This window comes from Lepisma saccharinum, chromosome 1 (genome assembly GCF_977018435.1).
Source record: "Lepisma saccharinum chromosome 1, izLepSacc3.1, whole genome shotgun sequence".
Taxonomy (NCBI): domain Eukaryota; kingdom Metazoa; phylum Arthropoda; class Insecta; order Zygentoma; family Lepismatidae; genus Lepisma; species Lepisma saccharinum.
The window spans coordinates 123,050,582-123,194,760 of NC_139229.1; the positions used below are offsets into that span (position 1 = coordinate 123,050,582).

The 144,179-nt window shown below is 38.0% G+C and overlaps 1 protein-coding gene and 1 long non-coding RNA gene across 3 annotated transcripts; one reads left to right on the forward strand and one right to left on the reverse strand.

The window, feature by feature from the left end:
• Nucleotides 1-14,530: 14,530 nt before the first annotated feature.
• Nucleotides 14,531-22,100, forward strand: LOC145987729 (uncharacterized). Its single transcript, XR_014441686.1, has 3 exons — nt 14,531-14,752; nt 15,194-15,334; nt 21,408-22,100. It is a non-coding gene; the product is annotated as an uncharacterized LOC145987729 (long non-coding RNA).
• Nucleotides 22,101-23,835: 1,735 nt separating this feature from the next.
• TH1 (negative elongation factor complex member TH1) lies at nt 23,836-89,847 on the reverse strand. 2 transcript variants are annotated; one of them, XM_083122374.1, is made up of 14 exons: nt 89,802-89,847; nt 86,354-86,416; nt 73,727-73,842; nt 71,450-71,559; nt 70,885-70,994; nt 68,522-68,629; nt 67,392-67,538; nt 50,429-50,559; nt 47,100-47,287; nt 42,401-42,650; nt 40,909-41,119; nt 39,964-40,104; nt 30,613-30,742; nt 23,836-24,129 (listed from the first exon to the last, which is right to left on the reverse strand). In XM_083122374.1, the coding sequence occupies exons 2-14, from the start codon at nt 86,405-86,407 to the stop codon at nt 24,098-24,100; spliced, it is 1,728 nt and encodes a 575-aa protein (XP_082978500.1). In that variant the 5' UTR covers nt 86,408-86,416; nt 89,802-89,847; the 3' UTR covers nt 23,836-24,097. The 2 variants fall into 2 exon arrangements, with proteins under 2 accessions (XP_082978500.1, XP_082978489.1); XM_083122363.1 differs by lacking the exon at nt 89,802-89,847 and adding an exon at nt 89,558-89,752.
• Between the last annotated feature and the right edge of the window lie 54,332 nt (nt 89,848-144,179).

Sequence of the window (144,179 nt, forward strand, 5' to 3'; positions counted from 1 at the left end):
CGAGGAGGAGAAAAAAGAACTAACTAACAAATAGTGTTGCCCACGGGACGAGACGAGACAGGCTTTTAAAAATTCGAGACGAGACGAGATTGACCATGTGTCATAAGACAAACGAATATTTTCGAGACGAGACAGCATTTCCACGAGACTCCACGAGACGAGACAGGCCAAAGTCTCGTCTCGTGGGCAACACTACACAGTAGCGTACGCAGGATTTCATCAAGGGGGGTGTTATTTCGAAAACTTTCTACAAATTCACATTACCATTGTTTTATTATACTTTAATTAATTATTACTATTAATAATAAATAAATTAATAATTATTATAATTAATTAATTAGTTTAATTACTACTAATGCAGCTGCTATTTATGAAAGAAATAGAACAAAATTACATTTGTTTTGTTTCTTTGTTACGAAATAATTGTCTAGTCAACGGTTATTTGTATATGATAAGTGAGACATTTTAAGTGTGAAGAAAATCCATGAAAACAAGCAAATATATTAAATTTATTGAAATAATCGAAATATGAAACTCATTCAAGGAGCCGCGCTGGTCTAGTCTGACAACTTCGTGGGATATCCGGGTTCGATTCCCGGAATTGGTTGGAATTTATCCAGCCTTGTCTCCGCACCCAGCCTCATAGCAATGGGTACCTGAGAGCAACCCTGGGGAATGAAGGCTGCCGGAGCATGGTGCTGATCACACCACCTGCAAAATAGTTCGAGATCGAGAATCTTTGGGACCCACCACACCACTACGTGTGCCTTAATGGCACGGTGCTATATGCACGGAGGAATTTACATTACCTTTATCTATGGAACTTGCCCATGATGATGATGAAGCGCGAGAATACATGTTGCTAAATTCCACTGAGTCTATGTTTTCGTTGAAAAGTAATTTTATAGACATTCCAACACATTTATCACTTCTAGGTGATTCACAAAGCACTTCTTCAACATTATTTAATGATGTGGATGTAGACTCAGCATCACTTGAGAGTTCACAAGGGGATGTGAAATCAGTACCGGGAAGAACGTTTGCAATAACGTCGGCACACTGCGACGAAGCAAGGAATTTTCACAATTCTCGCGAGAGTCACTGCGCGACTTTTTGCAAAAAAAATTGCAAAATTGAACTTTGCGGCTGCTTAGATTGTGTTTGGAATGTTGTGTTTTTCTTCATGCTGCATGGGAATAATAATTCAAATTATTATTATTATTATTATTATTATTATTACTGTCGCAGATCTTTGACTGTGATAAATTAGCCATTTTTTATTTTTTTTCTACATCATTTTCCATAATATTTCAAAAGCTCAAGGGGGGGGGGTTAAACCCGGTAACCCCCCCTTGCGTACGCCACTGACACTACAACATGTTATCTGTTACCAAGAACTTTCAAAGCAAGTTCTTTTTTGAAAACATTTCCACTCTCGCGAAAATAGTGCTAACATTGCCACATTCTAACGCGGAAACTGAAAGAATATTTTCAATGTTAAGTGATACAACAACAAAAAAGATAAATAAAATGTGACCAGAATTGTTCAAGACTGCACCAACCAACATCTATCTCTTCATAGCAGCAGCATGTATGACTTCAAATAACATAATCAACAGTAAGCGATTCAATGTTATTCATTAGGGGTGTGCGGGATCCCGAAAAGTAAGGACCAGGATCGGGAAAAACAATTTCCCGGCCCGATCCCGACTTCGGGAAATGACTTCCCGACTTTTCGGGATCCCAAGCAGTCGGGAAATACCGAATGGTCACTTTAAAAAGTCGTTAATTCTCGAAGTTTTCTACATTGTAAGTTTCTGGAACTTATCGGAAATTGTAAGTTTTTATTCTAGAAATGCAAAAACAATCACTTAAAGTGAAAATGACGTGTAGAATTCGAGATTATCAGAGCTTCGGGAAATTTCGAACATTTCCCGTCCGAAAATTTTCCGACTTGGTCGATAAATTGCAAATTTTTTCGTCCGGAATGTCGGGATTTAAAAAAAATTCCCGATCCCGTCCCGACCCAAAATATTCTGTCCGGCACACCCCTATTATTCATTAAGGCAATAATTTACAATACCGGACCCTTCTGTAAGTTCTATGCTACGTCTTATACTCACGAAATAATTAGTCGTGATGATTTATCTCAAGTTAACATGTTGGGGTGAGGTGAAAAAATATTTCATTAACGTGTAGAAGTTGTAAAATAAGCTTTTCAATTCTCGCAATGATTCTCAGTATACAAGTATAGTAGACATATTTGTTGATATGAACAATTGACGTTCGCAATTAGTTACGCTGTCTACAGCGTTGCCACACTGCTGATTTCATACTTGGTGAGCATGGATCGTGTAAGAATGGCGGAAGAGAACAGTAAAAAAGTTGTTAATGTTGTACAGATTGTTAGGTGGAGTGTGCAGGAGGATGGCAGTGGGCTAATTAATAAACTTATGGATTTCGGTATATTGCCCAAAGAAGGTGCTTACATGTGACAGCGACAATCACGATGTAGAAGAACATGTGGAGTGTGGACTGATTTGATTACAGGTAAGTTTGGCAACAGTGCATCGATCGTAAAATTGCAGGATACGAAAATGGCGTCTTCGAAGATGAACGTTTGCCGTTAAAGTGCTACGAAAATAAGATTTTTTATCGGTTCGTAATCACAATTAGCGCAAAACCATTCACGGATAGCCCCACTGACCATTCTCGGTCATCGATCGTAAAATTGCAGGATACGAAAATGGCGTCTTCGATGATGAACGTTTGCCGTTAAAGTGCTACGAAAATAAGATTTTTTATCGGTTCGTAATCACAATTAGCGCAAAACCATTCACGGATAGCCCCACTGACCATTCTCGGTCATCGATCGTAAAATTGCAGGATACGAAAATGGCGTCTTCGATGATCAACGTTTGCCGTTAAAGTGCTACGAAAATAAGATTTTTTATCGGTTCGTAATCACAATTAGCGCAAAACCATTCACGGATAGCCCCACTGACCATTCTCGGTAAGGTTAGGTTAGGCAAGGTAAACAGTTAAAATTTGGGGTCGAAAAACCATGCACGGGTAGCCCCACAAACCATTGACGGATAGCCCCACGAACCATTCAGGTAGGTTAGGTTAGGATAGGGAAACATAGTTAAAATTTTAGGTCGTAGTAATATCAGGAATGTATATTTCATTTTTTAAGTATTGGAAACACAAAATCTTCCAGTAAATAATGAGCAATCGTGCCGATCACGGACCACTCAATTTCACTTATTTTGCAATTTCTACACGTGACCCCCAAATTTTAACTTCAAATTCGTGGTTAGGAGGCCTCCATTAGTGAGTATGCGAAATATTACAAAAAACAGGGAGGGGTCCTGTATTGTAAATTCGCTTCTTCATTAATTGTGGAAGCACCGAGCAGAAAGAATTGGTAAGTAGATGTGTATATTTTATCTTCTGTTTTGCATGCTCATGAAGTGTTGTTTTTTTTAGTCGCTTTACTTGGCGTAGGGACATTTGGTCAGTCGTAGGGACATTGCCGAAAAATGGTTAGCAACACTGTCGGTTACCAGACGTAGTGAGTGTACTGTTCCCTAATGCTCACTTCTGTTTGCGTTTATCAGTACGCGTGTTTTTATACTGTTATTGATTTAGTGTGCTATTCAGTGCTAGTGCTTTATTGTGTGTTAATTGTTATTCATTCATTAGTTATGCCGCTAAACAAATATAGTCTTGAACAAAGAGTTTTTATGTACGATAATTACGTGAAAACGAATTCTTGCAAAAAAGTGGTCAGGCAATTACGAGCAGGATCTCTTGAACCTAAGAAACGTGTTGTATTGCTGTTGAAGGAGGTCATTTTCAACATCTCTTATAACACAGGAGGTTAGTGATCATCATTATTATTACTTTTAAATATCATTTTACGCTCTCGGTTTGCTTTATGCGCCGGGATGCTGTCTTCCCTTTCTGTCAACTGAGGATAAAGTAGCGATGTCTAATCTAAGATTAGATGTCAGAAATAAGGTGCCAGAAATATTTGTATTTGGGAGGACACCTTTTCCGACATCCTTGCGACAAGGTACGGGCTTATTTCAATTGTAATTGTAACTGTAATTGTGAAAAATGGAAACATTACAAAACAAGCAGTTTCTGTTACGGACTTCCTCTAACGCAATTTGCCGGGACCTGTTGCATGAAGGAGGCGCTGACCGGCCGACACGCTGGCGGTAAACGACTGAAATAACCTCCCTGTATATTTGGAGCCTTCATGTGTTAATATACAGGCAAGTTTTGTACACTTTTGAGACAAAAGATCGGATGCATGGGCGTCGCCAGAATTTTTTATAGGGACGGTCAGGCCATTGATAAAACTTGAATAGTACAAATAACAACAATAATAATTATTATTTTCATTGTCTTGATTATTATGATATACGAACTATTATAAACCAATGGAAATAAACCCACTTTCTTTTAATTTATTATTATTATTATATCGTTGGGGAGAGACTTCTAATCGATCCACCGAATTAGTGAATATCCATGTCATACAGTTAGTGTACTGAAATGCATAGCTATTTTATTTTGTTGTTAAATTCTGCATAACTTGTCCAAGAAAAATATAAATATTTGGGAAAATTTTAGTAATAAAGTTCTGTTGTTTCGACTCACCCCATAGAACTGAGAGAACTAATTTTTTTTGGAATTTTGAAAACTGCAGGACCATTTATTATTTTAGTTTAAATGGTAAAATATAAAAACATAACCTGGTTACTGTATTTTACACTGAGTGTTTGGATCTAACGCTGTTTTTACTTTGGTTATTCTGTTCGAATATTAACTGGTCGTTATTTCTTCGATTAACAATAAAAGTAACGAGCTCCAGATGGCATGTCTTTAAACTTACTAATATCAAGCAAGAAATCCAAAAATTAACTACGATGTTCAAGCTGCATCTCTTAGAGATAAAATAATCACGTCTAGGGCATGCGGGCGCCGACTTGTCAAAATTATAGGGGGGGGGAGCTCTGATCACTGAAATAAATTAATGAATGACTCACTCTCTCCCATTTTTAAGTTTTGGCCTCAGTGTTCGGAATCTCATAAAAGCCCATGAATTCCTAAAAAATATCCAAATTTTTATTCACAGTTCGAATGCAGAATATTAATTGTCCACGGATGGATAGATATGTCACAAGTTTCGTCAACCATAATAGCAAAATATTCCAGACTTATAATAACTGCTACCACGGAGCGTAAAACAGATCTCCCTAATATATCAATGATCTCGTTCTGAATGTCATGTGAGAGCCATTCAGAGGCGTGCATACAAAGTAAGCTACCGAAGCATTGCTTCGGAATGCAATATGCAGTAACGTAACAATATATTATATCATTATAATCACACGATTATTCATTAATATCTAGATAAAACCGTCACATTTCTTCACTCCAAATAGAACAAATACCAGTCCCTGCAGGGCTGCACTGAGGTTGAGCTGAAGCAATCTTCCTCTCGCATCGGTTAAGCAGTAGTAGACAGTTGCGCGCGCACCTCAAGGTCACGGGCCGTGTGCGTGTATTTCTTCTGCAACCGAAGCTAGCATCGGGCAGAGAGTTCGAGTGTGTATCGGAGTGTTTCAACTCGTATTGTTTTCTGTTTTCCTCAGTTTACGGGTTTGGTTTGTCGAATGTATGTGCAAATATGTGAAGGTACCAGTTAGTATCTAGTAATATAGAAAAATGTGTACTATAAAAGAGCTTTTGTCCAAGCCGTTTTCTGCCCGTTCTTTCTCAGAAAAAAAATGAGATAATTAAAAATAGACAGCCAACACCAGAACTACCGAACTTGGTTCAAAAGACCAGTAAATTCACTAGACATTTTCAGTGTAATATGTAGGGAGTGGAAGTTGATGACCTAAAAAATATAGGTATATGACCTATAGAATGTCCTAAAAAAAAATGGGAAAAAATGACGTAAAAAATGCAAAAAATTACCATTAAATTTGTTAGTTTCAGGTTAAAAATTGAAATGAAAAGGAAATTAAACAAAATGCAATCTTGTTATTTTTTTTAAAAGGCACCAAATGATACCACATGCACATTCAATCAAAATATGCAACGAGGATTTCCAATGGAAACAACCGAATAATTTTTAAACAATTTAATGAAAAAGTCAGTCGTATACACTGAATGAATTGGTGTAAAATGCACTAATTTCCCGCATCTGTGCTTGTAAATTTCGAGATCTATATAGGCCTATGTTCATCTTGGTGAAAAGACTCAAGAATATTACCAAAATGAAAGATGTGAAAAAATATGACGAAACAATACACCGAATATAGCGAAAAATGTCTAGAGAATGCCGAAAATCGGGGGAAATTACCTAAAACCCAAAACTTGGCAAAGGATGTAAAAATTGCACTTTAAAATTACCTTTTTTGGGTTCTAGACGAAGTGTAATATTGTGTATATTTAATGAACATCGTGTTCGAGATGTCAGAAAAAAGATGACATTTCATCAACTTCCGTTCCCTAGTAATATGTATACCAAATGTGACTGGTTAGCCGGTAGCGCTGAGCTAAATGCGGTGTTTTGCTGGTGTTGTCTGTTGTTCGGAAAGGATAGAAACACTTCTTGGACCAAAACTGGGTACATGCATTTGGGAAATTTAGTGAAGTCAATAGCCGAGCACGGACTGTCTGTTAACCATCTACGATCGTCTGTAGCTACAGCTGCTTTTGGGGAAAACAGAATAGAAACTGCGCTTGATGACCAGCGTAAAAATGAAATGAAATATTACCAGCTGTGGTTTTTATCAAGGCAAGCTTGCCCCTTGATTTGCTATTGTTTACTTAAAAATTATATATTCAGTGCTTCGGCTATCTAAATGGTCACCGCACGCCACTGGAGCCATTTGTAGCCCTAACGTCCCATTCACTACCTACGTAGTATATAGTAACTAATAAGTCATGTGTTTTGCTGTCTCAGGCCATAGCCCCCCCCCCCCCAAAGTTGATGGTTTAGCGGTCTCAGCTACCCAAAGTTGGTCTAGAACATTTCAAATGTATATTTAAAGTTAAGTTCATGTGGCACAATTCAGAGTAAACTTTACAAGAGAAGCAAAATAATACATTAGATCCTCTTAAGCAAAATTATTTGGCGGGCTCACGTTAACATTGGGGGGCTCGAGCCCCCCCCCCCCCCCAAGCCCCATGGAGTCGGCGCCTATGGACATTCTAATAAAAATCAACTTTGTACCGTGTTTGCGGATCTTCAACAGTTTCGTCATACTGGAACTACTGCTTCATTCGATTTCGGACCTGTACAGTATTACCTATCTTTGCATCGTCTATATCTAAATTTGATGCCATTCTTTCGCATCAACTAAGTACAGTGGTGCAATTGGGGGGGGGGAGGGCAGTTCCCCCTCCCGACCCACTTCTTGCCACTTGTGCCTCCGGACTATCTAAACCTTATCTACAAAGGGAAATATACTGGCTTCCCCCCACCTCCTGGTTTTGGAACCCAATCGCCGTCATTGACTAAGTAACTGGAATTTTTCATCACTTCTTCTTATTTCAAAGTGCTCTGATATATTTGCAAGAAATCTAACAGCATCTATCACATCGAGATTAATGTTTTGTAGATATTTGCTCACTACATTTATGTGGAGTAAAATTGAGCCTATTTTGAACAAGTTTTATCAGTAATATTATAACTTCCAAGTTTTCAATAGGCTTATTTTTTCTTCTCTTCCAATTTTGCCATCCTAGAAATTTGCCGCTCTGGGCTTCGCAAGCCCCCCCCCCCTCCCCTCCCGCCGGCCCTGGGTGAAACAGGAATCGTTTAAGGGCTGCTTATCATCTTCCTGCATCTGCGAAACGATTAGGTGCCGAAATCTGAAACAACGCTTCGTATCTTAATATATTATAGAGGAAAAAGAAATATCATTACCTAAAAGGAATAAAAATCAGTGGCGAAGCGTGACATTTTTACGTAGTCATCGCAAGATTTGCCAAACGTCAGGGTCGATCTTTCAACGGAGAGGGGGGGGGGGCACAATATTTATCTGCGATAAACGCCAAGGTCACTGCCAATTCAATGTAAAAGTTCATACCACAGACCTTACGACTACAAAAGACACATAATTCTATCCCATACGACGAGAATTATTAAATATGATGGAAACTGACATGCAAACACCGCAATTGTCGCGTTCAAAGCTAAGAAGAACCTTTATGGTTCGCCGTCAATTGTTGTTTTGATAATGAAAAGCATATTCATATCGTTCAATGTGTGCTTTTCCTCTTAACAAGTGGAAATAGCAGACATTCGAGTGGTGTGCCCAGGATTTTCGAAGAGGGGGTGGGGGTTACGTGTACTTTTTAGTAGTCATTCCTGAAGTTCTCGTTTTTCCATCTTTTCCTGCCTTTTCTTTCTTCTTTCTTTTCAAAGAATATTGAGTCTAAGCAGAATTATGATCCTCACCACCCCTCCTTGAGCACGCCACTGGACACTCGGAAGAATCTTGATGACTCCAGACAAACCCTGCCGTGGCTGTAAACATGAGGATGGGGGCTGAAAAAAGGGCGTTATGACCCAGACCTTCAAGAGTGAAAATGCAATATTTTCATTATTTTGCTTGGTCATCGCCGCATCTCCCGATTACCGGATAAAAATCACTTACCTGTCCACTGGAATACCAAAATGGTATAGGTTCTGGATTTTCAGGTGCGCCAGCGACACATAATGATGTTTGGTAATTCTGTCTGTATGTAAATCCTTTCTTCCACACGTATTTCACCCTGTATAGCTAGGTAGACACTTTTTACGACTGATATATGGCTTCGGAAAATGTTAAGTTCTCATTCCTCACATGATCACGATAATCGTACGTTCTATCAATTCGACATACACCACATGCACAATGCTTACCCGGGACGTTTACAATGCAGGTTCTGATTTGTTTGCCCGAAATATGGCGGCAGACGTGATGTCGCGCAATGAATTATGGGGCACTATCGAGTTCGGAATTAAAAGTGCCTTGGGCCCACAAAATAGGCTCCATGTAAAACGGTCAAAATGGCCGTTTCTGTTGGCTTAAATTCCAAAATAAATGCATCATGGGTGGGTTAATTTGTAATGTGTCTAACTCTTTGTTGTACATACATCAATTTCACTATACGTGGAATTGAAATGCCTTTTTGGCTGGGTTTTATTTGAAGGATTCCATTTCAGAAATCTTAAAAGATGTGATGAAATAATTACATCGAAGTAATGGTTTAGGCAGTATGCAAGCTTCTCTCTTTTCTCTAACTTTCCTAGACTATGTCACGACATAACTCATTATAAACCTTACGAAGAAGAAAAGTAATGCAAGTTGTTTGCTATGTGACAAGTTGTGGGAGCATGTGAAACTTATGCAACTTACTTCAATATTTTATTCACGTAGAACCTACTAAAAATCCCTAGCCTGGCAGCATAAATGTGTGTTTAACCCCCCTATCCTTTAAGAGCCTAATTATGCATAAAAATTTTAAAAAATGATTGAAAAATTTCACTTGGTTACAAACCAATGGTCTTCAATATCCACATTATCTAAGGACTGTATTTCACATAGTTTCTGATCTTTTGTACGGCTATTGCTTTTGTGCAAAGATATGAAAACAGAACTTCGTTTAAAGTCCACTTTATGCTCCGATTGGCTCATCGGGATTGGCCCTACAGTTCATAAGAAGCCCAAGAGGAAAACAAAGATAGTGCAAGTGAAATAATGTGATTCGTGAAAGTTAGTGAGTGTGTAAGTGTAACTCCTGCTGACCATGGACGTCGTTAGGGGGTGGCCCGCGGGGGCGCTGGCCCCCGCAAACGTCCTCGTGGCCCCGGCAAATGTTTCTGTATTTTACTGGAAATTTTAATTTGATGGCAAATATTGCAAAATTGTTCTTCAGTAAATTTTGCTTACAGTTTGAAACACTGCTCCCAAATTTCCCGCGCCATGAAGACTTGTACTCATTCTTCTACTGCTTGCCTGTCGAAAACAGATGCAACGCAGGAGCTGCCGCTAATGATTTTATAGCCCGTCCCGTTAAGGGAATTCGGAGGTCTTTTGAAAATGTGCTTTTCCTCCCTGGCAGGTAAAAATTCGGGCCGATTGACTGGTAAGCGGTGACAGATGTCCCTTGGGATCGACGTTACTCCTTCCGGAGCTCTTTGAAAACAATTTTCATTCCTGTCTCAGATTACGGAGACAGTCATAGTGTGGTGAGTGGTGAGTGTGATAGAAGTTGCAAGATAAAACTTCAGGGGGAGGGGTTTGCCGCTAAAACATGGCTGTAATGAAGAATAAGCCACCCTTCTTTTATGGAAGATAACGAGGTAGGTACTAAATTATTAAGTGATCTACACGCTTTAGATACATTAGCTTTTCAAATTCTAAAGTGCTTTCTGTTATCGTTTGTATAATTACTCAAGGAAGATGGCGGAGTGGTAAGCACATCGCGCTACGACGCCAGGGGTCCTGCGTTCGAATCCTGGCCTGAGCATGGATGTTTGTGAGTGTCCATTCATCAATATCATCATATCATCACTCATCCTCATCTTCGCACATTAGTCAAAAGTGGCACAAAAAGCGAAGTAAAATAAAGCAAGTCCATCAATCATTACTCATAGAAGCGGAAATCTTCTTCCCATGGGGTAGTGTACTCAACTTGTGCAATTTCGAGAGAACGTATTTTAGTTCCATTTCTAGGTTGGTTATTTTTCGTTGCTTTTTGTTAATCGCGGCGGTGAGGATGAATGATGAATTGAAGAAATGGTGATGGGACAAGCATGGTACACCCATGCCTGACCAGAGTTACAGCTTGGGGCATCTGGTTTCATAGCGTATTACGCTTACACGTCGGAAGCGGTATTTTATAATAAACTGTAAAAGTAGGCTGAAGGAAAGTAGCATCGCTGGGTGCATAAAAAGACACGTTCGACTCGCGTATAAAAATTAAATTAGCCAATAACTGTGCGAAATCTGTTATATCCAGTGCCATCAAATATTTAGTTCTACAATTTGTTATCCAACGTCATCATTCTTGAAGTTCACAACCAAGCAGGGACCTCCTCGAAGGGTAGTGGATAACACAATCGCCTCGAAATAAAAGGTGCTAAGTTCGATTGTGGTTTAAACTATATACATGAGATGCCCAGCAGAGGATTTATTGGAGTTAAATTCCCATATTACAGATCCATCACCGCATTTGAAACCCTAGCATGTGGACCCACAGCCAGTGTAATCCTATGACGGGTTCTGTTTTGTCTTGTCAATGTTCCTTCGTGATTGTCCTTTCATCTTATCATCATTCGTCCTCAACGCCGAGAACTATATATTATCGTAAGAATAAAAGGGGAGGATAACAATGAAGCAAAAGCAGAAAATGTATCCACAATTTCCAAGTTCTTCCCTGCAATATGCTGAAATTCAAATTTCTTCTTCATATTATTATTATGTTCTTTGAATAAAGTATTTTCCATATCAGCAATTTAATCTAGCTACTATTCATCATATTCGTTGCGATTAACCGAATGTAAATAAAGTGACGCAAATATAAGAAAAATACAATAAAATACCAAAACATTCAAGTCAACACTTGTGCCATCAAGCACATACATGTATTTTCATCATGTTGGGTGCCTATTTGCCTGCCGTTTTAAAAGTTTTTAGCGTCTATAAATCTGCACCCCTGATCATTACTCTAAGAAACAGCAGCACTTCGTGCTTTGTAGTACTGAAGTATGAGATACTCGGAAGGCAGTTTCATCTTGATGTCAGAGAAACCTTCCCGCGGTTGTAAACACAAGAGGGCGGAAAAAAGCCCAGTGGACCTTCTGGCTTCTAATCCTGAATGCCCACGGCAGAGAGAGTAGGATGTATCCCATTCTCTTTGGCCGACGGTCTGTCAGTTTCATTTCATCCTTCCTCAATTTGGTCACACCTTAAATACAAGTGTGCGGGGTGGTACACCCTCAAATTTGTCTCTGTCAGCTTGAATACAATAGAATCACGAATGTACTCTTTCCAGAAATAGTTTATGACTGGAAATCGGTAGAAACTTTTGTTTCACAAATAAAATAAATATGCCGCTGTTCGGTGTCGGTCTGTCAGAGAATTTGAATTGGTAACCTAAGAGAGAAAAAAGAAGTTGCAAATGCAAACCCCCATTAGCCGCCCCCGTGATGGAGTGGTTAGCACATCGCGCTACGACGCCAGGGGTCCCGAGTTCGAATTCTGGTCTGAGCATGGGTGTTTGTTGAGTGTCCATTCATCAATTTCATCATATCACCACTCATCCTGATCTTCGCAATTAGCCAAAAGTAACAGAAAAGCGAAGTAAAGTCAACCAATCAAGCAAACCACCATTATTGGCCTCGCCGATGGCGCAGTGGTAACGTCTCCGCTTATAATCAAGGGTTGCCAGTTTCGGATCCCAGCGGAGGCACACAGTAGTTCGGATCCCACTTTAGACTGTATGTTCAATCATCTTCCTGTGCATGAAGTGGGCTTAAAATGCCAACTCAATCAAGCAAGCTACGATCATTATTTTTTTTGTACAATCTTAACCCCCTAGAGTGTATTATCCACTTTTACAATTCTAACCCCCCTTCCCCCCGGTCTGAAAAACATCCTGCGTACGATGGTGAGTGGCATGCGTGTGTATATGAGAGTTGATTTTTAATTTAACAACGTCTGTCTGTCTCTCATTCTCTCTATCTCACTCTCATACACACACATACATACCCACATACATACATAATGTAGGTTGTTGTTAATTTTCTTAATGATTTGATCGAGATTTTTCTGACATTTGGGCCCCCCCCCCAAACCGATCAACCTAGCTACGTCCCTGCTGCTGACATAAGTTAATCCCTCTAATCTCTTTATTTCTCATTCTCTGAACCAACCTCATCCCAATTCTTTCCTGAAGACTTCCAGGAACCTGATGGCTCTTTCATTCCAGGAAAGTCATTATTTAATATTTAGATTCTAAGAACTGACGTTAATCTCTAAACCAATCTTTGATCTGGTCAACCAAATCAATTAGCTTGCTAAGCAAATTTCAAATACTGTTTGATCTAACGTACATAACAATGAAAAGGAATGATTAAAGCCAAAAAAGAAAATGGAGTAACCAGTCAAACTGTGAAAAGACATGCAGCAGGACATAAGTCCATACCTCTGAAGTATGCGGGTGGAGGAAAGATATCTTTGGGAATTCCTCCTATCAAAAGTTCAAAGTGCGAACCACTGTGTAATGTGCCCGACCAAGGATCGAACAAGGAACCCCTTGATTACAAGGTGACAGCATGACTGCTACAATCTCAGGGAGGACAAACAGAGTTTGCAATTTGGGCACAAATAGTAGCTCTTATGTGAACTACATCCTGTGTGTCTTCTGTGCAATTTGTATCTCTATTTTTCATCAACAATTGCTCGTTCAACATCAAAGCAGGCGTTTCTTCTTCCTTGATTTGACCTCTCAGATTTGAACAATTTTTGGTGAGCCGGCAAGATCCAATTTTCATGAAACCATCTGCAAGAGTTTTGGATAAAAATAAACGGTCCTTTTAAGGATTGCTTATATTCTCAAATGCCTATATAAAGCCAAGATAAAGTCGGTCTTATTTTGAAGATGAAGAATCAATTATACACTCTGATCAATGTTCAAAATTGAATAGCAACAAACATCTCAAATTGATTTCACTAATTTTACCTTCTACATCCTACTAAAATTTGTTAATGGTGTTGTTACATGTAAAGGAGAAAATTTATTCTGAAATTTTCATGTTGCGTGCCAAACAGTTTGCAATTGTGAATAGACCATCCCATCCTACCTAGCATAAGAGTATGTAATCTCCAACAATCGTTATGATCAGGTCACAACTTCATGGTTCGACATCAAATGTCAAAATTATGGTTTACTTACTAAAAAAGTTAGCAATTCCCAATTATTTGGGTTTTGGCTGAATGTTAATGTTAATTTTTAAGGTCATCATTGAAAATGGTTAATTTTAAAAATTAACTTCCCATGTATGTAAATAACCATGTATGTTCAGAAAATTCATTTCATAATTTCTAAAACAAAGTATTAAAAAAGGTAAAGTGCTCCCCTGTGCTTAGCACCACGCCATGAAGGCGTATAGGGGGTGTGGGGGTAATGCCCCACACTTTCTTGATCCGGTCGTGAGTGGGGGTGATGTGATCAGCATCATGCCTCTGATTGCCTTTACCCCCCAAGGTTTCCCCCAGGTACCCACGTCATTGGATGCTGGGTGGGCACCGGGGCCATTTCCGTTAGAAAAGTTCCCGGATTTGAACCGGCCGGGGATCAAACCCGGAACCTTTAGCATGGTAGTCAGACACGTTACCGACTGAGCCACCGCGGCCATAAAAAAACACACAAAGTATTATGTCTTAATTTCTAACACAAAGTATTATGTTCACTTTGAATTTAATCATTTTTTTGTCTTTTTCTAGAGCCTACAACATAATAAGATACATGATTCAGTATCGGAAGTGCAAAGGTGATGTTGCTAGCGAGGAACAATACTCATATCACTGTAAAAAACAAGTTGGTGACTATGCCTTTCTTGGCATTATTGAAAGTTTTACAGAATCAGCCCCACAACTCGTCCTTCAGGCACGTGCAATAATAAAGGAAGGAGAAAGTGAAAACATTTTTTCTAGCATAACATTAAAAGGTAGTGTAAATCTTTTCAATATTTACATGAAATTGTTTGCAAAATAATTGGGAATTTTAAGATATTTTTAGTAAGTCGTCGTTACCTCCTACACTGTAGAAAAAGAAAAGTCACTAGAAAATTGGTTTTATCCATAAAGAAATGAAATCCGTATTTTTGCAACATTGGTAGGCCAGGTTCAGTACAGACAAAAAGAGAGAAAAAGATAGATAGATGTGTGTGTGTGTGTGTGTAAAAGAAGTAAGTTAAATTCTGATGCAATTAATTTATTACACATTACTCACTTGCCATTCTCACAAGTGAATTACTGCATTACATTGTGTGTAACAATAATGCATTACTTTTGGAAGGAAAGTATGCAACTTGTAACACTACTTTTTGTGAGAACTGTACCTTACTCTATACACTCAAAACCATCGTCATCTTTTTTTTACATTTTAGAAACCAAGCTGATAATATCCTTGATCCAGTTAGCATGGTCAATTCCGAGCTATTATTCAAAGGCTAGAGCTTATATGAGAAATTACCACACACCTTTCCTCACAAAAGTTATTAGATGGTTATGGCAGCTAACATTTCTTGGTGAGTAAATACATTGCTTACATACAAAATTGTATTGCAAATGTTCAAAATTAATCATTAATTGTAAAGAGATAACAGAAAATATGTTACTTTTACTCATGTTATATTTGCTTTCTTTTGTTTGCTAGAAATAGTAACAGTCTCAGACTATCTGGCATGGCTGGCCCATTGGATGAGTGTCAAAGATTTGCATGAGCCTCATTCAAATGTATTTTATATTCGCATTCTTATTGCATGTTCCAAACAAGGGAGTTTCCAATCATATCATAGTCTACACGCTGTTATCTTATTTTTATCATGAAATTTACCTTCACATTTTGACAGGATGGACTGGAGGGTAGTTCACCTTACTTTTGGGTGGGTTATATCACCACCCTTGACACTACACCTAGCTATAAATATCACTACTTATTGGGTTGATGCATATGTTCATAGCATTTTTTCACTGATGCAAAAGTTTTTATTTGATACTCATTTGAGATGAACAGAAGACAAACTAATCAGTAATATATTCTCCTTCATTGTCTATAACCGTCTGCTCACGCTGGGGCAGTTTTTTAATTCCACGCCAGAAAAAATCAGCTGATTTGGATTTAAAGATGTTGTCAAGACAAGTTTGAAGAGTTTTTTCGTTATCAAAGAAGGTTCCTTGAAGATTGTTCGATACAGAGCAGTAAAGGTGGAAATCAGAGGGTGGAAGATCAGGAGAGTAAGGGGGATGTAGAATAACCTCACAACCAAGCTAGTGGATAGCAGCTTTTGTTCTGTTACAGGAGTGTGGGCATGCATTATCATGTTGGCAAAAATGTCAGCCGTAATGGTAACATTCCTGGGAAGCATTTCGTAGTACATGGTGCCTTCTTTGTGCCATTAGAAGCATAATATTATCTTCTGTGGATGGAAACTATACGGGGGAGTTGATTTTTTTTAGGGCTCAGTCACTCCTTTCTTTTCTTGATATTGACATAAAAGAACCATTTCTTCAGGGGCGGCGCCAGAAATTTTCGACCGGGTGGGCAGAAGCTCCTTATTGATAGATTAGGGTGGGCAGTATAAATGTAAGACCATATATAGTATGCATGTGTATGTAAGACGTATGTATCCCCCTCTCTCTTACACTCCCGATTTTCCTCTTACTTATTTTCCCTTTCCTTTTCTTGTTTTCCTCTTTATTTTTTCTAATCTATTCTCGCATTTGTTCCATTTCCTTTCGCTTTGTCTCTGATGGTCACAATTATTTCAAGGAAGTGTTTACCCATGCGCAGCCATACCCCAGTCATACATTCTAAATCACATTCTTTCATGCATGTTAACACAGCGAAATAAATGTGGATTAGGTTTAAGCTTGTGTTGCAAATACAAGGCACATACTTGATTTTATGTATTCGGCGACAATGATAGAAAGTGCGACGGTAAATAATCGTGAAGTTTCTCGTAATTTAAATGCATGTTCCTGAGCATAGTATTTTCATCGTATGAGTTTTTAACTGAAAGAGTTTTCTTACTCCTTCGGGGTCACTTTTCTTAGCTTACATAGTTTGTACACCTGAGAAATCTATCTGAATGTTTGTAGTAGCGGCGATTGGGTGCCAACATTTGAGGGGCAGGGACAATATACTTTTTCTTGGTAGAAAAGGCTTAGCATAAAAAGGCCATAGTGCGGGGACAAAAAGTGGCAAAATGTGGCGGGGAACTGCATCCCCCACTTCCCGGTCCTCCTAATCGCCGCCACTGAATGTTTGGATTAAAATGAACGTCTTAATAGGAATGATTTAAAACACACACGGAAAACCAATTCTTTGTTCATTGTCCGTGAAGTATTCCTAGGTTAATGAAAGGCTATTTTGACAGAATATCACTCACAAACAAGTAAGATCGAAAAATCTGTTCAGAATTGAAGAGTTTATTAGCTAAGTTGCTATTCATTTTCTGAACTGTCATGTTACTACTGCGGGAGAAGCAATACACGTATGGTTGGTTACATGAACATATTTTTTGAGGTAACAAAATGATTTAGGACACAAGGAATTCATCGAAGTTGATCACCGTGCCAGTAATAATTCATCTATTTTTCATAATGACTTGGGTTGCATGGCGTGACCATTTCGAACACACTAGAATGTCAACCTTTATCCTGTGCAACACACCCTGGAAACTTGATTCTTTCAGGCAACGAGTCCCTGGCGCTTGGAACCACTGTCAAAGTAATAATTTATGAGGGTTTGTATTTTGACTGTCAGCTTGTGTTTGTTTTCGCCCCTTCGTAACTTTAATCTAATCACCATTGAAGCTTATCGTCGTCATTATCAAAATTAGCAGAAAAATGACTTTAACCTTTAAACAGCCAATGGGTCATATATGACCCATGGTGCCGATTACAACATTCACATGCCTTTAGGACCTTCATACATGTATGTGAGGTTGTAAACGCTGACAGATGTTGACATAAGACATTGAAATGTCATGTGGAAGAAAACCCACCCCCTCCCCCTTTCTATAATATGCAAATTAGCTATTTTTAGATAAAATGCAAATTGTACATATTTCAGCCTGTATGAGAACTAGGGACTTGAAACAAGTTTCACTTTGTTGCAAAAGGTCTACTCTTTGAAAACAATTCAAAATTGCACCCTTTTCCCAAAATAACGGGAGAAGAGGGGGCGAACACCAGATTTTTTTCATTGAAATTTGGGGACTTGGCCCCTCCCAACCCCGTTTTTCTCACGTGGGCTATCTGGATTGTACACGGTCGCGTGCTCCGATGTTTTTGCTTTCAAACAAAAGTTATCCGAAGTAGATTGCTCAAATAGTCTCCGAGATATACTAATTTATTCTCTAATATGCAAATTAGCCATTTTTGCCTAAATGCAGGATTGTACATATTGCATCATATTTCAGCCTGTAGGAGGACTAGAGACTTGAAAGAAGTTTCCCTTTGTTGCAAAAGGTCTATTCTTTGAAAACAATGCAAAAGTTTGCGCCCTTTTTCCAAAATAACGGGAGAAGAGGCGAACGCCAGATTTTTTTTCATTGAAATTTGTGAACTTTGCCCCTCCCAACCCGTTTTTCTCACTTGGACTTTCTGAATTGTACACGGTCGCGTGCTCCGATGTTTTTGTTTTCAAACAAAAGTTATCCGAAGTAGATTGCTCAAATAGTCTCAGAGATATAACGTTTTTCTGAAATAAGTGTAAAAATTTAAAAATCGCGCGCAAAGGCCGCGGCGAGAGAGGGGTTACTTTCGAAAACCGGCTCGGCTGTTTAAAGGTTAAATATAACAAATCAACCACAACTTACTCTTCCAAAAATGGAGTTGCATTAGTTCATAGCTCTTAGAAAGTTAAGATGGTAGTTTCAATTGCACAGCGTTTCATTAGTGGATCAAGGCAGCTAATTCCGTGAACAATGATGTTGTTTTCCGAAAGTCTCAAATATTTATCTCAGGCAATCACCCTCTTAAAATTGACGCATCTTCTGTGGTGATAAAACGCCACGTTTTGTGCGAGTTCTTTCTGTATATTTTTCCACAAAGGCATAACGCTGTTGCATTATAATGAAGAGGTCCTGTGTTCGACTCCCCCTCCTCTGGTGGAAGCACAATGCACATTGGTTCCACGTTAAACTGTAGGTTTAGTCCCGGTTAGCCTATCTGAGCATAAAAGTGGATTTAAAAACAAACTAATAAAATCGTCTGCTGGATACTTCGTGACATAACTTTTTTTTCTTTACTTCAGCTGCATCTACAGATTCTGTTGACATTTTCGGCTGATTCATATGGCAAAATTTATGTGTGGGACGAGGATTTCTAAATAGGATAAGCCACTCATTAGCAATTGAATAATTCTGTAGCTTTTTCCGTACATAACTGGTTTATTAAAATTTATTCACTGCAGTATTGTAGTGATTATTATGATTCCTTCTTATTAGTAGAATGAATATAAAGTTGATATTTCGCATACCATATTGATATTTGAAAATAACAAGTCTATAAAAATTGTAATGAAATAAAAAAAAGGGACACTTCTGGAATTTTAATGCAGAGCTAATTAAAACTATATTATACTCTCTAGAATACTTAAACCCGAAGGTTTATGGCTTCGGCAAAATAAGCCTTCCATCTGTCCCGATTCGGGGCAAGATCAATCCAATCTTTTCGATCCTTGCCGATTTCTTTTAGGTCCATCTCAACGTTATCCCTCCATCCTCGTCTTGGCCTTCCTATTGGTCTCTTACCATCAGGTTTCCCAACAAGAATCCTGTAAACTATTTTTTCCTCTGCCATTCGTGTCACATGGGCCTCCCCATCTAAGTCTTCTTGATTAAATTATTCTAATAATAATAATTAAAAAGTCAAAATAATGTATTGTGTTGCCGGAGGAAGTAACGCTAAGATGATGATTTTATTTGTTTATTTAGAGATTATTTTAACCGTACCCAGGCCGGGATTTATATACGTATGTGGAGGCCCGGAGCTGCAGTCCTGAAGCTCAACCTAAATTCTAATCTAATATTGATCATACCCTGCATAATTTTGAGCATATTCTAGCATAGATAATATTCACAAGTAAAATATACATGTTATGAACACCAGAATACACTTATTTATCGAATTATTCATATATCTCCAAGTATATGTACTTATTGAATTTGATTGGGTGGGCAATCGGGTGGGCACAGGAATTTTTGGGTGGGCGCTTGCCCACCCGTGCCCACCCCTGGCGCCGTCCCTGCATTTCTTGTTGCTCGTAATAATCGTAGACAGGATTGAGATCCATGTTGTTCATGATCTAGCCAATGACAAGCATGCAAAGAAGCACAAAAAGCTACCTCCTGATTTCTGTTGTTTTCACTTAAAGTGTGCAGTATACATACACCTCATTTTTTTAACCTTGCATGTGGAATGCATTGACTGGTCATAGCTCATCACATTTTCCAATTCTTGGGATGACTAACATGGATCATCGTGGATTAAAGTGCTTAAATGGTCTTCACCAAAGCCTGATGGTCTTCGTGAATGTGGAGAATCACACAAGTCAAGGCTGTATATTTGAAATGACACAAACCATTTTCTTGCTGTGCTTTTCCCCGTCACATTCTCTCTGTACATGGCACAAATGTTTCGAACCACCTCCACTCTTCACTGCTTTTGCACTAACAGAAGAATACGTCGGAAGTGTTCACTTTCTCCACTTGACACTCAATGTTCTTTAGCCCACAAATAGCACTAACTTCCTTTAAATCTGCGAAATTTGAGGCACATTCACAAGCACAACAATGCCACTTGAAATTACGGCCGTTAAATGATAAACTCCTAAAACTGCAGTGTTGCCATATCAAAAACAAATGCTACAAATTTATGCATCACGAGTACAAGTTTCATTAGCACAATGTATACACTGTGACTATCCTGCAATCCATTCATGAGAATCGTACGTAAGTCTGTGAAATTGTGAAGCATTAGTCCATACGAACATTTCATCGAGCATACTGCTCTGAGCAAACATGCACCAACATATTTACTCCAATGTTCTATTGGCATCAGTGACTTACTCATGTGTCACTGTGGAACAGCATGCACTCAATGATAGAACAAGACATGCATGGCACAAATGAAGTCGTATGTATGAGGAAGACAAGTGTCCAATTTTTTCAAGAGACAACAAAAGCCGGTGTACCAAACTGACATGTGCCTTAACACAAAGTATTATATGGCATAAAGATATGAACGTAAATTTCTAGCAAATATATGTGTATACTCATTTCCATAGCCTATTAGAACTCAGTTTCTGAATAGTCCTTATCGTAATCAGCCAAAAGTGAGGCTGTTATGTGCTGAATATTATTCAGTGGAGGTTATGATACGTGATTTTACATTTTTCTGATATTATACATTAAAATTATTCAAGTTCAAATACAAGAAAATGTTACAATTTTTGCCCCAACTTTACTTTTTTACAAATATAAAAGTTAATTATCCACAGGTCCCAGAACAATGTTTTATAGACTACATTAATATGTCTCCTACATTTCCTTACTATTGAAGTGTTATCTGATTTAATTTTATTTATTTCAGCTGCACGACTACTGGTCTTAATTCTTGCCACATGCATCTTTCCTTGGACTGTAGCTCTTGCTGCTATTGCAGTACACTGGTTTGTTATGTGGATGTGGATTATTTATCTACAATTTAAAGTACATACATTCCTTATTCAAAGTTTAAACAATATAAGTGCATCAATTCTAGCCATTACATATATTTTTACCTTTGTTAATATAAAACATGGACCTACACGAAACTATTATGCTGTTTATTATCCACTAATATTTATAGAAAATACAATTGTTGCAATTTATACCTTTCAAAGTACAGACAGCAAAATTAGTGAATTAAAACTACCCATTATAGCAATTATTCAGGAAGTTCTTTTCTTCTTAAGTGTTGTGTTTATGGCCATATATTACAGATGTTATCATACAAATAATATTCGTCCATTTGCTGCTGGATGCTGTTCAAATGATACTGAACCCGACAATGTACAGAATTTGTGAAGTATTTTAAATAGTAACTACCTTTATTGTAATTTACTTGTCACATTTGACACCACTCCACTGAGCTGTTCCGGCATTAATTTAAGCAGCAAGTATGAGAATGAGAATATGTTTTCTATCTGTGATTGTGTGCTCTGGAAGTAACACGAGAGACCAGGCTAATAAATGTCAGTTGTTACAAGGACTCTTGTGTAGTTGAAATAACACGATTTTTTTATATAAATCTATAAATGCAGATGTAATGAAATTCTGTTTTTTTTTTTGTAAAATAGAAAAATGTATTGTTATAAGTTGTTGAAAATATCATGCCAAATGCAATGTTATATTAATAAATTTCAGTAAAGCTCTTACCATGGTGAGAGAGCCACAGTAATCTAGTCGGTAGGGCATCTGACTTCCATGGTTCAATTCCCAGGGTGGGTGAAATAAGGTCGGAATTGTTCCGACCTTGTTCCCACATAAAGTGGCTCCAGGTCTCACCCAACCTAAAATTGATGGGTACTCGGGGGCAGCCATGGTGCTGATCACATCACCTCCAAAATGGATGATATCGAGAATATGTGGGACCCTATCCCCAAATCCCCTACGTAGCCTTCATGGAACAGTGCATGCACAGAGAACTTTACCTATTAAAGCTCTTAACACAGTTCAGACCAATTTAATGATAACCAAAATTCAACACTGAAACTCTCCAACTCCTTAGCTGTAAGGTGGTTTTAACATTGTAGTACACATGAGGGATGGTGCAGAATATTGTAATATTATCACAGTTATTTTATAAACGGGGCTGGCATTCCAGGAATACAGATATTCCATCCATCTGCAATTTGTAACAACATGCAGTTGCCATGAGCTTTGGTACTATTCATAGAACAGTCTACCACTGTGCAGAGCAGTGCTACCACTGTGTGTATTGGACTTAGTCAAAAAATTATTTTAAGTTTTTGTGAAAATTGAGTACAAACATAAACATAGGCTTCTGGTAATAAAATAAAAACGAACTATCAGCACAAGTATTGCCGACTAATAACAACAAATATTCAGAAAAACATGTTGGTGAGCTCACAATCTCTGTTCATATAATGATAGTACAAAATTATGCTGCACACAATGTTAAAAATAATCTAATCTCTTTCTGTGCAATGGTCAAAAAAATATGAAATAATCAGTATGACTGTCTTGCCAATGGCTCTGTTACATAATTACAACTTGTGAAGTCGTCCTCCACAGACTCATGCCCATTCTGGAAGCACTCGGAATACCATCCTCCACTTGACTTCATCCCTGAAGACCTGTTTTCATTGCTGTTTTCCAAAGTTTGAAGCTTAATTTGATGCAAATGCGGTACTCTATTCAGTAGATTCATTGTGAAATACACATATTCACATTTGACCACTGCCCCTCACTGACAGGACACAGTGGTGGGAAATCCTGCATGTGTCATGTTGCACATCTCAATGTTGCCACCTGAACTGTCTCCATTGGCAGATGGTAGGAGTTAAATTTGTTGCCATAGTATATTTAGTCTAGGATATTACCGAACAGGCTTCGTAACTATGCTTTTATGATTTTATATATCACAGCACATTTGAAAAGTGTGAGCTTGAAATCTCCCGTAGCTGGCAGCAAAAGGTTTGAAATTTCTCAATAGACAAGAAAAAAAGAGGGTGTAAATATATCTATGGTTTTCATGTTAAAAGTAATCAGGTTACAGTTGACTGATGATTTCAATGTTTTGGATCCCTCTTAAAGTTGAAGGTCTACTAGATTTTGGTCTTTGTACATATAGTGGATTATAATGTAATCATTGGCAACCATGAAACAGAAATTCCATAATTAATAAAAGTGGGCACATGGTAAATTACCAGGAAAAAGGTGGTATTCAAATTATATCAACATTAATAAAAGAGAATAGAGAAGGAAAATAATGTACAAGAACACACACATTTAGACAAATATTAATTTATAAAAAAAATCACATGTTCATACATATGAATATTATTTTCATAAAAACGGCCTTTTGTTTCCTTTTACTCATTCATATTATACAAACTGAATTTCAAAACTTGTAATGTGTTATCACATCTATGTATATCCATGACAAAACAGTTTAAATTCCAGAAAACTGCACATTATGTGTTGTTCATCAAAATCCAAATGTTCACATTAGCAAACAGTGTCTCAGCATTCTCTTCTTAATGGCTGAAATGTCCTTTACATTACAATGTAATGAGCTTTGCAGTGCACTGTAAAATAATAATAATAATAATAATGTTAACATACATGTTCGTAAAGTAACATGAGGAGCAGTCTGAAAAATAAGTTTCATGTTCGCATTAGTGAAAGGAATCTAATGAAAAACTGCATTTTTAGGGCTATTTTTAAACATAGTTTTCGCTGACATACAGATATCTGCATAAGAATGAACCTGCAAATAGGATGTTTCAAGTTGACATTGCTGGTGTAATTGTTTCTCAAAGCTGGAAAAAGTGGATGATGCTGGGTACCAGGTCAGACCAGGAGGGTCTCATATTGCAGCGGTGGCTGCAGTTACCGGGGTGTACTACGTGGAATCGAGGTTGACATTTGGGTGCCTTCTCAAAAGGTCGCCCCTTGCACCCCAATAAGAATTTAGGTCTTGGAGAAAAACTTTTGGGAGTGTTCAGTGTGTATGGATAAATCAGTCACATCATGAAAAACAAAAGTGGAAGAACTAGCCTCTATTGTTGAATGGAGGCATTCAATCATGTTAGTGTTCAACAGCAGCGTACTACTACTGGTGGCATTTGCTTTGGGGTCATTTCATATCAAATCAATCAATAGAAAAATATTTTTGAACCTTTAGAATTCAAATTATTAAGATTTTTTTGTTTATTCATAGTACTTATCAAGAGGACGAAAACTGCCAAATTTCAGATTTTTTGGGCTCATAGTTTTTGAGTTACTGACTTTCAGAGAAGCAAAAATCTCAAAATTTGAAGACATTTTAAAATCTCTAAACAGCTGTAGATCAAAATCTATTTCACCTACAAAGCTCAAATTGGTGTCATTCTCTTCTGCTTTCAATGAGCTTTAATTTGAAATGCAACATGACTGTGTTACTTACTTGCATTTTGTAATTTTTCGTAAGCTCAAAAAAACTGGTTTGAAGACATCAATTGACTATTTGTGTGCAAAATTTCATAATGGGACAGCAATGGGTTCCTATGAAAATTAAATTTTTTTTGTTGTAATGTGTGTGAAATTTGCTAAATTTGTTGACTTTGATGTTAAAAACCATAACTATAAGCTGACTGGTTGATGTTCAAGTCTTCATATTAATCTATTTTACAATTTCAAATTTATAATATTAATCATTTTTAATAATAACGTAATGGTACATGTTGCAAAAAAATATCATGGCATATAACAACCTTAATATATAAATGTATCATATTAGCATTTAAGGAGCTTTCAGACCGTAGTGACATGCAACAAGCGACACATGCTGCTTGTCCCTTGAATCTTGCTCGGACTAGGTCGTTTTCTAAATAAATTGCATCGTGTTGCCTCGGACTGTTCTTCACCCATGCTCGGCAAAAGCTTGCTTGTAGACTGAAGGGGCTCGTATTGCTTGTTGTTTGTCACTTCGGTGTGAACCCTCGCTATTGCTTGTCACTTGTTGTTTTGGTCTGTGATTCCTCCCCATAGGTATTTGAAGAATAAAAAGTATTTAAAACATGCCTCTTAATACAATATAATGTTAGACGAGAGACAAGATATGCGAGGTATTCCAGTCAGTTTTACAGAATCATAACAGAAAAGGAATAAGTCTGAAGAGGAATAACTAGCTGTATTTATTGATTGTATACAGTGATATGTGGAAGCAATTACCCTTTCCGCACACACACCCACACACACAAATGGATAAATTGTATTATTGTCTCAATAAAATTTGTGACTTGAATATTGCAATTTGTTGCAACGTTTGTAGCAACCGGTGGGTTGAAGGTGAGGACTAAGGCGAAAGAAATAAAAAATTCCAGTGGCGTGCGGTGACATTTAAACTAGGGTACGCAACATGGGCCATCCGAAATGGATTATGGGGGCCAGAACCCCCCAACCTGGCCATCATGTTATTCAGAAAATAACTTCTTTCTACAATTTTATAATGGAAAATTTCTCGTCCTTGTATCAATATCCAAATGTAACGAGGAAAAATATATATGTATGATATTTTATATTCGCAAATATATTCTGATAGTAGCTACGTAGAGTCCAACAATTCAACTTCGATTATTTCCTGCATGCAGTGCGATGAACATTGAACGGAAAGAAATGGCACAATCATTTTCCGTCCTTTCAAATTTCATGTAATAAATTTGATAAATCTCAGTATCGTCTACTATTTCACACCTTTCGCAGAGGAAACCAACGAATAAGGCCAACAATAAAGTTTCACTGTTTTTCTACTGTCAATCACTCTGTAGAGATATTTTTTTCTTCTTCTCAAAAATCAAAATGCCTAATATACTACTTACCATCCTTCACAACTCCTGCCTGAAACAATTCTTCCAACTCAGGAACAGACCTTCCATTTCGGATTGTTTACACTTTTTTCGTAAATTCCGAAAATCCCTTCTCCAGAACGTCATCAATAACTCCCGGTCCCCCTATTTTATCACTTCACAGCACCGACAAACAATAGAGATCCTGTAATGTAAATAATATGAACGAAACACTCGCTGCAAATTTCACACGACAGAAGAAAGCAAAAGTCAACCTTCCACGGTACGTTGTGTCCGGTCCCGCTATGCCCGAAAACCACGCGTTCTTGTGGACGAATGAATCGGAGTTGCCAGTCGACAAAGTATTTTGTAGAAGGGAGATAATTAAGGGCAAGTAGAAAATACGTCAGCATAGATCCCAGAACACTTCAAAAGCTAAACTACCGTACATCACTTTGCAATGTCTGGCGGGAGGAGGGGGGGGGCTCATTCAAATCCCATTGTAAGTGTTGTGTTTTATTATGTTTTTCTTTTATCATTCATTCATATCGTCGGGTCACCAATCAACACCCATGCTATGGAACTCAAAGGAAATGTTGATTCCGAAAGGAGATAAACAGATACTTTCATATACTGAGAATTGTGCGAAACTTGAAAATTGTTCACATATTTTCCCCTCGACACAGTGACAGTCCAGTCTGGTCCTCACCTCCCTATACGAAAAAAACCTTGCTAGTGTAACTTTACCCTCACATAAATATTTTATATGTGATAGTTTACGTGTATATTAAATATGATCTTCCACCACTACATATTCTTGCCCTCCTCTCTGATTCCTGTATCACTTTTTATAATGTATTTTTATTGCAACCCAACACAGTGATCTATCTACGCGTGGCTGCTAAATGCTAGTAAGCTAAGCATTCCAGAAAAAAAATATATGTTGACTACTGTCAACACTGCATACGCTGTCAAAATCTTGGGTACCCTCGATGCTTAGAACCGGGAAAAAAGTGGGAGAGAGGGTAAGCGCGGGCAGACCCAAACACGTGGTCGGGACTGATATGAGCCAATGGGGCTACCTTCCGAATTTCTAGGGTACCAAGCAGAAGAAACAGCGTCTTTCTGCGGAAATCGGCAACGCGGATCGGGTGGGTGCCGAAGTCACAATCGGGATCATTCGGGACTGCCTTCAGGAAGGCAGCAGCGTGTTCGTGCGGAAATCGGAATTTCTTGCAGTGGAACTGCTTTCGGAGCGATTACTGTTGAATTTTCATCTTCGGGGAAGACGAAAAAATGTTCATTTTTTCTTACTTCGTTGTGGGTACGCAGAGCGTACCTTGCGTATCCCGAATGCACGCCGCTGAAAAATTCAGTTTTACTTTGGTGGCAGTCTACCATCAGGCTGTCAAAAAGGCTGCTGAGTAGCTCCTTCCAGTCTGCCGGCTTATCGTAGCAGAGGGTGAGAAGCACGTGAAGAAGAGTCTCGCTTATGAAATGTGCCTTCGACAAGACAATAAATACTGCAATTAGAAATGTGAGAGTAATTGATCTATCACTTCTAGACTCAATATACCTCAGTGAACATCACCAATTGTTTACTGCAATCTTCAGTCAGTTGTCGTTTGTGAAATGGTCAGTGAAGTAGCTAGGTTTTAAACTCTCAAAGTGTACTTTTAAAGTGAATTAATTGAAATGAATTGTTATGAAAGTAATGTGTGGTCTGTGATTTATAAAAATGCTTGCATAGTTTATTATGAATATTATGTATTTTTCGATATTAAGACCTTGTATTTGTATTCTATTCTAAAATGTAAACACAAATATATATTTTTCAATTCTATTATGAGATATTAAAAGTGATAAATATTATAAATTTTCAAATTATTTGTAGTCCAAAAATTGTAAAAAAAATTAATATGAAGACTTGAACATCAACCAGTCAGCTTATAGTTATGGTTTTTAACATCAAAGTCAACAAATTTAGCAAATTTCACACACATTGCAACACAAAAATATTAATTTTCATAGGAACCCATTGCTGTCCCATTATGAAATTTTGCACACAAATAGTCAATTGATGTCTTCAAAACATATATTTTTTTAAAAAAAATAAAGGGGTTTTGGAGATTTAAAAAAAACAAAACCTTTTTTTGAGGTTATGAAAAATTACAAAATGCAAGTAACACAGTCATGTTGCATTTCAAATTAAAGCTCATTGAAAGCAGAAGAGAATGACACCAATTTGAGCTCTGTAGGTCAAATAGTTTTTGATCTACAGCTGTTTAGAGATTTCAAAATGTCATCAAATTTTGAGATTTGTGCTTTTCTGAAAGTCAATAACTCAAAAACTATGAGCCCAAAAAATCTGAAATTTGGCAGCTTTCGTCAACTTTACTCTACTACCACTGCCTCAAAAATTATCAATTTCTGAGATGTCAAGGTTCAGACCATTGGTTCATTTGACATGGAATGACCGTTTGGGAAAACTCTGCAACGGAACCTTTTTAGCACCCATTTGTAGAGGACAACAATCCTCAATTCATCTGCCTACATCTATAACTTTCATCTATATTTTCCATGATTATAGCCACTGTAGAAATGTAGTTGCTCACTTCTGTCTGTTCTTGCAAATGTGTCGAAAACACACTGCACACCAATGTTGTCCGTTAGACACAGACTATAACTGCTGGACCTCTTTTATTGCCTGCAACAATATGAATATACAAAGTATGTCCGGAAAGTAAAGATACAAACACATTTGCACGTTAGGGGAAAAATGTGTACCAAAGTTGGCAACACTGGCAGTAACCATGATCCATACGACGAGGATTGGGAGTGAGTCGTCAGTGCTGCACTGAGTCTTGTGCGAGGAACACGCGTTGGAAATGGCAGCGGCGATACCGAATCCCGCCAAGTGTGAAGTGCACGCCGTGATCACGTTTTTGCAGGCACAAGGAAAGCATCCATCGGAGATCCACCGAGAAATTGTGACTGGAACGTAATGAATCGTCAAAATGTGGCAAAATGGTTTGTATCTTTACTTTCCGGACAAGCCTCGTAGTAAGTGAAAATTATTTTCAGACTACTACTTACAATAAAGGTTACTTTAAAGCTGTTAATATTAAGCATGCTGAATCAATCCAGTGTCCTGGAACAGTTATGGATTTTTGTATTTAAGATAGTGTGATTAAGGTTCTGGGACATCGATACAAAAAGGCATAGATTTATATATTGTATATTTATAAAACAATGAAAAATGAGAAGTACTTAGGAAATGATACAATTGGTACTATTTGGCAAAGCCTCATGTTTAATTCTAAGTGTGGCAAGTTAAATATTTCCCAACTATGTTTTTCTCATTTCTCTCCATTTCTAAAGGCAATTCTCCTATTTCCAAGATAATAACAGGTGCGGCAACATAACTTCCTTTTTTGAAATGCGCGCCATGCAACCTGTAGAGGTTGTAGCGGGGCAGGAGTGGTCTCATTCGACAGGCGCTAGTCTTAAAGTTTCGTTTTCGTCCCGGTCAGTCGACATCATGCCTTGGAACAGTGAGGAGTATGCGTTTGCCGTCGAGGCCTACTTTACGAACGGATGTTCTGTTATCCCAACCCAGCGTGCCTCGATCAGGGGCGATTTGGAGTGGCCAGCCTGCTCCCCCGATTTGGCCCCTTGCGATTTTTTTTTGTGTTTTTTTTTTTTTAAATCCCACGTTTATGTTACCCATCCAAGGACCCTCCAAGACCTGAAGGCCAACATCCGTCAAGAAATTGCCAACATTCCCGTTGATATGCTGATTCGGGTCATGAAGAATGCCAGAAATCGGCTTCTTCAGTGTATTGACAATGGGGGGCGTCACCTCCCTAATATGATTTTCAAAACTGTGTGAAACATAACTTTAGATATGTACCTACAGTGTAAAAAAAAACATTAAACAATTCTAATTCATCACATGGGTTTTATTGCGTTCTGAAATAAGGAAGTTATGTTGCCGCACCCTATATTTGCGCATGCATTTGTACTTTTGACTTATAGTATTCAACAATCATTAACCTTCAATGTTAATTCTTCACCTCATTCCACGTTCAAAAATTTGGAAGGAAAAGAGAGTTGGAATCCCTGCAAATATATGTTCCCAAAGATACTGGCACATACTCTATTTATATATGAGTGCTTATTCTTCTTGCGTTAACCTTCTTTTTGGCTGCCAACACCTGCACTTCTCAAATCTGCACTTACCAATAAATTCTGATACAGGATCATTGTCTCCATCACCTCTCATGGTGCCTGTGATTTCCTCATTCTCAACCATCGGAAGAAACAGCTGTACAAATTCTGATGTATACGGAGGAGCAATGGCTTCCAAAACCTGTAGTAAGTAAAACCAACAGTTTTCAACACATTCTCTACACAGAGTAGCAACATTCTAAATCAGATGATTTTGAATTTCACATGTATATTTCATTGTATAACGTGTACTTCTCAAATAACTCTATACATATTTTGCAAACAAACTGTAATGGGACTACAAGAAAAAGAGCCTGTGCACAACTGTGTGGCCCGTATATCACACTTGTGCATGAAGGGGAAGATGCACGAAAAATGTTCTATTGTCTGTAGTCACTCTATGCTACATATATTTGAACATTAATGTGTAAAAATACAATGGCATGATGTTACTTTTCACCAACAGCTGTTTCCGGGAGTACCTGTTTAACACATTCATGATCTGCAGCACCTTTAAAGAAAACAATGAGGCAAGTGAGATATTTTTTATATCAGCCTAGGGATGGTATTACATTAAATTTAACAGTGCCTAGTGCCAAAGACAGTTGATGATGACTGTGACAGTGTCACATTCATCAATCATTGTCCAGTTTGTCATGTTGCTATGGTGTGGAATGTTGCTGCTGATTGGTTAGCACCCGAGTGACATGCATTGCATGTTGCTTATTGTTTTTGGTGTCAATTGTACCCAAACAAATTGATTACCTTATTTACTCATGTATAATGTGCATATTTTTCCAAAACTTTTGCCCCCAAAAACTGTGGTGCATATTGTGTGCAGAATAATTAAGACAGCCAACATGAAACCGTACAAGTCCCTCCATGATTTTGTGACACTTGCATTAATTTTTTATGTTTATGGAACCCTATCATGTTAGTTATCGTTGTAAAGCTTGAATTCTGTAGTTTCTGAATATGGCAACAGAATTCTATTCAAGATGGCGACACCAGAGGCCTGCACAAGACCTGGAGCAGACCCGTTCGCGAGACATCGCTCCTGAAATGCCATGCAACCTGCGCAACATCCTCGCTTGAGCAGCTTGTATGCCCACCTGCCCAGATCGTTCCTGGCAGGCATTGTAGACCCGCCGGGTACCCACAGTCTTACGATACCTAGTAGGTCTCAGTTCGTTCTTTCCATCAACTGCAGACCCCTCCCTCTGCATGACGTAGTTGCTTCGAGTAGAAACTGCACCAGGCCCAACACGTTCTGCAGTGTTGCCAACTGCAATAGATTTTCACTACTTAAAAAAGGGAACTCAAAGCTTCGTAAGCCACATCACCAATGAAATGAGATTTACGAATGTTGCTACCCCCCCCCCACACACACACATTGAAATAGGTTTTCCGTGGCACAGGATCCATAAGTATATGTCGTAAATAACCAATATACGTATATATAGTGATATAGGGCAGGACTGAAACATGTCACGTTCGACGCTGAGGTCGCGAGTCAAACAACACACTGTTCTACTGCGAACACCAGGGCCGTAGCCAGCCAGGGGCATTGCCGTTACCCTCGTTTGGGAGGGGCAAGTACTTGGATAAACGTAACAACAACAACAATCACAATAATAGTAATAAAGTAGCATGAAAGGCATTATTATCCTCATAAATCACGCAAAAAGGGGGTCTCGGTTCTCACGCATTTGTGTTGAAACAGAGGATTAGAAATATTTTTTTTCAACACGTCAATTTCACATTAGCTAATAATGGAAAACAAGCACACAAACTATTTTTGAAAGAAAGAAAGTGCATGATAAATGCATTCCGAATGTACATACATATGGCATATAAAATTTCCATCTACAATATTTTCTTTTCACATGGAACGTATTACATAATTAATTCATCCAACTCGTAACAAACCAACATTAATAGCAAATAATATCACGGGCCGCCATAACATTCTCTGTTTTAAAACTTTTCTCACTTAGATCGTTCGGCGCTCAGGGTTGACTCCCGCTACACCTTTGCTACGGCATTGAACTTGATGAGACTTGTACTTTAATGTTTGACCCCCACCCTGACCCCTCCGCTAGACAATTTCCGTCCAAGGTTGTGAGCAATGCACCCTGCCCCCTCTGGTTGCACTGCGTGCCTGGTTAAGGCACCATGCAATGAAAAACAATTAGTTTTCAGTGAGGAGATTTTTGTTTGCTCGATCATTCATTTAGATAAATGAAACTGTAATATTGCGTGCATTTCCTGGCAATAAGATAAAAACTGCTTACGCTGAACTGAAATCGCTAAGTATATAAATTCTCCTTGGAGAAGAAGCTCCTCCTAGGACTTCGTAGGATTTAGTAGCTACGTAAGTAGGCAACACTGGCTGCAGCCGTCCACGTGGTGATGAAACACCCAGTGGCGGATTAAGCTTCCTCGCCGCCCCTAGGCACAAACTTAATGTGCGCCCTTCTCAAAAGAAAAGTAGTAACTTATATGCAGTATTTTTACAGGCTAATATAAAAATTAGTGAACATACTGAAATAAAAAACAAAGGATAAAAATTAATAACCTTTCCCCGGATTTCCATACCATTCAATGTGTTCTGCAAGAAATGGATCAAACTCGGCAATAAGCTCTAGAGACATCATGTATTGCCCGTTGTGCAGAAAATGGAATTTTTCTTCGTTACCACGTAAGGGAAGCCCGCGACTTGTCAACTTCTTTACGACAGCAAAAACTCTTCTCAAGACACTGGCCCAGTACGTAAGTTCCGTCTGAATATGTGATTGAAAATGGTTCTCCAAGGTCCCAACAGATTTCTGCCTTGTTAGGAGTGCCAACTCGCAGCTTTTGTGTTCTTCAGAATTTTCGTGTGATGCTAGAATATTTGAAATGTTTTTCCAGTCTGAAATGCCGTGAGTTGCGATGTTTGTCTTGCCCTTGAACAACCTGCATGATGCACAATAAACGGCACCAGTGCTGCACGAATATACCAAATAATTCCGCAAAATTGATTCGCCATTTACAAGTTTACGAAAAAAACGCTATTATTTAAAAATCTTGTCTTACCTGCTATGAGTCTTTGCGATTTAGAAAAATCGTTTTCAGCATTCTGATTAATTCCACGTCTTAGAAGAATGTCAATTGTAGACTCATTCAGGCACCACTCGACAGGATCGTCACTAACGAAATCTGCACTCTCACTGTCACAATCAGGAACTCCTACTAACTGAGGGGACACAACCTCAGGTGCACTTTCTTCCTCCACTAAACCCACAATATTTTCGACATTTTGCGTTTCACAGAGTTCACTCGATGTAGCCGCTTCCACTTCAATTTTTGAACTGCTTTCTGAAATCACTTGTTCCTTTCGCCTAAAAAATGTGTCCACTGTACCAAACTTTTTCTGTAAGGTTCCTTCTCTTTCACGCTTTTCGTTTGCAAGTTTACGATAAGCCGCCCCACTTAACTTTGTTTGTACCTGCTGCATAAAAAAAACCACCAAATCGCAAACGCACTAGCAACAAACTGAATGCACCAGCCAGAGAATACAGTAAGACAAAAACTAGTTGCGGTCCACGCGAAAGCTGCACTCACTCACTCACTCACTTAGCAGCAGTGTTTATGTGCTTATTTTTTTTTAAGACTGGCATTGTTACAGATGCGAGTTTCAAACAATCAGTCTTTCTTTCCTGCCTGGCCATTAACAAACGCTTAGTGGAAGATCGAGGGGTATGTATTTACAAAAACAAACCAACAAAGGCTGGGGGCGGCTTGCAGGGGAAGGCTTGCATTGCCATTGTAAGCGATAAAAGCCAAGGCACGGGTTAAAAACAAATTGATTGGCGCCTGAAAGAGGCAGTGCAGACGAAATATTTCTTGATAACACATAAATCCGATACATCAAGGTTTCTTTCGTATGAAGCGAAAGTGTTGCAACCCGTTGATTTGAAACATTGGTTTCATAGGTCTAAATTGTCACTGTGTACGTAAGACACTTTTTATATTTCTTGATATTCTGGAAAAAAGATTTGACGCCCCAAAGAATTGCCGCCCCTAGGCACGTGCCTAATGGGCCTATTTGGTAATCCGCCACTGGAAACACCTGGAGCGACACGCTGCCGGAGGGCTGTTTCCTTCCAGCAGGTTTTGCAGGCACCCGGGTCTTGTTGAATGCCCAGGTACCTTGTAAGCGCAGAGCGCCTTGAAGACCAAGAACCCGGGTAGAGACGCAAGTCGACTCGTTGCCGTGGGCAGGCGAGCAGGTAAACCTGTTATCGCATGCAAGCGGTCAGTGGGTAGGTAAAAGGCAGACTATGCTGGCCTCTAGGCGACACTAATATGCAATGAGGTTGAAATAAGCTCATCACAAAATGAAGGAACGTTCTGATTTTTATGGTACTGTGGATGAAAGAAAAGATAAGGAAAAGTAAAATAATAATTAAAATGCATTACAGCCAAATGTTATGATATATATGGAATGTGAAAATGCCTTAATGGAAAAAACCTTGTGCTGCTAACTGCTAGTTTGAGGGTCCTGAAAGGGCCTCCTATAAATGTTACGTTAGTCATGGGAAAAAGTATATATTTTGAAGTTTGTTTAGAAACAGTAAAGAGGATATGAACAAAACCACATATAAAAGTTTAAAGGTCATGTCCCACAATTTTTCACTTTGTAATGTAATGTTCTGGGACACCAAAAAAAATGAGTGCTGTTCTGGCGGAATTTGAGCACGCACCTCCCGTCACATGGGATGCGTATCAGCGGTATTTGTTGGATGAGAAATAGAAAATAACTTCCTGAGCACTGCAAATCCACAACATAAATTTCATCTTTCTTGCTTCTATTACAGAATAAATAAAGTGGTTAAAGAGTGAAAGCTTTGGGATGGAGCGGTGGGAGGTGGCATGGGTTGGTGACTTGTTTAAAAAAGAGGATATTCTCCTCTTGGTCCACATAGCAACAGGTGACTCATTGAATAGGAATGATGTCATTCACTGTTGATCGACATAGCAACAGCTTTATGACCTACAACTAAGAAAGCCACTTATTGAACCTGGATTGTACTGTGCATTAAATACGATATATAATTGTTTGTCCCTTTTTCTATCAAAAACCAGGGTGCGCATTATATGTGCATAAATACGGTAAGTGGATGCATGAAAGAATATAATTTATTCTTACTAATTTTTTAAAGAGCAATTACTTTCTCTGCCTATTGTGTGGCTTCTTGAACAATGTAGTATTCCTGTACATGACTGAACAAGTTACACGGGAGGTGGCAAAATCAATCGCTCTTCAAATAAGCATTACATGAAACCATAAGTTAATAAAGAGTAAAATATTTCTACACGCAACACAGAGTTCTTGTTTCTTACAAGCAAGTGTTACATAACAATTATTCTGCCATGAACATGTGTTATTTTATGAATGTGCATACATGTCAAATTTATGTGCATGATGAGAGATCATAACAACAAATAATTTCAAGTTTATAGATGTGATGCTAAATGTACACTGTGGTGGATAATCAGTGAAGAAAAACAAATATGCACATTTCATGTAAATCCAAAACTCCCATAACTATTCACATAATGTAGATACACTACAGTCCCGTTTAATCGAATTTGATAGGACCGATGGTGCTTCGGTTGAACGAAAATTTAGTTAAACCGGAACAAAGGTTTTTTGATATACAGTACGTACATTTTATTATGTAGAGTATTTTGATATACAGTATGTACATTTTATTATGTAGAGTATTTTGATATACAGTACATATGTATTTCAGCATGTAGGCATAACAAAAAGCTTACAATAATACGTAGTAATTTAACTCAAGAACATGGCTCTGGTACAAAAAGCCGTACGACTAAAACAATAAAGTTTAATTCAGCTTGTGAAAAAAAATGGTATTTTCTTTTGCTTAAGATTATTGTCCATTTTTTTCCACTACGAAGTGGATGTAAACAAAAGCACGTGTTCTAGAGAAAGCTAGTGCAGCCCTATTGGTGGATTCTGGCAGTAGTCCCTCCCCAGACCTTTTGCACCCTGATAGATAGTCCATTCAATGCAGTCTTGAAACTAGAGTAATACAGCATTGTATGCTGTTCAAAGCATTTACTAGCCTTATCCTTGCTTATGAATTCATAATCATTCTTTAGTAAAGCACCTACGGTGACATTCACTCATTCAAATTAACGAAATTCCCGCTACTTGCCCGTCACTCTGTGTTGTGCAGTGTTGCAAATTCGCAATATTAAGTAAAGTCTATAATCTTGAAGCACCGGACTAGACAGAATCAGAAAAAATGATTTAGACTGACAGTGACTGACATGGGAATGTCTAGATTACACACGTGTTGATGTATATACCACAAACACGCACACACTACTTTCAACTTCATGCGTTTTATCTAGAATGGTAAAATCAACGCACTGCAAAAGATTGTAGGGAAACCTTTGAGAAGAGCCAAAGTGCTTGGTCCAAATACGACCAGTGATGCTTAAAATCGTACGGAATGTTAGTTTAGCATTTATTAAATGATCCACCTACACTTCCTTTCCTTTACTTCCCACATAAAACATGCTCAGATTTCAAAAACCCGAATTCCCCCAGTTTGTCAAAGAAAAATGCCAGATGCACACACTGGCAATTGCTTGCAAGAAGGAATTTGTAGAGGGCGGGGACACAAGCTTTTGGCGTTACAGATGGGCCATTCAGTGTTGCTACCCGACCTTTATAGAAACATCGTTACAATTCGGTAATATTCCAAAGCTGTTATCGTATCTAATTGCTATATAGCCAACTTCGCAACTACAAAGTTTTATTAATGTTCCAAGACGCGTGTACGTAATAAGACCTTTACATTTCTTGTATCTAATTCATAAGGGAAAAAATAACATAGTTGGAGACACTACTTCTCGTGGTCAAGAATCTTCCGAAACCCTCAAGCACACGGCTATTTATAGCTTTCCTCCCCTCGACCCTGCAAAACCTGCCCTCCTCTCCCTTGTCGTGTGGTGGTTCTCGAGATTTTGCGTAGTGTTTATAGGTTGTAAGTATCATTGAATGTTGATGTGGCTTCAACAGCAAGTGTTACAAAACATCTACATTTTAAACCTTGAACAAGTGGCGATACCAAAATTGCGGTGAACCCAGAGTATTGTGTTGAATCGTTAACTTCTGAACAGGTGTCTTAAAAAGAAGCATTTATGCGGTCCGCAAGGAAATTCAGCCGAACAAAAACGCGGATGGCACATTTTCGCCGATTTTGTACTTGCTGCCGTCAGCAGGAAAGTGGATGTTTTTTTTCTTCATGGATATGAGTTTGTCTACGCTGGTTAAATTATTGCACGATTCATTTGGTTTATTTTACTTCGCATTTCTGCCACACTTGGCTAATCGCGAGGATGAGGATAAGTGATGATGTGGTGAAATTGATGAAATAACACTCACAAAGAACATCTATCCCCAGGCCAAGATTCAAACTCGGGACTCCTCGCGTCGTAGCGCAGTGATAACCACTCCGCTACAACGGCCAGCTGTGTGAATTCTTCTTACATGGTATATTACCATTGACGAGAACTGACATCGTTGGTAAGTGTTTACCTCTATTTTATTATATTTTCTTCATCTCTCGTATTTACAACAGTGTTCATTTTAAAAACTAATATTTGCACATTTTTAAAAGTCACTAGTTTCGAAACGTTGTGGAAAATACTGACACTGAAGCTAACACGTGCGCTGGGAGGGAGGGGCAAGTGCTGGCGAATAGAAAGTGGGCACCGCGCGGATTAATACAAATTTCGGTAACTTATTGGCCACACCTACTTCGTTTTAAAGCTGGAAACAGTATAGATGAACGCTTCTTAGCAGCTCGATCTCTAAGATGTTTAATCAGAAGCAATTCAGCAGGGGAGATTTCGTCTTGTTGTTCCATGTAAACCATGATGCCTTCAAACAAGGTCGTGCACGAATAGCTTTTTTTAGCGATTCAGTTAACCTGGAAATTCGGTTAATCGGCATTCGGTTAAACGGGACTGTAGTGTACTTAGAACTATTCTGAACAACATGATGAAGAAAAACATATGCAAGTGTAGGGTGACCAGATGTCCTCTTTTATCCATACATGTCCTCCTTTTTAGGTGTGTGTCATGCATCCGGGTGAATTTTTAGAAATCGGTAAATGTCCTCCTTTTTTGGAAAGAGTATAGCATCGACCATAACAAATGTGCTGCATAGAGAATGCTTCCGCATGTGACGATCTTCATTTGAGGAATATCACTTGGAACGATCACTTTCCCGACTGAGTCATTACCCATTAACATTATTCTAACTTGTTGTTTCGCCCTCTGAGGCTGCTGGAACGCATGTAGTCTGTGCAGTTCCTTTTCAATTGATTGCGTTGGTTTATTTACTTCACTTTTCTGCCACTTTTGGCTAATTGCGAAGATGGGTATGAACGATATGATGATTTTGATGAAGGGACACTCAAAAAGAACACCCAGGCTAGGTTTCGAACCAGGGAAACCTGGCGTTGTTTTTGGGTGTGATAACCACTCCGCCACGGAGGTCAGCCAGTTCCTTTTCAAGTCATACATGCACGATATAGACAAGCGTACTGAGAATTTGGATTAAGTAATATTTATTCTTATGAAATAACAAAGCGAAACAATGATCTCACAAGAAAATATCCAGCTTTTAAAGGATGGAAGAAACGAATATAAGGTAAAGTGTAAGGTGGCTGTCACTTTCTCCTGCTGTTGAAAGAGTGTTAGAAATGTTTGTGGCATTAAAATCATATTTCATGATCCAATCTAAACTACCAAAAATTTTAATTATTTTTTGGGAATAATTTAAGCAAATCTTACTTGTTACATTTGCATTTACTTGTGGGCATATTTCATTCTAATATCGAAGAATCAGAAAGTAGTAAAATTCTGTGCTTCCAATTGTAGATATTCTTTGTCATTTGTTAAATAACAGATTAGGAGATTGCTTTCTTTTCTTAAAGGTAAGAGGAAGTTATTGAAAGAGCAGCTGAAAAGTATCTGTGAGCAAAATGTTGGTAAGATTCTCTTACATTGATTAAATTATGAGTAATGGCAAATGTGTTGCCATTTTTCGCATGTCCTGTTCTTTATGACTTTGTCTTCCTTTTTCGCCATGCTCTCTTTTTTGAATGTGTATGTCTGGTCACCCTTTGCACGTGTATTTTGTGGAAATCTTTTAATTCAGCTGTTCTATTTATTTTATAGAATGAAAAGAAGAACAAGGAAACAATTAATTTCAAGTTTATATTCAAAGGTGTTTTTTTTACTGTAATGTAAAACAAAAGATAGGCACATTACCTCTGTCACAAAGTAACGGATCAGTGAGATGTCTGTATCTCCTTTCTGCCAACACTGTTTAATATATTTTACAACAGGAACTACACACCCACGGCTAAGCAAATTCACCATTCGATCTAAAAGCATCTTCCTCATCTCAAGCTGAAAGAGATGATATACATGTAATATTCATCATTGTAAAATAAATTCATTTCTTGAAATAAGTAATTTTGCCAAAATATTGGTGTATCGAGTTTCAGACAACTATACAAATCCTGTATGATTTTTTATTGGTTTACACAATATTCTGAAACTATCACTGTTAATGTACAGTCACGGACACTGCTGGGTTGTAACGATTCCATTGAAAGTTAATGTATTCATTACAACACGGCAGTGTCTGTGACTGTACATGAATCAATGTTGAGAATGGAGTAGTTTATTAGAGCAACGTATTTGTAGTAAAAATCACAGGTCTGTGGTAGGTTCATTTCGCACCACGGGCAAAAAAAAATTCATCTGAAGACAAGAGAGGAAGTGCTCTCTCGAAACGTAGTGTTAGGATAAGTACACGTTAAATCACTAGTACTAGACAATGAATAATGTTCAATTAACATTGCAGGCTAATATGTTCTGTATTGCCAATAGTTATATGAACCTTCCACAAAAAATGTTAGAAATCATGAAAAAAATTATTTCATGAAATAACTAAGATGTGAACAAAATCTGATCTAGGGTCAGTCAATGATTCCCCCCTCTTTTTTCTTGGTATTTCAACTGTTAAAACAAAAAAAAAAAAAAAATAAGAAAAAAGTATTAAGTTTAAGTAGCAGAAATAAAATAGCACCTAAATGGAACAAAAGGAAGCTGAAACAGAAAGAAATGTAGTACAATTGCTTACTATCAAACACTGACATAGGTAATAGATAGACACAATGAGAAAATAAAAACACATTATAATTATACCTGAACCAGAATTTCAAGTTCATCCTGTTTGGATTCAAACAGTTGTATGAAGAGCTGCAGAACTTTTGGATGAAGGAGAGGATGGCAAGTAACAACTTCATCCAGAAGAGCAAGATGAATTGGTGTGTGTTCCGTGCAAAGCTTAAAGTAGCTTGGTTCTGTGACTGTACATTCTACCCACCGAATAACTCCTACAGAAACTACAGGGAACCTAGAATGGTAACAAATATAAAATTAGATCATCAAAGCAAGTTAGCATAAAATGAGGTTTCTAATAAATAATGCTGCATTTTATTAGAAAAAACTTTATGTTCAAGCAAAAATCTTGAATCTTCAAAATATAAATCTCTCCTAAAGTCCTTTGAATAATGGACACCTCTAAATAACGAACACTTCTTAATTCTCTGGCTGAAATACATGGGGGTATATGGAGAGATTACTTCTTAGTAGGGATGGGACCGATTAATCGGTACTCTATCGGTATCGGCTAATATATGCATATCGGTGTATCGGTTTATCGGGAAAATTACCGATTATTTTACCAATCCAATATATCGATAAATATCTTATAATTTAGAGCAAAATTCTGCAATTTTGTTGTAATTTTTATGGATAATCTTAATGCCCTACTTTCTAAAAAAGTAAATGTCTAAATATTCAACTTCTGTTGCACTGCAGTCACCTCGAAACACACATTTATTAAAGAGATAAATGAACGTTGCAATGGAGATTTATAATATCTATTTCGATTGTCGAAACATTGGAAAATACCAATTCACACAGCATATTGAATCCAGTTGAAACTTGGAAGCTGGAGGTAATCAAACTCTTACTCCCCAGTCCTTGCACTTCCCATCTAACATTTGTTCCAGTCAGTGCTATGCTTCCTCCATGGCGGAAGCTTTCATAACTTATTGATGTTGAGACACGAGTCTGAGAGTTCTTCGCATGGAATATTGATAACTGGCATCGTGCGAGGCATTGAGAAGCATTAATTTAAAACGTTCATATTTTTAAAACGATTGATTAAAATACATTGATAATTCCTCAAAGTAAGAGATGTATCAAATGAAAGCTTACATATCAGAGAATTTACTTACAATGTAAGGTAACCAGTAAGGGACAGTCCCCCTTTTTTAAGTCTGTGTTCATTTTGTTAAATGTAAAACAGGATGCCAATATGTCCACTTTCTTGTGACAATGACTTATCAGTATAGAACTACTACAACAATGCACCTTCTCTCTTTTACATCATCAGTAGAGTTTTTTGATCTGATATCACTACAGCTACGTTTGAAAAAATTCTAGAACATCCTGCATTTCTGTATTTGTATTTTCCTGTTAATGATCGTACCTTTTGGTTGATCACGACAATGAGGATGAGTGATGATTAGATTAAATTGATGAAGGGACACTTGCAAAGAACACCCTTGCCCAGGTCAGAATTGGAAACTGGGAAAAAACAAAACATTTTGTAATGAATGTAACTTACCTTATACATTGATACAATGTAGCCAGTTCTGCAATCAACTCTGTGGACCCTTTAATAGTATTGCATATATTATGCACTTTCTCAACAGCCTGTACAGTTGCCTTAAGTTCGTCCTTGTTTAACAATTTCCTCTGGCCCTTTTTGGAAGTTTCACATACACTTGCTGCATAGGCAAGTAAATAAATATATTTTGGTTTGTGTTCAGGATTTAACTTCACTCCAGGTCTGAACAAGGAATCGACGAGTATTTCTGAAATGCAATACAAGAAAAATAGTAAATCATTATAACAATACTTCAAGATTTTAATTTAATTCCATCTTATAATACACAACACTATAAACACTAGAGGTATCCACAATGGCGAGTGAAATTTGCAAATATCTAATGCTGAGCTGACGACGATACCAACATATCAATGGGTCATTCCACGTCAATTCAACCAGGCCATGTCACCCATCATCCCCGATTTTGATGAAATTCGGTATACTTATAGAACTTTTAATGCTGATTACAAAAATGACAATTTTTTTTAGATTGGTCAAGGGGTTCAGAAGTTACGCTCTTTTTAAAATATCCGTGTATGCCACTTGCGACTCTACTTTGAATGACACACATTAGGTTATAAATGATGGTATCTTCCCTAAGGTTTGCCGTAGAAACTTCAAGTTTATTTTCTTTTGTTCAAAGTAGTGTAAGCTTTCATTTAGATAAGATTTCAGATCAGTGTATTAATAAGCATGTATTTTATGCATAGTTTCATGTATTTTTTTAGAAAAATAAATGCCGAACGTCAAGAGCAAATTTCTTGCAATGCCCCCCCCCCTTCAATTTCCCCCTAATTTTATATGTAGGTAGCTCAGAATGTGTAGTAATGCCTGATGGAAAAATTGGGATGGGTGGTTCAGAGACAGGGTGATAAAAAAGCATTTGCATAAAATGACATTAAAAGTAAATGTTATTAAACATGCTTATGTATTTAGGACAAAGCCTCAAGTACAATAGGTTTTAAGGTATAATATTCAAAATTTCTGTTCACTATGTGTGAAGGTAAGCATAGGCGGGGGCAAAGGGAAACATTTGTCCCCTCCAAAATTTATAGATTAATTAAAACTTACCAGTTAAATATATATTGCGAACCTCCTGACACTTGAAGAACAAACAAATAAAGAGTAATAATTGTGATTTTTCAAATGTATTTAGAAAATAATCTGGGACACTATTTTTATGGGATGGAAGACTTTGTGATTCTTTCAACTCAAGTTACTCCCATGAAGATAGTAAAAATCCTTACACTATTGTACTCTATGCATTGCCAAAATTTCATGTACTATCAATTGTGCCGTTCACAATTTTGAAGAATATTTTGACCATTTCGAACACACTAAAGTATTTGACTTATCATTAAGTACATATGTTTTTCCATATGTGTTGTTAATGTCCACTGGACACAGATACTTTGTGGCCAGTAGTAGGAAGTTGATGGACCCAGTAGATGCAAGAATTTAATTGCTGCATTTCCAATTTTCCCATGGACTTTTAAAGCAATCTAACAAACAAGTTTGAGTCGCACACACAAGCTACTACATAACTGTTTAGAGTTGGAATTCAGAAAGAAACTTCTTCACAACAGTCAACCACACACTTATACAAAACTTATTTCATCAGCACTTATTATTTTTGCATCGACTGTTAAACAACTAGTGTTTCGAAGTAACTGGTTACAAGTAACAGTTACTTTTTGTTTAGGAATTCTAACTGTAACTAGCGACTTTTAAAAATAAATAACAGAGTTACTTTTTGCAGTAGGGGAAGAGCTAAGTTTGACAATTTTGCTCCTAACAAAAAAAAAATATATGTACCTTCTCTGGATTACGTAAAAGGATTTTCTTGGAATTGCTAGCCTGGCAAGGAAGATATGCTTTGTTGCATGCTAACTTTAGAACATCCACACTTTACTTCAACTCATTTCTAATTGTATGTGAAAACTTCATTGTTTTGGTGGACTGCTGCGTTCATTTGGAATGTGGTTCTCAAGCTAGGAAAAAGTCATTCTCAAAGGAATGGATCTTTGGATCTTGTTGAACTTGGAATGGAGAAGAAATTGATTGACTGATTTGTTGTTTTAAGTCCACTTTATGCACAGTAAGGCTAATCGGCACTGGACCTACAGTTTAAAGTGGAATCCGAACCACTTGTGCCTCCACCAGGTATCGAACCCGGGACCCCTTGATTACCAGGCGAAGGGGAGACCCGGAATGGAGAAGAAAGAAATGGGTGCAAGTGAAATCAATGACACCATATTCAAAATACCGTGGTTAGCATGCTAATGATTTCTTAATTAAAAATGTTCAAGCAAAGCTGACTCTGTGTTCCATCATTTATTTGCAGTAGTAATGTAAATATAAGACATATTATGTACTAGAAACATAAGTAAAACACGCAAGTCTTCATGATCATTGATTTTGTGTAATTGTTACACAAATCAATGATAATTAACTGTAAGTTACTTTCACAGTAATTTTAAAGTAACTCACAATTACTTTCAAAGTACCAGTAACTGTAACTGAGTTAGTTTTTAAATGAGTAACTGTAACTCTGTTACTAGTAAAAAGTAACACTGTAAAAAACCTGTAGCCTAAGTTCAAAATAGTGCACACTTAATCTTCCTGGTTCTGTTGTGTAGTACTTTGCAATCGCTATTTCTTAGCAATTTGCTATGTTGGGACCACCAAGATTGAATGTAAAATGCAGGACAATGTAAACTCAAGGAACTTGAAATCGGGGTTCCACTGCAATTATTATTTGTAAATTTTAATTAATCTATGAATTTTGGAGGGGGAAAATGCTTCCCTTTGCCCCCGCCTATGCTTACCTTCACACATAGTGAACAGAAATTTTGAATATTATACCTTAAAACCTATTGTACTTGAGGCTTTGTGCTAAATACATAAGCATGTTTAATAACATTTACTTTTAATGTCATTTTATGCAAATGATTTTTTTATCACCCTGACTCTGAACCGCCCATCCCAATTTTTCCATCAGGCATTAGTACACATTCTGAGCTACCTACATATAAAATTAGGGGGAAATTGAAGGGGGGGGGGCATTGCAAGAAATTTGCTCTTGACGTTCGGCATTTATTTTTCTAAAAAAATACATGAAACTATGCATAAAATACATGCTTATTAATACACTGATCTGAAATCTTATCTAAATGAAAGCTTACACTACTTTGAACAAAAGAAAATAAACTTGAAGTTTCTACGGCAAACCTTAGGGAAGATACCATCATTTATAACCTAATGCGTGTCATTCAAAGTAGAGTCGCAAGTGGCATACACGGAGATTTTAAAAAGGGCGTAACTTCTGAACCCCTTGACCAATCTAAAAAAAATGTCATTTTTGTAATCAGCATTAAAAGTTCTATAAGTATACCGAATTTCATCAAAATCGGAGATGGTGGGTGACATTTTCGCAAAATTCTGGATGATTTGACATGGAATGACCCCAATATCAACCTCTATACCTGTGGTAACAGTACTGAAAAGTACTACTTCAAATTTAATCATCGATACCTATTGATACTTTTGTGGGGTCGTCTTGGAATCTGAGAGAGTTCATGCAAGACTTCTGTGGAATCATTTCTCTTGTAGTCTATTGTCCTTACAAGCATAAAAACACAGTTTTTACTTTACTTTTGTGGGGTATAAATATTCTGGAACTTAAACAAAATGCATAATATTAATTATTTTAGTGACAGCATTATGGGTAGAAATGAATTTTGTGATAAAATAATTATCTTATGTGAAGTAATGAATATTTTAATGCAAAACTGTGGCATAGAGTGGAACAAAATTTTTGTCATTTAATGTTTTCATTGGGTTCAAGGTGTAAAAACGTAACACGTGGGGAGAAATTAAAAATCTGGAAAAAGTTTATAACAAATTGAAGATTGAACACGTAATGTATGACAATATACATATGCAGTTGTGTAGTAGAAGGAATAAAACTACTCTAGTTTTGTTGAAAAAGATGTCGATGGTAGATACGAGTGAGGATGATTGTTGACAATGGGGAAGAAGAAATGTAGTGTAAACCAGATTTTGGTGATGAGAGAATTATATTGGGTGACCTGTCCATGGAGAGAGGCAAGTTGGGCATCCTCAAACTGACTGGTGTGTAGCTTGATTGGCCATACTGAAAATAAATACATAAATTTGTTCGTAATACAAATATTAAAATTTTTCTAAAGCCAGTTTCCTTTATACGTGACCAATTTAGTACAATTTAGTAGCATCTCTCATAGCATCAAGTAGGTTTGTTTACCCTGACAGGAATTCTGAAACCACATGATAACAATACACCACAGCAATGTATTTCTGCTTAATTGGGTACTGAATTTGTGAAAAACTATTTATTGATTTTGAAATGCAATAAATACATAAGAAATATGATTTTTAGCCCCTGACCTATAAATTTTGGTTCTGTAACAAAATACCTAGTAGTGTCTTGCACTTTTTGACCCTCATTAGTTACTTACAAGAAAATAATTTTGTGGTCAACCTATATTTGGTCATAGAACAATCATAATTGATTTACACTGGTTATGCGACAGAGATTCAGGTCAGCACAATTATTTTGGCATTACTAATTTGTATTCGAAATATTAAATACTCCAATGTTTACAAGCCTTACCCAAAAACTGAGGAGTTCTAATAAGATCTATTGGAGGAGGATCAGCTGCCGAGTAGTTCCTAAACAAAACGGTAATATCAGCAGGATTTAACGCGTTCCTTGACAACATTGAAGATAAAGCTTGACATGCCTGCGGGTATCCTGCAGCGCCATTCAGGGCCATTGTGATGGGAGTGACATCGTGGCGACTGAAAGTAGTTAAAGAACACAAAATTATTCAAAACATTTTGTTTCCAAAAGTACACTGTAATAAAATTATATACAGTAAAACTTTTCATAACAGACACCTCTGAATAGCGGACACCTCTAAATTACGGACATTTTTAAATCCCCCGGCAGAAATACATGGGGTTTAATGGCAATATTACTTCTCAATAACGGACATTCTTAATAACTAAACCTCTGACTTTTAGGTTCCTAAAATAGGCTCTAAAATCCTAAAATAGGTTAAAAAAAACATAAAATAGGTTCTAAAAAGCCTAAAATAGGTCCCTAAAAATCTTAAGTTAGGCTCAAAAAATCTTGAAGTAGGTTCAGAAAAACTTCAAAAACTTCCTAAAAAATGCTTATTAGGTATAGTCAGCTGCAATGAAAATGGAACACCTATATCCTGAAATATGCACTTTCTTGCATAATGTTGTGTGTGTTGCCTAACCATACGGTGATGGCAGAACTTACAATTGGAAATTTGCTATTAAAATTCACTCTTCATTGTATAGTTAGGCAAAAATTTGGTTTCATGTTACCCACAGTGAAACTCCGCAATTTTGTCTGTGAGGACAATCTTATATGCTGAAAATAATCTTTCAACAAAACTTAGTCAGTGGTGAAAACTTCAGTGCTGAAATGTTAGTTTGCAAGGCGTGAATGCCACAATTGATGCGAAAGTGAGCAAGATCAGACCACTTTGGATTGTACAGGTGACAGTGGCACCAGACATTTAGATTTTTTTAGAGCTTTGAAAAATCACCATCGACTTGGAGGAAGGGAAATCAACAGAGAATGTGTTTCAAACACGTTTGTCATTGAATTTTTTCGTGACCAAAGCAAATGCCCCTGTGTAACATAAAAATCCTGTAAAACCTTTAAAAATATATAAAAACCTAACAATAGGCTTGATTTAGGTGTATAAACCTAAAATAGGTTCCAACAAGCAATATAGGTTTTTTTCAGACACTATAAAAGTTCATCAGTTGTTGCATTTTTTAATGAAACGCTGACATAACTTATTATTTCTTACAAACCTATAAAGGAAAAATCGGTTAAAAACCTAAAATCCGAGGTCTATTAACTCTTTCGCTGCGCTCATCGCATTTATGCACAGCACACCAGGTACCTTGCTCCGCGGAAGTTGCATTATTGCGAGTTCATACTTCCACTCGCTGCGGGTGTCGCATTTCCGCAGTACGTCGCTTTTAGTAGCCTTCAGACATCTGTTGATACTATTTGGAACTATTTGAACTTGTAGTTATGTTTATATCCGTATGATGTTGCTAATTACGCCTCCGTTTAGAATACGAGCGTTGAGTGCTCTGACATGTCAGTTTCAAATGCATGTTCGAAAGTAAACAACATGGCTTCGTCAAGTCGTCAACACTTGTCTGATAATGATGTTACTCAACTGTTGAATCAGAAGGTGAATTAAGTTGTGACGATAATAGCGACAGTTTTTATGAGACTTCAAGTGATGACAGTGATTGTGTAGTGTCTGATGAAGAATTTGTACCGCCGTCCGTAACATCATATAGCAGAGTGCAAAGCAGCATTGATCTAGGTGCGGGAAGTTCGACACAGGCAAGTGCTAAGTTACTTGGTAACAGTACAGTATTTAGCACACCATTTTCTTGTTTTATCAAATATTTCCCCCGCTCAGTATTTGAACACACAGCAGAACAAACTGAAGTTTTCACCACCCAGTATCTTGATACTACTTACGAATTTCCACGCCGCTCCACCACTCTGCGTCATCCCGTGTTTTGAGAAATACCATACCATCAGGGACTACAGAATGGTTTGCCATTGCAAGGAATGACTTTTGTAATTTCTCTATAACATATTTTGCAATGTAATTTTTTGAAATTATTCTTTCTAAAATATTTTTTTTCAAAATTTCAAAATTTTTCAAAATATCATACCACCAGGGACTACAGAATGGTTTTCCAGTGCAAGGAATGAATTTTGTATGTTCTCTCTCATATATAACGCAACGTAATTGTGAAAATTATTTGTTTATAAAAAAAATATTTTCTTTCAAATTTAATTACGCAGCCAAGGGATATTGTGTGCCAGAGAATTCCACAGCGAAAGAGTTAATAACAGACGTGAACACTGAAAACTATATCCCGACACAAATAAAACTTCTTAATAACGGACAGCCTGAAAGAAAACTGTTCCAATTCCTGGAATTCGACACAATGGCCAGTATTTCGAACTAGCGTGCATTGCTTCATGTTACACCGAACGTATTTCTTTTTAAAAGTGCAGACAGTAGACAGTATTTTTTGTGGTTATCTTGAGAAGTGTGTGTCACTTCTGCTACAATGTTACAGAAACGCAAACGACTTACTTTAAAGGAAAAAAGTTGCAGTCATCAACGTCTATGAAAAGACAATTGTAAAGAACTTTAAGATACAGAAAAATATATATGATTATTTTGGACAATCTGGGTCTGGCCAGAAATAGTTAGAGCCTATTGAAAATGAAAGAGCATTTTGAATGCAGTAATTTAATGAAGAATTACACTATGTGTACTGTATTTTCTTTTTTGAAATTTGTAATGTATGTAGGGATACTTTAGTAAATTTAAATTCAGCATATGCAGTACAGTATTTTGTTCCTTGAATGTAGGAAAAAAAATATATGTTCGTAAAGTACGTACTGTAATATGATTATCCTATTGTGTAACATCCTACACTATTTTCTGAATAGCAGACACTTCTTAATAACGGACATTTATTTTTTTCCCTTAGGCCAGTCCGTTATTGAGAAGTTTTACTGTATATTATTTACATACCATGCAGAAGATGGTTTACACCATCTAATTTAAAAAGACATGACACATGACGTAATTCTAAAGACCAATCCCATAGAGCATTGATAAAAATTGATGCCAACTTCTTGGTGTATTATATGTGTGTGTGTGTGTTAGTGTGTGATTGTATGTGTGTTTATATACATTATGTAATATACTAATATAATGTAATAATCCAATTGTATATTTTATTGAAAAATTTGCATGAAGAGTAAAAGTAGATATGCTCAAAAAAGTTACAATAAATTAATTACGATTAAACATTAGATCAGTATGCTTGACACTAATACGTACTTACCCCTTCTGTGCACATTTTGTTATTTCCTGTGACAATCTCTTCATTATAGAGCCACCTTTCTGTTCTTGAGATAGTACTTGAAGCAAAACCTGACTATATACATATGTGTGTTGACCATGGCACACCATTTTCTGTTGAAGGAAAATTACAGTGCAAATTATTTTCTGACAAACAAACATCACACACAAACATATGTAATTATTTTTTTAATTTACTACTATTTTGGATGGTCTATTTTCTTCCTTCTTAACAGCTGACCAAATAATTCTTGTCTTTCCAATCTGTTAGTCCTGTAGTTTCGAAGCTATCATTGTAATACACACCAAAGATTATATATGTGGCTCAAGACTCTATACATAGTTAAGACAGACAAGGAAACTTTGGATTCCGAACTTAAATTTAATAGTGCAGTATACTGTAATTTACAGTTTATATGATATTGTAAAATGCTTCCTTAAAAAAAAAACATGTTTTTTATTCCCTACCAATTACAGTCAACTCTCGATACAACGACCTTTCACAGTTCCCGAGAAAAGGGTCGTTATTTCGAAGGGGTCGTTATTGGAATTTGCACCAATTTTCAGCTTAAACGGAGCTCAAACGGACACAAAATTCATAGGAGAAGATAACACCATTTATCCCAGTAGTTATACAACCTGTTATGCACACGATGCGTGTTGTTTTTTTGTTCTGATTTGTTTGTAAATTTTTTTCTGATTCAGCTGTGTAAAATATATCGTTAAAAAGTCACGTTTTCTTTGCTTCAACCAACTTCATCTTCATCCCCCTCCCCCATTCCAGGGAGCAGTCCAAACTCTTCCTCGACTTGCATTGTAATCCAGCCTGAAAAAGGAAACACGTGTGACGGTCCTGTGGATCCGCACAATATAATTATATGTTTATTGAAATAATTTATTTCATATTATACAAATCACTTTACATCAACAGTTAGAAAAATGTATAATAACTACTTTGAACAACGTTAATTTTTTTTTATGTTATTTATTGTGATATATGCTGTATAAACAAGATATTTGGAATTCTAACGTTGCTATAGCAATGAGAATCAATAGTTATTATGTGGTAATGTTTGTGACACAATGGAAATATAGGTAATAGTGAACTGCATATTGTTCAGTTATTTCACTAATATATAGACCCATAGAAGTTGAATCTTCACCTTCGCTTTTTAGTTCGAAATATTTAAGAACGAATTGTAATTGTGCAAATGATTGACCAGTGATCGTCACAGTATAATTGGTGGTCCAGTATTGTGGAAAGTTACCAGCAAGGTTGGTAGATTGTGAAAATTGTGGCCATTGGTATCATCTACAATGTTTGGGCTTGTCCAATAAGCATTGGGAGTTATATCAGTTAAATGAAAATTATTTCTGTAAAGATTGTGATCCATCAGTATTGAAGCTTTCTTGCAATGAAAACGAAGTCAGGAAAATGTTCAAGAAATTAGCATTCGTCCTTCTGTGCTGGCCGAGATGTCAATGGGGCAAAGTAATGTTCTTTTTCAAATTTTTTGATCTGCTTGCAGTTAAGGAAAATCAGGGAGTCACAACAGGTGGAATTTACAAAAATTATGGAAACTCAAGAATCCCAACAGCTTGAGTTTACAAAAATGAGAGAAACTCAAGAGTCCCAACAGCTTGAGTTTACAAAAATGAGGGAAACTCAAGTCTCAACAGCTTGAGTTTACAAAAATCAGGGAAACCCAAGAGCTAGAATTTACAAAACTAAGTGAATCTCAACAGGAAATTCAAAATTCACAGCAACTACTCAACCTTGACTTCCACGAATTGAGTGCATCGTTACAGAAGGATTTAGCTGAAGTTGCAGAATCCTGCAAATTAGCAACACGTTTATTACATCAGGAAATGGAAAGGGAAGTGCAAGGACTAACAGAGAAAATCGAGGAAGTCAACACTACTTGTACAGAGAATTCTACTAAACTTGCTGGATTGAATGATCAAATTACAGAATGTCAGAGCAATGTTTCAGGGTTGTCTTGGCAAGTTCAAAGACTTGAAGTCGTCGTGAACAAGGACGAAATAACAAAGGGCATGGAGGCTTGTGAGGAAAAAATTAATAAATTAACATCTAATATTTCGACTAACGTTGAATCAAGTAATCCTGTACATGTTTATAGCTCTCATGTGAATGGTAACTGTCAACCTGGTATTCCTACACAAAACCTAACATCTCTTAAATCATCTGATTCTTCAGCGTGTAATGTTTCTGATGACGAACACAATCGCATTCCTTCATAAAGTCACAAACGTTCTGGAAATAATCGCATGAGAGCTAGTAATACTAACAAGTTATGTCAATCAACCTGTTCTTTATATTCTGATGGTTCTGGGCAGGAAAGAAAGAGGCAAGTAAACCAAAAGTCAGCAAACCCGCAGAATCATCCATGTGATTATCCTGATAATTGTCTGCGTTCGCTTACTCAAGAACCTCGACGATTGGTAAGATTGAATGAACTTACCGTGCTTTCCAAATATTGTGGAGATCCTGAAAAATCAAGCCCACGCAAGTTTATTAAAACTTTAACGTCATACTTAGACTTACTGGAAGTTCCTGGCATGCAAAGGCTTGAATGTATCACCAATTGTTTCCAAGGCCCTGCAGAAGGTTGGTGTAATACTCATGTCGATTCGTTCACATCGTACAAACAGTTTGTTGACGAATTTCTGAATCACTACACGTCTTATTCATTAACTCAGGCTCAATTGTCTGAACTTAGAAGCCGTAAATATGATCCTAAGTCGACGAGTAGTATGGAAGTTTTTGCTATTCGAACGCATTCAGCATACTATAATTTAGTTGATCGTCTGAATGATGCAGAAGCTATTGATATTTTAATCAATCAGTTGCCCACATCTATTGCACAAACTATATTAGCTGCTAGATTGGATAAAATGGATGATGTAATTGCGTTACTAAAGAGGTTGGATTTAGTGAATTCAAGATCGAACAAGTGTCTTAATGTTCATGATAATGTAAATGAAAAACAATTCCGACATGGTGGGAATAATTCTAAAAGTTTTACCGACAATAATAGTGCAAGGGCAAAACTTAGAGTTCAAGGTGTTGCTAAACATTCATCGTTTGTGAATGGTGATCAATCTAATGAAAATGAATGTTCAAGACGTTATGTTGTAAGACCTAATAATAGTGTTCATTTTGTTTCTTTTAGCAATGAAAATAAAAGAATTAAGATTCCACGTACAGATTTTCCATCTGTTGCTGAAAACCAACGATCAAACTTCAGCCAGAAGATGATGATATTTAATAGAAATAATAATTTTGGGAAACCTAACCTAACTAATATACCATATAACCGTTATAGATGTAATGGTACAGGAACTCAAAATTTCCGGCAAAATATAAGTCCACAAAGCTGTCGGTACTTCAACAATAATGGTAGATTTATGGGCAACAGTTTCAATGCCAGAAAGCAGCAACAACAACAGCAATTTACACTGCATCCTAACTCTCAGTTCTTTGACGATAATTTCCACTCATGTTGAACATGCCATGTATGTGCCAATTGCGGATATTCGTCGTCTCAGTTGTTAATGGGAAACAATTGCAATGCAACTACAGTGTCAAATAATCAATTAAATGAAAATGCTCCATCTTTCGATCCAAGAGAAACTTCTTGTAAACAGTTTATTTCTTCTGCTCCTGAAGAAATATTAAACGAACGTCACGGGTGAACATGGACCAGTTTGATCGCACTAATGTAAAGCAGAGTCCGTCTAAAGCATATCATATTGATAATATAGGCACAACTTGTCAGTATACTGTACTAGGTAATTCCATTTTGTCTGAAGTTGATCATTGTTATCCGCTTTCAATATATTCCAACTAGATTGGTACGAAGAGGAACCTACTTGGACTTTAAATGATACTGGCATACCTATACTCCTATTACTGATCAACCTCTGATCACAGGAACAGTTTGTGGTATTACCATACCATGTGTCATCGACAGTGGAAGTGGGTGTAATTTGGTCAGGTTATGAATTATGGTGCAGCATAAAATTTATTATTCCGAATGCCAAATTGATTGCAGTGGATCAACTTAAGTTATTGCAGTTTGTAGAACAATCTCTCAAACTGCAGTGTTTTGATTTCACGTTATATCATGTCCCAGGAGTTTTGAATCGTATTGCTGATACGTTGAGCAGATTTCCGCCTTGTACGAGTTATTCCACACTTGATGATAAATTGTATATCAATCAACTAATCTTGGAAGATTCACAAGATGATACTTCCTCTATTTGGTTAAAAGCTCAACGAGCAGATGAGAATAATATAACTTCTCACTTAGAAGATAGTACAATTGATAATGTCTTTTCAATGCACTTTATTCTATTCAATTTGTATATTGAACCATTCCTTGTCAAGGAAATTAAGGACAATAAAGCAATTCTTTACACAATGAACCAGCAATATTATGACAAGTTGAACTTTTCAATTCTTCGAGTGTTGTTTAAGGCCGTACTAAAGGCACTTTTGTGGTAATTTTTCAATAACAGATGGCAGCACCGTTTGCCATGGCAACAGAGGGCCATGTTGCCAGATCTCCGCGTAATCAAGGTAGATACATACAGGTTGGTCGATTAGGGTACTCCTTGATAAGATATGACGTCACGTTGGTTAGCAGATTTTATTGAAAAATCTAAGTAGATGTGGAGCAACGTAATTGTTTATCATGAGATTTTAGTTGTATGTTCTTATTGAAAAAAAAATAATACAATTTATCAGCAATGCAAGATAGTAATAGTCGTAATAGTAATATAAAATCCCTTGTAATGTATTATGTATTTCTTTTAATATTTCGAAAGCAGAAGAGAACATACAAAGACAGCTGTAGTTAATTCAAACAAGAAATGCATAAAGTAAGAAGAGTAATTGAAATAATTGAAAACATTTTGCAATTACATTTGAAGCGAATGCTGCATTGACTGTAGAATTCACTTTATATGACAGTACTTGAACATATTTATATCTTTTATCGGTGACGTTAGCAGAATTTCAGTTAACATCTTGTAAATATTTATAAATATTAGAGCTCTGTAACGATCCTCAATTTTTTATCCTTCAAGTGAATAAACATGTAATTCTGCACCCTTATTTTTACTGAGTTTTAATATCGCGATTTTGAAAGAAAAATGTCAGAAGAATCCTGGATACACAATAGAAGACATATTTGTTATTTTTATAATAGTTCAATATTAAATACAGTTTTGTAGCGCATCTAATTTATTTGCATGTCATGTCACCACACAATGTCCTGTTTCATAGTTCTTTACGGATTTGGTCTATTCTGGTTTTCAGTTCTGCAGCTGATGTAGAATCTTTGGAAGTATCAGTAACATTTTCAAGTAACAGTAATTGTAACTCAGTTATTTTTCCACCTAACTAGTAAGTTGTACAATTACTTTACTGCATGGAAAGAAATATTAACTTGAACCAAATGTTCTCCTCAAAGAATGGGTAAATTGACGATAAAGCCGTCCCCCGTGGCGGAGTGGTTAGCACATCGCGTTACGACGCCAGGGGTCCCGGGTTCGAATACTGGCCTGGGCATGGATGTTCGTGAGTGTCCATTCATCAATTTCATCATATCCACTCATCTCCATCATCGTAAACTAGCCAAAAGTGACACACAAAAAGTGAAGTAAAATAAAGCAAATCAATCAATCAATCAATTCATGATTATTAAAATCTCGAGACCATGAGGACAATTTTGTATTTTTTTCGTCAAGAGCTAGGATGTATCCCAAGTTTATTTGTATTAGAACACTTACCATATAAGACTACATACATAATCTCCAACAATCCTCATGGACAGTAATTTTATAGTTCAACAAAAATTCTAAAAAAGATTTGGTTTGCTCAACAAAATGAAATGAAATGTCAATCGTCATTGCTTTGTAACAGAAGTTTACTGTGAATTTTATTGCGTCAATGTTTGTACATGAAATGTAAGAAATAAGTTATAATTTCATGAAACTTAATGCTTAGCATTTAGTGGTCATCGGTGGTGAAAAGGACATCGCGCTTGCAACTCATGATCCGAACAACATCTTACGAGATGAAACAAATCTAGAGCAAAGTAACTGTAATAATAACTATGTCAAGTACTTTCTCAAGAACAGTAATAACAGTAATTATATGCGAATTACTTTCTCAAGTGATTAACTCGGAGTTACTTTTAAGGAGTAACTATTTAAACACTGCTGATATATCATCGAGTTCAGGAACATATTAGTATGAATTGCGAGGGAAGTTGAGCCTCCACCTTGGCAAAGTGGTAACGTAATCGCCTTGCAATACACTAGTCCCAGGTTCGATAGACGGTGAGTGTACAGTGATCGTCAAATAAAAATGGGACAACTAGATCCTGAAAGTCTCCCTTCTCTGCAGTGCGTCTTGTGTGTTGTTTAAATCTACGGCGATGAGTGAATTGTAATAGCAAATTTTCAATGGCAAGTTCTGTCACTGCATTTGAGTTAGGCAACACACATTGCAAGGATGCAGATATTTCAGAATATAGGTGTCCATTTTTATTGCCGGTGACTGGATATAGTGGTTTGGATCCCACTTTAAACTGTAGGTCCAGTCCCAATTAGCCTTTCTGTGTATAAAGAAGATTTAAAAAACGTATTTCGAGGGAAGATACAATACAGTAATAAATACCATTAGAATAGAAGTGCAATAGCTTACAAAATAATTGTTTACAGGGACTATTAAAACTACATTTTCGGGATATATAAAATCATATTTACGTTCTCTGAGAGCAGTGTTGGCGATTGGGTTCCAAAACTGGGAGAGGGAAGGGACACTTTAATTTCCATTGGAAGATGAGGTTTTGTATAGTATTGGGGTAAAAGTTGGGTCCATCTGCCCCTCCCCCTAATTGCCGCCACTCTCTGAGAGATATGCTTTTTGCAAATCATCATCGTATTCAGGAAGAAATTTATTTCCTTAGGATTTTTGAAAATACCTCTAAAAATTTAAACTTGCAAGAATATCAATGAATGCGTACCAATGCTGGACAGACAAGACAAGAAAGTCACACCCCTGGCACTGTTTTTTTCCTCCTGATTCCCCTAATATACAATTTACAATTGATGACCACTTGCTATCAGATATTATTAAGGCTTGAAACATAATTTCTTGAGCATATTTTGGACTCTTGATTTCTAGTAAATCATCACCATTCAATCAAGTGTCTAAGCTAGCAAGCAAAAATGTATGTACTCTTCCATGTAAAGTTCAAACAGTCCAGTTTGTTGATTTACAGTATATTCCGTAGAAGCTTATACACCAACTGCCATGGTACGCAACTGCCATTGTCGATCAAACCTATTGTCCTTTTGTACAAATTTCAATAATGCTCTTTACTATTGGTAGAAGACACTTCGATTAGTTTCTCAAATGCTCATCTGCAAAAGGAACAAATAAAAATAGTTTTAATATCGTATATGAGACTATGAACTTACAAAACATGTTTAAAAATATTGATATTACATTGTTACAACCTTAGACAAGTTGAGTTAATAATGGAACTTACAGATGTTGAGTAAATGGATTTGAAAATAATAGATCCAATTGGCACTATAATGCTTAACGATATCGTCCTGTTATTAAAGGGCAGTTTGGTTCACGATATGAGCTCACTTCAATGATCTAACTTTATAATGAATGTTAAATATGATGAGTCTAAAACAGAAATTGGCAAAATAATTGTTAGAAATGTTTTCATAGTAGAGTGATGATTGCAACGCTATATGGGGTGAAGTTCCTCCAGGCTCGAATCCTGGTTTAATGTATGTATTTAATCATTATCTTTGTTCAAATCATCCATTTTATCAAATCATTATTCATCATCATTGTTCCAAGGAGCAGAAGTTGGAGGTAAAATAACAGAAATACATTATGAAATGGAAATTCAGTTCCTACTATATTTTTATTTGAATTATTATAGTAGACCAGCCAAGAAGCAAAAAAGCTTAAAAAAACTTTTATCTGCATGGAATGTTAATAATAGGCATCCATGCAAAATCAATCAGTCATAGGTCTGAGAGAAAAACTAGTCAAGCTTCAAACTCACTGGTATTTGAAGTAAACTCGTATTTAGTACAAACGGTTACTGAAATCCAATCTGATATTGAACCAAATATACGTAGCATAATCAGGACAAATTATGATTTCTATGAAGCTCTGTGTCATTCCCAATTAAATTATTGCCCTTGTACTTGCAAGTATGGGAACATTTATCTATACCGGTAATCATTTTGAAATTCTCAGTAAACATACAGACTTGTGTTCGATAGACGGTAAGATTTTAGTCTCATAACTGTTAGGGTGTACTTTTACACTTTAAATATATACAGCATCAATTTATTGGACGAAACGCACTCTTATTATGAGCCGTCCTAATTTATAAAAGGACAAGAAAACAGAAGAGCTTCATACAGTTTACAAAACCGGTTTTCTGACGTGTTTCTGTAAAGGAAGATAACAGAACTGTGTCCGAAACTTGCAACATTCAGGGATCTCACATTACATCTATTCGAATCAAACCTAACTTATCCTGACCTACTTAATACATATGAATATTTGCGAGCTGCTTCAAAAATAAAAAGAGAAAAACTCTTGTAGAAAATAGGCCAACAAGTACTCGTTTCAACCATGTACAAGGGCAAAGTAAAAAACATTCAAACAAGCTACTGATTTGTAATAAACATTCCGATGTTGTACATGTAAATAACACGAGTTTCGTAGGTTTGGAAATTAACTTACAGGAATGAAAATAGAGCATTTTATGCAATATTGATTTAATGATATCAGATATAATCTATATTAAGCTACGTATATTTTATGCTATAGTAATGATCTCAAAACGGTAGTTATTAGGATTATGCCTAACGTATATATAACATTCTATTCTGATTTTACATTTGCAAAGAATTATGAACTTCGTTTGGTAGATAAAAAAGTCATGCAGTGTCAAGCGATATTCTCACCGATATTACATCAGAAGATATTTCTTCAACATGTAAATAAATTATACATTTTGCCTATATTTCAAACATTTTGCCTTTGATGGATAATAATAAGCAACAAGCAATTAAATATTAAGACTTACCTTCGAACTTGTTCAGCTTTATAACATCCTCCGTGGAATATTTGTTCCCTTGTTCTCGTATCTGTACGGAATTCGATATCCTCTGGTAGCTTGGTTTGATTTACACTCTTTTAAGAACTTGCATTGATCATATCGTTAGACAACACGGAATGAAATATTGGCAACAGTGTATGCTAAATGTGCACCACGGAGTATATTGCGACGAAACGCCACTTCAAAAGTTTTAATGATAAGCACTATTCTCTGAAGGTACGAAATGTTTTCATTTTTTCACATAGTATTTAAGATGCTTGCGGGAAGAACATGTGATCTTTGTTTCACCACGAAATCTTCCATACTAGTCATAAAAGAAAGAAAATGCACGGGTATTAACAAAACTACCACTTCAGCGCCATCTGTACGCAGCAGTTTGAACATGACGGAGACCTTATAGTTTCTGTTATTTACTTAAATCCCTTCAATCGTAACAAAATTATAAGGTTCACATGTTCTAGTGAATAAAACAATCTTTTATATCAGAAAATTTCTTCCTTACCGAATCTATATTAGTTGTACGGTTACCCTTAGAAATTTGGGTCTATGATTTAGCATGGCTTTAGAACCCCCTTAACTGTTCAAAAAGAATGAGGAATCAACTCTTGTCTAAGAATTAAATTTATGAGAGTAGATACTGGGAAAGAAAAACTTTGTTTATTATCTTGTACAATTAACGTTGTATTATGTTCTGATTTGTTATTACTGTTAGGCACAAATCTGTTTATGTACACGTTGTTGTCGAATGTCAGATAATATTGTGCATTTATAACTTTGTTTGACTTATGTTCATAAACATCTGAATGATTTGTAAATGAAAACTCCTCCTTGGTGTTTTGTAGTTTTTATTTTCCTGGAGGAGGGGAATGTTGTGACGGTTCTGTGGATCTGCACAATACAATTATATGTTTATTGAAATTATTAATTTCATATTATACAAATCACTTTATATTAACAGTTAGAAAAAATGTATAATAACTACTTTGTACAACATTACTTATGTTTTATGTTATTTATTGTGCTATACATTGTATAAACGAGACATTTGGAATTCTAACGTTGCTATAGCAATGAGAATCAATAGTTATTAAGTGGTAATGTTTGTGACAAAATGGAAATATAGGTAATAGTGAACTGCATATTGCTCAGTTATTTCACTAATATATAGACCCATAGAAGTTCTATCTTCACCTTCGCTTTTTAGTTCGAAATATTTATGAACGAATTGTAATCGTGCAAATGATTGAACAGTGATCGTCACAGACGCAACTTGCGACCTGTTTGCACCCAATGCGTATTCTAGGACACATTAAACAGCATCGCACTTGATAATCATTCGGGTTTGGAATTTGATTTCACTTTAAACTGTACATTTAGTCCCGATTAGCCCATCAGCATAAAATGAACTCAAAACAAACATTATGAAACCTGCGCATTTTCAGATATCAAAATGGGAGATTGTTATTTACTCTCATGTTAATTGACAATTTAATGTTGGATTTAGGAGTATTTCGATGTCAAACACCTGCTCCTCCAAAGGTTTTCCCCTTGAATAATGTTTTTTTTATAATCAGTCCATTCCTACTTTAAGCATCTTTTTTTTTTCACGCGAATGGTTCTGAAGAAAAGCAACGATATGTTTTACCTACATCACAAACTGTTGCATTGTGGGATCCAGCAGCCATGATTGAGGCCAGTTCTTGTAAACATACGGAATTCAAGTGGGCAGCGGGGAGATTTGAACCTTGTTTACGATGGTACAGTACATTGTGCAGTATTCAGTTGTTTAACAGAAACTCAAGTTTATCTTCTAATTTTCCGAGAAAGAACAGAAAGTGTGGTTCACGGCACACAACTTGATAATAATTGTTGATCAGAAGATGCCCCACCGCGTCTGGTTGGCGAGAATAAATCGTGCCAACATTAAAGAAGAAAGCAAACATTACAGTGTGTGCAGTGAACATTTCCTCTCAGGTAAGTTCATGTGTCACATTTCTCTGTGACTTTGAGTTAGTACAAAGTGTGTTTAATCATACTTGCAATAGTGTTTCCTTGTCTTTTGATAGAAAGGTGATGGTACTTCCGAATTTCCGATAAGTTTGACGATAAAAATGATAACATTCAAAGTTAAATTCATCTTGATAATTGTAAGTTTGTACTTAATTATTTATATTTCTTTTGTTGACACAAACTGTTAATTGTTACCTGATCCACGAGAAAAGGTACTGGTAGTAGCCTTTGCGTACTGTCAGAAAAATGCACTGCTTGGTTAATACATATTAAGAGATATATCAAAGTATCCCAAATTGATTGATTGGTTTGGTTTATTTTAATTCGCTTTTCTGCCAGTTTTGGCTAATCGTGAAAACGAGGCTAAGTGATGATATGAAATTGATAAAGGAGCACTCACAAAGAACACGCACAGGCCTGGATTTGAACCTGGGATCTCTGGCACCGTAGCACATTGTGTTAACCACTCTGCCACGGAGGCCAGTATATCTCAAATTGTTAAAGCAAGGGGTGAAATTATTGTTTTCGAGCAAATCAACATTTTAAATTACAGCGCTTGAACAAATGTTAAGAGGAAACAGTGACGATAATGGCAGAGCCTTCGCGTTTACAGTTAATCTGTACTGGATGTAAATATTTCAAATCCTAACCACTAATAATTACGAAAACAAATTGATTCCAGGTAGCTGGGTATAGTAAATAAACACACATGAACTACAGTTGGCCCAAGGTTTAAGCCCCTTTTCATTCCGTTATCATCCAGTTTAATCCATGGGCCAGCAAAGATGTTGGTATAATTTGGGGGTACTAATTTTCCTTTACACAACAGTTAATTGGGTGTCTAAGGATACAAAAAAACTATGCTTGCCATCTCAAGGTGGTAGCTAATAGAAATGGCAGCTAATCCAAGATGGCGGATGTTGACATTTGAAAAAATGACTATATCTCTCAAACCAACGGCCCGATCTCAACGAACTTTTTTTTAAATGAAAGCTTAATATATATTCTATATTTAATGTTATCTTTAGTTTTTCAATGGGAGCAACCGTTAAGTAGTTAATCACGGATTAGTAAAAAAAAATTATTTTTTACTATTAATTTTATATTTATCATTATTTTATTAATAATCTAGGAATCTAAGAAGAAAATGTTCCCAACAAACATTGTAGCGTAAACGCTTATCTTTAATTTGACATATTACACTTGTTGGTTTTCGTTTTAGAATTCATATAAATCAAATGAATTATGTAGTGTGGGCTTCGAATTCTTCTACCAGCATGTGTGCGTAGTCCTATTTAATTACACGTATTGTAACTGGTATTCACTATTGAATAGCATATTATTGTTATATACATGCAATAACATTTAATAATAATCATAATAATTTATATTAGTATTATAATAATAATAATAATTGCTTTTGTTGTAATTTTCATAGCCATTAATTTTGTTTAATTGTTACCGATGTTCATGGAAGAATGTTATTGATCGATTGAAATTAAAATTTTGTATACGTCAGCACTTAGGCTATTTTCACCCGTCATATTATATGAGGCAAAGTCTCTTACAATGTATAAAAAATCACCACGTGTGTCTCTAAAATCTCCTCACCCAGGGTAAAAACCGAGGCATGACTGGAGCACTAAGCACATATATTCCTATGAGCAATACACACAACCGTACAAAGGTAGCTTCCCAGATGGCTTAGTGTAACGTCGTCGCCTTGTGGTCAAGGGGACCCAGGTTCGATATCCTGTGGAGGCACAAGTGGTTCGGATCCCACTTTAAACTGTAGGTCCGCTCCGGATTTTCCTATCTGTGCATAAAGTGTACTTGAAAAGAAAATCTCAAATCAAACAACACTACAAAGGATTGTGCTGGCCGTAGGTTCAGACGCCAGAGCCTCGTTGGTCTCCAAGACTGCAGTTGCTGAGGTGAAGTATGTGGAAATGAGGTTAACATTTGGGAGTGTTCAGAAGAACATCATAACATACATGTATACTTGTTATTAGTTATTACAGCCGAAATGTCTGCTTTCAAGAAAGTAAAAATCTGTAAAAACAGAAGATGGACCACAGAGTTATATTATATGTGGGGGAAATGCATTCACCAAAAGACAATAGACAGTTTTGTACAGTGCTGCCGTGAGCAGAAAGTTTGATTAAGAATAAAGATGCTTGATTTATCGGCTGAAAAATTTCATCGCATGGATCGACCCAATTTTACCAATATCAAGTCCTTAAGAAGACTAGAAGCAGATGCTTCATCCTCCCATTTGTTTTCTGAAAGTCGTCCTTGCTCATCAAAGCATGCTGAGAAACGCATGAAACGGACACTCACAGATGAACACATCGTATACATCAAGAATTGTGTTTTGTGTGACAAAGAAAGGAAATTCAGCAGAATATTAAGATCAAGGTAAACACTTGCTCAAGTTTCTGAGCTTCGGATTGATAAGAAATTACGTGGGACTGTAATTGAGATGAGAGAGGAAAAATCATCGTAATCAAATCACGGAAGATCTTCGCTGCAGATACATGTTATCATGAATCTTATTACTTTGCCTACACCAAATTCAGATCAGATAAACCTGGAAATATTGGTGGAAGTAGTTAAGCAAGAAAATCAGCATGTAAAACCTATTGTATATATTTTATCCGAGAAATTCAAGGGTTGAACCTCAAAGTTACTTCCTTTCAAAACAATTAAGGATGATGATCAAATATAAGAGTCTGCCGAGAAAAGTTTCCGTTATAGCTTGTACCAAGAATTTGGTTCCTTAGGATTTGCTACTTGTAAATTATCTGAGGACGTAAATCATATTAGAAGCAGCTCCTGAAATGGAAAAATGTTAGCTGAGGGGGTGTTTGGTCGAGACTTGGTGTTAGCTGAGGGGATGCTTCTATAGACTGAGGTAACTGGGGAGATGATTTGCGAAAATTTCGCTAGCTTTGGGGACACCATTTCCAAGCATCCCCTCTAACTTTGAGCACTGATTAGAAGAGCACATTTTGGCTAAGGTAGGGGGAACCCTATTCATGGAGCTGCTAAACACATAAAGGAAGATGCAAAAGGTGTAGAAAAACCACATCATCATCTCAACAAGCTTTACATGAATAATGCAGTCATAATTCCCATCAAGATTGCCTGGAACCTTTTAGATAGTTGCAATTTTAAATCACCTAAGCTAGAAATGTAACTACACTAAATTTTCAAAAATAGATACAGCGTTGTGTAAAGAACAATTGCCCACAAATTTTTCAAATCATGTAATCTTGCATACATGAAACTGATATTGCAATACTTTCTCCGGATAACTGTAGTACTATACCTTTGTGGCAAGTTGAAGACATTTTTGGTAATAATTATATTGACACGATAGGAAGTGCCAGCCTCACTTAATGTTTCCTTTGTATGGTGTACATTGTCAGACATGAATGCTGCTTGTTTGTCACACGAAAAACAATTCTGTATACGATGTGTTTATCTGTGAGTGTCTGTCTCAAGCATTTTTTAGCATGCTTTTATGAGCAAGGACGAGTTTCAGAAAACAAATGGGAGGATGAAGCATCTGCTTCTAGTCTTCTTAACCTTTCAACATAAAAGCATAAAAGCCCGAGTATACTCGGGTTTTTAATTTCCATGAAAATATAATATCCCGAGTATATTTTATCCATACACATTTTAAAAGGACGATTATACTCGTTTTTCTATGTTTTCCACTAGATAGTGCTGTTGAAGTTGTTGTTTACTTGTTTTTCCAGTAGATGTGGTTAATAGTGCTGTTGAAGTTTTATTTTCTTTGTCTTTCCGGTAGATTTTTCTTTCCTTGATTTTTTAACAAGTTCTATTTGTAATATTTTACTCATTGATAGCACGAGTATACTCGGGATTTTATTTTAGGGGCTTTTCAGACGCATGTATCTCATTGTTGAGTTGTCAACAATCAACATTATTATAACCATTTATCATGTTCTTAATTGATTATTTCAACCGAGTAATAAAAAAATTACATTAAAATCGAAACAATTTTTTTAAAAAAATCTGTATGTTAAGAGGTTAAGGATTTGATATTGGTAAAATTGGATCGATCCATGCGATGAATTTTTTCGATAAATCATGCATCTCTACTCTTATTCTTATCAACTTAATCAAATAATTTGGGTGTCACCATAATAGTGCACATGCATTTATATGATACTAAAAAAAATTTAGTTTGCAGCAGCCTTACAAATACAACTACATACTTCAATTCAATTCATGTTTAGGAAATAAAAGCAGAGCAGTAAACAAACAAGTTCCCAAATATTTAATCTACAGGGTGTCATTTTAATGGCGCCCACGGACCACAGATTCGTATAGAGGACATCAAAACAAACAACTTTTCTCAGTAACATTTTTCTCGTTGGTGCGTCGATTAGACCCTACAGCTGTTCAAAAAAGACCGTTTTGCCGCCTGAATGCTGGCAACCCAACACAACATTTGATCGTATCTGTGACGTCATTTCCTGCTGCGATACAGCGCACGGCAGGATTGCAAGGAACACACAAATTTTGTAAAAAATGACAAACTACCAACCACATTATTAGCTGTAAAACGAAGCGAGAAACGCATCCAGAAGACCGAACATCATAGCCTACCAGCCAGAAGATCAGCAGTCATCTCAGGGGAAGGGGGAAGTGAACCAACGATATGAGAAATGGTAAAAAAAAGTATTCAAAATGAAATGTCATTATCGGATTTTGTCTCAGCCTACATGTCAAATATCAACAACAATAAATTTTATTGGACTTAACAGCTTACATGTGGCTGTTTACGCCCAGCTACAAGTCAAATATTTGCAAATTTCCTTGCAAAGTTGATATCTGCAGGTTTGTGTCCAGATGCCTTGTGGTACTTTTGTGCTGATAACGGAAGTATCAGAGGTTCACGTTGTTACATTACAGCTAAAACACGTACAACCATAGTAACAACGTAATGATGAATCAGTAACGAATATACTGCCTGTTCACAGTTGCAAACTATTACATGTGTATCCGGTGCATAGATAAACACAGTCGTCGGAGAGTTTGTATTACTACTACTTATATCCCTGTATTTTCAACCATTTTTGTCACTTGCCTCATAATGCCCTGAATATACATTATATTTATTATGTGTTGCTTACCTTTGGAATTTTGAGTTCTTTCATTTCTGTTTTGTCATCTGTTCAGTGTGTCAGAGACAACTAGTATCAGAAGAACGAAGTGGATAGACTAAATTGTAGATGCCAACTTGGTAACTAGATTTGAAAATATTTGACATGCAAACTGAGACAAAATTCGATATGACCACTTCCACTTGAATTCTATTTTCTTTCTACCATTTTTCGTATCGTTTGTTTACTTCCTGTTAGGTTACAGAACGTGTTTTCTCATTTTGTTTTATGGTACATAATGTGACTGATAGTAGCTATGTCATTTTTCACAGAATATGCGTGTTCCTGACAACCCTGTAACACATCGCTTCAGGATGGGAAATGACGTCACAAATGCTATCAAATGTTGTGTTGGGTTGCCAGCATTCAGGCAGCAAAACGGGCTTTTTTGAATGACTGTAGTGCCGAAACGACGCACCAACGAGAAAAATGTTACTGTAAAAAGTTGTTTGTTTTGATGTCCTCTATACATTTCCATGCTCCGTGGGCGCCATTAAAATTACACCCTGTATAATTCACATAAAAAAGTCAATGAACTTACAGCACATTCTTGAATGGCACTTTGATCATCAGTATTTTGCAAGAATCCGGCAATGGCTGTTTTAAGAACGCGAGAAAATACTTCTATTTGTTGAGCTGCTGTGGAAATACTAGTTATCTCTCCCTGGAATCCTGCATCAGAAATTAGCTGAAATATAAGGAAGTTTCTATTATGGGGCAAAAGATGTCCATTTATAATTTTCATAACACAATACGTTACTCAAGCAAATTTCATTTTTCACAGCAACACATACGGCTCGATTCGACAACGTACTTTTTCATATCACTTTTTTTTCGTGCAATTATGCAAAATCATATTTGAAATGAAAAATAAACTCTTAAACACAAAAATCTGTAGTGGTATTTGCCAATGCAACACATCTGAGGGGCTGACTATCATGTGAGTTATGCTAAATCCAAAAACAATTATTAATTTTGCAGCAAATTTTGGGAACAAAAAAAAAATATTTCCCAAATTATTTCCCCGCACAGGAATGAACAAAATAAAACTGTAAATATGTAAATGAATCTTAAAACAAACTCTTTTAAACTGGTAGACATGTGCTTATATAAATTTGGTGTAAAAGTAGCTCCAGAAATAAAATGTTTTGACTTGTTTCTCATTAATATTACAGGATTTTTCTTTTTTCACTGTTCCTTGCACAGAATTACCAGGAAATTTTATAAGAGCTTCTTGGAGTCCTCTATCCAAATGTAATTGAACTGGACATCCACAGCTGTGTAAGAGGGCCTCCTAATGGTGTAGTGGTAACATTCTCAGCTTGCAATTGAGGATACTGGGTTCAATACCCAGTGGTGTCAAATTGCATAGCAGTATAGATTCCACTTTAAACTGTAGGTCCAGTCCTGATTAGCCGGTATGTGCAAAAAGTGGTCTTAAAACAGACATTGGCAGCTGTGTAAAATGGCATCTTATCAACTATTATTCTTCCAGAGCCACAAGAAGAAGTAACAGCACACTGCCAAGGTAAACAAGAAGCAACCATTGGCCAGTAACAATGTAGGAGCAATGCTATATTTTCTCAGATACCTGAATTATCTTCTTTAATATGAAGACTAAGAAAACTTATATTCCTCAAATACACACTATGTTGAAGTTAAACAGCATACCTTGATAGTAAAATTTAACATCAGACAGTCTGGATATTCCTCAGCAAGTCTATAAATCAATGACCGCCATGTTCTATGTTCCACCATTTCTGTCAACCAACCAGGAGTCTGAAAAAATTTGAATTAATTAATTACATACAAACATTTTCACATAAAAAAGTTATATTAAAAAAAATCACCCTTTCACCAAAAAATAAAGTATGTACTAATGCAAGTAGTACTATATATCAATGTAATATCTAATCAGAAATTCTTCATATTATATTTCTTTTAATGAAACTGATTTTATAGATGTTACAATTAAAAGAAAGGTTTCTCCATGTCAGTCCTGCTGGTTGGGTGTCTGACTGAGGAGACTTGGACTGAATCTCAGAGCAGGTGATCTGAGGTGGGAATTTTCCCGGCTATGTTTCTGAATAAAGCAGCTTTGGGGCTCACCCAGTCTCTTAGCGGGTATGTGGAAATGGGGGGGGCCTGAGAGGTAAAAGAGGCAACATATACAATGTGGCCAAAAGCAAGAATGTGTAGGGTCCTACCTCCACACACTACAGTGGAACCGCAATTTTATGTTCCTGGATTTTATATTTTTCTCCATTATACATTCAATCTTGACGGTCCCAACATAGCAAAATGTTAACAAATTTTCCTCAATTTTAAAACTTCCTGCATTTTAAGTTTTTGCAGCTTCGTCCCCTGCAAAACTTTAAAAATCGAGGTTCCACTGTATGTACCTTCCTAGCATAGGGCAATGCATTACGGACAGATTACCTTTTTTTATGTCCTGTATTACTAAACCTCTTGAACTATTTACAATATGCATCTCTTGGCCCCAATTACTTAATTTTCCTGTTAACGCTGCTTCATAGTTCATACTGTAGCAATAAAATAATTTTATATAATACTTAAGTTAATCCTTAGTACAACTTCAGAAGTCTACGATGCAAATTTACTTTCATGTGATAATATGTAGCCATTACTTCGTATCACTATTCCCAACTCATTTATAATTAGGTTGGTTGATTGATAAATTGATTTAGTTTTTATTTTACTTCGCGTTTTGTGCCTCTTGGCTAATTTGAGAAGATGGGGATGAGTGATGAAATGATGAAATTGATGAATGGACATTCACAAACAACCAAGCCCGAGCAGGATTCGAAACCGGGAACCTTGGCGTCGAAGCACGATGTGCTTACCACTCGGCCACAGGGTCCCGCATTTCTAATTTGGAGTTGTTATTTCATATTATTCAACTACTTCCTTGAAAGGAAGTTAAATCTTTAAGCAGAAGCCTTTGAGCCTGTTTTGGAAATTCGTAATCATGGTTATGGTCACACCTAAATAAGCATTCACAACATTCTTACATATTGGTAATGTCTTGCAATAGCAAATGCATGATACTACTTGAAAAATATCTTACTGGGCAACAGTAACTACAACTGTTTCCTGCACAACACAAGTCCAGATCATTGTATGGAACATGGATGGATACCATCTCAATGCTAAATGCTTATTGTTCGGCAATTAATGTAGAGTATGTTCACATTTATCTTCATAGTCAGGACAGGACTAATTCATTGGTAATAGAGTGTACATTTAACCAATAGTGGACGAATATGATTTAAACTGCAAACATTTCATGAAGAACAGAATAATTTAATCCTCATCTTCATCAACATGTAACCATGACTTGGAAGGATTTTGCCTTAAATGAAATTGCATAAATGAGAATTTACTTTAAAAAAACAGCAAACAAATACACTTATAAGTTCATATTTACAAATAAACTAGGGTTGAACCGATACCACTTGGCACTGATACTAGACTGGACACCCTTGCATATAAAAGTATTACTCAAATTCTTCAGAAAATGTCTGCAGTTTACATCAGTTCAGCAACTAATTCTCATACCATTCGTCGCCTCCACGGTAACCACAACAGACCCCTGAGGCTAAGGGCCTAGCAAGCGACTTTCATTGGGTGATGTGGGATGATCAGTGTGTGTGGTCCCTTTGCTGCCGTTTTCTGACATTTGAGACCCGAGTCCACTTTTATTGCTGACAACTCACCAAATGATGGATAAACACTGAAATGTTGGCACTCCCAATAAGGACTGAACTTGGACCTGATATCGTCAAAGGTGAGAGTACTAACCATTGGGCTATGTTCTCAACCCATGTATTTTTGCAAGTTTCCGGTGATAGTTTTGCATATTATTATAAATTTGGATGATCAGCCTTTACTGACTCACCCTGTACAATAAGAGTTCTACAAAACATATCTCGTTCTGTTTCCAATGCATTATAATGATAATATCCCTCTACATAAATATTTCCTGTAATTATCAAAATATAATGCACACGTACCTCACCCTCCTCTGTGAAAATTGTATCAGCTTTCTTTGGATCGAACGTTTTAAGTATCATGTCCTTCAGGTGATTCTCAACCATTGCCTGCACATCCGTCACTTTTACACCTATAAATATATATCAAACATTAAAAAGAACACAAAACACACAAGCAACAATAGCGTAACTATGTACAGTAAGTCATCAAAAGTAACATATGCATCTATATGTAGTTCGAATTTAATATTAAAAATCGTTGAGCTTTTACCAATGTTTCTTGCACAAGATTAGCTGTATTTTCTTCTACACATTTTCCTTGGATATAGTCACGTACTGCAAAATATATAAATTTATCTTTAGAGAAAAAAATGTACAACACAAACACCTTTCATGAATTTGAAACCAGAATTTATACCTTACCGTCAATAGTTAAAAGGTTATGGATAAATGACATGTGGAGTACGTAATTCAACACTATAAACTGTAGAAACTACAATAAAAACATCAATAAGTGAACTAAATATTCAGAATCCTTTACCGAGATTTAGAAAAATGAAGTTTACATTAGATTTATAATACTTACCACCAAGTATCAACCATTCTGCAAGAAGGTTGGCCATCTGAGCCACAGCACTGTAATTATGAGACAGGAGTTCTATCACTTGTTCTGGGTTGCCTCCAGCTTGGAAGTATCTGAAACAAAAGTACAGCTTTACCAAAAACTTCACAATAAAAATGTTTATTTAAGTTTATGAACAGTCAATCTTTTATGTAACACCGAAAATTGAATTTAAGACTATAAAAAGATGCATTTTCAAGTCGCAAAATAATTCGGTGTACAATATTCACCCCGTTACAAGTACCCTAAAGACAGGCACAACATAATAGGAGTAATGACCTGAATACATTGTGAAACATACAATATTAATTTTTATTAAAATATTACAGTTAGAAAAATGAACCACCTTTGCTGAATTTAGAATGATAAATGCCTACTATGACTTACTGTTTTTCTAACATTGTAAACAGTATGTGTATATATTCGTGCACTAGCCTCCCAGATGGCATTGAGGTAAATCTGTCTCACTGTAATCAAGAAGTTCCGAGTTTGATACCTGGTGAAGGCACATTTAACAATGATTCTCATCCCACTTTCAACTGTAGGTCCAGTGTCAATTAGACTATCTCAGCATAAATCGGATTTAAAAAGAAAGTATGACTTTGATATTCATATATTGTCGACTTCCTTTCATATTTAAAAAAAAAAACTAAAACAGATTAAAAGAATACAAACCATTCACAAACAACAACAGTGTGTGTGTGTACGAGATAATTTCTACTTGTAGGTTTGCTTAAGTCAGATAATTTATGTATTTTATTTCTAGACAGTTTACATTTCTATGCATTTAAAGTGTTTCTAGAGTTCAAAATGTAAAATATCAGGTGGAAGCAGATATGAGCTTCTAATTTCATAGGAGTGTCACTGTCTTTAGTAACCTCAGTCCTTTTGAGAATACATTAAATGCACACTGTTTTTCTTTCATGAAAATTGTTATTAGACACACAACAAAAGCCACCATACTTCATGAGGATACAAGCATATAGGCTGAGTGCACCAGTAAATGACCATCTCCAGTGAATGACCATTCCCAAATACTACAAAGCAAAATAAGGCTTGGAACAATCTGAGCCATTAAGAAATGGCCTTGCATTCATCTACAATCCATATTCTCTTACATAGGTTGTGATTGGATTGTCCAGGTCACAAGGCAGGGAGTTAAAGATGTTGGATATGAGCACACTTGTGTGAGTTCAGCAGACGAGACAAAAACCTGGTATTGCTAATAAGGTAAGGATTAATACATCGTAATCATGTGTACAAGAAATATTAAAGTTGTGTAAAATTTGTGCTTATGTAATGACTACATCATCAAATCAGAATAATAGGCTATTCAAAAATCACATGTTCTCTGTTGTGCATGACATTGCAAGAGAGCAGGGAGGGAGGTCACACACTAGATACCAATTTGGCATCATCTCTACAGCAACAAGTGAAAGTGGAACTTGAGAAGAAATCAAAATCTATTCATGCAAAGAAGAAGATAGAAGATCGTGAGACCAATACAGATTCAGATCAGATGTCCTTGGCATTGGAATCTGAATGAGATTTACACAAGTTGTCATTACCTGTTGTGCAAAACAAGAGTGAATGTAGTGAAAATTGCATTATGCAGAATGTTGGTGATTATGTTATAGTGTGTTATGATGGTGAATATTTTCCAGGAATAGTCAGTCATTCGTAAATTTGAACATGAATCTGAAATAAAAGTCATGAATAACTGAAGCTGACAAATGGAAATGACCTAACAAAGCTCATCAGTCATTGTGACATCAAGGAGCATATGCAAGCTCCACAGATATTTTGTCTGAAACGTTTTTATGGTGTTTACTATACAGTACCTGAAATGCTAAAATATACAAAAAAAACAAAAAACAATCAAACTTTTTTCAAATTTGTTTGTTCAAGAAACATTATTATTATTAAAAATGGTTTTGGTCATTCACTGAATTTTGCTGGTCATTCACTAGTGTTAAGGTTGGAATTCACCAATCTTTAACTATTTCTTTCATATTGAAAAGTATTTACTTTAAAATAGTATTCAATGAAACCCAACATTATGATGAATTCATTCATGCAATTTGCTTGGATTCACTTTGTTTTTCTTTGGCTTAGAAGTAAAGTTGTGGTAAAATGTTCTTAACTGGTCATTTACTGGTGCACCCACCCTACACACCATAATATGAGAATAAAAACATGGTTATTATTCAGAAATACTGATTGGAAAAAAAAAAGTTCTACCTTTTAAGCTGGCTGAATATGCCAGGTTCCATTATATAGTCTGGTGTGCTGAACTTTTCCAAACATTCCTTTAGAACTTCTTGTGGGTTCTCAATGGGTTCCTCTCCTATATCAGACTGAAAAAAAAGGCAGTGATGAGTTTTAACATACGTTACAACACTCTACTATCCATGACAAAAATATTGAGCCCTCTGTTTATGTGCTTGTAAAATTGTACTCCGTGTGAGGAAAGAAGTCAAATATAGCTCATTGGAAAGCCAGAAGTGTCTGCTTTAGACAAAAGCAAGACAAATTGATTTTAGCTCTGTCAGTTCTCTATTCAAACAAAAATGTTCGTAAAAGTGTAGGTTTTTCGTGTGTTTTCTATGTAAGTTGAATTCAATTCTGTGTAGCTTCTTGCAAACCAGTCGTAAAAATATGACATTTCTTGTGATTGAAGTTTGTTTATGTAGAAATATCTCAGCCATATATAATGTTGCTATCAGCAACAGCCACAATTAATGTTTAATAACAGTGTTGCAATCTTGGTAACAGTTAGCCCAATGGCGATGCAAACCATATCCAAATGAGCACAAAATAAAAATAAAATTTCCATGCCTCATCTTTTCATATTCTGCAAATTGAAAACGATAGACAGATTTATTTTTCTCTGCAACACGCTCGCATGTTTTCCTTCTTGTTGCTAAAACAAAGTGCGCTTTGTTGCCACACGCTGCCGGCAGCCCTTTAAACTCTTCGTTGAGCCAGCAGCTTTGACACTGAAAGTAAGCCGAAAGTTTTGGTTACAAAGCAAATTGTTGTGCACAGGGAAGCATTGTTCAGATGTTGTAATTGATGAATGCAAATTTTCTTATATCACTCTTGTATTGCCTGAACTCGCACACATACATAAGATCCCTTACGTGCACTTTTTCTTTCCTGTTTTCCTTTGTTATGAAGTTGCTGTACATCGCAGGCACCTTATTGCTTTTATACAGAGGAGACTGTGAAGCCAGAAGTCATGGGTTCGAATATTTGTTAAGATCTTTTATTGGCTTCATCAAATCGTGCTCTTCGTTGCACTTGCCCTGTTGAAATGAGTGACATAAAATGATACAGATACGGAGAAAATGACGTTTGTATAAAGATTGGAAAAAGCTAGAAAACATAACAAAAACTAAAGTATACAAAGAAAATTACTTTCGTTCATAATATGAAATTGTTTATTCACTGCTACAATGCTTTGGATGGGACCAACAGAATGCACTTCCAATATTCCTGCAGGCCGTGTAGCGAGGCGGCAATGCTGTGTAAGTCATCTCCAGCCCGCAGAGTCTGAGATTGGCCGCATCTCGCAATACGTCATCCACGCGTTTTCCATATTAGGAGTAGTCAATAATAATTTATATCTGTGGTCATACTTGAGATACACATGTTAAACTTCTGGATTTGGATCAAATATGTCATATGAACGAGTTTTTACAATTTCATTGAATTTGCAGTTATGCAAAATGGAAGAAAAACTACACTTATTAGTGAATTTTTTATTATAATAAGAAAATGCAATGAAGAATAATTTTCCGATGATGCTTATTAAAAAAAAAGACACTTGGAGCTTTCCAATGAGGTATATTTGACTTTTTTCCACCCACGGAATACAATTTTACAAGCACGTAAACAGAGGGCTCAATATTTTTGTCACGGATAGTAGTTACCTAGTAATTGAATTGACAGCCTGGACAACACCCTGCTTCTCTTACCTAGAGTTCGATAGATTTAGCGTTGTCCACTTGTAACTGAAGTGTTATTAGCTTACGGCAAGAGACTGCATTAGGCATTAATGGATAGATAGAACATGGGTCTATCCAGTAGCATACTGGTTATATTGCAGGGGCATTCCATTGGGACATGCAGACTACATTTTTTATATTAAAGTAACTATTCTACTGATAGTTAACAAACATTTGTCTTACAGTTTGTGTGCAATGAAATATGAAACTTAACACTGTTGATTAAACATAACTACCCTTAAAATACTTTCCCAGATTTGTGGCTAAAAGTGAACAATTTTATGTCACAGGTGGGACAGACGAAACACTGCCTCTTCACTTAATAATAATAATAAAAAAAAATTACGATGAATGATGAAACTATGAAAAATAAATTATTTAAGACAAAGAGAGAATATTGAAAAGGGGGGGGGGGAATGAAACAGTTAAAGAAGAAATTAATTGTCTTTTGGTGTCATGGGTGGGACACAATAGAAAACAAAATACAATCAAAAAGTTAAAATAAATTAACAATATGTAAAATACCTTCTCACTTAATTATGTATCATACTTGATTTTTTTATGCAAATGACAATTTTAGATTGTTCACTCACAATATAGAATAAAGTCACAGCATTGCATTTAATTTTAAAAAATTGAGGTGGAATGCCCCTGTAGTATCATGAAAACCAGGGGTTCCAGTTTCTATTACAATAGAAATGAAATTCAGTGACTGGGGTCCCATTTCAAACTGTAGGTTCAGCAGTGAATAGGCTATATTCAGCAAATGACTTAGATTGACCTTTGTCTTCCCTCTGGAGAAAGCTGTGAAAGAAAAACAACAAATAAATAAAAAATCTATGATGGCATGACCAGCAGCAAAGTATCAATTGATACAGGCCAGACAACGATTAACTATCTGATGGAAACAAAGGCTATTGTATAGAAAATTTGAGACAGCAAATTGCCTTGTGCCTAGATTCCCGCAAGCATTACTTAGCGGGGAAAAAAAATGTTGATCCTACACCATTCTCAAAAAATAAAGATTTCCACATGGTGTTAGATCCCCACTTGTTCTCTTAACTACAAGCTGCTAACATCTAAAACTCCAGGCTCATAACAATGCTACTCCTTGACTGGCCAGAATTTCTTCTAATTAAGCACTCCCAATACTGTGTTTTCTGAGGTTCTTTCAGAACCTAAAGGATTGTATGCAGGCTCCTAGAACACTCTCTCAAAGGCCCCTACTTCTCATGTGTTTGTGCTTTCCCCAATAAGTTATGCTGGCTTGGTGGCCAGGTGCATTAAGTGGAAAATTTTCAATCTCACCTCCTAAGTTTCCACCTTCGACACAGGAATAGGTGTTCTTTGCGAGTAACTGAATTTACTAAACACTCATCCTCATGTGATTAGCCAAACTGGCAGGAAAACAACGTAAAATAACCAAAATACATATACACAATGAGTTACAACAGAAGGGCCTCAGATTTGATGATACACAGCAGGTTTTGTGCACACTTATTAAAGTGGGATACTGTAATTCATAGGAAGGATCAGTGATATATTTCTTGAAATGGAAAAGAGGTGTTGACTTGGTGCTACTCTGCAAGACTTATGCAAAGTAAGCTGCTGCCTTTTATTGCTCTCTTTATGGGGTAAAGTAAAGTAATGCCTCCCCGATGGCGCAGTGGTTGCGTCATCGCCTTGTAATCAAGGGGTCCCGGGTTTGATACCTAGTGGAGGCACATGGTGGTTCGGATGTCACTTTAAACTTCAGGTCCAGTCTCTATTAGTCTTACTGTGCATAAAGTGGACTTAAAACACCAACTCAATAAATCAATCAAAATCTTGTCACGTGCCAGTTTCACACGACACAATGAATGTTGCAAGGAGGAATGGTTTCTCGGAATCGACAAGAGATGGCAGCACGCCATATAAAGAAGAGCAGAGCTCATTGTACAAACTAGGAGCGGAGAAGAGGGATGATATATATTATAGTAAATTGAGAAATATATAAAAGAAGAGTTCAAATACTATAATAGAAGTAAATAGAATGATGTATATAGTAAATGAAAGGAATTAAGAATATGGTCATTAAGCGAGCAAATGAATTCAGAAATGTATCTCATCTCAATTTCTTTTTGATTCTCTGACGAGGAGAACATCGTCAGCTTTTGCATTTGTCCGTTCCCCGGTGGCGCTGTGTCAAATTAGACGCCCCGAAGCACTTTACGGTTGCGCTTCTTTTTAGTCGCACTGGGCCATTGGCAGCGCTTTTTATTAGCGATCCTGGTTATCCCCTTTTGGTCGTTACATAGGAGGTGGCGCTAGTGTCAGTTTAGCCGACCCTACTCCTTTATATAAGTATAGCTTGGTTGCTGGGGAATTGCCAGGGAAGTAATGAGAAAGACCTACGGGGAAAGGAAAGAAAACATATATAAGGCATAAAGAAAAAGAAGCGAGACGACGCTACTAGATTTTCTTGTATATAGAAGAAATAATAAAAGAAGAAGAAGCCTATTCTATAATCAAAAGAGAAAAGAAGAAGAAGCCTTTTCCATAATCAAAAAAGAAAAGAAGAAGAAGCCTTTTCCATAATTAAAGAAGAAAAAGCTTATTTCCATAATAAAAAGAAGAAAAGAAGAAGAAGCCTTTTCCATAATCAAAGAAGAAGAAGCCTATTCTATAATCAAGAGAGAGAAGAAGAAGAAGCCTTTCCATAATTACGAAGAGAAAGAAGAAGATTTCCTTTCAAGAAGAATGTAACCGATGTAAATTTTCAATATATTTCAATGTCGCTATATATTTTTCTCTGTATTTTGTATAGTTCTCAGAATATAGATCCGCATTTAACTATATCCTCTTGGCTATAAAACGCTTTCTTATTTGGAATTCTCAAACAAAGAACCTATCCCCTGAGATTAAGATATCTGCAGCCGTGGTAAATAACATGTAAGTACGTACCCACAAGGGGCGTAGCATTAGTGGTGCCCATAACGTGGAGCCTTGCCTTACATTATCTTACCCACGAATGAGACGTAGCATTAGTGGCGCCCAACGTGGGGCTAGTAGAATTGTGAATAAGAAAGCAAAGAGAGAGAAAGCCAAGATGGAGAAAGAAAATAAAGTTGAGGACGAGAACGGAGAAACTACAGTGAAGGAAAAACAAAAGAAAATAGAAGAAATGACTGTGATGGAAATGCTCCAGAGGTTATCTATGCAGATGGAAGAAAATACCAGAAGATTAGAAAGAAAGTTAGAAGAGGATCACAGAAGGATGCTGGGATTGTTCGACAAAAAGGAAAGCAAAATAGAGGAAACAATGCTGTCGATCGAGAGTACGAGTTTAGATATGAATAGAAGAAGCGAAGATGAGGTTTCAGAGATTAGAGAAGAAAATGTACGAAGAAATGAAAGTCAGGAAAGGAAAATTGGGGAAAGCCATTCTCAGACAGAAGTAGATGTTTCAAGAACAGAAGAAAATGACAGCAAGACAGAAGTAGATGTTTCTAGAATAGCAGAAAACGAGGACAAGATAGAAGAAGCGAAGGTAGAAGATAGAAGTTGGAAGATGAAAGAGGAAAGTTCCAATGACGAGCATGACAGTAAGTTAGAAGAAGTAGCTATAAAGTTACGAGAAGAAAACACTGAGGAACTTAAAGAGGTAAAAGAAGAGGAAGATGAGAAAATAGAAGAAGCAGAAGAAAGAGGAATAGAAAGGGATGAAAAATTTAGTTGTCAATGTAATGATGAAAAAATCCATGTCGAAATGAAGATGAAAGAAGGAAGTTCCAGTGACGAGTCTCTGACGGAGGAAGAAAAGAAGCATAAGCCTAGCAGAAGATGTAAACAAAGAAGAAAGAAAAGTAAAATGAAATTTAGATGTATTCACGTAAAGACATGGAAGAAAAAGAAGGGAAAGAAATTAAAAATAGAAAGGAACCTGAAGAAAGTTAAGAATATGCAAAGAAGGGTCGATATAGATCAAATGGATTTTGATGCTACTTCGCCAAAGAGAAGGAAGAAGAAGACGAGACGGAAAAGACAAGGAGAGCATGAATTTGATGAAGATGTAGAACATAAGCAGAAGACTTGGCAGAAACCAGATTGGAAGAAGAGAGAAATGAAAGTAATTTCTTTACTGGAAGAAAGTTGGAAGAGGAGGAAGAAGAATCTTGAGAAGAATAGAAAAGAAAATAGAAGAAAGAGAAGAAAAGAAGAGGAAGGAAAAGAGAAACAAAATAATAACAAGCAACGAGTATCTGAAAGAATCGGAAGAAACAAATATGACTGAATAGTGCAAAGGAAGGAGATATTATGACTTATTTAGACTGGCAAGCAGACGTTTCTAGAATTAATAAAGTTCTCTGAAAAAGTTCCAGTTTACCAGAAGAAAAATTTGTGGAATTATTAGTGATCTATTTGAAGGAAGAAACTTTTAGTTCTTTAATGTTAGTTCCTGTAAGAAGATATATAGATATGATAGTCATCGTTGGAGGAAAATCTATTCTGCAAGTTATATCTAAAGAAAGAATAATGAATGCTAATTTATGTCACCACTCCATTGAACAATGAGACTGATAGTGAAAGATCAAACCTGTAAAAGAAGAGATGCCAAAGAAAGTAATATGAAAAATGGATGTAAACTTTTCAATTGTATGAACAGAAGAACAAAGAAGATAGAACAGTTAGGCACAGAAGGAAGTTAATCACGAAGAAAACTCTCAGGAAAAAGGAGAAGATAATGTAGAAGATCGAACAGTATCAGTAAAATGAATTCTTTTTAAGCTTAGACAATTAAAAGTCATCGCGTATTTAGAAAAGTGCATATGAAATGGGTTGTAATCCCAGAAGTTAAAGAAGAATCGGTTGTATTCCGAGAAAAGGGTTGTAATCCCAGAAAATAAATACATCTAGATATATGCTGATATGAAATTAAGGCTGATGTGAAGAATTATTGTAGCTGATGGAAACACTTAGATGGTCAACTTAGAGAAGAGAGAGAATTCTTTGAAACGGAAAAATCTGAGCAAACTGACAATCTGTAGAGAGATTGCTGAAAGAAGAAAAGGGCGAAAGGAAAATTACTATTTTGGCAGGACATCGTCAGGTAAAGACTATCTTGGAGAAATGAGACGAGCAGACTTGCAGGAGATGAACTATTGAAGAATTATATTTTGTATCTAGAAATAACTTAAGATGTCACGAATATTTCCGGAACGGTGAAAAGATATCTAGAAACGAAAATAGAAAGAAGAGATAAATCGAGAGATGAGGAAAAATGCTGCATGCCAGGAGACATAATTTCACAGTGAAAGTGAAAAGCAATGTAAGCTGTAGAAATGAGAACAAATGAGAAAAGTCAAACGAGATGTAGAGAAAGTGGAAAAATTTATCTATTTCCAAAAGATTTTTCCAATATATAAATTTTTATCCTCAAGGAGGGGGATATTGTGTCACGTGCCAGTTTCACACGACACAATGAATGTTGCAAGGAGGAATGGTTTCTCGGAATCGACAAGAGATGGCAGCACGCCATATAAAGAAGAGCAGAGCTCATTGTACAAACTAGGAGCGGAGAAGAGGGATGATATATATTATAGTAAATTGAGAAATATATAAAAGAAGAGTTCAAATACTATAATAGAAGTAAATAGAATGATGTATATAGTAAATGAAAGGAATTAAGAATATGGCCGCAGATGAAACGTTTACGAAAGTCATTAAGCGAGCAAATGAATTCAGAAATGTATCTCATCTCAATTTCTTTTTGATTCTCTGACGAGGAGAACATCGTCAGCTTTTGCATTTGTCCGTTCCCCGGTGGCGCTGTGTCAAATTAGACGCCCCGAAGCACTTTACGGTTGCGCTTCTTTTTAGTCGCACTGGGCCATTGGCAGCGCTTTTTATTAGCGATCCTGGTTATCCCCTTTTGGTCGTTACATAGGAGGTGGCGCTAGTGTCAGTTTAGCCGACCCTACTCCTTTATATAAGTATAGCTTGGTTGCTGGGGAATTGCCAGGGAAGTAATGAGAAAGACCTACGGGGAAAGGAAAGAAAACATATATAAGGCATAAAGAAAAAGAAGCGAGACGACGCTACTAGATTTTCTTGTATATAGAAGAAATAATAAAAGAAGAAGAAGCCTATTCTATAATCAAAAGAGAAAAGAAGAAGAAGCCTTTTCCATAATCAAAAAAGAAAAGAAGAAGAAGCCTTTTCCATAATTAAAGAAGAAAAAGCTTATTTCCATAATAAAAAGAAGAAAAGAAGAAGAAGCCTTTTCCATAATCAAAGAAGAAGAAGCCTATTCTATAATCAAGAGAGAGAAGAAGAAGAAGCCTTTCCATAATTACGAAGAGAAAGAAGATTTCCCTTCAAGAAGAATGTAACCGATGTAAATTTTCAATATATTTCAATGTCGCTATATATTTTTCTCTGTATTTTGTATAGTTCTCAGAATATAGATCCGCATTTAACTATATCCTCTTGGCTATAAAACGCTTTCTTATTTGGAATTCTCAAACAAAGAACCTATCCCCTGAGATTAAGATATCTGCAGCCGTGGTAAATAACATGTAAGTACGTACCCACAAGGGGCGTAGCATTAGTGGTGCCCATAACGTGGAGCCTTGCCTTACATTATCTTACCCACGAATGAGACGTAGCAATCTATGTTCAGTATTTTTGCAGATTGGTCTTGTAGCCATGGGAATTGTAGAATTAATATTGGGTCATTCCATACCAAATGAACCAATTTTAAAATAATTGGGTGCATGACCATTTTAGAAAAAATTCATTTTAAGTACATACGTTTGTACATGTTTCTAGATATGAAAACCAATGTTCAAAATAAATTATTGTCTTTAATTCTCCTGGAGTAGCCATTTTTCCAACATGGCGCATGGCTTTATTTGCTCATTTAGTACTTTTCAGAAACCTTAATATCTCAAAAACCATTAGAACTAGAGACTTGAAACAAAATTCATTTTGTAGTTAATGAAGTATACTGTCTATGATATTCAAGTAAGTTTTGCTTAAAATTGCATCGTAAGTACGAAAATTATGGTGAAAATTGTGGTAACGATAGTTAAAAAATTGTATTTTTAAACCCGATTTTTTCAATGAATGGCTTGATTTTTTTTTTCATGTGTAGACCTGCCTGCAGGGTATCTGTAAATAAAATATCAGTGCTTAGAAATTCAACCCTTTTTTACAGCATGGGCTCAAACATGGCCGTTCATTGAATTTTGACAGTTTTCGGCGTTAACTATCTCAGATGGGTCCTCTTGAAAAATTCTGAAATTTGGCATAAAGAAAGCCCTGCATGAACCTAACTCGCAGTAAAAATCTCAACTTTTAGATTCAACCCGTTTTGGTCAATATAAGGTAACGTATGTCACCTAATTTCTGACATTGTAAAGTAAGGTTAAACTACATCCCATACTTAGAATAATGAAGTCTTTTCTTTCTCTTCTTTAAATTTGGGTTAAATAAAGCCTCAAAAAATATAGTAACTTAAGGTTTTAATACTTGACTTACCAGAAATTGAAATTACAAGGTATGACAATTGAAAATCTGCGAAATTTAATTGCAAAAGGTTTGATTTATTAGGTATCAATGACCAGTTGGTATTGTCAGCTCCAAAACTTAGCTTCCTCCCACATTTTTTAAATGTAGCAGTACTGTTACAAACAGTATTTGTTTTTTTGTTTCTTTTTTGTGATTGTGTATGATTTTGTATGCTTGGGTTTCTTCCAAGGTTCTGTGTAGTTTAAGAGCCAATAAGGTTTGAACTTTCAGCCCTCCCCCATGCGACGTGGGAGGAAGTATAAATATGGCCTCTGACAGAGGACAGAGAGAGTGTGTTTATGAACCGGAGCAGAAGGGAGAGTGATCTTAGGTCTCCAGTGGATTCCCATGAGAAAAAGCATCCCAAGGCGGTTCCGCCGATGATAGCTTCCACTTGGCAGTTCTGCCGTGGGGCTCAAGTTAGAGGAATATAAATAATGTAAATTAGAGAATTATTGGAAGAATCAGAACCTTGTTTAGTTGAAATTGTAAATAAATGTATAAAGTCCATATCTGAGAGTTTTCAGCAATCACCCTGCAACATTAATTTCAGTAAGTTCTTGCCTGTGAATGATTCTTTGGTTCCGAGCGCTCTGGTGAGGAACGGGATGGGAACCCAGGACTAACGAGCCTATTTAGTTGTTTCTTTGGGTTTTTCCTGCCAGAAGCGGCCCGGTAAGGTTGGAGTGTAGTGGAACAGTACATGCAGCTTAAGATAGGCAGTGGCATCCCCAGAAATTTCGAAAGGGAGGGGATGGGGGTTACATATACTTTGAGCCCATGCTGTAAAAAAGGGTTGAATTTCTAAGCACTGATATTTTACTTACAGACACCCTGCAGGCAGTTCTACACATGAAAAAAAAATTAAGCCTTAGACTAAACCCCTTCACTGAAAAAATTGGGTTTAAAAATACAATTTTTTAAATATCGTTACCACAATTTTCACCATAATTTTCATACTTACCATGCAATTTTAAGCAAAACATAGTTGAATATCATGGACAGTATACTTCATTAGCTACAAAATGAATTTTGTTTCAAGTCTCTAGCTCTAATGGTTTTTGAGATATTAAGGTTTCTGAAAAGTGCTAAATGAGCAAATAAAGCCATGCGCCATGTTGGAAAAATGGCTACTCCAGGAGAATTAAAGACAATAATTTATTTTGAACATTGGTTTTCATATCTAGAATCATGTACAAACGTATGTACTATTTTTTTTTTTTTCTAAAATGGTCATGCAACCACCATTGGATCGTTTGGCATGGAATGACCCTATTACCATTACAGTAATGTGATTTTCGTGGCTACAAATTTAAGTTCAATATTTACACATGCATATCTTCTAACCATGAAGACTGGGTAAAGCCCCATGCTCCTACTTCTGATTTTTCTGATACATGAGATTTTACTGCACATGTTCTTAACTAAGTATTTTTGCTACTACTACTATGTGGCTAAGGTGACATCAATCCAACAAAAAATTATCACTAAGGTGGATTATTATGTCAGAAAATGTCAAAACATGCATTACAATTGAATGAGATTCCAATATATTTTTCAAATGCCTTAAAGCAATGTGAAAAAGACAGGGTGAATTTGAGTTGCACAGAGATTATAAAATATGCACAATAATATGCACAATCATTGAGAATTTCATTTGTATGCATTACAAAACTTCACCAAACACACTGAAGCAAATTTATATGCTTAAAGAAAGTAAAATTTCATTATGGAAAATGTATTAATTGGAATAAAAAATATGTCCATCCCATTTACAGAAAATCTTAATTTGTAACTCACTGCATCTATCCTTTAAATGTCATTATTACTAAGGTGTGTATACTTGAAATGCAAATTATGGAATAGTTGCAACTATTCCAACAGGCTTGATTCTACACTAGTATATACAATGTCACAACATGAAATAAAGAACAAGTAATTTAACCTAAGACTGTTTACTTTTATAAATGAATTTGGCACAATTACATAAAAATGACCATACACAAGGCTCATTCAATATATAACTGGAAATATGTTGTAACAAATATTTATTACAAGCACCAAAACAACTACAGTACTATGTTTCAACATAGTCCTCCCCTCCCCCACACTAGTTCAATGCACCTACGCCAGCACTAGATAAGGGCACCGACTCCACAGGGGAAAAAAATATTTTGGACACGTACGTAACCACCCATGTACCGCTGACTGGACTTCCGTCGTCATTCTGGAATTTCGATCCACTTAGTCCACCTTTCGGTGGCCCAAAGGTGTGGAAATCAGAAGGTGCGAGATCAGGTAAATATGGAGGGTGGGGTAAGCACTCACACTTTACAATGTGACACTGGCAATGTGTGGTCTCGCATTGTCATGGAGCAAAAACAGGTAAGAATGAAGAATATAGAGAATGTCTCCAATTTCGTTAATATTTGGTGGCCTTCTAATCATGAATTTGTTGTTAAAATGCGGAGGTCACATGTGCAAATTGTACATTATGCACGGGTAGCCCCACAAACCTTTTACGAATAGCCCAACGAACCATTTCCGGCAAGGTTAGGTTAGGTAAGCTTAGTTAAAATTATGTTCGTAAAACAATGCGATACACCTCTAAAAAAAATCCACTTATATAGGCTTTTTTCCCTATTTCCACACGTGACCCCAGCATTTTAACAACAGATTCGTGATTAGAAGGCCAAATTTAGTTATTATACCAAATATTAACAAAATTCGAGACATTCTCTATATTGTACATTCGCTCCCAAAAACACACCAGTGGTGGACACCAGACCTCGTTGTCTCTGCAGAATGGCTGGTGCAAAAGGTTGGAGTAGGTGGTACTGTTTACATTATGCTTCAATCTGGGAAGCAATTTCACTCCCGTATCAAGTCCTCCACTTGAGTAATGATGCTTTCCGTGACTGCAGTGACAGAGCAACCTGGACGTGGAGAATCTTCAACACTGGTTATGCCCTGTTTCAACTTCTCAGCCCACTCATACACTTGTGATCGACTCATACAGTTGTCACCGTACTGAACTGTCATGCAGCGATGAATTTCTATCAGTTTCACACCTTCACTCAATCAAAATCTCACTCGAGGCAGGCGTGCCTACCCCAGCTATGAATATCTTACAGATGCTTTCACAAAATAACAAACATATAACAATCACGGTAGTATTTTTTATTTTTTATACTACTTTTCCAGTTATTTATTGAATGCACCTTGTACTATTAAATGACAGACAACATATTTAAAAAATGCAGAAGTCTATTAACTAATGGGTGAAAAATAAGTTACATGTACAAACCTCATCTTGCATCTCCCCATCCCAGCCTCTCTCATCATCATAGTCATCATCCATTTTAATTATCTGAAATTATAGGTTACATGAAAACAAGCACTAACAATACATTGTAACACAGATTATTGTAAATTGTATTAGTGTTTCATTAAAATTTTCTGCATGTTTATCTCAACAATGCACAATTCAGTTAATTTCATAATGCACCTGTCCTCATTCAATTTGTGTGAAATTTTACTACAAAGAAAATGTGTATCATATTTGCACTCACTTAAGAGATGGATAATAGGTTACAATGTGTAAGTAATCCTTGCATTTTTTACTTTTCACCTACACAATTCTTCACAATTATGTAACGGTAAGGATGTCGAATCGACCCTTCTTAATAGAAATATGTTTTATACATCGTTGGAAAGAGTATGAATCAAGGATTCCAGAAATGTAAAATTTAAGGTGAGGAAACAACTGGAAGTGGAATAAAAGCAGTATTAATTGCCCCACCCCCCGATTTTGGGTTCTGCCCCTGGGGAAATTGACCTACTGCCCCCTACCGCTACCGTGGCCCCGCCTCCGCTCTGCTACGCTCCGGCTACCCACCTTTTTCTATAGAGTCTCTTTGAATGAAAACATGCAAAAATTCGAATGAAAACATGATTTTAAAATAGGTGAATCCTAGAGGAAATTCACGTTGAAAACCAAAGTTGGACCTGGCAATACTGTGTGTTTACAACATGGATAAGGTTCAAGGAAACCAGCTATGGCAAGTAATGTAGTAGTATTTTTTATTATTTCATAGAAATGTAACTTCAAATTTAGAAATGCACAGTGGCAATTCGAAGTGTTAAATACGTACTATTAGCGCACAAAATGTATTTTACTTTCAAACAGTAAAACACAAGGGTCGATTGTGCAGTCAAGTCCACAACATAAATTTCTACTGTTCACTTAATAATAATGTACAACATTATTTACAAATATTTTTTTTGGCATATATTTTACTATTACTGCTGTACCATGCCTCATAGTCATAATTAAACAAAATCCCAGGTTAATAAATTTTCGGTAGCAGTTAGATATGCCGAACACACAGTTAACTTCTTTATTTTCAAATAAAAATCATTTCTACTTACCTCATATGCATAGCGGAACATTTTTCAACTTGGGATCACTTTTTTTTCCATGAAAAAAGCGTTATTTTTAACATTATAAATATTTATTGGTCGTTGCTAATTCGGCGGGCAAATCTTGACTCACGTTGTCTGTCGTCAGCTGATATGCAGTATTGTCAGCTGATGTGCAGTGTTTCCAAACCTATGAACCTATAAATGCCACACAAGCTATTCACAAAACGTTTTGAATCGAAAATTGTTCCACAAACCATTCACGGAAGGTTAGGTTAGGTTCAGTTAGGTTAGGAAAATTTAGAAAAATAAATTTAAACAAAAAAAATAATGTTCGTACACATATAGAGCCAATTCCCATCCCGTGCAATGTGTAGCTTACATATACTAGAACATTTAGGACATTCCATATCTTCCTTCACGATTCCACGTTCAATTAAAAAATCTCGTGGGTCTTCAATATCAGGGAACATTTTCACAACGCAACCTTGACACGTCATCCTGTCAAACTACCGCGTGGTTGTTACACTGACAGGGTGTTACATAACCGAACACATGAAACATTTGATTCACGTAGTCGACGGCAATGGTGGCACGAGCTATCGTGCAACTGAGATGCATGAATGCCGAAAAATACCTTACTTACAGGCCAAATAAGTTGCTCGATTTGAAAAAATAATTTCCCTGTCTTCAGAAAGTTCACAAGAACTCAATTCCGTAAGTACTTTCTCGTCTATTCTCCTGTAAATTTCAAGAAATGTGTTTCCGCTATATCTAATCGTTACCACACTACCCGGTATCAAGTAGCATTATCAGATAATATTACTTACCAATTGTGTATTGCGGAACATAGTTGAAGGTGCCATTATGCTTTTTACATGAAAATAACTTTGATTATTCACATTAAGAGTAATTCTTTTGGGCCCTTTCTTCCGTTGCGGAACATACAATATGGTGCGCACAGCTGTGGATCAAGGTTTTGTACTTGTTTTTTGTCGATTTGGAGTGGGTATGCAGTGTTTCAACCTTCCTAAACGAAAAATACCTACTTTCGTGTTCATTATGTCATCACAAACCATTGACGGATAGCCCCAAAAACCATTCCCGATAGCCCCAAAAACTATTCCCGATAGCCCCAAAAACCATTCACAATAACCCTCAAACCATTCACGATAACCCTCAAACCATTCACGATAACCCTCAAACCATTAACGGATAGCCCCAAAAACAATTCACGATAACCCCACAAATCATTGACGGATAGCCCCAAAAACCATTCACGATAGCCAAACGAACCATTTCCAGCAAGGTTAGGTAAGCATAGTAAAAAAAAATTCTGGTAAAAAAAAGGCACGTTTGGAAACACTGGCGAGACTGCATGACTTTCGACGCTCGCGCCATCTGCAGGTACATAACGGAAACAACGGCATAATGTCGCTTTGCACTAAATGCAAGTTCATTATATCAAAAGTGCTTATTTCTTGTGTAGCATTCTACGCTGAGAAAATACCTCCACGAACTTTCAAAATACTACAGAAACTCATTTCCGTAAGTAGTTTCTTCTGTAAAAATGAAGAAATGTGTCTCCGATATAACAGACATTTACCCTTTTTTTTAACCTAATCAAGACTATGTTATAAGCCCTTGCTTCTTCCAAAACAAATGTTAATTCATCAAGCTGTCCCTACACTACACAATGTGGTTATGATTAAGCAATACTCAGAAAATACAATATTTATTTCTCAGTAAATAATTATGCTACTTTACATGAAACATAGTGGTTTGGCAACCAGGTTTTTTATCATTATTAAACCTTTTTTTTCTTATTCTGTGAATGTAGTCAAGATTTTGTGGAAGTGCAATGTGTAAAATAGCAGAATATTTTATTTAATGTTAATGCTGGTTGGTGAAGTTACAACCGGCACCCAGTCAGCATAATGTAAAATACCGGCAAGTGCAAAATTCCTGTGCACTATTCTGTGCAATGTTCAATGGCAGAAGAGTAAAGATTTTTGTAAACTTGGATAATACATTTTCTTTAAACTAAAAACAAAATAATTACATCAAACATTGAAAATAAAAAACATACCTATTATGAATCTTAATTAGTTTATCTCAGATGTATCACAAGAACAATCCTTTTATGGGTCAAGTCATTAAAACAATTTACGTGCATTACACGAAATATATGTAATAATTCTCTGTTTTTACTTTACATAACACCCTTCCTAAAAATTCGCTTACTGACTTCATTGAAGATCAAAAACGATCAAATGACAGCAGCGATTTTCGTCATTTATACATCGTGATAATCCTCGAGGATAGCTGCCTACCGTCTTAAATCGTGACAGTCTTTGGCCAACAGTTCTTTACTGCGTCCGTGCGTCTACCCAACTGTTCTCCCAATGAAATTTAAGGCCGAGTCTGCTGCCACGCACGTGTCAGCAGTAAGAATAATCGTCAAATTTGCGCCATGTTGTGACGTCGTCGTTCGGCTCGTTATGTCGTCTGCACTGTTATTTGGTGTTAGGACGTGTCTGTGTTTGCTATGAGATAATGGATTGGAAAAGATACGTAACTACTAGAACAGGAAATGGTCGTTACCACTAAGCAAGCACTAAGTCAGTGCTTTACCACAGTTTTCTCTGCTGAGTTAACATTTCAAATAAGATTTTTTTGTTGCCTTGTGCCGAAACAAGTTTCCATCTTGTGAGTTACAAGAGCAGAGCAGCCCGAATTTTATAGCAGGTCAGTGGATATCACAGTACAAAATAAAGATTTCACCATTATGAACAAATACGAGTACCAGATGCTCCAATATGATATTTCTCAATGTACCCACGAATGAGAAAAAATAGACGACTTGTTTGTGTGCGATTTACATGGCGAGGCCACATGAATGATAAGCTACAAGAACAATGAGATTGGTCTGTGAAAGCTACATAAAAGTGCAAGTTACTAAAATAAAGATACTGTTCTATTTGATTACATTGTAGTGCATTACCATGGCCGTAGCCAGAAATATTTGTACGGAGGAGGGGGTTCAGGCTCTGATAAAAGTTAAAACATTAAAAATAATAATAATGGTTATGATTGTTATTCCACAACAGTAACTACTATAAACTAATAAAATAAAAGTTTTTATTTCTATAATAACTTTATTACATCCTTCCTTGGACAGGCTGTTCTATTCGGTCTACAAGATGAGCAAATATGCAGCGCAACTATTTATTTTATTATTATTATTATTATTATTATTATTATTTTTTTTTACATTTCAAATACAGTTAGTGTACTGAAATGCAAAGTACTGTATTTTGTTATTTACATTCACACGCCTTTTTCAAGTAAAAAATTAAGTAGGAGTAAATTTTGGTCATATAGTGCGACCTCTCACATAAGAAATTTCATGTTTGGAATTTTGAAAACTTGAACCACCTATTCCTTGGATTAAACATTTTACTTACACTCAACTTTTCGATCTCGCGCATTTTTCTACTTTGATTATTCTGTTGGAACCATGGGCGTCGAAAGGAGGGGAGTCCCCCTCTCTCTTTGGAAATTGGCATCGTTCATTTCAAGTAGAAAAAAGAAGAAAGCTTGTTATTTTTATCGTTACTAGGAGAAATAAATATCATTTAGTTAGTATTTGAACAGAATATAGCAACAGTAGAAAGTGTGTTACATAGATCAAAAAATTTAAAGGAAAATATAGGAACCAAGTTGTGTCTCCATGTTCTACCATTTAATCCAAGAAATAATAGTTCCACAGTTTTGAATATTCCAAAAAAATATAGTTTTATGGGAGAGGTCGCAACATAAACCTTATGAGTAAAATTTTCCCCTACCTTTTACAGCCTTTTCGCGAATGATGTATGCAAAAGTTAATAACAAATACAATAACTGTGAATTTTAGTACACTGTGTGAAATGTGAACAAAAAATGTATGAAATAACTTTGTTTCCCGAGCTCCAGCAAAAAATTCTGGCAACGCCCATGGTTGGAATAATATCTAACTGAAATGTATTTATGTTATTATTATTTACAATAAAAATAATATACTTTCTGTTTGTTGTAACTTGAAATGAACGATGCCAACTTCTAGGAGCTTGTCAACGGACCAGTTCGAACCCCCCACCCTTCCCGACGCTCATTTGCATTACGTATTTCCAGCTACGCAAGAAAAAAGAAAAAACGCTGATTTATACCGTCGTGCAAAAAGACACTAACAGTTTTCTCCAGGTAAACCTATTGCACTGCAGTAATACCAGCACTACTAATAATAACTGAAAATTAGGAATGGTTGCTACTGAGAAAAATCTTTCAACAGAATAATATTAAATGATCTTCAATATGCTGTCGATGAAAGTAAACACCATGTCAAATTTCCCTTGCAAAACTTAACTCGCTGCTTTCGCTCCGCTTATTTCTGCTCCATCCAATATCAGTTGTGCAAAACATGGAGCTACCGTGAATGCATCTGCACATGTTAGATTGCCGGAATTGGCTTTCGTACATCTCTCGCATGTCGTAATCGAAACGTTAATTTTGAAAATTACAGAGAATCCTCGTCAATGTTCAGCGTTACGAACACGAGGAACAACGAACGCCTTCGTGCATGGATTTCTAGAGCGCTAAGCTGACGACCGAGTTCACTGCCGAACGTCATAACTGGAATATCCAATCAGAGGCCGTTCGGTTTTCGTGACGTAAAGCATCAATTTGGCACAACTTGTAAGGCCGGCCAATTTCTCGCAAACTATTTCGAATTAACACAAATTATTTTGCACAACGTTAATATAAAATGAATGGCGTGCAGTGATACAGTAAAAATCATATTTTAGGTTAGAGTGGAAATGTCCATTGACTTGTTTTTACATATCACACTTTTCGATATGGTTAGTAGTAGAAGTGTGCGGTACAGATTTTTTTTGGTCGGGACGGGAAAAATTCGCCATTTCCCGACCAAGTCGGGAAATTTTCGGGACGGGAAATGTTCGAAATTTCCCGAAGCTCTGAAAATCTCGAATTCTACACGTCATTTTCAACTTAAGTGATTGTTTTTACATTTCTGGAATGAAAACAAACCATTACCGATAAGTTCCAGACACTTGCAATACAGAAAACGTCGAGAATTAACAACTTGACTGCTCGGTATCCCGAAAAGTCGGGAAGTAATTTCCCAAAGTCGGGATCGGGACGGGAAATTTTTTTTTCGATCCCGGTCCCGACTTTTCGGGATCCCGCACACCATAGTTAGTAGATAAATTTGTCGAGAACAGTTTCTTTTTTTCCAAAAAAAAAATAGCTATATCATCTTCTCTTTCACGTCTCACAACCTCTAGGACGTTCAAATTTACAGGAATTATAATTTTGAAAGTGTTGTAACAAAAAAAGGAAGGGAGAAGTAAAAGAGAAGAATGCTTAATACAAAGAAAGCACACGTTAACATTAACTGGCACATAAGCGTTAAATTATTGGAGAGGGCATGTGCTTACGACACTATTTCATTTTTCTTGATGATTTCTGAGTTTCTCCGATTCAGATAGCGGGCGTTTGATTGATTTTCAAATTTTACATAGTTTTTCTGCCACTTCTGGCTAATCACAAAGATGAGGATGAGTGATGATATGACGTTGATGAAAGCACACTCGCAAAGAAGACCCATGCCCAGGCCAGGGAGTCGTAACGTACCGAATTTGCGTTACACGGTACGTTCCATTTTGTAGGAGGAAGAGTATGGTTCAACTGCTGGTACCCATGTAACGTAACGAAATGCAATATCTTATAGAGTGACGTTACAAGGAACGTAACAAAATGTATTATGGTAGATATTAACGTTATAAAGGAACGGAACGAAATGAGCACATTGGAACATAACGTAATATGCAATACGGTATATACTACCGTTACAAGGACCGTAGTAACGAAATGCAATATGGTATATACTAGCGTTACAAGGACCGTAGTAACGAAATGCAACATGGTAGTAAATAACGGTACATAGGAACGTAATGAATGCAATCCTCCGTAACGGAATGAAGTGAAAGGCAATATGGTCAATTAACGTTACATAGGAATGTAACAAAATGTAAACCACTGTAGCGGAACGGAACAAAATGCAGTTGGGTACATACCATCTGCATAAGGAACGTAAATAAATTCAGTATGTTAGATGTTAACGTTACAAGGAAAGAACAATTCACAAATGTTAGGTAGTAACGTTATAGGCGCGTGACGAATATAATCTATTTAACATCAAGGAAGAAAAAGGAATAGCCCAAGTCTCTTACTTTTCAGTATATCGTATGGGATTAATGTGTAATAGCCGTTAAAAATATGGTTGTTTGTAAAAAAATGAATTTCAACCAGGGTTGATAAAGGGTCAGGAATTTTAAATCAATTCAATTCCGGTTCAGCAGGGAATATTAGCAAGCATAAATGGATCTGGACCGTAAAGAGCCTTTTTATGTTTAAAATATTTCAATTCGTTCCAGGAACCTTTTCCCCGGATCAATTGAAATACGGCACAGGGACCTTCTTTCCGGATCAATTTAAAGACGGTCTAAGTTCCATATTGAAATGAAAGAATACGCAACTTGGACCGAATTAAAACTGTGCGATAAAGAAGGTTCCGGTCTTGTTGCGGAACCCAATAGAACCCATTAGAATTTATGGGTTCGTGCAGTGGCGTGCCCAGGATTTTTGAAAGGGAGGGGTTATGTACACTTTTCCTGGTAGTCTGCTCTCATTTTACCATCTTTTCCTACCTTTGATGTTATTTTTTTTAGGAATGCTGGGCTAAAGGGGGGGGTTATAACCCCCACCAACCCCCCCTTGGGCACGCCACTGGGTTCGTGGACGTTTAACAATCCTGATTTGAAAATTACATTTTTGGCTCGAAATTGAATACAGCTTCCAACTAGTGTAGAAATGAGTAGTCATAGACGTGCGCACGGGGTGCAAAGGGGGGGGGGGCACATGCCCCACCCCCTAATCATTGACGTCTGCCGATATTTTCGACGCAGGGACAAGCAAGGTATTTTTCCATGGGGCATATTAACCAGATAATAGTGTTGCCCCCTCAAGAAACACCACTTGAATTCGAAATTATCGCATTCCTGCATTCCCATTATAATAATTAATGTACATTACTATGACTGGGATCAAATTATACGCGTGAAATATATACTTTTAGCTGACATTCGTTTTCTAAAGGGGAGATGTGGCCATCCTCGCCCCCTTTCAGATTTCCATGCTCCTATATTATTATACTTTAATCCAGAAATTTAGGGTTGAGGAATCTTATCGCCGGTTATTAAACGATATTATGCTCTTGAAGAAAATTAAGTATTTTCAAGCAGATGAAAGTTCACAAAGCAACAACGGCGGAAGAAGGTGCAGTGGCGCAACCACAGGGTGCAGGGGAGATTAGCTCTCAAACTTGTATGGAAATCAATTCTAGGGGGTTAGGGGGCAAACATTGAACTATAGAAAGAAAGGTTGCAGAATCTAAGAGTAGCAAGACAAAAGGATACTGAAGATGGATTTAGTTTTCACGTCTGTCGTGCACTATTTCTTCCAGACGGTCAAGAGCACCTGCAAGGAGGCACAGAGGAGCAATTGGCCCCCTCTTGATTTCTATCTTTATACACATATAAATAAAGTTATATAAACTTGGACAGTTGCTGCTGCTTACGGTGTACGTTTTGCCCGTGCAAGGTAATATATAGATGTATTATTAATTTTTGAAACCCCACCGTTCATTTATAAACACACTGTATATGAGTCATTGTGAATTCGAGTCAATTAAAACATTTTGCGTTGTTGGGAGATTATCTATTAGGATAAAATTTGGACATAATGAATCTAAGTAGAGAAAATGCAACTTGTATATCAAAATTGCCATGTCCAACTGATCTCCGAAAGTAGTGTTTAGCACGTCACATTTCAAGTATATTGTAATAATCTTCAATTAGGCCAAACGTTAACGAACAAAACAACATTTATTTAACTTATAACTTCATGTTATATAAACTACATGAAATACATTTAACAAAGACAAAAGACAAAATACAATCTCTCTCCAATTCGACTTGTTCACAGTATCTCTTCTAAAATTTTTATCTTTTTCTTAACTTCCATCATATATGATTGATTGATTTGAGTCCACTTTATGCACAGTTAGGCTAATCAGGACTGGACCTACAGTTTAAAGTGAAATCCCAATCACTTGTGCCTCCACCGGGTATCGAACCCGGGACCCCTTCATTACAAGGCGATGACGCTACCTTGCGCCATCGGGGAGGCCATTTCATGTATAGTCCATGATTGTATATAGTAGTATATGAACGAGATGTGTCCCTCCATTCAAACAATACGTGGCTTGTCCCTATAAGTGTGTCACTTATAAATTAAGTTTCCGAAAGCAGGTATTATGCATGGACAGAACAAAATATACTCGTGAGAAATTACAAAAATTATAAGTAAGTTCGTGGCGGGAGTTATTGACGGTTTTCCCCACAACCTATCCGCTTTAGGTTCCGGGTTCGAGTCCTGGTCTGTAAATATCTTTTTTAGGTGTCTCTTCATTAATTTAATCTAATTATCATCCATCTTCATAGTTTCGATTAATTATAAAAGTCACATAAAAGCGAAGCAAAATAAGAACAAATAAAAATAATTGCAAAATGATTACAATGTCAGAAGTACGTTTGAAAAATAAAATGCGGACAGAAGATTCATTTTCAAACAGGTATTTGGGTAGAATTGTGTAGACAGACAGCATGCTCCCGAAAGTTGCCAATCCACGTGTGGCATGACCTTCGATACTGGGGTTGTGCTTTTTCAGGAAAGTTTGCTCGACGCTCCTCAAGCGTCTTATCAAGAATGCCTTGGTGTTTGCAGCATTACCAACTTATTTTCCGTCGGGAAAATCTTTTTTCTCCTATTTAATCTGCGGTTGACTCTACAATACAGCATATTAATCAAGATACAACAACTGAATTACGGCGAAGTAGGTTAGAAACCCTGCGTGCTCAAGAGCAGCTTCGATAAGGCACCTGAATTGTTTCGAGCTGAACCAGGAAATGGGCGATGTTTATTCCCCAAGGCCATTCTGTAAAACTAATGCCACAAGAAGTTTTCTGTGTGGATTTGTGAGCATGAAATTGTAGGTTAATGATAGTACTACAAGACGTCAAGTGGATTTATTTTTCTGTTTCGTTATTTTATATAGCTTTCCTACCTATATAGTTTGAATAACTAATTAATCATTTCATAAGCAGACAAACACGAAGAAGCCGATCCCGTGGCAAATTGGTTAGCGTAATAAACTGCGAAGTCTAATGTCGGATTAGATTGATTGATTTAGTTTATTTTACTTCGCGTTTTGTGCCTCTAGGCTAATTTGCGAAGATGGGGATGAGTGATGAAATGATGAAATTGATGAATGGACATTCACAAACAACCAAGCCCGACCGGGATTCGAACCCGGGAGATGTCGGATTAGAGCCTGGACTAGAAAATATGGATGGGTTGGGTCATTGTCTTTATACCACTTTCATCACCTATCACATCCTTTATCATCGCGATTAACCGAAAGTGGTAGACGCGAAATAAAAATAGAACCTTTGCATGGAAGTCCGAAAGAGAGGCAAGGGGGGGGGGGTGCACGACCCACCTGGAAAATGAAAGTCAACCAAAAATTATATATATATCTCACACAATTCCATTTCAGCTGCAATAATATATGTTAATTATTGCATGAACATAACTAGCTAACTAACTAACTCTCTAGCCTTCTTAAACCCGAAGGTTCATGGCTGCAGAACACAGGCCTTCCATCTGTCCCTATCCTGAGCAAGATCTATATACTCTTTTCCATCCCTACCGATTTCCTTTAGGTCTATCTCAACGTTGTCCCTCCATCTTCGTCTTAACCTTCCTAAAGGTCTCTTACCATCAGGTTTCCCAACAAGAATCCTATAAACTCCTCTTTCCTCTCCCATTCGTGCCACATGGCCTACCCACCTAAGTCTTCTTGATTTAATTATTCTAATTATCTCCTCATCCCTTTTAGGTCCAAATATTTTCCTAAGGATCTTATTTTCAAATAAGATGAATATGATAACTTCAAATTAAAGCAATGTTTTTTGAGGAGACAACACTGTTATGCACCTTGTTTGCCTCCCTCCCCCCGGAAAAACTACCTTGCTTGCGCCTCTTTGGAAAAAATCCTGCAGACGTTCATGAACCTTTAGTATCGACTTCGGAGTATAAAGCATTGATTCTTCAATGTATAGAGCGGCAATATACCGCGACAGCCTCTTACAGAGTATTTGCCAGGAAATATCAACACGAGAACAGGGATAGGAATTCCTCTTATTTTAGATTTTCTCAAACTAATTTCAAGTATCTGGTGAAAATTCTTTCTATTTAGTATGCAAATAAAGGTTTTAAATTTGAATGGGCGTATTAATTTTCTGGGTTTTTCCTAGAGACGATATGAAGCACTGCGGATACGAAGGGCGAACTCAACAAAGTGCATTGTGAGGGAAATGCATTTCAAGTTGTCAGGCACAATTCGAGCTCCACAAAAACTTGGTAACTGTAGATCGGAATGTTTCATGCGTGATTTTCAAAGATTTTATGGAGTTTGCACTGTGCCTGGCAACTTGAAACGCATTTCCATCACAATGCACTTTGTTGAGTTCGCCCTTCGTATCCGCAATGCCTCATATTTTCAATTACTTTGAAGCATTTTGGACCATTTTTTATTTTTATAAGCAACTGCATTAATTGATAGAATGATCTTAAACATGAAACTAATTGTTTTTTCCAATGATTGACTGTTTTCTTTGCCTTTCATTACGCTAGGTCACTCAGCCGCTATCTTTGTTGTGACCCTAGATTAAGTGTGATTGGAGCTTATCCTATATGCTCTCTTCATACAACATGGCTGTCGGCTACATGTTTGACATCTTAACACAACTTCTTTGAAACATCGCTCATGAAATGTATTTCACCTATCGTCCTACGGGAATCAGAGGAACGTAACTACAAAAATTCTGTCTTCAGTTTCGTTAAAAAAAAAATCCTCTGAAGAGAATTTGGAGAAAATCGACATTTTCCACTTCTAATTCTTATCTGTAAGGCGGAGTCACGTTTAAGAGTCATATTCCTAAGAATACATTATTTCCTCTCCTATTAATTTGATAAATTAGAGTTAAGTCGCTCTGGTTCTCACACACGCTATCAGCCCCTATTTTCCAAAATTTGGCACGTTAGGTATTACGCCAGATGTGTCATTTGGGTATGATGCATTTTTGTTATATGCCTGTGGAGATTCGAACAGTGTTCTCGGCTTGCGAGCCAGGTTATATCGGCGTCAGCGTCCAACGTTTGGAGCGCATACATTGCTCTAAGCAGGATGCTCTCTACCTTATGATGGGACACTTTTTTACCCATGAAAGTTATTGTCCGTGGCCTGCAAGCAAAGTTCTTGCAACAAACTGCCTCGAGAGAATTATGTGTGACTTTTCTGTTTCTCAGACCACGTGTGACTACCTACAAATTATGTGAAACAATAACATAAACAACTTCCCATGTGAGTATGAGAAAACACTTGCATTCTAGCCGGGTTCGATTCCTGTGATTCGAATTCCACTTTAAACTGTAGGCCCACTCCCAATTAGCCTATCTGTGCATACAAGTGAACTTAAAACAAGACAAACTTTCATTCTAACCTCAGTCACTTATGGGAGCTGCTTAGAAGTAGTAGTGTTGACTGCCATGACTAAAATTTCTGGATCCAAGTTCACTTCCTCTCAACGATTTTATTTGTTGTTTTAAGTCCCCTTTATGCACAGTAAGGCTAATCGGGACTGGACCTACAATTTAAAGTGGGATCCGAACCACTTGTGCCTCCACCGGGTATCGAACCCGGGACCCCTCTCTCGACGATTTGACTGAGTCTGCACTCCTGCGCTACACTCCGCTGTCTATGCAATGTAGTTTTAAAAGTTGTTAACTGAGGTATCCTAGTCACTAATTCCACCGCTGCCACCGGTTAGTCAAGGTATGACTCATCATCAGCCAGGCTCGGGCGAAATGCAACTCATTAAACCGTCGCGGACGAACTGTGGCATTTTTCTAGGAATTTCGCTTTCGGACCAAACGCTACTGAACGTACAGCAGTCCCAGTGCCTGCTCCAAGTTGCACAGCTGCTTTCGGAGCCCTTGGTTTTGGAAGGGGATGGGGGTGAGGAAAGGGTCTTTATTTTTCATACTGAAGCTCGTTCATTTCGTTCTCCTATTTCTCTTGGTTGAATTTTCTGAGATACGGAATCTACCTCATTTTCCTTTTCATTTTGTTTTATTGCGTCACCCACGGTACTCTTACATGTACTTAACATTTTTAATTTCCCTGTACCTGCACCCTTTGGTTAGGTAAAAATAAATAGCTGCAGTTCGTCAAATGTTGTATTTTTGTTTTTGTTACCCATTTTTCTCGTACTTCAGTCAGGGGCAATGGAGCTACTGGTAACAGACGTAGTTAGGAAATAGCATGAATTGTTTCTTCCCCGCACTGTAGTTGACCGATAAAAGAACTATGTAAAGTCTCGTTTCTATTACCACAAATTTTACCGCGCAACATGACACGCGGCATGCGACGCTGCATGTGCCAAGCATTTGTTGAAATGGAAACTGTCTGCAACATGCCGCGGCGCAAGTGCCGGGGACAAAATTGCCCCAAACGATTAAGACGCACAACGTGCGCGGCGGACAATGGAAACAGCCTGCAGCAAGTTCCTGGGGCATACGAACTAGAGTAGGAACAGACGACGCGACTACAATCTGTGGTCCAACAAAATTTAATAACAATGCAAAATCACTTGCAGTCATTCTTACAAAGTTTTCGTATCCACTTTGAAGACGTAAGTCTCTCATCAACGAGTTAATTTTTTGCTAGAAAACTTCTAATCCACCATCTAGGTTGTTTTCGCCTCTTTTTTTAGAAATTCATGATACGCGCCTGCCATAACCACAAAACCCGCCATAGCTTTATTGTTCATCTTTACCCAAGTTAAATCACCACCAAATTATTACAATACAAGAGAAGGAACACTGACTACTCTAAAGCACTGCACATCGCTACACTGCGATCCTGCACTCCAGTGTTGTTGCGGACGTATTTTGAAGAAGTAGTTTTGAATTGGAAGCAGTACGAGTACACTAAATGACGCGCAACATGCGCCGGCACATGTTGCACGTCATGAGTCTGGAACTTGTCTGAATGGAAACGTAGCTTAACAGAAACAGAAGGCTTTCACGATTTGTCTGAATATTAAAGTGATCTCTTCTTTCACACCAAAACATAAATAACTATTCTCAGATTTGAAAACGTAACAGGGGTGTAAGGGGTGACCTTCCACGTATTACACCCAATCGTCAACTTCATTCCACGTAGTACACCCTGGACTGCTCTTTGCAGACTAACGAGGCTCTGGCGACTGACCCTATGGCCAGTATAATTCTGTGTGTTCTGTTTTTTGTCATGTGTGCTGAGTGCCCCTTTAGAGCCTCAGCTTTTAACCTAAGTCAGAATATTTTAATATTTCAGTTATTCGATATTACAGTTACGTTATTTGTTATGGTAAGGGGCTGGACCCCGTATAACGTGGCGGTTGCAAAATAGCCTAAGTGCTGACGCACCCAAAATTAAAAAAGAAAAAAATGTAACAGGGAATATAGCTTTAATAAATGCCTATAAATATTTCACTATCGTTTATATTTATGTACATGTTGTTAATTTCGAAATATTGTGAAGAAATGCAACAAAATGCTACATATTCGATTACTAATTTGAGCCACTATACATGTTATGTTTTTATTTCATGAACAATGCGACACCACAGGTCCCGAGTTCAGATCCCAGCCTGTGTATTGTTTTCATTATTTTCTTCGTGATGTCCTTTCATCAATTTTGTCATTGCATCACCCATCCTCGTCTTCGCGATTAGCCAAAAGTGGCAGAAAACCAAAGTTAAATATAACAAATCAAATCAAACATTACTTGCAAGACAAGAATGGATAGGTTATTTTGAAGCTTCTGTTATTAAAAGCAAATTGTGTGTAGCTTTCCTAGACAGAAGTTTCAAACACAGAAAGTGATTGATTGGATAAGGGCTGTGGATTCCTACTCGAGCAGAAAATATATATGTTTCAATTTATTACTTACAACAATAGCAAACTGATTTCCCGCTAAATCAAAGAAAACTTGCATTCACAGTTACAAATTGACGTGTTGAATGACCTTAACTACAGATTTCTCTCACTCCAATTCTGATTAATCGAACAGCACACCACAACGTGGGTCATTAAATATTTCCAACTTACTCTCGAGTTCCTCAACTAAAAATAAATTGACTGCGAGACAAAAACTCCTCTCCGATAACACATTATATGCAGAGTATACGTAAGTTGAAATTCCATCATAATAATTTGAATTCTTCAAGTAGTAGCTACAAATATAATTTTTCATGCATATTTTCTTAGCAGAATATGAAGTTTCTCACTTCAGATGGATAACATATACACAGTATTTCACAAGCGTTTTTAGTTCGAGCTAGTCGTAGGCCTAATATGAATATAAACGTGACTTCATTACTTAGTTTAAAAAAGTGCCAGGCAATCAAAATTCGAGGGTATGCCTGAAATTATTTGTAGTATCTCATGTGTCAAGGGGGCTTTATAAGTAGTAGTAGTAGAAACTTAATTATACTGCATGTTGCAACTGAAACCGTAGCCTCGAAGACCGAAGTCGTTGAGTGGTCCACTCATACACTCGGTACCAAACATTCCAAGTTCGAGTAGACACCTGGGCATGGCTGTTTTTTTTTGTAAGCATCCCTTCATAGATTTAATATGATCATCATTCATCTTCATCGTCGCGATTATCTACAAGTGGCAGAAAAGCTATATAAAACAAGAATAATACAAAAGTATAACAAACAAAAGAGGATAAAAGGATGAACTGAGTTAATGATAGGAAGTTTTATGAAATTACTGTTTCTTGAAGAATCCTGTCCTTTGTTACGATTGTATTTCTCAGTCACACGTTGCTCAATGTTCACGTCGACTGTCGTCCTTACGTACTTGAAAATTACTTTCATGTCTGCCTATGCTCTTCTTTCAAACGTGGTAGGTGGGCGCTCTGTCTGTTTCTACACCAAAAAAGTTTAATGAACCTCCTGTCCAAGAAGACAAGAATTACTGAAAGTAATTTTCAAAATTGTAAGCGGATGAGGGCCCTTGTAAATGATAAAATATACTGTCCTTTTATTCGCTTAGTTTTGAGAATCACTTCCCATACAATTCTTGCCTTCTTGAGAGTCCAATGGCCCTGTCTAGCCACAAACCAGTTGCACAAACGCGGTTTCGTTTGTTTCGTACAACAATTCCATCTAACGTTTCGTTTCTACGTAGTTTCTACTTGCTAAAAGTGCCTTTCATATCGCCCCAGGGCGTTGTCTACTCGGCTGCTTCGTGACCGAAGGTCACGTGTACAAAGTTTGAGGATTCACATTTTCCGATTTTGCGTGGTGCTGCTGCTGCTACGAGCGAACACAAGTGAAAAAACCTTGGACGAAAAGTCCGCGCACAGCTCTTCTACTCTTCAGCTCGGCCCATATGGAAGAACGGTCAACTCTCCCCCTCCCCTCCACGTGGTAGTACAGTGCACAGGAGTTGCGGGTCTGCACAGGTTTCTTTCCTTGTGGTTCAGTTCGTCTTATCAAGGTCGTGCAGCAAATAATTATTTTTCGTCTTCCGATAGGAAAAAGCTTGCCTCTCGCTTACGTGGATGAACGCGTAGCACAGATGATTCCTTGGTTGGTCCTTTATGTTTCGTCCTTCAGCAATTTAATCTAAGCATGAATCATTCTCATCGCCAAACATACTGTATTTTTTAATTGATGTAACACATGTAAACTGAAAGAGAGAGAGAGAGAGAGAGAGAGAGAGAAAGATATATATAAACGTTTTCTTACAACAAACGTTTGTTTTCTATCGTATAAAGTGAACGCACATGTTAAAATTCATCTTGCATACATAATCAAATTAGAACAAATCCACGTAAAGTGATTTAGTATGCAGAAAATAAATATATTTGTGATAAATACATAGTTAATCAGTAAATTCCAATAACCAGAACTTCTGTCACGCTGAATCTTGTTTACGGATGTTTTCAAACGTTTTGTTTTACAATTTCATTTTTTCACTGACATCCAAAACGAAAATACGTATTATAATTTAATGACTTTCAAAATGTCAAATGCTGTAATGTTAGTATGCTGCCGATCATAATTGTGAGGCTTCTTCGAAAACGCCTTCGATAACGGTATTTACTATTCGTAACGGATATGTGTATCACTTTTTTGAAACAGACTTTTGTGAAGGGAAAGAACTGTAACGTTACAAAAGTAACGAGCACAATTATACGAGAGACCTATGTTATTCTCTCCGGAACACGGCATCGGACACGTTATTGCACATCGGAACGTCTATATGATACCAGCTATAAATAACGTTGTTGCTTTGAAGCAAAGAGTGTAACGTTTTTACAGTCGTGACCTCAATTAAGTTACTGGTTAATTGTAACGTTACTATCACTTTCCACACACACTAAAGTTACTAGTCAATCGTGACGAACTTGTTTCTTACCCTGTAACGTTACTGGTTGCCGGCAATGGATGGAACGTTAAAGCGTCACCTAACGACCTACTGATTTACAGATCAGTTATGGTTCGGTACCGTTATGCACACCTGTAACGTAATGTTCATATACCTGAGGTAACGTTTCTGTTCACGAAAAAAGTTATTCAGTTTCTGGTTGTAACGTAACGGAAACCGTAATTGAAAATACCGTTCCATTTCGTTACGTTACGACTCCCTGGCCCAGGCCAGGATTTGAACCCGCGATCCCTGGCGGTGTAGCGTTCTAACTACCCGCCATTGGATTATACACAATCCGAAGCAGAAACGACATAAATAGTAGAATCGAAAGTTTTTTATATTGTTAATATCTTCGAATAGTTTCTTGTATGCCGTGTTCGAATTGAAGAAAATGCAGATGTGGAAACTTCAGAACACTCTTTTTTACATTTTCAGATTTTTTGTGAGAGTGCGAAAGAGGTCTGTGCTAGTACGATTGAGTTGCCATTCGAGTAGGCTCATGCATTACGATAAATGATGCTTTGCAGCATTGCGTCGTCCTTCCTTTAGACACATTTCAGATTTTATTTTTTTATTTTTTTTCAAAGTAAAATTGTCCACTGTAAAGGTAGGGTTGAAAGTGATCGGGAAAAAAGACTTAAAGAAACAAGTTTCTTTCGCGGGGTTTTCTGGTTGGGCTTTTTTCGACCTGTTCAATTTGCAAATTCTGGCATTACTCACAGTAAAATAGATTTATATTTTTCTTTTTTTTAACAAAAAGTATGCTATTTTGCAATTCTGACTAGAGACATTCACTTAGATGCTCATACTGTTTCAACCTTCATTCGTTGTTTAGTAAGAGCCACGTTAATTTTACTGAAACCTCCTTCTGTTCTGTAGCTTTTCAGCAAATCGCCTGTTGAGCTCGTCTTCACGTTTTTACATTTTTTGTATACTCCGAATTCCTGCGCTATTTCGCGAATGCAGTCCCACTTCCATTATAATCTTACCACACAATAAAGTAATTTCTTTGTCACCATACAACATACCTTCTATTTGATTTTCTGTCCACGCTTAATGGCTTTTCGAATGCCGGCCTCCGTGGCGGAGTGGTTAGCACAGTTCGCTACGACGACAGGGGTCCTGGGATCGAATCTCGGCCTAGGAATGGGTGTTTGTGTCCCTTCATCAATTTTATCATATCATCAGTCATCCTCATCTTCGCGATTAGCCAAAAATGGTAGAAAAGCGAAGTAAAATTAACAAAATCAATTAAAACTTTATGGTTCAAAACAGATGCTTCTGCTACTCGTAATATTCCATGACCTTCAAATCTGGAATTAATGTTATCAGTAAGTCCCTGAAGGAAATGTTTCCAAAAATATATTTTTTTCCTTATCGTCTTATAATAAAAGATAATCGGGACCAGATTTGAATCACTGTACTAGGTAAATGAAGAAATTATGAAAAGTTTTTTTTTTTTTGCCTAGTAGAGCTCGGTCTTGCAATAATGTAAATTCCTTCTTTAAGGATGAAGCATGTAGCAACAATACGTTTTGCGTTGTTATTCAGGTTTATACCAATGTGTAGTCTCAACGGGGTACAATTCTATTTTGAAAATTGAAGCACATTAAACTAAAAAAAACACATATCTCCAACTTTCGCCTTTCCATTTTTTGCTGCAATTATGAACGAGTTGTCCTATGATGTAGAACTTTTTGATCACTCTGTATACACCCATTGGCACATCCTTTGGTAAGACTATATATAATTCAAATTAATATTCGAATAAAATATTCCAGTCTAGTGCAAGTAATATCTTCGAAATAAAAAGAAATTGATATATTGCATATTACGATTAGAGTGTAGAGTGTATAGACTATTTAATCTCTATATCTTTACGACACAATCTGCTTATCCCTAGTAGGGGAATTAGACCTCATTAGTTCCTTCAAGATAAACAACATGCAATTATGTTGATTCGTGAGACAGCGAAGCAGTAATTGAGCCTTGATAGCATCGCGATATAGCAGTGTCCCAAAGCGCTTTCATTGTATACCAATTGGCACGAAAAACCCACTCGATCTTCACAAATATTAAAAACTGCAATTAATTATCACTTTGTATTAAATAAACAATACACAAAGCATATAACGTTTTGCATTTATGAGATAACAATCAGAACAATTTAGTAAATTTCGAACGCCGCTGAGCGATGCTGCAACTAATAAGTGCAATTATTTGAGGTAAGCTAAGTGTTTCGTATTTCCATTATCGATTGGAAACATTGCTATTGCCAACACACATGTCAATGTTGATAAGTTTCCATGTCAAGAACTCCCCTTTGGGGATACTGCACGTCTCTGAATATATGCGATATTTTGCTGATATCATCTTGGGTTGAAACACCATTAAGCTATTGAACGTCAGTGTTAAAACTGCAACTCTGAACAAGAATTCACTGCTGCAAATGGATTTACAGGAAAGGTAATGTCCGATAAAAAAATATCTCTACCGCGCTTCAGCCGCACTAAAAGTGTATTTTTCACATCTTTTCCAGGTTTTGATAAGAACGTCATCGGGCGTATTTGTGTGCTGGACGAATTTCAGCTTAAAACGTCCAAATATTCTGCATTCACAACATTGACGACTTGTTCCTCCTAAACTACGCATTATACAGTATTACAAAGTTATGGCTTGTTAACGCTGTAAAATTCTTAAGTTTTTTGTTTCCTAATCTACAATAATGAATCGTTGAACATGGTTGAAATGACAAACAGGTAAGGTGATGCTATATGTAAGTTTTGCTGTTTGGGGGGATAGGGGGGAATAATTCTCCTGCATCTTCTCTCCACTTCGAATACTACTGATCGTCCTCATTGTCGCCATTAGCAAAATGTTGCAGAAAAGCGACGTAAGAGAAGAGAAATGCTGAATTTACCACTCGTTCTCACCGTTGCGATTAACCAAGGCGAGGTAAAAGAAGGAAAATATATATTTCTGCTCAATAACTCTTACCACTTATGTCGATGAGATTAAGTTGTAAACTCGGGTGTTTTAAACATATTGTAATTTTAAAATTTATGAACTAAATATTATGACGAGAACAATATAATTTCAGAAAATGCATATCTATCTAACTATTGTTATTGTAAGCAGGATTTCTTGCCAGTCAGAATCTATGTACTGACAATGAACAAGGCTGTTCACGTGTTCAGTCATTCACTGTTACCAGTATTGCTTTGTCAGTTTAATGGAAATTTTCTACTGAATGGCTGAATTATACAGGGAGGTTATTTCAGTCGTTCACCGCCAGCGTGACGGCCGTTCCGCGGACTCTTCATGCAACAGGTCCCGGCAAATTGCGTTCAGGAAGTCCGTAACAGAAACCGCTTGTTTTGTAATGTTTCCACTTTTCACAATTACAGTTACAATTACAATTGAAATAAGCACGTACCTTGTCGCAAGGATGCTGGAAAAGGTGTCCTCGCAATTACAAATATTTCTGGCACATTATTTCTGACATCTAATCTTAGATTAGACATCGCTACTTTATTCTCAGTTGTCGCGACAGCGCCTGCAGCTTATCGGGGGTTGGGTGAGTTGTCAGCAGTAGACCCAGTGGCCGGGTTCTGCGCCCGAAAGTGGAGCTCGGTGGAGCTCACCTTAATGGATTTCTCTCGTAAGGCATGAGCTCCATTTTCTCGCAGTGTTGCCAACTCCTCACTCGAAAAAATCACCAAGGTTTTTTTTTTGGGTCTAACCTAACCTAAAGCAAGGAGCTGGCAACACTGCTTGAGGCTTGCCATGCATGATGTGCTATACACACGTGCGCGCGCTGGTGCCTTTTATTATTTTTCGTATTGTGAGTAGTAGGTGGAATGCTTCGTTCTGGAAGGGCCCTTTGACCTACTTTTTATTTTACGACGTTTTACGCGCTAAACTAACCTACAATGAGAGAAAAATGGACAGAAAAAGCTCTGGCATCACTTTTTAAGCTATTTTTTATGCTAACTCGTTTTTTTGACCTACATTTGAAATGACTTACGACATTTTGCTATAAGGCTGCCTCCCTCTTACTGTCAACTCGGGTGAGGCGTAGCCTTTTACAGTGTATGTTAACGTCACTAGCAGTGTTGCCAACTCGGCGTAGCTTTTTATGGTGTATAATTTTTTAGTGTGTGTGAGTGTACATGTGTTGCCAACTCGGCGTAGCCTTTTGGGTGTATGTTAACCTCGCAGTGTTGCCAACTCGGCGTAGCTTTTTGGGTGTATGTTAACCTCGCAGTGTTGCCAACTCGGCGTAGCCTTTTGGGTGTATGTTAACCTCGCAGTGTTGCCAACTTGGCGTAGCTTTTTGGGTGTATGTTAACCTCGCAGTGTTGCCAACTCCTCACTCGAAAAAATCACCAAGGTTTTTGAGTCTAACCTAACCTAAAGCATGGAGCTGGCAATCTTGCTTGAGGCTTGCTTTGCAGTGTTGCCACTTTACTCGAAAAGTTACCAAGGTTTTTTTTTTGGTCTAATCTAACCTAAAGCTGGCAATTTTGCTTGAGGCTTGCCACAGTACATAAAACAATTTGCCAACCTACTGGTTTGCCATAGCTTTTTACAAAAAAAAAAGAGAGGAAAGAGAGGGAAGAGTTAAACAACCGACAATGTTGCTAATATTTACCTACAGCTTTTTTTACTTGACAAGGGCTTAGCCAATTTATATACTGGCGTAACATACACTGGGCAAGAGAGCCGGCAACAAATATATACTGCCGTAAAAGAGATGGATGGATGGTAGCACAGTATGTGTGTGCGTGTGTATAGCATTAACTGGTGTTGGCAACCCACTTACAACTAAAAAAATAGAGATGCCAACGTTGCTGTAAGATAAAAAGAGAAAGACTTGTAACCGGTAGCAGTGGTGAGCAAATGCGCCTTATCGCAATTTTCTTTGGGGAGCCAAATGTTTATGTATATGATTTTTGCAAACCTACCTCTCTCGGGAACACGATGTGCCGCACACACACATATGCGCGCGCTGGCGCCTTTATTATTTTCGTATTGTGGCACAAACAAACAAATAATAATTGTTGTTTTTTAGGATGCCTGGCCCCTAACCCCGCCAGGGTGCGTGGTGCCCAACCCAAAAAGGTTCTAACGGCTGCGACTCTAGATAATCGCACCTCTGTAGGGTTTCACGTGTTTTTTTTTTCCCCCAAACTTCTATGAAACTCTACAGAGGACCTCCGTAATGCATGTAACGTGTACTAACGACTCTAGTGTTATTTTGATGTTGTAATATTTTTGGATATAGAGTTTTGTGAGATATAGATAATAATAATTATGTTTATTATAATATTTTTGATGAAGATGGAGAATGTATGTGTGTGTTACAAATAAAGTTGCATGTTTTTTTTCTAGTGTGTGTGTATGTGTATGTGTTTTTTGATGTTCGACAGCATCTGAAACGATAAAAAGAATTTTATTGTTAATTTTCTCATGTACAACAACAACAGAATTTTTGTGTAAAAATTCTGATTGTCTTGTGCTATAGTGCAAAAACTGATGAGAAAAAAATATTGTAACTCATAACTAATGAAAATGATATTGTAACTGATTTTGAACTAGTGAAATTTTCGTATTGTGTTATTGAAACTGATTGTGCTAGTACAAAAATTTCTTATTGTGCAAGAAAAGATGTTAAAAACTTGTTAAAACTGTTCTGTGACCCTCTCGTTCTTCACGTCGTGGACGAAGGACTTCTCGGCAACCAGGATGACACTGCATACGGTATCCTCGGGCAACGCACTGTTGAACTCGCAGACGACCTTGATGTTGGTTCGATCGTTGACCACCACCTGCTTTCTCTTAGATGTGTTGATGACGAACATGGGTCTGCGGGTTTTGAATTCGCTGGGCGTGTAGTACATGTCCACGCTCCCCTCGGTCACGCGTTTGTAAGCCGTGTAAGCTTCGTAAAGTTTGAGGTAATCATCTTTGGTCATGTCGAGGTTGTAATTCTCGCGCGGGAACACTTCGTTGCGTCTATTTTTCAGATAAATGTTCTTGATCTTGCAGTCGTCGAACTTGCTGGAATCTTTCTCCTGGTTGTTATCGCGCCCGGTCTGAAAGAACACTACGACGAAATCTGGCATGTCGAACTGTATGTTGTTGAACTGTGTCGTCACGTCGAATTCCATGTGACTTCCCGACGCCATCTTTTGCACACACTGGTAACCGTGAAAGTGAATCGACACCTGCGGATTTTTCAAGATCTCCGCTTTGTACTTGAGGGCGTAGTTTGTTTCATATTCCCCGATCGGCATTCTCAATTCCATGCTTCGGATGACGCATTTCGCCGCTTCGGGTAAAGTGTTGGCTATCGGCGTGCCGTCGGCATTCAAGTTGGTGTAGCGCATCAGTGCGTTGTTGTCGTTGGCTGCTCTTCGAAAAGTGACGCGCAATCCTCCCTTCCACATGATCTCCTTGTAGTCCGAGAAGAATCCCGGCAGCAGACGCATGGGAAAGAGCGCCGTGTGACTTGTCGTCGATATTTTGGTCCCTGCTTCGAATCCCCCCGCCTGGTAGTATGCTGCGTCTGTTTTGGATAATTTCAATGTTCCTACTGCCGTCGACGTGATGCCTGGATAGTCTATTCTGTCTATGACGGTGTTGTGTTTCCTCACCTCCACCTGCGAGAACAGGTGAGGCACGAAGTTGTCAACGAGTATCAAATTTGCATTTGGCGGAAACGCGTCTCCGCTTTCCTTCTTCACCACGTCGAATTGAAGGTAGAGGTCCGCTCTGTGAGGATGAACGAACCCATCCCCTACGTCCACGTCGTATTCGATCTCCCTGTTTGCTTCGTTCAAATTGGCGAACGTGCGACGGTTGGGAGGAAAAGATTGCAATTCGTAACTTTCGATTTGCTCCATTTTCACTATGTGTGTTATTTATTATATGTTGATCTCCACGATGGCAGTGGTTGTTGCACCTGCGAAATCCACCACGTCTCCTTTCTCGTTCGTCACCACCAACTCTATGTCGTCTATGCGGTTGCGGCATACTGGAAAATAGATCGGCGAAGAGGGTGTGTAGATGATCGGTTCCATGAATTCGGAACTGGGTTTGAACGTGGCTATGATTCCCGTCTGCTTGTGACTTCCTAACAATCCGTTCGAGGATTTCGTGATCATGCCTTCCGCCACGTTGCAGTGAACGTTTAGAGTTTCTATGGCTAGAAATTTAGGAATGTTGGTTGCCGTGTGTTTGATGCCAGCTTCGAGTTTGGTGTTGTTCTCGAAACCTAAAAGTTCTCCCATGGTACCCAGGTTTATGGTTTCCGTTGCCGATAGGATTTCCACTCTGTGCGTGACCGAATTTTGAGAAAGGTACGTGCCTTTGGGTAATTGAGCTTGCAAAGTGGAAAGATTGTATTGGCCTGGCGTGACGACGACGTGTTCGCTTCCGACGCTAATTTTGTTGTTGTGCTGCGTGACGTTAGGTATGAGGTACATGCTGTAGAATGCACGCAGAGCTACGGATTTAGGATAGACGATGTCGTCGTGCAGCGTGAGTTTCAGGATCGAAGATTCGCTCGTGAGATGGAACACGCCCATCGTGTTTCAGGTTCCACAATGCTTTCTGAAAATGTTCCACCGAGGGGTTATTTATTTTAGACATGTATGCGAGAACGGAAAGGCATAGGTGGCCGCAGTTAACATCGGTGAAACCCTGGATGCGTTTGTCATTGTAGTAGAGGTTGGCAACACTGAGATACTTCACCAATCTGGCAGGTGGTGTGCCACCGAACAAATCGAAAACAAATGCATTGTTATCGTCAATTTTGAGGTAGCATATCCAATGTGTACCAGGATTTTTGTAACTGTCCAGGTTGACCACGCCATACTCCTTTTTCTTCACAGCAGAGGGTAGAGAATCGGACATGAAAACACCCCTGAAGTTTTTTATTCCCAACAGTTCGATCAGAGATTCAATATCGAAGTTGGACAGGGCTTCTTCTTTTTTTTATATTTCTTCAAAGCATCGAGGTTGCTTTTTTGTTTTTTAGTTATACCTTTCCCCTTCTTCTCCATAGCCAGGTTGTGACGTTTCTGTTCTTCCAATTCTGCCTTGTTCTTCTTCGAGTCGATGACGGTTTTTGCGATGGCGGCGCTACCGCCGGCCAAACTTCCAACGGCCCCCAAAGCTGCCAGGATGGCTGGGATGCTGAATATGAAACCTCCGATCTTTTGCTGTTTCCGCGAACGCTGCAAGCGTCTCAATTGAGGTGTGGTGAGAAGTAATTTCATTCCGTGTCCTTTCGTCAAGCAAGAACGTTTCTTCTCGCGTTGTTTCTTGGTGAGTAAACCATCGAGGGCACCTAGATTTTTCAGATTGGAGTATGGTATCTGGTACACGACACCCTTGGGCTTCATGTTGATGCTCTATATGTTATTTTCGCGATATGTTATTTATATATATGTTCTGAGATTGTTTTTGTTTTGTGTAATTTTTTTTCGGTATGTTATTTATATATAAATGTTCTGAGATTTTTTTTGTTCCGTGTAATTTTTTCTTCAAGGATATACTCCACGCAGAGCTGTTACACAAATTCTATTACGTGCTTTGTTTTCTTACCAAGAAGTTCTTTTGTACCCTTGTACACGATTTGAGTTTTGTTCTCGATTAAAATAGCTAGCTTCTCGTCGGATAACATGTTAGCGTATCGATCTGGTAAAAATAGACTGTATTGTGCGTTGAGCAACAGACGCGCCTTGGGGCCATACTGGGTAGAAACAATTGAACCGGAAGTTATCGTGTAAGGTTTGTCCACTTCTAATTCCTGAATTTTTACATATTCGACTGATGAATTTAGCATTTGTTTTAATGCTTGGGCGTCTAGTGATTGTTTACTCATTTTATAAATGGCAAACACAATTGGAGTTTTTTTTTACGTAGTGTTATTTATATACCGAAGAAATTTTTTTCACGGTTCGAGAATTTTTTTATTTCTACACACCCCATCCAAATTTTTGTTTCGTGTTCATGGCGATGGTGGTGCCCAGTGCTGCAACTCTTTCTCCCAGCGAAGCGTCTCTGCTAACGAATCTTTCGAAAGCTGCGTGCTCTAACTTTCTGTCTGCTTCGTGACGTGCATCCAGATCGGAGCGAGTGGTGTTGTAAGCGATGTCGTGATCTTTGCATGCGGCGTCCAACGGATTCACACCCTTGTCTCCTCTCTCCAATCTTTTCTCGAGTTTGGTACCTGGTCCGCAGTACTGGTAGCCAGGTAAATGCATCTCGAAAGGTAACTTGTTGATGATGTCGTTCACGAGACCCTTTCCTTCGGCCACGTTCCAGAATCTCGGAGGCAGCGTGTTGATAATTTTGATGAGGTAACCTATGCCCTTGTCGTCGTTTACGATGAAGTTGGAAAGTTTTGTGCTGATCATGTCCACGATGCCAACCTTCTCGTTGTAGAAATTACGATTGCCCGCATTCTCCTCTCCTGCAATAACCAACAACCTGTCTATGAGCTTGCGCACGTCGTCCACCCAAACGAATTCTTTGGGTAACGTGTTGTAGAGTTTGACGCCGCTGCCTGTTTTCACCTGGTTCCATATCGGCTTGATGAGATTCCTGTATTTTTCGCCGCTGCTCGATTTCACCCTATTCTGCGTAGCGTCGTTGTTCTGGTACAAAGCGTCCGTCATGATCAGAATTTCCTTGTAACTCTGGTAATCTTCTTCGGTGTAATCCTTCGGCTGCTTTTTGGCAACGAGTTCCCACAGTCCCACCGTACCCGGATACCTGTTCCAGCTATTCTTATCGCCTAAATTGACTTTAATGTCGTTGCCTTCGAAGGTCACCTTCGATTTCCCAATCTTCCAAACCACACCGCCGCCTTCGTTGCTCTCCATGGTGGGATACAATCCGAACACTTCATCCTTGTCGAATTTTCCCGTGCTCAGGTAGTCTCGTGCCAAAGGTCCCAACTCGATCTTATCCAAAGACGACGGCGTGCTACCTATGGCTCGACGTCGTGCCGGTACGTCCTTCAGTTCGAATGGTGTCGAAGGAATGCTCGAAATGGGCGTGGGTACGGTGTAACTTTTAGCTGCAAGTGGTACGAGTTCGTTGATCAAATTTTTATTTTGTTCCGTGACGCCTTTAATTTCTTTACCTAGATCGCTGATGGCATCGATTACAGGTTGATCTTGACGTTTCTTCTCTTCGTAGAATCCGCGATTCTCGGATTTCCAACCTTTGAAGCGTTTCGCGAGGTAGTTTCGCAACTTGAGATTTTCGTCTTCGATTTTTCGTTTCGCCATAACGTTATTTATACACGTCGTTGCTCACAACGTTGCAACGTTTAGAAAGTTGTTGATTTTGTTTCTGTATTTTCCGTCGTTGGGTTTCCTCGTCATGTCGATCGTCGCGAATCCGAAATCGTCACTGTTCCAACAGTGGGAGCAGCAGCGTTCCGAAAATTGATTGTAGTTCATGTCTCCGCCTACGTAGTCATCGTACGCGTGCTTGAGGTTGGTGTGATCTTGACGAAACAAACATATGAAATTAGCGTTGTCGCGTACTAACTGTTTTGGAATTTTGGAAAACGTTTGAGCTAGGAAGAAGCAATCTATTCCTTTGTGACGACCTTGCGTGAAAAAGTTGCGAATTTTATTTTGATTTTCCAGGATGACATCGTCGAACACAACGACTGAATTTTCACGACAATCGTCGAGTGGTTTTATTTCCGATGCGAAAGTTGCAATGTCCAGACCATCGTACAGTTTTATCAGTTGCTGGTATTTCGCTTGCTCCAAACTTTTCGAAAATACGTAGAGGTGCCTGTTCTTCCAATCTAACCAATTCGGTGCGAGGAGAAAATTGTCCACGAGCAGTGTCGTTTTCCCACACCCTGAAGGGCCTACGATTAGACAGCGGATGCTGTCGGGGAGCAACTCGCCGTTCTTTTTTTTCGTTTGACTTTGCGAATCAGGTAGACGTTTCACGACATTCCACGCACTCATAGAATCACTTCGTTCGCGTCGATCCAACTCTTTTCCGGAAGCCCCAGCCATTTCACCAATAGTTTGTCACCTTTTCTACGCAATACTTTCTCGATGAGGTACGTGTCGGGGTGCTTCGTTTTAGAGAGTTCCTCTTCGTAAAATCTTCCTTTCAAAATCTCGCCGCTACTATCTTTTATTATATACGTGTGTCGGTTTCCGGGTAAAACTCGAACCACCGTAAAAAGTTCCGTACTCCAATTTTTTGTGAACCCCTTCTCGAAGGTGCGTTTGAATTTGCTGATCCTCACCTGGTCTCCAATTTTGAATTTTGATTTCTTGGTAGTCGCGGGAGTGTACTTTGGACAGTAAACTGTAGAAATTAAACGCTGCTCGTCGGATTTCGTAACGTCAGCTGGCTTCATGCCTATGGTTCTGTGTACTGTATCATTATAGGTGTCGACGAGTTCCGGCAGTATGTCGACCCATTTGTAATTTCCTCGAAGCGTGAATCGTTTCCACATGTGTGTTTTCAAGGTTCGATTAAATCTTTCCACGATGCTGGCTTTGATGTGACTGAAGGTCGAATAATGCCGAATGTCGTGTTTTTGAATAAACTTTTGGAATACGGCGTTGTAAAATTCTTTACCGTTGTCCGTTTGCAAAAACCGAGGTCGTCTGTTGCTTTCGCGAAAAATTAATTTGAATGCTTCCGTGACGCATGTTCCCGTTTTCGCCTTCAAAGGTAGAGCCCATGCGAATTTCGAAAACGTGTCTATGACTGTGAGGAGGTACTTGTTGCCCTTGTTCAATTTATGAACGTTTTTTAGATTACCGCTGCTCATCTCCACGAGGTCACTTTGCCAGAGGTCGTCGATGCCCTTGGTCACCACCGCCAAACGTTCGTAGTTGCGGCGTGCAGGTTTATGCAATTCTTGGACGATGGCTTGCCTAGACATTTTTTAGAGATTACGTTTGAAGAGAAGCACGAGCGTGATGGGATTCAAAGAGGGTGGCACCTCACCTGTGTTTTGAACGATCAGCTTATCGCCCGCACTCACGTCGAAAACGGTAAGATCTTCGTCTTCGTGTATTTCATATACGTTGCGCGTTTCGTTCCAACGTGCCAGAGGAATGTTTCCTGCTTTCTGGACACCACGATTCGATATCAAGGTCATGGTGGGAACGCTAGCTTTTCTGCCGTGAGACCAGTACGAAAATTCGTTTATCTGAATCGTGCCATCGAGGAGAAACTTGTAGTACGGATGATAAGGATGCAACATGTACAGTTTGTTACCTTCGACGAACGTGGAGATTCTCTGTTGATTGGGTACGCTGTTGATTTCGATGGCTTGCAGAGAATGCAATTTAGCGAATTTAGTATCGACGCTAACGAGGTTGCTGTGAAGCTGCCCCAGTGTATTTTGTACGGGCAACAAATGCTCGACTATAGTATCCGTTACTGTAGAAAATGAAGGTTTGATTTTCACTTCCACGTTCAACTGCTTGTAGTTTTCGTTGAGTTCTTGCAACTTGACAGCGAAAGAGGCCAGCGTCGATTCCTGCGTGGATTCCAGCACTCCAACTTGATCTCTGATGTTGACGACAATACTCTGAAGGTTCTCGACTTGATTCAATTTGGAACTTTTCTCGGCAAGATCGTTCACGATGCTTCGCATCTCGGTAAACTGCGTGTGAAGGTCGGCAACGCTCTGCGAAGTGGGCAACGTTGACACCAGCGAAGCAAGTTCGTCTCGAATCTGTTCCACGTTCGCCGTTTCCGTTTCCAGTCGTTTCAGCATACGTGATATGTTTCTTTTCAAAGCGTGCAATTCTTTGGAGGTGGGGAGATTGGCCACCCTACTCTCGAGATCGCTCAACGAACTTTTGATGTCGCTCGATTCGGATAGTAGCGTCACGGCCGTTTTCAATTTTTCCAAATCTTCGCTCGAAGGTACGCTCGTCCGTAACGATTCCAAGTCGGCCTGTATGTTGTCCAGCGCGTGATGAAAATAAGCAAGGTTCGATTCGACGTTCAAATTTTCCAAATATTCCATCTTCTGCTGGACCGTGCTTAACGTGTCTTGAATGCTCGTCAACGCACTAGCTTCAGCGTGAATATTTTTAATTTCTTCGTTGATCAACTCCAGAGACGCCTGAAGCGTAGCGATGGTGGTTTGAATGTGTTCGAAATCTTGATAGGCTTCCAATTGAATTTTTATGTTCGCGACGCTTTTGCCGATGACCTGCAGTTCGTCTGACGATGGTAGGTTCGTCATGGTATCTTCCAAAGTCTGCAACTTGGATTTAATTTCTTCCAATGTGCCGGCGAATTCTTCTTGTAATTTGGAAACAACAACATGCAAGCGTTCTACATCAATATCCTTCACAACGGTTTGAAGTTCAGAAAAATTTTTTTCTATTGCGGAAGTTCGTTCTTCGATTTCGAGTTTCAATTTTTCCAAATCTTCATTTTTCGATTGAAATTGCTGTAATTTGGCCAAATCATTTTGAAGCTTATCCACGCTCAACTGTATATTTTGAACGTTGTCGTAAGAAGGTACGTCAACATAATTTTTTATGAGCGTTTTCAGTTCGGAATCGATTTTCAAAATAGGGTCGAGACATTGCGTTTGGAGCGTAGCGATCTCCGACTCTAAACTTTTGTTTAAGGTCTCCTGCAAAGCGATCAAATCGCTCCTCAACTTTTTAATTCGGACATCCAACATAAGAATCTCTTCTGCATGGTCTGCACGTTTAGTGTTGCCGAAAATGTCGTTAGGCATTTTGGTTAATGGTTATTTATAATAGGATAAACGATTCGCAATTCTACGAAGAGAGGAACAAGTTTGTCGTAATCTCCGAGGAGTTCGACGTACAGGTAATCTCCTGCGGAAACATCGTACGTAATGTTAGAAAGCATCTTGTCGTGCTTGATTCGAAAATGTTCTTGCCGGTAGATATTTTGATTTCGCCTACGTTTTCCGGATTCACGGTGATTTGAGGTTTTCCATCGATCGGAATTTTGTAAAAATGTAAATTGTTGTTGAAGACGTAAAACATCTTGCCCACATCGTCATCCAATTTCGTCCAAATGCTGTTAAGGTGAACAATCAGTAGACCGTTGAGTTTAGTTAACATGGAAGGTAGAAATTCATGATCTGTCGTCGTGTGGTGTACAGTCTCCATGTTGGCTTGTTTTCGGAAACCAAAAAGATTCATATTATGGTGGTTATTTAAGAATACGGTCAAAGTTTTTTGTAATAACAGTCAGTATTTTTTTGTAATGACTAACAAAATATATTTTTTTTTTTTTGTTTTGTTTTATGAATCTTCTGTTGAAGGGCATATGTTGCAGGTTTTGCTTTCTGCTAAGCGATAGTGCCCCCACGGCAGTGTGTGGATTCCGCATTGGAGAACGCACCTCTTGTCATCGTTGGCATCCAGGGCAATCTTCCTCACTTTGTTGGTGGTCAACACATGGTCGACGCTCTGGATGCGCTGTTCTGCTCTTAGAACCGACGACCTGGTCTTGAGGCAATCCACGAAGTCCTCGAATGTGAGATGCTCCCGAACCACCTGTCTGCCGACACCCTTGGCCTTTTTGATAACGCTGCCCTCGGCTTTGATGGTATAGGCTTTGGCGCGAAGACCTGCAAACTCAAGAATCACGTCTCCCTCCTTCTCATCTTTGAGTTTGCCGGGCACCTTTTTGTTGCGAGCCAGGATACTGTACCGGTTCGGCTGGGGATAGCCCGAGGTGTCGAAGAGGTTCACAAAAGATGGATCTGTGGCTATATCCCCGTATGCGTTGGCTGTGCGAACGTGGTACACCAAGCTGTCCGTGTCCGTGTAGAGAAGCGAGATGTTGTGCTTGTAGTGTGGACGTAATGTGTCGTAGTACGTCTCGAACATGTGGAGCTTGCTCAGATCCAGAACAGTGGCTCCAACGTAGATGGGTTTGTTGAGCTTCACCTCACGTTGCTTCATGTGAATCAGAGCCAGCTGCTCGTTGTAGATTGTTCGAGACTTGAATAATGGACTTGCAACAAGCTGACGACACCGCTCTTTCCTCGTCACCAATTTTATGTCCACGTAATTCCGTACATTCTCCATGGTCTTGCCAAACACCGCATTTTTCATGAGCTTGAAAAAATCCTTATCAAACTCGGACGTGGCTGTGGTGCGGCGTTCAGTGTTGAGCTCGATATATGGACGCAACCATGAAGAATGTTCGAACTTGAGGATGCGGTGAACTGCGTGGACTGTGACCCCTCGCCGTATCAACCACCGGAGATTCTGGTAGTGAAGAACGTATTTCTTCTTGGGTTTGAAATCCATGACAAGCTTCGTCTGGTTAGAATCGGGTGGACACTTGAACTCGGGTGCAGGGGGGAGATCGCAGAACAAATCCTGCAGCTCCTCGGAGAACTCAAGGTCCACCTCGGCGAAGAACCCATGTTCCGGATCGTCAAAGCTTTCGATGTCGAATTTGGAAGGATCGGCCCACTCGAACCCTCTAAAGGGGAGTGGCTGCATCATGGAGTGCCCGTACAAGTTATTCACGTCCGTGTACATGATGTAGCTCGACGGTTGGGTGGAGTCGTAGCCAGTAGCCATGTGATGGTTGTTGGCGCGTGCGTGCCGTTGCGACACCTGGACCATTCCACCCCGCACGGCGCGTTCCACAAACAGCACCATGTCTACGTCCGAAAGAAGCTCCAGCTCGATCTTCGTCACCAGAAGCATGGCTGACCACGCTAGTCCGGGGAGACTATAGAAGTAGGCGGGATCCAGGTGGTAGATGGTCTTCGCAGTTGCACGAAACGCCTGGAACACGTCGGCGAGGAGCGTCACATCAAGTTTGAGGTACGCATCGTGGTAGTCCCCGAGAGTTCGACAACCCAGCTCGCGCCACATGGACTGGGCGTAGTGGTATTCTTCGTCGGTGATGTTCGAGCCTCGTAACTGACTGTAGAACTTCGCCTGGGGAGGTAACGACGTCTCTGCGAACTTGGCAGGGTCTGTGACGTATTCGTAGGGGTAGACCCCCTTACGCCTGAAGAGACCGACGTCCAAGTTTGAAAAATTCGCAGAGGTAATAAGCATTTGCCCGTCGCTGAGCTTTTTCGCTAGGGCATCGAGGCTAGCCGAGAGGAACCTCAGGGAGTCGAGGAAGCGAAGCTCGACGGTAGAGCGTAATTCTGGGATTTGAAGCCATTTGCTCACACTGATGTAACGCTCCTCGTTCTCGGCGAGAACGTTGATTCGCATGTCGTCGTACCCAAGATGCTTGATCAGGTGGTGAAAGTCGTACCCCGAGCCATTGTGAAAAAACACAGGGATGAAGTGCGGGTCCCGGGCCAAGCGGTTGCATTTGTTGCACCAAGGACCAACGTACCTACCGTTAAAGTGATCGTGGTGTCGGACTTTATGGTTTTTGGCAGTGTACTCCTTGACGCAGACAGGGCAAGCGATGGCCTCGTCGTGTCTACGTTGATCGTCGGGGGACAGTGGGAGCATAGACTTGGGGGTCGACAATACCTTCCCTATCTCGTTGGCTTCCACAACCATCCTTTTGAGGAAGTGTTTGGCTGCATCAGGACCACGGTACACGTAGGGCTTGGGGGCGATGTGCTGGTCTCGTCGCACCACAACGTAGGCGTAACTCGAGGCCTCGTGGAGTTGGTAAGGGGTGGTGGAGGAAACTTCGGGATCGGGATCGCAAGTGGACAGGGGTTTGAGGAAGGCCTCGAAATCCGCGATGATGATGGCGAGGTGCTCTACCATGGCACCGTGCATTTTGAAACGCATCATGGTGCCAGGTTTGGGCAAGACTGTCGTCCCAGGCTTGTTGGCATTGCAGGAGAGCTTGTGGTTAGCGAGCTTCTCGGCAGCGATGTTGCGACCTCTGATGCGATGGTAATCCTGCTGTTCCCGATTACGAAATATAGACAAGCATCTGCAACAAACTTCTATGTGGGTTTTGTCTTCGCTCCGTTGGCTCGAAACAAGTCGAGAGAGGGAACGGATGAGGGTGTAATGGTGGTGGGTCTCGTCCTTGATGAGCAGAAGGTGAATTTCCTGCGCACCGTCGTCGTCTACGTCGCTCACCCGGATAGGGTACACCACATTTTTGTCGGTGAGGCCATAAACATTGATAGCCAACCGAGGGTTGTGTGTACGAGCCTCAAACTTTCGAATATCCGAAAGCGCTACCGGGTAGTCGATCCCAGCCATCGCATCTTCCAGCTCTGGCTCGTAGGGTAGGTAGTGGTTAACCCGGTGTGGATGGTTTTTCCGGTGAACAGGGTGCAATGCTGCAAGCACACACCATACGAAGCACTTTGCGTCACTGTTCTGAATATTCAGGACGGCCTTCTTTTCCACAATCGTATCTGGTAAGGGGACGTAGCTGGAGGCGAAGAGAGGCAGAAACTTGCAAAGTTTGACGCGCAGTTCGTGAGCCTCCCCACACAGCGAACCCCCCGAGCCCTTGGCTTGATGTTCCTCCTGCTTTGCCACCAGCTCCTCGGCAAACTTGTTGTAGATGACCTCTAGGTTTTTGACATCCGCCAGATGCAGCGTCTTCGCCTTGGTGTTGTGGCAGAAGCTGTAAATTTCACCAGACGGCTTCTTGTACTGACAACGTAGCGAAGCGTAGAATTTGGTGGAGTGCATAGCCAGTGTATCGTCGAGGATAGAAATAATTTGGGCTTGTACGTTCTCCAAAAAGCTACGCACGTCGCAAGAACCGTCCGAGGTGAGAACAAAATCCTCTAACAATCGCTCAAAAGCAGACTGGTTCGCTTTGGCCACAGTTTTGATGCGTTTGGCGGATGGTGGCGAGTCGGCTTTTGTTTTCCTCTTGGTTGAGCTGGTCGAAGACTGAGCCCCAGATGTACTTTGGCTCAGACAAGTAAGCTTATGCTTCTTGGCATACGCAATTGTAATATGTTTATTGCATCCGGAACATAGTTCGGTGGCAGCTAAATGCTTGCCTGGCACGCAGGTGCGACAATATCTTGCAAAATGTTGGCTTGATATGTTCTTTTTGCAAACAGGGCAACTTTTCATAGAGCGCATTTTTTTTCGGGGTATGTTTATTTATATGTGATGTGTTGGTGGTAGAGTGTTTACAAAACAAAAAATATCTTATGAGAAAAATTTTGTAAGCTAATTCTAATTGGTGTTAGTTTGAGGGGTTTATTTATATATGGGTAGTGTTGTCTTCCTCAAATATGTGTTTTAATCAACCCTATAAAAAAATTAAAAAAATATATAAAAAAATATGATTGTAGATAGAAAAAAACACAATAAATATTGTATGCAATACGAAAATAATAAAGGCGCCAGCGCGCGCATATGTGTGTGTGCGGCACATCGTGTTCCCGAGAGAGGTAGGTTTGCAAAAATCATATACATAAACATTTGGCTCCCCAAAGAAAATTGCGATAAGGCGCATTTGCTCACCACTGCTACCGGTTACAAGTCTTTCTCTTTTTATCTTACAGCAACGTTGGCATCTCTATTTTTTTTAGTTGTAAGTGGGTTGCCAACACCAGTTAATGCTATACACACGCACACACATACTGTGCTACCATCCATCCATCTCTTTTACGGCAGTATATATTTGTTGCCGGCTCTCTTGCCCAGTGTATGTTACGCCAGTATATAAATTGGCTAAGCCCTTGTCAAGTAAAAAAAGCTGTAGGTAAATATTAGCAACATTGTCGGTTGTTTAACTCTTCCCTCTCTTTCCTCTCTTTTTTTTTTGTAAAAAGCTATGGCAAACCAGTAGGTTGGCAAATTGTTTTATGTACTGTGGCAAGCCTCAAGCAAAATTGCCAGCTTTAGGTTAGATTAGACCAAAAAAAAAACCTTGGTAACTTTTCGAGTAAAGTGGCAACACTGCAAAGCAAGCCTCAAGCAAGATTGCCAGCTCCATGCTTTAGGTTAGGTTAGACTCAAAAACCTTGGTGATTTTTTCGAGTGAGGAGTTGGCAACACTGCGAGGTTAACATACACCCAAAAAGCTACGCCAAGTTGGCAACACTGCGAGGTTAACATACACCCAAAAGGCTACGCAGAGTTGGCAACACTGCGAGGTTAACATACAGCCAAAAAGCTACGCCGAGTTGGCAACACTGCGAGGTTAACATACACCCAAAAGGCTACGCCGAGTTGGCAACACATGTACACTCACACACACTAAAAAATTATACACCATAAAAAGCTACGCCGAGTTGGCAACACTGCTAGTGACGTTAACATACACTGTAAAAGGCTACGCCTCACCCGAGTTGACAGTAAGAGGGAGGCAGCCTTATAGCAAAATGTCGTAAGTCATTTCAAATGTAGGTCAAAAAAACGAGTTAGCATAAAAAATAGCTTAAAAAGTGATGCCAGAGCTTTTTCTGTCCATTTTTCTCTCATTGTAGGTTAGTTTAGCGCGTAAAACGTCGTAAAATAAAAAGTAGGTCAAAGGGCCCTTCCAGAACGAAGCATTCCACCTACTACTCACAATACGAAAAATAATAAAAGGCACCAGCGCGCGCACGTGTGTATAGCACATCATGCATGGCAAGCCTCAAGCAGTGTTGCCAGCTCCTTGCTTTAGGTTAGGTTAGACCCAAAAAAAAACCTTGGTGATTTTTTCGAGTGAGGAGTTGGCAACACTGCGAGAAAATGGAGCTCATGCCTTACGAGAGAAATCCATTAAGGTGAGCTCCACCGAGCTCCACTTTCGGGCGCAGAACCCGGCCACTGGGTCTACTGTCAGCCGCGAGTGGGCGCTTCATACTGCACGTGTCGGCAGTGATGCCAACCGTAGGGACATGTCCCTACGCATAGGGACTTTTCACTAAATTTCGCCCGCGTAGGAACGTAGGGACAGATTTTGCCAAATGAGGGAAAACGTAGGTACTTTTTTCAATCTTGGTAAATTACATTTTATGAATTTGTTTGTCTGGATACTTTAGCGAGGAGGAGAAAAAAGAACTAACTAACAGATCTCCATCAGAATTTTGGAACATGTTATCGGTTACCAAAAACTTTCAAGGCAAGTTCCTTTTTGAAAACATTTCCACTCTCGCGAAAATAGTGCTAACATTGCCGCATTCTAACGCGGAAACGGAAAGAATATTTTCAATGTTAAGTGATACAAAAACAAAAAAGGGAAATAAAATGGGACCAAAATTGTTAAAGAATGCAGGAAATACAGCATCACCAACCAACATCTATCTCTTCACAGCAGCAGCATGTATGACTTCAAATAACATAATCAACAGTAAACGACTCAACGTTATTCATTAGGGGTGTGCTGGATTCTTTACTTTAAAAAGTTTAGGTTAGGTTAGGATAGGCAAACATAGTTAAAATTTGGGGTCGTAGTAATATCAGGAATGTATATTTCGTTTTTTAAGTATTGGAAACACAAAATCTTCCGGTAAATAATAAGCAATCGTGCCGATCGCGGACCACTCAATGTCACTTATTTTGCAATTTCTACACGTGACCCCCCAAATTTTAACTTCAAATTCGTGATTAGGAGGCCTCAATTAGTGAGTATGCGAAATATTACAAAAAATCGGGGAGAGGTCCTGTATTGTAAATTCGCTCCTTCATTAATTGTGGAAGCACCGAGCAGAAAGATTTGGTAAGTAAATGTGTATATTTTATCTTCTGTTTGCATGCTCATGAGGTGTTTTTTTTTTAGTCACTTTACTTGGCGTAGGGACATTTGGTCAGTTGTAGGGACATTTTGACTACGTCTGTAGGGACATTGCCGAAAAATGGTTAGCAACACTGTCGGCTACCAGACGTCAGTGTTCGTTCATGTTCAATTCTGTTTGCGTTCAACAGTACGCGTGTTGCTTATACTGTGTTATTGTAATGTGCTTACTCGTGGCCAGTGCTTTATTGTGTGTTAATTGTTATTCATTCATTACTTATGTCGTTAAACAAATATAGTCTTGAACATAGAGTTTTTATGTACGATAATTACGTGAAAACGAATTCTTGCAGAAAAGTGGTCAGGGATTACGATAGACAGGATCTCTTGAACCTAAGAAACGTGTTGTATTGCTGTTGAAGGAAGTCATTTTCAACATCTCTTATAACACAGGAGGTTAGTGATCATCATTATTATTACTTTTAAATATCATTTTACGCTTTCGGTTTGCTTTATGCGCCGGGATGCTGTCTTCCCTTTCTGTCAACTGAGGATAAAGTAGCGATGTCTAATCTAAGATTAGATGTCAGAAATAAGGTGCCGGAAATATTTGTATTTGGGAGGACACCTTTTCCTGCATCCGTGCGACAAGGTACGTGCTTATTTCAATTGTAATTGTAACTGTAATTGTGAAAAGTGGAAACATTACAAAACAAGCGGTTTCTGTTACGGACTTCCTGAACGCAATTTGCCGGGACCTGTTGCATGAAGAGTCCGCGGAACGGCCGTCACGCTGGCGGTGAACGACTGAAATAACCTCCCTGTAGTAAAGGCTAAGACTGTTAGGAGTTTTAAGTTTTACACATTTTTTTTCTCTGTCGCTATCATTGTCCGGGTTCAAGGTAAGTTTGCGGGGCGAGCAGAAAGCTCTGCATACCTTCATAACCAGTGACGTCAGGCCAATCAGAGGACGTTTCTACTTCAGTGACGTAGGATGTGAATTTCAGCAATGTTTGAAGGCGTACATCTGACAAACTAAAGCAATTATCGCAGAGATATTTTGTATAGTCACGTGTACTCCTGGCTTGTAACGATCCCATTGAAAGAAAATGGTATCGTTACAACCCAGAAGTGTCCATGAGTGTTCTCATGTTGTGTCATTATCCGTACAATTAATGTATTTTAAAACGTATTTCATGTTGTAGTCAGTGATGTGCCGTAGACTATAAGTCTACGTCTACATGCGTTGTCTTCACGTAATCTACGCGTAGATTACATTAGGTTGTAGTTTACATAGACTACGTTGACAATCTAAAGTGCATTAAAATTAATTTTCAAGGGTTTCATGAGAAGAAAGTGACATTTTCAAGTATATTGGTTCCTAACGAACTGAAAAGAATGCTATTTACAACAAAACTTCTCTTCTCTTCGCTCATCAACTATGGAAGAAGATAAATAGTATGCAAAAAAATAACAGATGGCAGTCATGAGGCAATATTAGTCTTTTCCCCATAAAACACTGGAATGTTTTATCTTAGGTTTTTTAAAACGTATTTCATGTCGTAGTTGAAATGTCCATTGGCCCTAAATGGTTATCTTGGGATGAAAAAAACAAAATATGTTGACTCGTAAGACAGAAGGTTTCATAGTGTAAGTGCATTTATTATTTGATGTAAGCTGACTGTTCCGTATTCCCTTATTGACTGGAAACACTGCTATCGCCAACACACGTGTAAGTGTTCGGTAAGTTTCCGTCTCAAAATATCCCATTTGGGGATATTGCATGTCTCTGAATATACGCGATATTTTGCTCTATATTTGAAGATTATCAGTAAGTTTTCGATCATCCATGTTAAAACTGCAACTCTGAACAAGCATTACTGTGACAAAAGGATTTACAGAAAATGTAATATCCAAAAAAATATCTCTACTGCGCTTAGAAAGGGCATTTTCCAAAGATTTCTAGGTTGAAAGCCTGCCATCAGCTTGATACGGGACAAGTGATCGGGCGTATTTAGTTGCTGTACGAATTTCAGCTTTAAACTCCTAAATGTTCTGTATTCACAATATTGATGAGTTAGTTGTCTTTCTTGACTTCAGTTCCTCCTAAACTACGGACTATATTACGAAATTATCACTAAAAAGTCACAGCTTGACTTACGCTGTAAAGTTTTTTAAGATTTTTGTTTCTTAACCTATTTTATACCACAATGAAGCGTAGACTAAAATATAAGAACTTGGAACTCTCACAACGCAAAAAGAGAATAAAGTTTTTTTTCCACCATTTTGAAATGAACCGATCGATTTCGCAAAAATACAAAAGGATACAAATACTTCATGATATCCAGCTCAAACGATTTAGATTTACTGTAAAAACACGGTTAATATATTTTGTGAATTAATTCGCACCACAATGCAAACTACGCTTTATGTTCTAAATTTTGTTATTGCCACACAGGGCCCGTAATGAAGCAAACATTTCATCTGCTGTCTCAAAATGCATCGTCGTATTTGCTCAGGTATAACACGTTTCTTACATTTCAAGGTATCATTCATTCTAGATTAGGATCATATTTCCATCAAAACACTCTTCATTTACGGTTTAGACCATTCTCCACTGCATAGTGAACATCAAATTTCCCGCTGGAAAAAACTCGGGTGCTTCGCAATGGAAAATATTTTAATCTTGGAAACTATCTTGAATAATTGCGTGATTTTTTGTACGATAATGCCAAACATATCAGGCAATGTGCAGGTATAATTTTACACATTTACGTCGCGGCGTTGCCGAATGGGGGCTTGCTATTTTCAAATTTTCTAAAGAAAGTCATTTTTTCTTTTTTCTTCTAACCGATAACGGAAAATTCAGTTTTTATGCCAAACTCTTATAGCTCAATGTTTACTGAACAAAACGAGCTATAATTTGTAACTCTAGCGTTCTTAGTTCCAGAGGTATAAACATTTACGTAAAAGCATACGGAAATTTAAAATTCCCGCTGAAACGCCTCGGTCCTTAAGGCATTTACCGGCAAAACACGCTGGGTCGTGTAAGGGTTAAGTGCATATTAAATATATTTCTTCTAAATATCAATCTTTGTTCAACAATAGACAAGATCAAAGTATTTTAATCTTCGTTATACATTCATATACTAAATCTTTCTTTATTCATTTTATGTGCAAGGGCAAATATGAATTGCTTTATAAAGTCAGTTTCGTAATTTGTTGTCCTAGTTTAATATTGTAACATGTAAGCATATAATTCACTATCTCACTTTCAATAATATATCGTTTTCCTATTAGCTGTTAATTTTAGGAGTGGGAGAACCACGCTACGTGTTTTTGGCGAAGTAAAAACTTCCACGTTGGCATTTTTAATTGTTGCCAACCTGAACTTTAGCTTACTATCGCTAATTAACATTGATATGTTATATAAATTATCAGTTCTTCTTGTGATATTTTTATGTTATGAGTTGCTAGCATTGTAAAAAGAACAATCTGTTATGCTGCGCCTCGCGCTTGGGGAGGCAGTTGAGTTATAACACCATTAAGCCTTGTTTCCATGATTATGAAAAACTAAATATGCTGACCAAGGCAGTAATTTATTTTATTAAAAACAAACTAAACGTAACGTTTCAACCTTCTAGCAAGGTCTACTTCAAACTCTGTATCAAGTACAAATGTAACAAGATACAAAAACAGGCCATTATATAGACAAAAACATTACTCCCTCCAGACTATTAGAAAGTTGATCTGGAACTTTCTAGCAGGTGGCTTTCCCTTGTCAACTGTACTTTCACCTAAAAGGCTAAACATATTTACTTCCATATAGAATGTGGTTGGACTTTTTATCTCACGCTCTTTATCCTTCCTTCTTCTCTCCTCTTTCTCTCTTGTCCTTTCCACTCTCTCTAACACCTTCTTCCATTCTTTGTTTAACTTCAGCCCCCCATTCCAGTTCATTGTGTCTTCTTCACCTTTCTTCTCTATTTCCTTGGCCTCCTTCCATTTTCTTACTAGCATTCCCTTCTCCCTTCCTATCTGCTTAGCCTCATCCCATTCTATGTCATGTCCTATTTCTCTCGTGTGTTTAAATATCGCATTTCTCTCTCTTTAAGTCGTACATCATCCTTATGTTGTTTCAACCTGTCTTTCAGCCTCTTTTTCGTTTCTCCTATGTACACACTCTGACATTCTTTACATTTCACTTCGTAGATAATCCCTTCCTCTTCCTCTTCTCTGTTTTCCTTTTTCTTGTTTGTATTCTTTGCTATTCCTAAGATGATTTTCCCTCCCTTCCTGTAAGTTTTAATACCCGCTTTCCTAAGCACTTTGCATATCTTTTCTGTGGTCTTCCCCATACTCCGTATTCCAAACCATCTCTCTTTTTCTTTCTCTTCAATTCTCCCCTGCCCCTTTCCTTCCTTCTTCTGTTTATGTCCAGTCTATCCTGCTTCTCATAGCCATTCTTTTCCAGCTGTGTCCATAGGCTATTTATTTTGCCTTCTTTTTCACATTCTTTCGTGCATATTTTCTTCATTCTGTCCTCCATATTCTATATAAGTTCTTTTTGTCACCTCACACCTCACTTTCTAGCCTAAGCCCAGCATTGGCTAAATTGGTTATGAATGAATGGGAAAATAAAGTGATAGAAAAAGGAGGTGACAAAATAATTATGTTTTGCAGATATGTGGACGATTGTTTTGGCATATGGAAGGGAACGAAGAAGCAGCTCGACATTTTTGCCAAAGAAATACAAGATGAAGAAAGAGGGATATTATTGGAACTTGAAATAGAAGAAGAAGACAAGCTACCTAGATATATTGATGAAAAGGAAGAGAGGACAAGAAATTGAAACCGCTTGGCATCAGAATAAGTGTGCAGCAGGGGTATTCTGCCACAAAAGAAGTGATGTAAGTGAGGTGACAAAAAGAAATTTTATAAAGAATATGGAGGACAGAATCAAGAAAATATGCACAAAAGAATGTGAAAAAGAAAGCAAATTAAATAGCCTATGGACAGAGCTGGAAAAGAATGGCTATGAGAAGCAGGATAGACTGGACACAAACAGAAGAAGGAAGAAAAGGGGCAGGGGAGAATTGGAAGAGAAAGAAAAAGAGAGAAGGTTTGGAATAAGGAGAATGGGGAAGACCACAGAAAAGATATGCAAAGTGCTTAGGAAAGCGGGCATTAAAACTTACAGGAAGGGAGGGAGAAGCATCTTAGGAATAGCGAAGAATGCAAACAAGAAAAAGGAAATCAGAGAAGAGGAAGAGGAAGGGATTATCTACGAAGTGAAATGTAAAGAATGTCAGAGTGTGTACATAGGAGAAACGAAAAAGAGACTGAAAGACAGGTTGAAACAACATAAGGATGATGTACGACTTAAGAGAGAGAGAGAAATGCGATATTTAAACACACGAGAGAAACAGGACATGACATAGTGTGGGATGAGGCTAAGCAGATAGGAAGGGAGAAGAGAATGCTAGTAAGAAAATGGAAGGAGGCCAAGGAAATAGAGAAGAAAGGTGAAGAAGACACAATGAACTGGAATGGGGGGCTGAAGTTAAACAAAGAATGGAAGGTGTTAGAGAGAGTGGAAAGGACAAGAGAGAAAGAGGAGAGAAGAAGGAAGGATAAAGAGCGTGAGATAAAAAGTCCAACCACATTCTATATGGAAGTAAATATGTTTAGCCTTTTAGGTGAAAGTACAGTTGACAAGGGAAAGCCACCTGCTAGAAAGTTCCAGATCAACTTTCTAATAGTCTGGAGGGAGTAATGTTTTTTGTCTATATAATGGCCTGTTTTTGTATCTTGTTACATTTGTACTTGATACAGAGTCTGAAGAAAATTTTACTAATCACTGCCTTCGAGCGAACAGGACTCAGCATATGATTTATTTGAGCTGTGCGAATAAGTATGTAACGCGACGAGTCGGTATTAAAGCTTTTGAACTTTTTAAACTTAAATTACTTGGTTGTATTTTTGTTTACGGTGACTTGTCACATGTCGGTGGTTACCTTCCAGGCAATGGGTGGATCGTCTTAATCCCGATCCCTGAGTGAGAACTCTTGCGTCCAACTGACCAGCCGGAGCAAGAAGCAGAGTGTTGCCAATTGGTGGCTCCGTGCAGGAGTTACGAGTGGTGGCACGTTGCATTACCCTTTTGTGGCGCCGCAACTAAGGGGCGCGAAGAAAGAAGACTTCCCCTTCCCAGTGAAGTGTTGCCCAGTGCTCCCTTAGTGATTTGTTTACCCAATCCATTGCCATTTTCCCGAAGATGGATCGTGGTGATTGTCGGGTACTCAGGAGCCAAGTTCGCACCGAGCCTTCCGATACTTCAGCTGCGTGTTGCAGCCAGCCGTGGAGCAACGTGACTGGATACCAATGTGTGGAATGTCAGGTTCTATATCACATGGACTGATGACGAAGACTGTTGTGGATGAAGGCGACCAGGAGTTTCGATGCCAGAAATGTTTCGAAGTCGGACTCCAGCCAACTCCGACGGCTACTGCTTCGTCTCCAGTGACAATGATGCCTGATTGAGATGTTTTGGTGGCCTCCCTTGCGAAAAAGGAACGTTGATTGATTGATTGATTTAGTTTATTTTACTTCGCGTTTTGTGCCTCTAGGCTAATTTGCGAAGATGGAGATGAGTGATGAAATGATGAAATTGATGAATGGACATTCACAAACAACCAAGCCCGACCGGGATTCGAACCCGGGACTCTTGGCGTCGCAGCGCGATGTGCTAACCACTCGGCCACAGGGTCGGGCGCGAAAAAGGAACGTGAGAGGCGAAAAAGGAACGTGAGAGACAGGAACAGCTGATCGCCGCTTTCTCAAATAAAGATCGCGAACGTGAAGAAAGGTTGAAACTTGAGAAAGAAGAGGAGAGGAAAATACAAGAGCAATTCGTCGCCACACTAGCTGACAAAGAGCGTGAGCGACATGAACAGCTGATCGCAGCGGTTACAGAGAAAGACAGAGAACGCGAAGAAAGGTTGAAAGGGGAGGAGAAAAGACATGAACAGCTGATTGCCGCTTTCTCAGAGAAAGATCGCGAACGTGAGGAGAGATTGATGGTCGAAAAAGAGGAGAGGCGACGCCATGAACAGCTTACGAGCCAGTTATCCGAAGTGGTGCACCAACTTAGTTCCATTCCTGCCCGCATTCCGTTAACTGAAGAGAGGATAACTCAGGTGGAATCGTCACAACAAGAAATTGTTTGTAAGCAGACTGTTTTAGAGACTGAAGCAGTTGCTGTACAGGAAGAGATGATGGGACTCAGTGGTCGATTGTCAAGTGAAATTTCGGGACTTCGAATACACGTGCAGAGTACGGTCAACGAAACACGCTCGACCTTAATGGACACAATAAAAGATCTTGGTGAACGAGTGGCAAACTTATCGCTACGTGCAGATACGGCGTTCCATGAAGGTACAGGTTTAGTTTCACCAGAACTTCTGGGACCTCTGGCGTCGTAGTGGGATGTGCTAAGTATGATTGCATGTTGTCCTGTGTTTTGCCCATATGTGTGCTGAGTGCCCCAATACAGCCTCGGTTTATACCCTGGGTAAGGAGATTTGAGAGACACGCATGGCGATTTTTTTGGACGTTGTAAGGGGCTTGACCCCGTATAATGTGACGGTTGCAAATAGGCTAAGTGATGAGGCATCCAAAATTTTAATTTCAATCAATGGATAACATTCTTCCATGAACATCGGTAACATTTAGACAAAACTCAGTTAAGAGTTAGTACTACAACATCAACAACAAAAATTAATGATGATAACAATTATTATTATTAATATTATAACAAGACTAACAATAATAATAATAATTATTACTATTATTAAATGTTATTGCATGTATGTAATTGAAATATACTATTCAATAGTCAATACCAGTTACAATAGGTGTAGTTAAGTAGGACTAAAGACCCATCCTGCTAGAAAAATTCGCTGCACACACTACATAATTTATTCGTTTTATATGAATTCTGAGGTCAAAACTAACAAGTGTTATATGTCAAATTAAAGGTATGGGTTTATGTTACAATTTTTGTTTAAAACATTTTCTTCTCAGATGCGTATATTATTAATAAACTAATGATAAACATAAAATTCATAGTAAACAATACGAATTTGTTTTACTAATCCGTGATTAACTACTTAACAGTTGCTCCTATCGAAAAACCTAAGATAACATTAAATATAGAACACATCTTAATCTTTCATTCTGAGAAAGGATCGTTGAAATCGGACAATTACTTTCAGAGATATGATCGTCCTTTCAAATGTTAACATCCGCCACCTTGGATTGACCGCCATTTCTATTAGCTACCACTTTGAGATGGCAATCATGTTTTCTTTTTGGTATCGTTACACACCCATATAACTGTGACATAAAGGAAAATTAGTACCCCCAAATTATACCGAATTCTTGACTGGCCCATAGACTACAATGGTTAAGGCCGAGACCAATACTGAAGACAAGCAATTAACCCTGGATCACTAACATGAATTTTACTATCATTAACACTTACATGGGGTTACTGGTAACCCCAGACATATTAAATGATTGTGAAAAGTATTTATTGCATACAAAAATTATATTAAGCTTAGAAATATGTCACTTTGCATATCACTGCTGTGTAGGTGTTCACTTGCAACAGTTATCACATATATCATACCGGTGATCATGACAAATTGGTATGCGTCATTTTACGTACACAGTTTTCGTTTTTATATCAGCCGCTCTGTCACACAACTGGCATCTCACTTGTTTTTCCAATCTGGCTTTTTGAAGTGGTTCTTCTTGTGCTTCTTCCATTTCTTTCCTGCCTTCTTCTACTCCAAAAACTTTGTTCGTAAACAACACTACACTTTCAACCATAGTATGATCAAATAATAACTTCCATGCCTCGCATCCCGTACTCACTTGCTTTGTAGCATTTTTCGGACCCGGTATTCAGAACACAATATTCCTCTGAACGGTGCGTGCTTTTGCTGGTTCCTTCTTTGTCCACATATATCCATTTCTGCCCTTTAACACATAACTTGAACAAATTTCATCACTATCACTGTCAGTCGCACTTTCAGCACTAAATTCATCACTGTCTTCAGAAAAACATGAAACATTGTCTTGAAAATCTGATCCTTCATTGTCGGAATCATAGTCATCTTCTTCGTCCAACCAAGCTTGCACAACATCTCCAAAGTTTTTGTCCGATGTCCTCACGGCCAGTTTAAACTGTTTAGAACACGTAGGAGTAGAATTTTGTGTTCGTTTTGCTCTTTTTGCATCGAAACGTAAAAAAGGCCTACTGCAAAAATCCAAACGGTAACACTAACATGGGGTTACGCACCACCCCAACCACCAAACTGCTCGATTTGAGAGCTCTCTGCTTACAACAGTTATCTCATCCAGTTTAAAATAACAACGAAAGTCAAGAGCATCAGCTTTGCCAACTCTATAGTTTAAGAACTAGTAATGTTTGAAATTCTCCCTGGGGTTACTGGTAACCCCTGTTAGCGTTCCAGGGTTAACACCTGAACAGCAAGAGGCCATAAATGATACAAGACGCTACTAACGTATGGTGAAAAAAAATTGCACAAAGTTTGCAACCCTGCGGAACTGGCAATATTGAACACTGACACACCATTTGAGCTGTGTTGGATTGTACGTCTACCAGTTATGTAGTGTGAATAGCAAGAGAAGGTTGGTGTAAAAACAAGTTAGTATGGAGCTGAAAGAAGACGACCGTCGGAAAATGATCGTGCAATATTGGACAGAGAATCGTGATGTTCGAAAGTCCGAGCTTGTGAAATATTTTCAACGTGTAGGATTTTCCCGTCGTACGGTTTATAATATTGTGTCAAAATTGGAGAAGGGAATCAATGTGGAAAGAAAGCCGGGCAGTGGACGGAAGTCGAAGTTAAATGAACCTAGAGTGTTGCAACAACTGCGACGTGTTACTGCAGGCAAGGTGGCAAAATCCTACCGTAGGAGGTTTCAGTGTGATAAAAACACAGTGAAGAAAGCATTGCAGAAGATGGGGATACGGAGATATAAACGAAAAACTATGCCAAAAGTGACGGAGCAACAAGATGTTGTCCAGAAACAGCGTTTAGGAACCCTTGTGATAAAAACGTTCACTGCAACAAATGACGTGATTTGTATCATGGACGATGAGACTTATTTCACCCTAGATGGCAATGAGTGGCAGCCGAAAACCTACTATGATCCTGGAACTGCTGCCGTGCCCGATCCAGTGCGTTTTGCTGCCAAAACCAAATTCCCACAGAAGGTGTTGCTATGGCTTGCCATGATTGAGAAAGGACTGTCGAAACCTTAGTTTTTCAAGGCTGGCCTTGCACTCAACGCCGACCGGTATGTAAAGTTCTGTTTGCCTAAAGTGAAGCAGTTTATTAATGAATACCATCGTGGGGACAATGTTGTTTTTTGGCCAGATTTAGCCAGCTGCCATTACGCTGCACAAAGTCTTGCGGCCATGGAGCACTTAGGTATCCCTTACATATCCAAAGAACAGAATCTCCCTAATGTTCCCCAACTGCGGCCCATTGAAGATTTCTGGGCAAATTTAAAGCGGATGGTGTATGCCAATAATTATCAACCATGAACCGTTGCAACCCTCATCCAACGGATCCGCAGATGCTTGCGCCATGTTGATCCATCAACATTTGCTCCATCTATGCAGAAAGTGCCCCAAAATTGTCGCAAGGCCAGCAGACTCGGTGTGAATGTGTTTGTTCATTGATGTTCAGATACCACCCTTGTATACCAACCAGCACCCGAAATACATCTGTGCGTTTTTGCCCTTGACCACAGCGTTTTCTTTTTGTGCAAATTTTTTTCACCATACGTTATTGGAGTCTGGATGGTCATGGTGGCCAGGAAAACGTTCGTTTACCTTCCTATTAGGATGTTCACAGGGCGAACCTAACCAGGCCAGATATCAACAATCAATGACATGATTAATAATTAAGGAGACGAAATAGTCTGAACTTATGTTAGCATGCCTACAGGGCGAACCTACTCATACGACAGAATAACATTAAGTCCTGTGCTTTATGCAAAACTGAAAATATATTACGTATAAGTTTCGAAGAAATTATCACAAAGTTGAAATCAATCGTAAATTAACTTATTCTCACGCATGGTGACATGATATCATGTCTACAGTGCGAACCTAACCATGCGTCAGAATAACAGTAAGTTCTGAGATTTGAGTCGAATTATAACATTATATATAATAATTCAATTTAAAATGTCATAAAATTTCTAAGTACAATTTAAATGAACTTATTTTGTATGGTTACATGTTTGCGTGTCTACAGGGCGAACCTACCCATACGACAGAATAAAAATGTATCTAAGTCAATTTGAGAACGAAGACTAAGTTCTTGAACCCTCCCATAAAGGGAGATGAGTATTTAAGATGATAACCCATCGGAGTCGGTGATGAAAATGCCCCACAATTAGGTTTCGAGGCTGTATTTATACCCCCGCATGTCAAGCAGAGCGCCTCTCGTGACACAAAAGGTAAACATACAGCTGTGATATGTAGAACTAATTTGTGTACAATGCCAATATTTTAAAGATTGAACAGTATGTTCCGTAAGGTTGATTTTTCTATGTCTAAAACAACAATTATGACCCTTGAAGTTTCTATAATATTTTCTATTACAAACTTTGTCACATTCGTAAAGAATTGCTTTTCAATGTTCATAAGGCTTATAATACTAAGAACTTCAACTGAAATTTAGTTCTTATGGCTTTCATAATAGTTTAATTCTAATACTGAGAACAACATATTTTTAACTAATTGTCAACAATTAAAGATTTTGCTTTCATGAAGCTTACAAATAACAAACATGAAACTTTTCATAGACAAAATTATGTAATTAGGTCGACCATTAAATATCGTAACTTTCATAACGTTTATTGTGAATATAAAAAGCAAAAATTATAAAGAATAACACATTAAATATGACCGAATATTTGATAGGATTCGGGAGGATCATAACACATTACCTTTCAAAATCACTGAATTTAAACACATGGGCGAGTTGGAATGTGGTATTCTTTGTTGGAAATATTTTCCGGTTTCAGCATGCGTTGTCAAGTTGGTAGTTTTGTAATTTTGCAGCAAGCTAAACACATTTATAAAATGTCATGACTAAAAATATACAATAATCGATATTGAACTTATTATCTTAATCACTTCCGTAACAACAACTGACCATGAAATTCGTACACAATGATGGGCGTTAGATATACAGTAGTGGTAATCGTTATTCGCTATTGTGTTGTATTCAAGGAGTCCTGGACAAATTAGGAGTAACTTGGCAGGGGCACTTGCTCACCTAACAAATTTTCAGAATTAACAAGCTAATGGAACTTGTGTTAAGCTCCTGGGACCTGAGAGGCAAGTTAATAAGTACTTTTTATGATTTCGCAAATGTAACAGTAATTTAGCAAAGTAGCCTTGGGCGCTATTCTTATGGTCGTAGCGGGACACACCGATATGTAACGTGGTGTAGAAAACCCTTTGATTCTGCCACCCCCCCCCCACATTATGCGCATGTTCTATTCAGATCCCCAAAGGTTAGGTGCCTGACTAGATTTCGTGGGGTGGGTGTCCAACATATAGGTAGGTATGTGTGTGGGGTGGGGGGTGTATTGATGTGTGACAAGGTTTCTAACGAGGTACGATCGATGTCACTTATGGATGTAGCAGTAAAACAATGTTTAACTGGGTTTTACAGGTTGTGGATAGCTCTCCTTGACTCGGTGATAAGGTAAGGAAAGCAGACGAGCAAAGCACACTCACCTAATCGGACAGCGATCTCTCTGGCGTCTCGGACTCTAGTGACGACCCCGGCACCAGCGAGACAGTTTTACCCCGGGTGGCAGACGTAGGCTGTCATCACCTGAACGGTGGCGCGCGTCGACCGCGTTTGCACACTCTTGATGTTTCCAAAAAATCCGGGGTACTTATTCGACTCGTCACGTGCCGTGTTTCTGATGAGTTTGCAATCTACCGTGCCACTACTTCACTATTTCGATCAGGAAGAGCGATCCGGTAGTTGCAAGCTGGATTCTGTCTAGCCAGAGGAATTTTGTTATTGTGGCTGCTTTGATTGGGTCAGTGAGTTCGAGTTAACTTGGTTTTTACTTTAAGCTTTTGATGCTCGTTCGCCTTCCCATGACAATATTTTATATATATATATATATATATATTAGGGTGTTTCATTTTGTAAGGCAAAAAATAAAATGTAAAATTTTTGCAGACTTTGCTTACGCCCCGAGTCTCAGTGATGTAAAAGATATATATGCCAAATTTCAAGAAGATTGGATAATATTTAGAGGTTGCACACTTTGATCAGTTTTGTAAAAGTAGGCAAAAAATACAATTTTTCAATGTTAATTACTTTTATTGGGAAAACTAGAAATCACAAACTTAAAATAATATTAAAACTAGACACTAAGATTAATAGGTAGTATGATAGGCAATACATGTGTTATATTAAACAACTTTGAACGATGCAATCCCTTTTTTTGTTCGCTTGGTGACGACTTCTCTGTGATGCTCGACTGCCCTCAACAAGAATTGTTTTTCTTGTTCGTCCCTGACCGATTCGTTAAACATTTTTAATCAGAGCAATTCCTCTTTCTGCGGTATCATTGGCCACCTTAAGAGCGTTCACATGGATTCTTAGAGAATCACTGCAGTATTCTGTCACGTCGTGGATCCCAAAGAATTCAAAGAACGTCTTTGTTTTATTAGTAACGAAATGGCTCAGGTCTTTTCCTTCAAAAATTAGGTTTTTACCCTCTAATCGTTTCATTTCCTTTTTCTTTGCAGGTTTGGTTTCTAAATTTTTAGTCATATTTTCCTTATCAGTCTCAGTAATACGTTCGTCCAAAAAAGCCAATCCTACGTTTGTTTCTGGCAGATACCAAAGGTGTCTCTTAGCAACTGCGAGAGCACTTTTTTTGACGTCTGCATCTGGGTAAGTGCTCAGAAGCTGTAGCATATCCAAATCATTCTTTGGAGCCCATCGACTTACAATTGCCTCGTGCCAAAAGCGAACATATATGAGGCTGACAAAATGTGCAACCCGTTTCATTCCTTTAAATTCTAGTTGAGGAATATTCAAGTGTTTAGTGAATAGTACAATTTTAAGTGCATATATTGCCTTTGCCATCCACCTTGCTTGATGCACAGCCCCTGGGATCCTGAAACTGAAGTCGTTTTGAGACTAACCTCCTAGGTACAGGAGTGAGAGTTGTAATAACTCTTTGTAGTCTTCTCTTGGATGACTTTCATCTTTTAGGACATTTTGGATGTAGTTAACCATTTTCACTCATTGTTCTTCTAGAAAGCCTTGAACGGAACTTTCTTCATCCAGCATTGTCGTATATGACTTCTTATCAAGTGAAGCCCACAGACTTTGGAACTTCCGAAAAATCTGGATGTCAGGACCACTTGATGGTACGCCACAACACTCCTCAAACACTCCATTCAATATTAGTTCATGGGTGTGATGATGGCAAGCCAACCACAACAATGTTCGTCCGAATTCCCTTTCAATTCTGGTACATGCCCCTTGGATCAGTCCTGTATTAGATGCTGTAGTATCAAAACACATACCGATGATATTGTCACATAGCCCAAATCGGTCCACTTCCCGAATAACTACTTCAGCCATCTGCTCACCAGTGCTTTTCAGGGCAACAGGTATGCCAAGAAAATGCTCAAATCTTTGCCAGTCACTAGAACTAAAACTCTATCTTCCCAAAGTTTTGACACTCCCATGGACAACTGAGGGCAACAGTTTACTATCCCAATGCAAGACCAAATGAGGATTTTCAAAGAGTGACTCTTCGATTTTCTTTGCCATTTTACTTCTATTGATCGGCCGAGCTCGGTAAACAGTAGCTGGAGATACGGAAATTTTTGAAACATCGTGGCCAAGGCTCTTTGCAGTTGCTATAAATGAAGTACTTGCTTGTCGAATAGAGAGCTGTTCTCGATCCCAAGTAGACGTGAGTGTCTGATCAAGAGGTTTTAATCTAGGACTTGAACGTAATTTTTTCGTTGCTGGAGGCGAAAACTCGGCCTCGTCACTAGGTGCTGATGATGATGGAGATGAGTCTTCCAGTATAACTGTCTTATTGATGTCAGAGATAGCTTTGTAATGTTTATTCTTATATGAATAATTTTTGTCTTCTTTTGTCCACTTAGTTCTTATTTTCGAGGCGAAAACCTTGTCTACTCTACTGATTGACGAACTCATACGATCTTCTCTTTGTGACCTAAGAAATTCTTTATCTTCTTCTGATACGCTAGTCATGTCCATCACATTTTGCCTGGAAATGTCAAATAACTCGACGAGATCACCTTTCCAAATCTGCCGTTTCACATTTGCTTCATCCGTGATTCTCGATTTCTCTTTACCCAGATTTTGGTATTCTTTGTACAGCTTCTGTATACCAGCATGGATATTCTCCTCCATCTTAACAGGGATATTAGCTTTCCTCCATACTTCCTGTAGTTTAGTACTGGTAGATTTAGCAGCATCCGAAAGTGTTTCTTTCATTTCCTTGTGATGGTAAATAAAAACTAAAAGTACTTGTTCCTTTGAAGGGAGCCGAGCTCCTAAAAACTCCCCACTAGCAGCCAAATTTCTCTTTTGGTTCCCATTTTAAAGTTCAATTACCTGCAAAAGATGAAAGAAATACATGAGAAGCCGATTAGTACAAAGCACTTCAATATTAGAAATTTCACTAGTTTGAGATAAAAGTGATCAATGTGTGCAACCCCTAAATATTATCCAATCTTCTTGAAATTTGGCATATATATCTTTTACATCACTCAGACTCGGGGCGTAAGCAAAGTCATATAAATGTCACATCTTTGGAAAAATGAAACACCCTAATATATATATATATATATATATATATATATATATATATATATATATATACAGGTTGTGGAGATATATATATATATATATATATATATATATATACACATACATACATACATACATACATATATAAAAGCATTATCTCATGCTGTCTCTAGACACTCAGTAGAATTTTCCCCCACTGGAAATAAATACTACCCTACAAACGGAACACTACATAGGCCATGTTTGGAATACCACCGCTCGACTTGATTGTGCTATTTCTTATTCAATTCGAAACTCACCGCGTATATACGTACTGTGTATAGTATATAGGAATGACAAATTACAGAAAGAAAGAAACAAACTTTCTCCTAATCTTGTGTAATCGTGAGCTGACATACCCCGCAACTCAAGACAGGTGCGCGGATCCACGGGGAGGACGATATGCCTCAACAGGGGATCCAAGAACCCTTGGGTTAATAGGTTTTTGTTTTCTTCCTTTATTCACTTTATTCCTCATATCTGATAGTTCTGTTTACCATACCGGGAGGAATTATGATAACAACATACAATAATAACCATCTATTGCAGCCCTGGACCTTATTTTTGGAAAATAATACTTACTTACTTTCTTCTTCTTCCTCTTTCAAAATAATACTCTAATATCTAAAACATAGAGTCAACTTGGTTTCTGTTTACAGCACTATTTATTGTTCATGTAAAACAGTGAAAGTGAACCTAGAATTGATTCTCTGTGAATTGAAGTACCCCTCCGCTAGCTGGAAATTCTGGATCAGCCACTGACTCAAGACACTGCGGTTACCGATACTTGTAAATCGAGCACCGCACGGTATTGATTTTGAACTAATTTTCCAACTGTTTTCTGCCGTGAGTTATGGTACTGAGACACCAACTAGGGAAAACGCTGAAAACATAGCCCAAGCAATTTCCCCATCGAACAGGCGAGGTAGGAGTGATTGAGGAGATCTATTTATTTATTTATTTGAGAAAATTTCAGATACAGCACAGGTGGCCATTTTACACTGAAATTGTCAACAATGAGAAAGCAATAATTATAATAAGCATAAAAATAAAAAAATAAAATAAAATAAATAAATAAAAATAAATAAGAAATAATTAAAAGTAACAAAACAACATAAAAGTGAATAGCAAATGAACAAAAAAATAAGTAAGAGATGGCACTATGTGATATTAATTACAAGTATTTCTTCTGATAGAAGACCGAAAGGCAAACTCGGAGGAAAATATATCAATACTTGAGGGGAGATCATTGTATTGTGCTGCAAGTCTATAAAAGAGAGATCTTTTTTGAATTTCTAGTCTAGGTTTTTTAGTATAAAATAACCTTGTATTGCGAGTTGTGCGCATAGGTACTCTAAAGTGGAATTCCTCAAGGAGTGTGTTGCAGCGGATTTTGCCATTCACAATTTTGTATAAGTAACTGAAATCATTCTGCAAACGTCGCTGATAAGCAGTTTGTAAGTTTAGAAAATACAAGAGATGCGGAGATGAAAAATTGCGTAATGAGGGAACCCTGTGACGGACTATAGCTAGGAAGAAGTTAAAGACTGAATCGAATCTGGAGAGGTGAGTGGGACATGCCATGGACCAGACGGGAGAGCAGTATTCTACTATTGGGGAGATGAATGATTTGAAGTACAAAGTGAGGGCTGAGATGTCACTAATTTCAGTGAAACGGTAGAGTAAACCTAAGAGACGCATGGCCTTTTTTGTGGTGCATAAAATATGTTCCTCAAATGTGAGCTTTTGGTCGAAAACAATGCCTAGGTCCTTGTGAGAGGATACTGCTTTGATGTTATTGCCAGAGATGGAGTAAGATGACTTTAACAGATTCTTCTTGAGAGAGATAGTGAGAGTAGTACACTTGTCAGGATGTAATGTAAGGCCCCATGTCAGGCACCAGGAAGTAAATGTTGCTATGTCATTCTGAAGAAGATGAGTATCGTCGGAAGTGGAGATTTCCCTGAACATTTTACAGTCATCTGCGAAAAGAAGGTAATTGCTAGAGGGAGCTGTGAGATGGTCGGCAAGGTCATCGACGAATAATATGAACAAGAGAGGTCCTAGAACACTACCCTGTGGAACTCCAGAGAGGACAGGAAGAAAGTTAGAAACAGTTCCAGGAAGAACAACACGTTGTTGGCGATCGCTAAGGTAGTCTGTGAGAAGGGTGAGAAATTTGCCATGAATGTTGAATCTATTGCATAATTTGTGAATCAGAAGACGATGACTAACAGTATCAAAGGCTTTGGCCAGATCAAAGTATATTACATCTAATTGTGAATTATTTGAAATGCATTCCATAGCATGTGAGAGTAAAACAGACAGGTTTGTAAGACAGGAGCTACCAGGAAGAAAACCATGTTGCTTAGAGCTTAAGTACGGAGAAACAAATTTGTACAGTCTGTCTTTGATTACTTTTTCAAAGATGATGGACAGAGGAGAGAGTAAGGAGATTGGTCTGTAAGATGAAACAAAATTTTTGTTACCACTTTTGTGAATCGGTGTGATGTTAGCTTGTTTCCAAGCGTGAGGAAAGATGCCTTCCGAAAAACATCTGTTCAAGAGAATGGAGAGGGGATAGCACAGGGATTGCACAGTTTTCCTGAGGAACATGGTGTTGATATCGTCCGGTCCTAGGGCACGGTGAACTGAAAGAGACGACCAGTATTGCCAACAGCACGAGAGAAAAACGGGCTAAATCGCACCCAAAATGGAGCTAAAATTCACATCCAAGGGGCTAGATTTACAAAGGTGCGGCTGCGCATTGAAAAAAAAATCTGGTTCTTAATTCTTGGGTGTTTTGGTGCAAAATTTCTGAAACTCAAGAACCACAACTAATCAACTGTCAAGATGAGGGGCATACGCTCAAGTAAATTATATTTTCTTAACTTAAATAATTTAATTCCCCCGTAAATTGTGGTGCAGTAGATTACACAAAAGCATTACACATTTTCGGCATATTCCTCCTTCATATATATGCACGCGTACACTCACACACACACACGGCCGCACGCACGAACTAGTCTCTGGGCGAGCCTACTGTTACGAACGATTCGTCGATTCCGCACCGCACTTCTGTGAACTTTCAAGGACCAGATGCAATGCAACTGAACAAAGAGTTGCATTTTCTGGAATCGACGTTATCCGTAATTCGCCTCGGGCTACACAGCATACCAAAACCAGAAACAAGGGGATAAAGTGACAATGTGCACTTACTACCTGCTCCCCAGGAGGTGTCACAGGACGAGCTTGCAGGTGCAGAGGAGGGTCGGTTAAGTGAATTCTTCTTTACAGTTTACTGAAATACCAAAAAACATTTAATTACTG

What these genes read in the sequence shown, in the direction of transcription:
- TH1 (XM_083122374.1), bottom strand. Translation starts at nt 86,407, where the DNA reads ATGGATGATGACTATGATGATGAGAGAGGCTGGGATGGGGAGATGCAA. An exon ending in TGTTAAATTTTACTATCAAG is followed by an intron (nt 67,539 to 68,521) that starts GTATGCTGTTTA and finishes CTTATATTTCAG; the next exon opens with CTAATTTCTGATGCAGGATT. An exon ending in GTGCCATTCAAGAATGTGCT is followed by an intron (nt 50,560 to 67,391) that starts GTAAGTTCATTG and finishes TTCCTTCAACAG; the next exon opens with AAAATGGTGTGCCATGGTCA.